We start from the raw sequence: 130,674 nt of genomic DNA on the forward strand, positions 1-130,674 counted from the left end.
ACACCTGAAACCCCACCTCTTCAAGGAATACCTAGGATAGGATAAAGCAATCCTTCTGCCCCCCCCCCCCCCCCTAAAAGATTTAGATGCACTATTGTAAAGTGGCTGTTCCACTGGATGTCATAAGGTGAATGCACCACTTTGTAAGTCGCTCTGGATAAGAGCGTCTGCTAAATGTAAATGTAAATGTTGGTTTCATGAGCTGAAATAAAATATTCCATACATTTTCCATATGCACAAGATGTTTATTTATCTCAAATGTTGTGTACCCTGGTCCTTCCTCTGCTGCCTCCATAACAGTTTATGAATTTCTTTTTAGAAAACATGTTAATTCAGCCTTCGTGGTTTGGAAAGTATAGTGACTATTATTGCTTTAATTTATTCATCAAACAGATGGGGTTTTGGAAATGTAGGTACTTTTCGCAAAACAATCCCATCTGGTGGATGGAAAGAGTCATAATTTATATATACATATACACACACACAGGTGATACTTCAGACAAGGAAAAAATGATGTATAGCTAATTAAAATGAAAAAAGACCTTAATGAATTATGAAGCCTTTGTGCTTTTTTCCAATACATAAATGCTTTTTTTTTTAAACACACAACATGTGACGTTAGTTACTAAATAAGTTTTCTGCAATTATCCAAAAACAACTAGAAAAACGCCATTCCTTAGCCAATAGGCTGAACAGGTGTAATGAACGCATGTAAAATACCCATAACAAGCGTTCTAATCACCTGTATTTGCACACTGAACAGGTGTAATGAACGCGTGTAAAAATGCGCCCAACAAGCGTTCAAATCGGATGAGCTGAAGATGGAGGCGAGTGCAGACGAGATTTTAGCTTGCTCCGAGTAACCTTGACTTTTAGCCCGCTCAAACTTACTTAAATGTAACGGGACTTGGCTTATAGTAAACACAATAGAGAACAACGCTTAGTTGACCTGAAACTTTGAGAAATGGAAGAAAAAAATGTGTGAAAGAGCAAAGGGAGGAGAAGGTAGTTGCTAGCTGAGAAGAAATGGTTGATTCTGAAAATCCAGTCAATAGTCCTGCACCCAAAAAGACACAGAAATAATTGTTTTCGCGAACTACAGGTCAACATAATCGATGCTGTCTCTGCAAAGATAAACGAAAGAGCCGATGGTCTGGAGAAAATGATACGCGAAAACACAAACAATTGTTGACCTCGAGACCCCTCTGAATCATGCATACAAGAGTATTGAAGAACTTAAACTTGCAAACACTGCAACTTCTGAGAAATGCACTGCACGGGAGAAGACCATCGCAGACATGCAAGAGCGCTTATCGAAAGCAGAACGATACCGACAGAACAAATCACCCCGGTCGTATTTATTTTCCGTTAGCGAAAAAGGCTCTGATTCCCCTGTAGTATCCACCCTTTCCTTGATTTCGGGCCTGTTGTACAAGAGGCCACAATTTTGCCTTTGCTTAGTTTTAAGTCCTCACCGAATCTACATTTTCTCTCTTTCAGAAAGGCGCTTTCTTTTGCATTCTTCCAAACTGCATCTCTCGCTGTGCGAAAAGCAAACTGGATGATGATCGAGCGGCTGACGATGGCATCTTGATTCTTCCCTATACGATGAGCGACAAGAATGTGCAGTAATGATGGTAAGAAATACTCTGGTGGTTATTGGAAATTAAATAACTCATTGTTATTGCATGATTTAAAAAATGTGATTAAGAATCAAATTTCTGTTTACTGGAGTTTAGCTACATCTAATGCAGAATATGGGAAATATTGGGAACTGCTGAAATTTAAAATCCTGAAAAGGCGAAAAGAACAGATTTTTTATTTGGAAAAGAGGGGAACTCGACACACTTCAGAAATGTAAGATTAATGGGGTTACCACTGAGGATAGAAAGGAGTTATCAGACTTTACCACCAAGTTTTATGAGAATCTTTACTCCTTAGATAACAATTTGAGTGACTCTAAGGATATGCTCGATTCTATAGAGAATGTAAAAAAATATATATATATTTTACCTTTATTTATACATGTTTTTTCTCATTGAGATAATATCTCTTTTCCAAGAGAGACCTGGTCCAATAGCAGCAGAGAATGTTAATTCGGTTAGTGAAGAATTCAATGGGTCTTGTTGTCAAGATTTATCCATTATAGACATCCAGTACTTGGTTGCTCAGTTAAAAAATAATACATCTCCAGGTTGTGATGGATTAACCTCTGAATTTGACAAAACCTTCTCTGAAGAAATAGCATAATTTTTACTTGAAACCTTTAAGGAGGCTATGAAGAAGGGAGAACTACCTGCCCCTCTGAAGCAAGTGGTTATTACTCTTACACCTAAACCACACAAGGATCTCTTAAATATTGATAATTGGCGTCCAATCACACTCCTAAATAAAGACTACAAAAGTATAGCCTTAATCTTTTCAAAAAGGTTGAAGTCTTGCTTGAATGATCTGATTAATGAATGTCAATCAGGGTTTATGAAAGGGCCCCATATATCTAATAATCTGAGGCTGGTGTTAGACTTGGTTGACTACTGTGATCTATTGGATGACTTCCCTGTTATCCTATTTTTGGATTTTCAGAAAGCATTTGATACAGTAAGTCACAATTCTATCATTGATTGTCTTAAGCATTTGAAATTTGGTCATTTTTGTTGATGCTATTAGAACTCTGTATAATGGTGGCAATAGCTGTATCAAAATCTGTCATGGAACATTCTCAAGGTTTAACATTTACAAAGGAATATGACAAGGTTGTCCAATTTCACCTTTTTTTAAATTTTTGTTTGCATGTCAAATGTTATGCTCATTAGTTCATGAAAGTCAATTTGAAGGCATTACATTCCAGGCCAGAGATCAAGATATCCCAACTGGCGAATGACACCTCACTTTTTTTTTAAATTTTTTATGTGTAACAAGCTAGATTAGCTTTGGATATCATGAAGCAGTTCTCCAAAATCTCAGGTTTGGCATTAAATCTCTCCAAATGTGAGATATTTGTTTTGAAAGGAGCTGTCAATCCAGCAGATTGTAACATCTCTGAAAAAGATACTCTAACCTACCTCGGTGTAAAGGTCACCAAAAATCTTAAGGTTGTGAATGATCTTAATTTGAACCCTGTAACTGAACCTGTCAACAAAAAATTATCCTCATGGTTAGGGAGGGATTTAAGTATTCAAGGATGGGTGCTTTTATCCAAAGCTCTGAGGGGCTATCTTTTTCATCTATTGACATTCCCAAATCCACTTGCTGTACCTTAAATTGGACTTTTGTACAACTTCATATGGAAAAACAAGCCACATAAGATAAAAAGATGTTATCACAAACAAGGTTTGTGATGGCGGACTAAATGTCTTAGACTTCACTCTCTTCAAACAGATATCAAAGGTCAACTGGATTGAAAGGTACATCAAAAAATCCTCAGTTTCTGGAATATTATACCTCATTTTGTTTTTCAGAAATTCGGAGGGCTTAATTTTTTACTACAATGTCCATATATTGTGGGTAAACTTCCTGTGAAACTGGCGGCTTTTCACAAGCAGGCTTTAATGTGCTGGGCTTTGCTGTATAAACACAACTTTTAACCTCATAAATGTTTTATATGCAACAATGGGTCGATATTACATAGAAACAAGATGTTATTTAACCATAAATGGTTCTCGAAAAACATTGTCCTTGTCAGCCAATTAGTTAATATTAGTGGGAATCTATTTACACAGAGCGAATTTATGGAAAGATACATCTTTCAAGTTTCAAGCAAGGAATGTGACACTGTTTTTAACGCTATATCTAGTGGGATAAAATCTTTACTTCAGAATAATGCATATTTTGGAATATCTCCGATTGTAAGCGATATCCAGGTGAATGGCATTGATCTACTAGATATGAAATTCAACAATCGTTTATTAAGGGATATTTTCTAAAGGAAGTCTATTCCCTCTGCGATATTTTGTTAGGCTTCATCTTTTGATGTAAACTGGTGCCGTGCTTGGCTAACTCCACACAAATGTATGGTGACCAATAAAGTAAAGGAGATCTCCTTTAAGATTATCCATAGATTATATCTGTGTAATAGATTGATTTCTAAATATATACCTGATGTTACCAGTGAATGCAGTTTTTGTGAACTAGAAACTGAATCTATTGAACACTTATTCTGTCATTGTTTATATAGTGAAGTGTTCTGGACTGATGTAAAACTATATATTGGCCTCAAATTGCATACAACCATTGAAATTTCTAAGTTTTACATATTATTTTACTACACTGATTCCACAATTGAATGTGACTATGTCATAAATCTCTTTATTTTATTAGGAAAAAAAATTCATACACAAATCAAAATTTGAAGAAAAAGCCCATTTTCTTAATTTTTTTATCTGATTTGGAATCTTTAAAATGTATACAAAACAAAATGTCAATTTTTTTTATTCGCTATATGTCTGTATTTGAATTGATATGTGGATTAGTTTAAAAAAAATCTAATTTCTTTGTGGAATCCCTCTGGCTGTTATGTGTATGTTTTGCATGTTACTGTTAATAAAAATACATAAAAAATAAATAAATAAATAAAATAAACCTCACAGGGGGGGAAAAGTTGGGGGGGGGGGGAGCGTTCAAATCACCTGTAAACACACACTGGACAGCTGAATAAAAATCACGTATACAAAAATGACATTAGACACTTGAAAAAAAGCAAGTGTTAAGACGTGTTCCGGGTGAGAGGGTTTGAAACTCTTGGCCTTCCAGACCTGCACTACTGTCCAGCAATGGCGTGGGAAGCTCCCCAACATCAGGGTGACAGTCACAGTAAGCACACGCATACAACGCATGAAGCAACAGTACGCACATCAATACTTTTAAAACAATTTTTCAACTGAAAATGTACAATTATTTGTGTAAAACTAACAGTGAAATACAACTGACTCATCCTTTGCTCTATAAACAGAAGTCCAAACTCCCGCGGTAAGGTAGCTCAATGTATGATAGTTGCAAGTTAAGAAAGGGGAGAAAAAAACACAGCTCAATGAAAACCGTCTCACTTATAGTCCGCCACAGTGGATACGTCATAATACCCATAAAACCTTGAGGTCAAACACGGAAATGGTTCCATTTTTTTTTTCACAATTCATTTTTTACATCAATGATTTTACAAACACTTCAAATGAAGCATGTGTTTAGTGTAGGCTTACCTTGGTGTGATGTTTTGATAACCATGTAATTCTCTCTCGGACAAGGTGAGTTTTATCAATATATTTGCAGTGGTGTAAAGTACTTAAGTAAAAAATACTTGTAAATAGTTTTTTTGGGGTATCTGTACTTTACTATTTATATTTGACAACTTTTACTCCACAACATTCCTAAAGAATATAATGTACTTTTTACTCCTTACATTTTCCCTGACACACAAAAGCACTTAGAATGCTCAAGCAGGACAGAATTATGGCACCTATCACTATAACACTTTGTCATCCCTACTGTCTCTGATCTGGCGGACTCACAAAACACAACTACTTTGTTTGTAAATTATGTCTGAGTGTTGGAATGTGCCCCTTTCTGTCCGTAATTAAAAATATGAAAATAGTGCCTTCTAGTTTGCTTAATATAAGAACATTGATGTATAGCATTTACTTTTACTTTGTACTTTTACTCAAGTATGACAATTTAGTACTTTTTCTACCACTGTACTTAAGTACATTTAAAACCAGATACTTTCAGACTTTTACTCAAGTAGTATTTTACTGGGTAACTTTATCTTTTACTTGAGTCATTTTCTTTTACTCAAGTATGACAATTTAACTTTTTCCACCACCGTATATTTACTCTCAAAATAAAAATTAAAACGAGACTTAGTTGAGTGATAACTCAGTTCTAGAATGTTGTCATTGATGAGAATGAATCAAAACCCAAGTTATCAATTAAAAGTCTTAACTATTTATATAGCACATTTATCAATTAAAAGTCTTAACTATTTATATAGCACATTTCTTACAACCAATTCATTTCAAGTTCAAAGTCATGCATTGAAAGGCATGTGGCACTTAACATCCTTCCACTTGGCAGGTCTCAATAGGTGACCAGGGGATTCTCTACCACATGCGAATGCCTCCATGGAGCTCATCAGTGTAGCCATGCAGCCTATTTTGGCTAAGGAACCGTCTCCTGGGCAGGTTCAGTGGAATGGCATGTCTCCTTGAACCTGAGCCAATACAACTGCTGTCATCCCTGTCTGTACTTGACATTGTTAAAAAACAAGGACACCTTGGGCATGCAGGCATCCTGGCTAGCATGGTGCTGTTGGTGGAGCAGGTGGAGGCTATATGACAGGCAACAGTGGACAGCGCACCAACTCCAACTGGCACACCATGAGGAGAGGGAGGTTGACGTCCAGCAATTACGGAGCCGTGGTTAGGGCCAAGCACGCTGCTAAAAAAAGGGTCCTCAGATCAGTCAATGGATGGGGTATTGTCTATAAAGTGGGGCACAGATAATGAAGAGGGCATCAAGTTATTCAAAATGGCTACAGTGATGGATGTGTAGGAGTCAAGGCTTTGCGTCACGGGATCTGGGATCCTGGGTGCCTCACCGGATGGTCTCGTGGGTACCACGGAGGTCGAGTGCCTATATGCTGCAAGGGACCTTACCATTCAAGAGGCAGTGAAGTCAAAGGATTTCTAAACTCAGCAAAAAAAGAAACGTCCTCTCACTGTCAACTGCGTTTATATCCAGTAAACTTAACATGTTGTATGAATATAAGATTCAACAACAGACTAACTGAACAAGTTCCACAGACTTGTGACTAACAGAAATTGAATAATGTGTCCCTGAACAAGGGGGGGGGGGGGTCAAAATCAAAATGTGGTCCCGTGTGGCTCAGTTGGTAGAGCATGGCGCTTGCAACGCCAGGGTTGTGGGTTCAATTCCCACGGGGGGACCAGGGTTCAATTCCCACGGGGGGACCAGGATGAATATGTATGAACTTTCCAATTTGTAAGTCGCTCTGGATAAGAGCGTCTGCTAAATGACTTAAATGTAAATGTAAAAGCAACAGTCAGTATCTGGTGTGGCCACCAGCTGCATTAAGTACTGCAGTGCATCTCCTCATGGACCGCACCAGATTTGCCCGTTCTTGCTGTGAGATGTTACCCCACTCTTCCACCAAGGCACCTGCAAGTTCCGGGTGAGATCCGGGTTCTTTGCTGGCCATGGCAGAACTCTGACATTCCTGTCTTGCAGGAAATCAGCCATACTGCTCTCCTGTGCGTGGTGGCATTGTCATGCTGGAGGGTCATGTCAGGATGAGCCTGCAGGAAGGGTACCACATGAGGTAGGAGGATGTCTTCCCTGTAAGCGTTGAGATTGCCTGCAATGACAAAAAGCGCCAGTGGAGAGCAGAGTGGTTAGTCCTTACAGTAAAGGGCAGGCCACCCAGGTAGTACTTGAAGTGTTTGATGGAAGCCACAACAGCCAGGAGTTCCTGCCGGGTGACACAGTAGGGGTGCTCATGTTTGTTGAATTTGTAAGTCGCTCTGGATAAGAGCGTCTGCTAAATGACTTAAATGTAAATGTTGAATGTTTTGCTAAAGTACGCCACCACTCTCTCCCTCTCTGGCCCCAGCTGGGCCAGCACCCCACCCATGCCCACATTGCTCGTGTCTGTGTTCAGGGTAAAGGGCAAGTGTCCTCGAATACTCATTTTAAGCTGCCCAATTCTACAAGAGTAATTATTTTGAGCCAAACACACATTTGTCATCATCTGATGATAGTCAAATAGATGCCATGAGTTATAATAGTCAAGCCTATATTTATTGGTATAAACCAGTAGGCTATTTGCCACCCAATTATTCAAGAGTAGTTATTTTTATTGGTAATAAATAAAAACTGGTAGACTAATAACTGACATCAAAATTACTTTTATTTTCATATTTTCGCTATACGTGAGGTGTTTGTTGTGTGTTTTGTTAACATTCAAATGGCACAGTATGATTCTCTATCAAGAATAGTGCCTTGTAGCTCTCCCAGTCTTGTTTGACACGGTCAGGAACCGACCAATAAAAATGTGTTAAGAAACAAAAAACAACACACTCAATCAAAACCGTCTAACCAATTACAGAGCACTGGTGTAACGCCTATCGCTGTCGTTCCTCCCACTTCTGTTGACATGCCCACTTTCAGACACACTCCACATACTGCATGCGGTTAGCCATACTTGCAGCGAGTGGCTTCTCAAACACCATACTTACGATGAGGGGCTTCTTCAAACGGACGGCATCATCGATGTGAACCTAGTATCTCACAACGACAGGGTCATTCACACATGTATTGTACAAAAAGCTGTAAACTATAAATACAATCAGATCAGGGAAAAAATGAAAAATAAATGGGGCAATTCAATTGTTTAGCTGGGCCTCGGTATTTTGATATTTTCCAAAATACTTTGTTATGGAATGCAGAGTTAAAATAAAATGTGTGTTTCTTTCTTTCTGCAAAAATAAATATATAGGATAGAAGGAGAGATATTCTTCATCTCATAGAATAGAAAACCATTTCCATGGTATAATGTAGATCTCTATATGCTGCTCTCTAACGGTTGTGCCCTACTGGCTGAGCCCCTTCTTCACCTAAAAAACAATACACAAAGAAAACACACATCCATGTATTGCTAATTAAAACTTGCCCTGTGCCATTGTCTTTTAATACAATCATTGGGGTGAAAAGGAGAAATACAGGAGCTTTTGCATAGAGTGGAGTTCTGACAGTGGGATGTCCAATCCTATTGGTAATTGATCAGGCAAGGGATAGTGGTGGTGGCGGTGAGTTTTGTCCTTATTGGGCGAGAAGCAGACTGACTTTATTCTTATTGGACATTCGCAGCAGAAGAAAAAGCCTTGGCATGGAAAATGTCTTGATTGGCAGAAATTATTTGAACCCCGTTGTGAAAGGTTACTGCCCAATGCCACAAAGCCGCCCCTCCAAGCTCGAGGTGATGTGGGGGATGTGTGGACGTTCGAGACTGGGGTCATTCCGTTAAACAGAAATAGGGAGACATGGTTGACTATGCAAGCCCCAAACCATTAGTACATTCGGTGCAAAATAAACAGTACCAGTCAACACCTACTCATTAAAGGGTTTTTCTTTATTATTACTATTTTCTACATTGTAGAATAATAGTGAAAACATCCACATTTAAATAACACATATGGAATCATGTAGTAACCAAAAAAGTGTTAAACAAAGAGAATGCCAAGAGTGTGCAAAACTGTCATCAAGGCAAAGGGTGGCTACTTTGAAGAACCTCAAATGTAAAATATATTTTGATTTGTTGAACACTTTTTCGGTTACTACATGATTCCATATGTGTTATTTCATAGTTTTGATGTCTTCACTATTATTCTACATTGTAGAAAATAGTAAAAAATAAAGAAAAACCCTGGAATGACTAGGTGTGTCCAATCTTTTGAACGGTACTGTACATGTATACACAACAGGGACAGACATACAGTACATGTACAAGTATACACAAAGAAAAGAGCACGCATGGTACACAGACAGGTGCTCTCACTTCCTCTTCGTCAGTCATTACAGCCCTATTGGTTCTCCGTGTAGCCATGAACCATGACCCTTAACCTCCATCTGATATATCATCACGACAAGTGAACACTTGAATGTAACAAAACAAATTCCCTTCAAGCGTGCTGGCACAGTTCTTCAGTAACACTCGTCATAACCTGTCATATAAACAACAATGCTTGTTATAACATTTCATAGTTCGTGAACCCATACACAATGGGGACACAAAACATAGAGATATATTTGATGTATCCCTTGTCATGTCTTTGGACGCATTTATAACAGTGCTACGAACACATTATAGCAACATACCCTAAAGTACTATGTGGCTCCTCCCGCCCTTTTCTCCACATCGATAGCGATATCCTCATGCAAAATCTAATAAGAACAAACTGGTGTTGCACTATTTCGGCATGCAAATATCGAGCTATAACACAACGCCATCTAGGGGTTTCCGGACTCAGTGCAGCTCACAGAGTTGTTGAGATGGACCCTGCATGCAGTATCGAGCCAGGCTGAGATATGAAGGCTGCCTCCACAGTGCATCACAGTGGAGCTTCTATTACTATCTACTCCAGCCAGAGTTGTCTGTTTAGCTCACATAGACCTCTGTACAGTAGTGTGTGCACCCCATAGAAAATGTGTGTGTGTGTGTAAATAAATCCTTTGGGTAGGGGTTATGCACTGAGAAGTCCAAACCCAGGATGAAAACATGCTCAAGAAATCGTAAGCATCTGTGTTGGTGTGTAGTGTATGCCCCGTGCTTAAAGATGCTTCTATAGCTGTGTCGACACTACTGAAGTATCCATATATAATGTGCTGCCCTCTTGTGTTTGCATCCTGGAACTGTTTTGGAATACACTTAAAGCTAGAATCCTTAATTGAAAGAATAACAAAGTGCCACCCCGCCTCTGTTTTGGTAGAAAGCTGAGGGGTGGGCCTGGAGAAATGTAACCCCTCTCAAATTCATAGACAGAACTATGGATGCAAGGACTGACCATCCATGAAATAAAAATTACAGTTTTAACCATGTTTTGAGGCTACACAGTATGTTTACATTTACATGGTTTACAATCATTGGAGTAAACCAAGTTTATATTTGGGGTTCTGATGGGGTACAACTGTTGAACTAAGTTCATGATGCATTTATAAGTTATATTCTTCTTGAATCAATGGGTATATATAATTAATTTCTACATCCAAAAATGAATGTAGGAAGCAACTAAGGATTCTAGCTTTAAAAGTTGTGGCTGTTTTTTTTGTGTGTGACACAGATAAACCTTTTGAATGTCATTTTGAACAACCAAATCAACAATACAAAGTCTCTCGTTACAACTGAGTTTTCAGTCGTGACCCAATAGGAAATGGACGCAACCCTTCGTGAAACAATGAGTAAAAGTGTCTCTCGTATCTCTCATAACAAGGCACGTGTCCGATGCCACAGTCTCGGCTTCCATATTCCTCAATCGACCACAGTCAGCAATTGTATGAGCTACACTTCGTGCGGCTCGGGTGTTTCTTCTTCTTTGAAGGCTCCTCAGTCTTCCTACTACGGCAAGCTGGAGGTTCATACAGGTTCATACACAGGTTCACTCTTCTGTGATACATTCATCAGTAAGTACACCGAATGGGAGACAATTACATCAGTGAGAAATACAGCCTTTTGTTTGGCAATGTCTCAGTGTGTATGTATTTCTGTGTGTGTGTGTGTACATGCATGTGGCGCTACATGCATCTATGAGAAAGTGCATCTCATCTATTTGGAAAAAGAGTGACCCTATAATTTAATTTGTATAAGTAAGTAAGTGTGTGTCAGTTTTAAAGCCTTGCTCATGTAGTCTAACATAAGGTAAGTGCAGTGTGTTTTGGAGTGTGACAATGCCTTTGGTGCCCCTTAGGAGCTCTGACATATCATTTCTGAAGGGATTAAATTGTAACGGTCTTACTCATGAGGGTCATCTTGAAAGTGTGTGCGTCATGTATTATAGTGTGCATAGTCTGCAGCCCCAGAGTAGAAAATGAAACAGTTCTGAGGTCCAGAACACGAGGTCACTCCAGGAGGAAGCATAGGGGATTAGGATAAGGTTGCTCTGGGCTTGAAGTGCAGGCTGAACCCCTGGAGGAAGAAGGAGGACTGGAGATACAGTAACCAAGGCCATTAAACTGATAAGAGATAAAGCACAAGTGTGGTTGTTGTACGCAGGAATCGAATGGAGGGCATCAGTGTAGGTAAAAGGACAGTAACGTTATTCCAGGAAGTATGGGATCATGGAGCAGGGAGGTATAGCAAAGCCAGGGGGTCAAATTGGGGTTGTCTTATTGGTGGAATTGTCCCAAAAGTTCGTTTTTTCTCCACAATGATAATTTCTTGTAGATGTCTATTCAGTTTCCATTGTGTACTGCGAGTCCTGTCTCGCTTCAAGCTAAGGTGGTGGGATTTCCTCTCCGCCATTTGTTCTTTCCCAATTCAACCCCTGGCTGTGGCGGACATTTTGGAGAGGTTACTCCAGGCCAAAGGTGCTGGTTTCCTCCACGGCCGTCAGCATTTTCTCGTAGAGCATGGAGAACGACGGGTACGGCGGGAGGTCCAGACGGTTAAAGCATGTGTGGGCCCTGTAGAGAGACAGATCGATAGTGAGGTGTAAACTGACAGAATATGCACGCACCCACGCATGTACAATGTGGATAGTATACATTCTACTTCATATGTGCAACAGTGGCGGTCGGTGCCATTTAAGATGAGGACACTATTTAATTGTTTTACGAGCATGTCCGTATTTCTATTAAAGCATATTGGATGACTGTCATTCATATTCCATTCACCCAGCTCAATGCAACATCGATAGATTTAGGCTACTACATGATACTCAAATTTCCCAATACCAATCATGAGGTTGCTACAACCTAGCTTATAAATGAAAGTTTACAACTTAGGTGCACAGGTTGAGAGAATTTTTAGTAATCAAGGTGACAGACAGTAACACATTCAATACCGTCATGCACACTCTTGCCTGCATCTAGCTGATGTAGGGTGTAAACATTAGTCCAAAAGTTGTAAATGAAAGTTTCTATTGGATAACTTTAGGTATGTTTGCTTCCATTTAAGAATCATTGTTCAACAGAATCGGCGGAATGAATACAAATCAAATGAACATTTTATTTGTCACGTGCCGAATACAAACCTTAACCAACAATGCAGTTCAAGAAAGAGTTAATAAAACATTTACTAAATATAGTTTAAAAAAAATTTAATCAATCAATAGGTAACACAAGAAATGTACATAAGAATAACGAGGCTGTATACAGGGGGTACCGGTACCGAGTCAATGTACGAGGGTACAGGTTAATAGAGGTAATTTGTAAAGAGACTATGCATAGATAATAAACAGTGAGTAACAGCAGTGTAAAAACAAAGGGGGTAATGCAACCAGTCAGGATGCTCTCGATGGTGCAGTTGTAGAACTTTGAGGATCTGGTGACGCACACCAAATCTTTTCAGTCTCCTGATGGGGAACGGTGTTGTCGTGCCCTGTTCACAACTGTCTCGGTGTGTTTGGACCGTGATAGTTTGTTGGTGATGCGGACCCCAAGGAACTTGAAACTCTCATCCCGCTCCACTTCAGTCCCGTCGATGTTAATGGGGGCCTGTACGGTCCTCCTTTTCCTATAGTCCACTATCAGCTCCTTTGTCTTGCTCACATTGAGGTTGTTGTCCTGGCACCTCACTGCCAGGTCTCTGACCACCCTATAGTCTGTCTCATCAATGTCGGTGATCAGGCCAACCACTGTTGTGTCGTCAGCAAACGTAATGATTGTGTTGGAGTTGTGCTTGGCCACACAGTCATAGGTGAACAGGGAGTACAGGAGGGGACTAAGCACGCACCTCTGAGGGGCCCCAGTATTGAGGATCAGTGTGGCAGATGTGTTGTTGCCTGCCCTTACCATCTGGGTGCGGCATGTCAGGAAGTCCAGGATCCAGTTGCAGAGGGAGGTGTTTAGTCCCAGGGTCCTTAGCTTAGTGATGAGCTTTGTGTGGGCACTGTGGAGTTGAAAGCTGAGCTGTAGTCAATTTACAGCAATCTCATGCAGGTGTTCCTTTTGTCCAGATGGGAAAGGGCAGTGTGGAGTGCGATTGAGATTGCATCATCTGTGGATCTGTTGGAGCAGTATGCAAATGTCAGTGGGTCTAGGGTTTCTGTCATGATGGTGTTGATGTGAGCCATGACCAGGTTTTCAAAGCACTTCATGTCAACCGACGTGAGTACTATGGGGCGATAATCATTTACTTTCGCTATCTTGGGCACAGGTTACTTTTGCTATCTTGGGCACAGGGACTATGGTGGTCTGTTTGAAACAGAGACAGGTTGAAGAGGTTGAAAATGTCAGTGAAGACACTTGCCAGTTGGTCCGTGCATGCTTTGAGTACACATCCTGGTAATCCGTCTGGCCCTGCGGCTTTGTGAATGTTGACCTGTTTAAAGGTCTTGCTCACATCGGCTACGGAGAGTGTTCACACAGTCGTCCGGAACAGCTGGTGCTCTTGTGCATGTTTTAGTGTTGTTTGTCTCAAAGCGAGCATAAAAGGCATTTACCTCATCTGGTAGGCTCACTGGGCAGCTCGCGGCTGGGTTTCCCTTTGTAGCCCTTAACAGTTTGCAAACCCTGCCACATCCGATGAGCGTCAGAGCCGGTGTAGTTGGATTCAATCTTAGTCCTGAATTGACGCTTTGCCTGTTTATGGTTCGTCTGAGGGCATAGCAAGATTTCGAATAAGCGCCCGGATTAGTGTCCCGCTCCTTGAAAGCGGAAACTCTAGCCTTTACCTCGGTGCGGATGTTGCCTGTAATCCATGGCTTCTGGTTGGTTGGGAAATGTACGTACCATCACTGTGGGTACGACAAGTCCATGCACTGCATCCCAGAACATATTCCAGTCTGTGCTAACAAAACAGTCCTGTAGCGTAGCATCCGGGTCATCTGACCACTTCTGTATTGAGCAAGTCACTTGTACTTCCTGCTTTAGTTTTTCCTTGTAAGCAGGAATCAGGAGGATATAATTAATTATTATTATTTGTCAAATGGAGGGCGAGGGAGAGCTATGTATGCATCTCTGTGTGTGGAGGAAAGGTGGTCTAGAGTGTTTTTTCATCTGGTTACACGTGACATGCTGGTAGAAATTAGGTCAAATGGATTTAAGTTTGCCTGCATTAAAGTCCCCGTCCACTAGGAGCTCTGCTTCTGGATGAGCATTTTTCTTGTTTGCTTATGGCTTTATACAGCTCGTTGAGTGCGGTCTTAGTGCCAGCATCGGTTTGTGGTGGTAAATAGACGGCTACGAATAATATAGATGTGAACTCTCTTGGTAGACAGCTTATCATGAGGTATTTTACCTCAGGCGAGCAATACCTTGAGACTTCTTCAATATCAGGCATTGTGCACCAGCAGTTTTTGACAAATAGACACACACCCTCTTGACAAAGCAGTATATCCTTTGCGTCGGACTCATTAAAGAAATACAGATGAAGTCGGAAGTTTACATTCACCTTGGCCAAATACATTTAAACTCAGTTTTTCACAATTCCTAATCCTAGTAAAAAATCCCTGTCTTTGGTCAGTTAGGATCGCCACTTTATTTTAAGAATGTGAAATGTTAGAATAATAGTAGAGAGAATGATTTATTTCAGCTTTTATTTCTTTCATCACATTCCCAGTGGGTCAGAAGTTACCATGCACTTAATTAGTATTTGGTAGCATGGTCTTTAAATTGTTTTACTTGGGTCAAATGTTTTCGATAGCCGTCCACAAGCTTTCCACGATAATTTGGGTGAATTTTGGCCCATTCCTCCTGACAGAGCTGGTGTAACTAAGTCAGGTTTATATGCCTCCTTGCTCGCACACGCTTTTTTCAGTTCTGCCCACAAATTCTCTATAGGATTGAGGTCAGGGCGTTGTGATGGTCACTCCAATACCTTGACTTTGTTGTCCTTAAGCCATTTTGCCACAACTTTGGAAGTATGCTTGGGGTCATTGTCCATTTGGAAGACCCATTTGCGATCAAGCTTCAACTTCCTGACTGATGTCTTGAGATGTTGCTTCAATACATCTACATAATTTTCCTTCCTCATGATGCCATCTATTTTGCGAAGTGCTCGAGTCCCTCCTGCAGCAAAGCACCCCCACAACATGATGCTGCCACCCCCGTGCTACACGGTTGGGATGGTGTTCTTCGGCTTTTTTCATCCAAACATAACGATGGTCAAAATGGCCAAACTGTTCCGTTTCTGTTTCATCGGACCAGAGGACATTTCTCCGAAAAGTATGATCTTTGTCCTCGTGTGCAGTTGCAAACCGTAGTCTGTTTTTTTTATATATAGCGGTTGTGGAGCAGTGGCTTCTTCCTTGCTGAACGGCCTTTCAGGTTATGTCGATATAGGACTCGTTTTACTGTGGATATAGGTACTTAAGTACCTGTTTCCTCCAGCATCTTCACAAGGTCCTTTGCTGTTGTTCTGGGATTGATTTGCACCAAAGTACGTTCATCTCTAGGAGACAGAAAGTGTCTCTTTCCTGAGCAGTATGACCATGGTCCCATGGTGTTTCTACTTGCATGCTTATGTTTGTAAAGATGAACGTTGTACCTTCATGCATTTAGAAATTGCTCCCAACGATGAAACAGACTTGTGGAGTCTACAATTTTCTTTCTGTCTAGGCTGATTTCTTTAGATTTTTCATGATGTCAAGCAAAGAGGCACTGACTTTGAAGGTAGGCCTTGAAATACATCAACAGGTACACCTCCAATTGACTCAAATGATGTCAATTAGCCTATCAGAAGCTTCTAACGCCATGACATAATTTTCTGGAATTTCCCAAGCTGTTTAAAGGCACAGTCAACTTAGTGTAAGTAAACTACTGGCCCACTGGAATTGTGATACAGTGAATTATAAGTGAAATAATCTGTCTCTAAACAATTGTTGGAAAAATTACTTTTGTCATACACAAAGTAGATGTCCTAACCGACTTGCCAAAACTATAGTTTGTTAAGAAGAAGTTTGTGGAGTGGTTGAAAAACAAGGTTTAATGACTCCAACCTAAGTGTATGTAAACTTCCGACATCAACTGTACATCTTCATCCAGTTTGAGGTGAGTAATCGCTGTTCTGATGTCTAGAAGCTCTTTTTGGTCATAAGAGACGGTAGCAACAATGGTAGCAGCAACATTATGTACAAAATTAGTTACAAAAAATGCAAAATAAATAAATAAATACATAGCACAGTTGGTTAGGAGCCTGTAAAACGTCAGCCATCCTCTCCTGCTCCATTATCTTGTTGTACCCCTAATCCCACGCAAACACAGTTCACTTTCATAGCATCCACATAAACAGCATGATCTCTTTGCTTGTTGTAATTTGTTCTTGGATCTATGCGCTCTCCTCTCTCACATTTTCCCTTCACTTGTGGACTTCAGTGCACAACACATTAGCTGTCAGTGACCAGGCAAATAAAAGCTTTCCAAGCCCAACATTCATATCATAACCGCTACACACAACATACATCATTGTCAACATTGCTAGTAGAACTAAACGCATTAGTAAACCCGCTACAATCATGCAGTACAGTGTACAGTCAGCAAGCACTTTAGCAGTTACACCTGTGCGCCCGGTGGCAATAAATTAATAAAACCAAAAGCTTACCTTGACTTGGAAGCGTTCCAGTGTTTGATAGCAATATCCAGCTAGCTAACATACTGTAGCATTCCTCTGTTTGAGCAAGCTAAACTGGCTAGCTAGCTAAGTAAGTGAAAAAAATAGGAAACATAGCTAGCTCTCCCTCTTGCTTTAATTTGTTAAAAACTGTTAAACCCTTGTCTTTGTCTCTCTTTGAGTCAACTACTCACCACATTTTATGCACTCTAGTGCTAGCTGTAGCTTATGCTTTCAGTATTAGATTCATTCTCTGATCCTTTGATTGTGCGGACAAAATGTCAGTTCATGCTGCAAGAGCTCTGACAGGTTGGAACATGTCCTCCGGAAGTTGTCATAATTACTGTGCAAGTTTATGGAAAGGGGTGAGTACCATGAGCCTCCAAGGTTTTGCATTAGCTGTCCTCCGGATACACCATGGTGCTTCCCTACAAAGTGCTGTTGAGGCTACTGTAGACCTTAATTGCAAAACAGTGTGTTTTATTCAATTATTTGGTGACGTGAATATATTTAGTATAGTATTATCTAAAAAAAATTGTTTTTTAAAAATGTTTTACTGTTTTAATTTGTATTAAATTCACTGAGAAGGATGGTCCTCCTTTTCCTCCTCTAAGGAGCTTCCACTGATGTGCACACACACACATCACATACACACAAACCTATAGTACACACAAGATAGTGACAGAAGCAGAACATTTAGATTAGCTCACACAAACAGGTAGGCAAATATACAGACAGACAGAAAGGTGTACTGTACCTGGGCAAGGAGGTGATTTTGCCCCACTTCTCCACACAGAACCTGCGTGGTCCATTGCTACCTCTGAGGGAGGCAAAGCCCTCATAGGGAATACTGGAGGTGCCTGTCACAAACTAGGGAGAAATACACAATGTCAACTATCCAATTTAGGTAACACTTTGTTTTTACAGCACTGAATATGGGCTCCCGAGTGGCGCAGGGGTCTAAGGGACTGCATCTCAGTGCTAGAGGTGTCACTACAGACCCTGGTTCGATTCCAGGCTGTATCACAACCGACCGTGATTGTGAGTCCCATAGGGCCGGTGCACAATTGGCCCAGAGTCGTCCGGGTTAGGGTTTGGCCAGGGTAGGCAGTGATTGTAAATAAGAAATTGCTCTTAACTGACTTGCCTAATTAAATAAAGAATAAATAATAAGCAGGTATTTACATACAAAATACTTGTAAAAAAGGCAATTATATACATTTTGCACAGAAATTACTTCTCATCACAAGGATATTAATTGTACCAGGAAGCACCAATTTTAAGCAAGTCATTTCACATTCAATACCAGATAAATACCAGTGGTAACAAAGCTGTAAAATAAAGAGCTATTGTAAGACTGTAAGACAGCCTTTCCTAAAACTCTGTTGGAGTTTCCCCTGAAAAGTAATACCTGCAGCAGTCTCAATTTCTGCTCATTGTTGAACCTCTCCACTGCCGCCCAGAACCAGCGGATTACTATGTGGTTGTCATGGTACCCTGGGGAGACAGATGGAAAGCATCTCAGTCAACCGTAGATCAAAATAAGCCTCCTGTTCTTAAAAGTATCTGTAGCTTTCATGTCCAGTCAAAAGTGTTGCCCCTGCACTTGTTTGTAAACTGGGTGGGTTGTGCGGGGCCAGGCAGTAACGCCTGATTCCACTAATCTTAGTCTAAGTCTTTGAAGACTAAGATGAGATGATTAGTAAAATTATGGGTGTTACTACTTGGCTGGAGCAAAAGCATGCCCCCACACCGTCTGACTGCCCACCACTGCTCCCGTCTCTACCTCCTCTGTACTCTGTGTTGTTCCTCCAGTCCGCCAGGTCGATCTCTGCAGTGCCAGCGATCACCAGCTCCAGCTCCCGGGCATCAAACACAGAAACCAGCCGCACGTCCACCACCTAACCAATGCATGTCACAATACTAACGTATTATCTATGACAGAGACATTCCCACCTGGCCAATACATATTGCAACACTGATACACCCCTAATACATTTAGAGTAACCACATTGAATGTTAATGGCCTGCATGATTATCCATTTAAGATACATTACCACCTGCTGCATCATTATCTATTACACAATACACATACTGTACATTACCACCTGACCAATACATACTGTATCATTATCATTATCTATTGCAGATACAATATCACTTGACCAATACATATCAGAATGATGGACCATTATTGGTGTGTGTGATGTCATAGGGCCCTGTGTTTTGTACAATCATGTCACATGACCTAGATTTAAACCTTTATTTAAAGCTTTTTCATCAAACTGTCCCCTTCTCTTTTTATTTCAAATGGTCCAGCACCATCCTCAGACAATTGCTTTCATTTTTGGTGCAACAAATTCCAGGATAAGGCTTAAAATACAGGATAGAAATCATGCTACAGTGAGCTCCAAAAGTATTGGGACAGTAACAATTTTGTTGTTGTTTTGGGTCAGTACTCCAGCACTTTGGATTTGAAATGATACAATGACTATGAAGTGCAGACTGTCAGCTTCAATTTGACTGTATTCTCATCCATTTTGCGTGAACCATTTAAAAATTACAGCACTTTTTGTACATAGTCCCCCCCCCCCCATTTTAGGGGACCAAAGGCATTGTGACAAATTCACTTATATATGTATTAAAGTAGTCAAAAGTGATGTATTTGGTCCCATATTCATAGCCCGCAATCAAGCTTGTGACCTTACAAATTTGTTGGATTTGCTGTTTCTTTTGGTTGTGTTTCAGATTATCTTGTGCCCAACGGTAAATAATGTATTATGTCATTTTAGAGTCACTTTTATTGTAAATAAGAATAGGATATGTTTCTAAGCACTTCTACATTAATGTGGATGCTACCATGATTACGGATAACCCTGAATTAATTCTGAGTAATAATGAGTGAGAAAGTTAGATGCATGAATATCAAACCCGCCCCTAAAACAAAAAATGTGTCACTGTCCCAATACTTTTTGGAGCTCACTTTATGTCACAAGATTGCACAAAACACAGGGCCCTACCTCATAGAAGCCTCGCACCAGGCTCTCCGTCTGCTGAGCCACACCCCTTTCGATGCGCCACTTAACCATACGCTCGATGTACTCCTTCTTATTCTTCTCTGACACTGGAATACCTGCCCCGCCTGGCTTCAGCTCTCTCTCTGTGATCTAAAAGGCCGTAGAGATTGATACACAATATGGGGTGAAACATAGTCTGGGTACCAGTGTTTTTAGCTAGCATTCCACTTCTTGACGCTTCTATCATTTGCCAAAGAGACTGGCCTTTCTTCACTCTTCCAATATGAACATTCTATCATTAACTTTTTTGGGATAGGGGGCAGCATTTTCACTTTTGGATGAATAGCGTGCCCAGAGTGAACTGCCTCCTACTCTGTCCCAGATGCTAATATATGCATATTATTACTACTATTGAATAGAAAACACTCTGAAGTTTCTAAAACTGTTTGAATGATGTCTGTGAGTATAACATAACTCATATTGTCACGTTTCTGACCTTATTTCCTTTGTTTAGTCTTTATTTAGTTGGTCAGGAATTGAGCTGGATGGGTATTATCTATGTTGTCTGTTTCTATGTGGGGTTTCTTGTTTGGCCTGATATGGTTCTCAATCAGAGGCAGGTGTTAGTCATTGTCTCTGATTGGGAACCATATTTAGGTGGCCTGTTTTTGTAGTGTGTTTTGTGGGTGATTGTTCCTGTTCGTGTGTTCATATGTTCTGTGTTCACTAGTTCGGGACTGTAGCGTCTTCGGTTCTTTCTGTCAGTTTTTTTGTTGTTTAAGTAGCCTATTAAAATATGGATTATCATCACGCTGCATTTTGGTCCTCCTCTCTTTCACCCGAAGACGGTCGTTACAGAATCACCCACCAACCAAGGACCAAGCAGCGTGGTAACGGGCAGGAGCAGGAGAGGCAGCGATGTCAGGATTTCTGGACATGGGAGCAGAATCTGGACTATAATACTTGGGAAGAGATAGACAGATGGGCGGTCGACCCAGGGAGAGTGCCGAAGCCCGCCTGGGATTCTATGGAGCAATGTGAGGAGGGATACCGGCGAATGGAGGCAGCACGGCGACGCGGTAGGAAGCCCGAGAGACAGCCCCAAAAATTTCTTGGGGGGAGGCACACGGGGAGTGTGGCGAAGTTAGGTAGGAGACCTGCGCCAACTTCCCGTGTTTACCGTGGAGAGCGAGAGTACGGGCAGACAACGTGTTATGCGGAAGAGCGCACGGTGTCTCCTGTACGTGTGCATAGCCCGGTGCGGTACATCCCGGCTTCTCGTATCGGCCGGGCTAGAGTGGGCATCGAGCCAGGTGCCATGAAGCCGGCTCAACGCATCTGGTCTCCAGTGCGTCTCCTCGGGCCGGTGTACATGGCCCCAGCCTTAAGCATGGTGTCCCCGGTTCGCCAGCACAGCCCAGTGCGGGCTATTCTACCTCGCCACACTGGTCTGGCTACGGGGAGCATTCAACCAGGTAAGGTTGGACAGGCTCGATGCTCAAGAGCTCCAGTGCGCCTTCACGGTCCGGTCTATCCGGTGCCACCTCCTCGCACCAGCTCAGTACCACCAGTGCCAACACCACGCACCAGGCTTCCTGTGCGTCTCCAGAGGCCAGTACGCCCTGTTCCTCCTCTCCGCACTCACCCAGTGGTGTGTGTTCCCAGCCCGGTAACACCAGTTCCGGCACCACGCACCAGGCCTACGGTGCGTCTCCAGAGCCATGTACGCACTGTTCCTTCCCCCCGCACTCGCCCTGAGGTGCGTGCCCTCAGCCAGGTACCACCAGTGCCGGTGCCACGCACCAGGCTTATAGTGCGCTTCGAGAATCCAGTGTGCCCTGTTCCTGCTCCCCGCACTCGCCTAGTGGTGCGTGTCTCCAGTCCGTTACCACCAGTTCCGGCACCACGCACCAGGCCGACTGTGCGCCTCAGCAGGCCAGAGTCTGCCGTCTGCCCAGCGCCGCCTGCGCTGCCCAGCACCGTCTGAGCTGCCCGTCTGCCCAGCGCCGTCTGCCCAGCGCCGCCTGCGCTGCCCGTCTGCCCAGCGCCGCCTGCGCTGCCCGTCTGCCCAGCGCCATCTGAGCCGCCCGTCTGCCCAGCGCCATCTGAGCCGCCCGTCTGCCCAGCGCCATCTGAGCCGCCCGTCTGCCCAGCGCCATCTGAGCCGCCCGTCTGCCCAGCGCCATCTGAGCCGCCCGTCAGTCAGGAGCCGCTAGAGCCGTCCGTCAGTCAGGAGCCGCTAGAGCCGTCCGTCAGTCAGGAGCCGCTAGAGCCGTCCGTCAGTCAGGAGCCGCTAGAGCCGTCCGTCAGTCAGGAGCAGCTAGAGCCGTCCGTCAGTAAGGAGCAGCTAGAGCCGTCCGTCAGTCAGGAGCCGCCAGAGCCGTCATGGTCAGATTCGCGTTTATCGTCGAAGGAATGAGCGTTACACCGAGGCCTGTACTCTGGAGCGGGATCGATTTGAGGGTGGAGGATCCGTCATGGTTTGGGGCGGTGCGTCACAGCATCATCGGACTGAGCTTGTTATCTTTGCAGGCAATCTCAACGCTGTGCGTTACAGGGAAGACATCCTCCTCCCTCATGTGGTACCCTTCCTGTAGGCTCATCCTGACATGACCCTATAGCATGACAATGCCATCAGCCATACTGCTCGTTCTATGCGTGATTTCCTGCAAGACAGGAATGTCAGTTCTGCCATGGCCAGCGAAGAACCCGTACCTCAATCCCATTGAGCACATCTGGGACCTGTTGGTAACACTTTAGAGCACTTAAGCATCGAATGCATTGCAAGTTAAGGGATTTTCACAACAGTAGCTGGGCTATAAAAAAGTATATTGTCCTGCTAATAGGAATCATTTGTATGATGGGCTACATTCTTTACCATAACCACAATGTCACGTCATTTGTACATTTACATTTTAGTCATTTAGCAGACGCTCTTATCCAGAGCGACTTACAGTAGAGTGCATACATTTTATTACATTTTACATACTGAGACAATGATATCCCTACCGGCCAAACCCTTCCTAACCTGGACGACGCTATGCCAATTGTGCGTCGCCCCACGGACCTCCCGGTTGCGGCCGGCTGCGACAGAGCCTGGGCGCGAACCCAGCCCAGCCTGGGCGCAAACCCAGAGACTCTGGTGGCGCAGCTAGCACTGCGATGCAGTGCCCTAGACCACTGCGCCACCCGGGAGGCCGAGTGTATCTACCTTTCCAATTACTTTTAGAGTTTGCGAATTACAAATGTGCGCTTTCTTTTTAGTTCGAACGTGCAGACTTTTTATCTTTAAATTATTGTTCTATGTAGGATTGCAATTTGTAAGTAGGCCTAATAAAAAAATCCTACCTCTATTAGGCTGTTAAGCCTCATAGCCTACCTCAGCCAGTTAAGTTATTTTAGATAGCTCCGAAGAAATAGACTCCAATTAAGCCCTCTTGTTGTTTGTGAAGTCACATTCAAAATTCACTCGCACATCTGACCCATCTTTTTTGCAGGTGCATGGCAACAGCCGGATAAGATGAGGAAAAAGAAGACTGCTCTTGAACGTGTCACTCATCTTTAATAAGCTTTACGTCTCGGCCTCGTGGCCTTCGTCAGAGCTTTTGTGAATTTTTTTAATTAGCACCCTAGTGTCACCTAGCCACACCCACATCCGTTCCACCCATCGAAAGGGGTTGGAGGCGAAGGAAAAACAAATAAGTGCTACCAAATATAACAATATGCATTTCATAAATATTCATTTAAATAAAGTATTAAAGACGTCTGTAAAACCACGATGACATCGTCCTACTTCATAAATCAGTGGGTACAGTGTAAGAAAATCAGAGTAATCTGAAACGGGGGCATAAGTCATGTTCAAATTTACAACATAACATACATAAGCATACATAGGCATTTCATCATTATCATTAAGACCTTTAGGTGGTCCCGTGTGGCTCAGTTGGTAGAGCATGGCGTTTGCAATGCCAGGGTTGTGGGTTCATTCCCCACGGGGGGACCAGGATGAATATGTATGAACTTTCCAATTTGTAAGTCGCTCTGGATAAGAGCGTCTGCTAAATGACATAAATGTAAATGTAAATGAAATAATGTCTGGAGGGCGAAAATCCGAAAACATTCTGGCTGGTTTTCTTTTGAGGCTTGCAGTTGGCATGGACCAAATTATCATGTAAATAAAACATGCCAATGTTTCTTGACCACATCTCCCACTTTTCGCGAGTTCAAAGTATATGTGGTTGTGAACATTACAGTGTTCTTTAGCGGGTCTTTTTTGTAGCAGTTCATTGTCGTGGTTTCCCCCAATGCCAAATTAAGAGTTTCATCCACACATTGTGGAGAACAGCCTCCTCTTAGAAACCTATTGCACATCTCCTCTGCTTTTTCTAGATAGTACTGAAAATGATTTGTTGCAAGTTAAGGAGGGGGGGTTCACACCTATTAGAAAATTCTTTAGTCAAGGTTGAATAGTCTATTGTTCAGCTAATAGCCCATCCTGCTCTGTTTGTGAAAAAAACGAATCATAATACCTTTCCCCCTTTCCATGTTAAAGATTCCAATTGATAGTGTTTTTAGCCACAATCGTCCCCAGCCCCAATTAATACATTTGGGCACAGACGATAGCGTGCTGGACTTCGGGCTAGAATGTTGAGGGTTCGAAACCTGCTCGCTATAATGAATGAGTTTGATACACCTGGTATTGGATTTGTCTGAAAAAAATAACTCGCTAACTTTTTGACAAAAAAATATCCACAATCGTTTGTCTCGACATTAACTAACATATCCCTCTCAATTGTAAATTTTTTGCTTGACTCCTTATGACGTTATAATTACTTAAATTAGCTTCCCCGTAATGTTTTGTTAGCCATCTTTGCTGAAGTCACCAGGGATGGGTGGCCCGTGTGAAATGTGTCATTGGAACCACTCGATATGATTGGTCATATCAAAACCTTGGGACCCAAATGCATAATGAGTGCTCTAACTATGAATATTAGTTCAGAACCTAACGTACACAGATCGGCTACATACTGTAGCTAACTACACATCCATAGGCATACAATTACTTTTATCCTCCACTACACAATAAGCAAGTAAATAGTTAGCTAGCAATGTTACTTCAGCTGCATTGCAAGGCAAGCTTATGTAACGGATGTGAAATGGCTAGCTAGTTAGCGGGTACGCGCTAATAGCGTTTCAATCAGTTACGTCACTTGCTCTGAAACCTAAAAGTAGTGTTTCCCCTTGCTCTGCAAGGGCCGCGGCTTTTGTGGAGCGATGGGTAACGATGCTTCGTGAGTGACTGTTGTTGATGTGAGCAGAGGGTCCCTGGTTCGCGCCCGGAGTGAGGGGACGGTTTAAAGTTAAACTGTTACATTGATGCTGTTGACCCGGATTACTGGTTGCTGCAGGAAAAAGGAGGAGGGCGAAAGGGGGGTGAGTGTAACGGATGTGAAATGGTTAGCTAGTTAGCGGGTACGCGCTAATAGCGTTTCAATCAGTTACGTCACTTGCTCTGAAACCTAGAAGTAGTGTTTCCCCTTGCTCTGCAAGGGCCGCGGCTTTTGTGGAGCGATGGGTAACGACGCTTCGTGGGTGACTGTTGTTGATGTGTGCAGAGGGTCCCTGGTTCGCGCCCGGGTCGGGGCGAGGGGACGGTTTAAACTGTTACACTTACACAATTGCACATTCAATTTCCAGTAAATGCTTTAGCTAGCTAGATTCTGCACATCTACTGTTCCACAAGACGACAGCCTGGTTTGCTGGTTTTCTCAGGAGTCCCTCAAACATTAAACAACACAAATTAATTATCCTAACACTAGCTAGCTGGTTAATGTTAGCTAGTCAGATAACTCGCTTAATAGCGATTTTCATTAATTAACTTTATGACAAAAAAATAAGTACAAACCTTTGAGAGGAATATGTTAATGTAGAGACAATTGTAATGTTTTTGCCTGACTCGTTATGACGTTATAACAACTTACATCTGGTTCCACCATAATGTTTTGTCAGCCATCTTTGTTGAAGAACGCCACAAGGCAAGGGTGGCTCGCGTCAAAATTCATTATTCGAGCCACTCGTTATGATTGGTCATATAAAAACCTTGGGACCCAAATGCATAATGAGTGCTCTAACTCCCCCTTGTGGTGGTCTGGAGCAATGAAGCCGTGACACTGGGTACCTTTAAGTCCTGCGGTGCAAGCCTCACAACTTTTAAAAGGAGGAACCACTGTACAATCCATGGTCACAAGTGAGGAAGACATCACAAGAGATGTCAAGGCAGCCATTAGAGAGGACCGGAACCCCAGATACCCCCGTAATGTACAGGACTGGATTCAAGGTTCAAGTCCCTGTCTTACCTAGACCCTGCCCTACGCCAGAGGGCATAGAGTGATCTCACCACTGAGATTGTGGCCACTGAAGAAGTAAAATAATAAAGTGTGAATTACTAAAATAATAAATATACTGCAGTCTAATCTTAGTCTATGCTATTGCTATTAGAATCATCCACTTTTGATTTTGAATAATAATGGCTTTTAAATGTTATTGCCGCAATTATAGTTCTATGAAATATGAAAATAAATAATTCGTTTAAAAGATCAAGTCATTTTTTCTGCAAGTCACAGAAACGATAGGAGCAGACTCAGAGGCATCTCCTCCACAAAATAATTCGGCCATGAAGGAGCTTTTCGGGGAGACCTTTGCGAGCAAGAACACGGGCAAGACGTTTGCCAACACCATCAAAGAGGAGGTGGCATCCTACAAGGCAGCAAGTGGCATTCCAGTGGATGGTGGAAAAGCAATGAGTGTAAATACACTCACATAGCCATGATGGAAAGATGCTACCTGGCTGTGCCTGACACTTCAGTCCCTAGCGAGAGGGTGTTCTCCACGGCAGGGGACATAGTGACTGCAAAGAGGTCTACCCTCTCCCCAGACAATGTAGACATCCTCATCTTTTTGAAAAATAATTTGAAGTTATAAGCTCAGGTCTGCTTTGCTTTATCTCTTTACTTTTTTTTGATGATGTTGACACAGGCTATTTTTTCCATTCACTATTGTTCAAAGGAAAGAGGTATGATGCCTCATATTGCACTTTAATTTAACAATTGAGAATATAATATTTTATTTTAAAATTGTATTTAAAACATTGAAAAGCTCCTTGCTTTAAGTGTTCTTTTTTTTCTTTTTTTTTTAAATAAATGTTATCCCCTTTTCTCCCCAATTTTTCGTGGTATCCAATCGCTAGTAATTACTATCTTGTCTCATCGCTACAACTCCCGTACGGGCTCGGGAGAGACGAAGGTCGAAAGCCATGCGTCCTCCGAAGCACAACCCAACCAAGCCGCACTGCTTCTTTAACACAGCGCGCCTCCAACCCGGAAGCCAGCCGCACCAATGTGTCGGAGGAAACACTGTGCACCTGGCCCCCTTGGTTAGCGCGCACTGCGCCCGGCCCGCCACAGGAGTCGCTGGAGCGCGATGAGACAAGGATATCCCTACCGGCCAAACCCACCCTAACCCGGACGACGCTAGCCCAATTGTGCGTCGCCCCACGGACCTCCCGGTCACGGCCGGCTGCGACAGAGCCTGGGCGCGAACCCAGAGACTCTGGGGAGAGGGTAGACCGCAGTTAGCACTGCGATGCAGTGCCCTAGACCACTGCCCCACCCGGGAGGCCCCTCTTTAAGTGTTCTTTAAGTAATAAATGGAAAGCAAAGTTCTATTTTTCTCCCTTTTTTTTTTGCCGATCCGAAAAATGATCCGATCCGTAACTCAAAACCCGAGATCCGATCCCAGAGTTGTGTGATCCGTTGCACCACTAAAGTTGCACCACTAAAATCTATGTAACTGAAGTGATTTGGTAAAATGTAAATGAGTAAAAAGTAGGCTACTTCCTTCAGAAATTACTTGAGTACAAGTACAGCCCACAGAGAGTAACTAGAAAAGTACTAGTTCCTCCAAAAATCCAAAGGGCAATGGGCCGGATTCTTAACCATGCCAACTCTGGCATATGTGTGCCGGGGTCAGCGGCTATAACCGCTAGACCACACAGACAACCAATAATTTATTCGACCTATTGCTTTCCTTGAACATAAAACAAAGCAATTCATAAACAATTCATATAATTAAACAATAACTGTTTTACCCCTAATGAAAAATACATCTACCCCTTACAAATATAAGAATTCCCACGAGACCCACTGTAGCCGACAAACACTGCTTCCAGCTGCCCCCAGAAGCGATTCTAAATTTTCAAAATTCATTCAAATCCTGCTGCTGAAGGATTATTTTCCTACTGCGACGAAAGGGGTGACATTAAGATCCGACATATGTATAATTCTAATTTCGAGGCTCCACATATTGTCATGGAAAGTGTTATTTCCAACAACCAACGAGCGAGCAACTCTGGTGGAAATCAAGCTGCACGTTGAGATTGCTGACAGGCCAGTCTCTTTGGCAAATGGCAGCAGTGGCAAGGAGTGGAATGTTAGCTAAAATGACTGATACAAGTTAGGTGAATCCTACCTTCCCATTGACATCAATGTGACTTAAGTAGAAGTTAGGATTCAGCCACAAGTACAGCACATTGCAACAAACAGTCAAATATCAAATGCAGGGCAGGGTATTTAGTCTAAAAACCATTGAAGATGCATACAATATATTCATTAAAACAAATCATGCACTCACACACCTGTCCAAAGACCTCCTCGTTGACGGTAAAGGTGAGGTCCAGCATGTCCTCGATGTCATTGTCCTTCATCCACTGTAAACTCTGGTGAAACTCCTCATCCAGGAACTCCAGGTCACTCAGGTCACACGGGCTGCAGGGGTCAAAGGTCAACAAGAGGAGAACACGGGTAAATAGAGGTCAAAGATTTAACTCCTAACTCTACAACGAATAAGTCTCACATGTACATTTCAGTCAGTTAGAATGTGCTTATCCAGAGTGTATATCAACCACTTAATAAAAGCACGGTAACTGAATAATTAATGCCAAATCCATTTAATCAACTTCTGTCGGTTCAGCTTCCACCAGGTCAGTAGTTTTGTATAAAATATTTTACGTTAAAGCATAACTGGCTATTTGACATGGTGGTTGGGTTTCCAAAACCTATTAACAATGCGTGTCCATGACAATAGGAGCCCTAGCCAGCTGCTGGCTGAGGGCCTGATTGAGACACTCACATGCGCAGCAGGCCCTTGTAGAAGGGGCGGGTAAAGAAGGCATCCAGCAGATACTGGTGGATCAGAGCCAGGCCCAGGATACGCCCACTGAAACGAAACCTGGAACACAGAGCAACATCACTGCTAAGTGTACAGTACAGTATGTTTATGACGACAAGTCAGGGTTTTTGTGCCTTTGTTCTTTACTTTATCTACAGTAGGTCTGTCCAGCATGTCTGTCTGTCTTCCTATATCCATCCACCCACTCACCATCAATATCGTTGTAATGTAAACTTGTCACTCACCACTCGTGATGGTTGTCCACGAAGGCAGACATGGGGCTGATCTGCACAGTGTAGGTGTCGTTGGCGGAGTACTCAAACAGGCCGTAGTAAGGGTTAAACAGCTCCCTCGACACCAGGAAGAAGAACTCCCTCGAGGGGCCGCTGTAGTCCAGCCTATTAGACACACGACACACTTTTGTAAACCATATATTAAGATTATGGAAAATATACACAACGTACACAGCGTTGGGCTAGCATTTAGAGCGTTGGGCCAGTAACGGAAAGGTTGCTGGTTCGAATCCCAGAGCCGACAAGGCGATCTGTCAATCTGCCCTTGAGCAAGGCACTTAACCCTATTTGCGCCAGGGTCACCGTCAATCATGTCTGATCCCTGGCCGTGACCCCACTCGCCGAAGGTGTCTCAGGGGGAGTTGGAAAATGCAAAAAACACATTTCCTTTCGACACCAACACACTTGTAAAACACAGGACAAATATAAGCACCCACCTATCCGACCTTGACATAACAACCGATGCATACGAGCAAACTTAAGGAAATGTGTAGCATGTATGAAATACCTAAACCTAAACACTCACCCTTCCTCGCCCACAAAGCTGACGTAGAGCTTACTCCTCTGCAGGTCTTTGCGGGAGTAGCACATTATCTGATTGAAGGCATCCTCCAATAGGTGATCTCTACGAATGATCAACCTGGAAGGAGAAACACACAGACAGTCACGAACGTGCACACCACACATACACACAGGTTAAGATGAAGTAATACAGGATACGGGCTGATATTTAGCTGTTCAAATACGTTGTCACACAGCGACAGTACTCACTTGACTTTCCCAGGTCCCTGGCCATAGCCTTTCGTCTCCAGCTTGCGATAGAAGTTTCTCAGTTTGGCCTCAAAGTCACGTTTGTAAGGGGCAGGGGCGCGTGCATTAGCTCGCTGAGTACCTGAGAGGGGGGCAGAAAAGGAAGAGCAGAGAGGAGGAAGAGGAAGATGAAAAATAGACCAAAAAAACACAAGTTCATCAGAAAATCGTGTATCTCATTATTGTCAACTTTCATTAGAATAGAATTAGTTCATATGAAACACTTCACTTTACTGGTTGAGAGCGCCAAGCAACTTTTACGGCTCAAGGCTTTATCTCACTGTCTTGCCCTGCTTAGGATGGATAGTTTGGATTAGAAGCAAAGCTATGGGAAGAAAAGGCATGAGGAGAAAGTGTGTGCGCACGCGGCTTTGCATGTGTGTTCTCACCGGGGGAGCTCTGAGGGGAGGAGCAGTAGCTGGGGTGCAGTAAGGCATGAGGTGGCACATAGGACATAACCTCCTCTTCAAACAGGCTGAGGGAGAGAGGGGTGGCTTAATAATACACACACTTATCACAAGCACACTAACAAACGCAATACTCGCACACATACAGTCACACACACACACACGCAATACCATCTCGCACACACAAACGCACACTAATCACAGACAGACATTAACCCCCGAAGACACACCTGAGCAATATGACTAGATCAGCATCGCTAGAGAGACGAGCAAGCCCGGAAACGCCCTCGCTGCGAATGAACTGTAACCTTTCCCTGCAGACACACAGGTTAACATTCGTGATACTGCTGTATGCCACAAACATAATACACTTAGAGGGTTAGGATTAAAGGTTAAATATCTGCTTAAAAAGGTTCCCGTGGTGACTGGGGTGACCTACTTGAGTGAGTGGTTCCGGACGAGCTCTGGCTGCCTCTCCTGCAGGATCTCAATGATGTTGGGTTGCCGTAGAAACGCCACAATCTTGTCGTTGTAGGCTGGGGAGAGACCCGTGTCAATATCAACATTCCTGGGTCTGTAACTGGGTGTGTGTGTGTGCGTGCGCCGGCGTGTGTGTGTGTGTGTGTATATAAGCCAGTGTACTCACCCACAGGCACCAGGTCCTGATTGCGAGTGGACCCACTGAAGGTGCTGGAGGGGCAGGGCATGACAGGTGGGCTGGAGTGTCGCGTGTCATCGACCACCTGCAACACAAGGGGAGATTCATTTTAGTCAATTCCATTAACCTGCATCATTAGTTTTACAATAAGCATTATGATTGACATTGGTCTTGTTAAAGCAGCTCGTGTAAAGTCAGTGTTGATCTCTGGCCTGTATTCCAGTGTGTCAGTAGTGCAGTGGGTATAATAGACTGCATTTAGAGCTGTGGTGGCAAATCCCGTTGAGGCCGACTGAAAATACCATTCACTTTGGCAGTATTTTCTATTTCGGATGTGTAAGCTAGCATGTTCTTCAAACCAGCTAGCCAGGCAAGCTGCCAAGCCACGTGTACTGTAGGGTAGTCCACTAGTTTGCATGCTGTCTGGTCTGACCATTTTTTTGAGTCGCCTAAGGGAACTTAGCAGTAGTCTCACCTCGCCTGCGCTGTGGCTGCGTTGGCGGCTAAGGTGCTGTCGGTGGGCCAGCAGGCTAGTTGAGTGTGCACTCTGGAGGGGGAGCCGCGGGTCGATGAAGGTTGTGGAGCGACAGTTGTGATCCACAAAGAAGGGCTGTGGAGACACACAGCCAGCCACTTACATTAAGATAGATAAACAAACTACAGTTTATAAAGGTGTACTGTACATACAGTTCCAGTCAAAAGTTTGGACACACCTACTCATTCAAGGGATTTTATTTATTTTTACCGTTTGCCTTGATGACAGCTTTGCACACTCTTGGGATTCTCTCAACCAGATTCCCCTGGAATGCTTTTCCAACAGTCTTGAAGGAGTTCCCACATATGTAGGGCACTTGTTTGCTGCTCTTCCTTCATTCTACGATCCAACTGATCCCAAACTATCTCAATTGGGTTGAGGTCAGATGATTGTGGAGGCCAGGTCATCTGATGCAGCACTCCATCAGTCTCCTTGGTCAAATAGCCCTTACACAGCCTGGAGGTGTGTTGGGTCATTGTCCTGTAGAAAAACAAATGACAGTCCCACTAAGCCTAAACCAGATGGGATGGCATATCGCTGCAGAATGCTGTGGTAGCCATGCTCGTTAAGGGTGCCTTGAATTCTAAATAAATCAGTGTCACCAGCAAAGCACCCCCACACCTCCATGCTTCGCGGTGGGAACCAAACATGTGGAGATCATCCGTTCACCTACTCGGCATCTCACAAAGACACGGCGGTGGGAACCAACATTTTCAAATCTGGACTCAGACCAAAAGGACAGATTTCCACGGGTGTAATGTCCATTGCTCGTGTTTTTTGAACCAAGCAAGTCTGGTCTTACTGGTATCCTTTAGTAGTGGTTTCTTTGCAGCAATTCAACCATGAAGGCCCGATTCACGCAGTCTCCCCTGAACAGTTGATGTTGAGATAAATTCTTCAGAGTTCATTTGGTCTGCAAATTCTGAGGCTGGTAACTCTAATGAAGTTATCCTCTGCAGCAGAGGTAACTCTGGGTCTTCCTTTCCTTTGGCGGTCCTAATGAGAGCCAGTTTCATCATAGAGCTTGATGGTTTTTGCGACTGCACTTGAAGAAAATGTCAAAGGTCTTGAAATTTTCCGGATTGACTGACCTTCATGTCTCAAAGTAATGATGGACTGCTCGACGAAGATGGCGCTGATGGAGATGGCAGCATCGCGACTAGCTCTTAGGAAACTGCATTATTTTGTGTGTATGAAACTGAATTATTTTGTGTGTATTATTTTTACATTATTAGCTCAGAAAATGTTTTGTCATTACATACAGCCGGGAAGAACTATTGGATATTAGAGCACCGATAACTCACCAGAACTACCAGTATTACAACTTCCCTGGAGCAGATCCTTTGTTTACTCTCCCCAGAGCAATTTAACTTATTCCAGAGGCCGATCCAAAACATCGCCCGGCGGAGGAGGCACTCGAGGCGGCCTGCTGGTTCGACCTAGGAGGCACGCACACCACCCACCACGGAGTATTTTACTCGCTAATGTTCAGTCTTTGGATAAAAAAAGTTGAGCTTAGAGCAAGGATTTCTTTCCAGAGAGACATTGGGGCCTGTAACGTACTTTGTGTCACGGAAACATGGCTCTCTCGGGACACTGTCGGAGTCCGTAAAGCCTGCAGGATTCTCAGTACATCGCACAGACAGGGATACATATCTTTGGGAAGCAGAAGGGCAGAGGGGTGTGTTTCATGATTAATGACTCATGGTGTAATTCTAGGAACATACAGGAACTCAAGTCCCTTTGTTCACCCAACCTAGAATACCTCACAATTAAATGTTGACCATATTATCTCCCAAGAGAATTCTCCTCCGCCATGGCCGTTTACATCCCACCTCAAACCGAAACCTCGACGGCCCTCAAAGAACTTCATGCAAACTGGAAACCACATACCCCGAGGCTGCATTTATTGTAGCTGCGGATTTTAACAAAGCAAATCTGAGGACTAGGCTGCCAAGGTTCTATCAACATGCTGACTGTCCTACCTGAGCTACTAAGACTCTCAACCATTGCTATTCAAACTTCCTGAATGCTTAAAAGTTCCTTCCCCGCCCTCTTTTCGGCAAATCTGTCCACAGCTATCTTGCTCCTCCAGTCCAATAGACAGAAACTCAAACAGGAAGTGCCCATGCTTTGTACTATTCAACGCTGGTCTGACCAATCGGAATCTATGCTTCAGGATTGTTTTGATCACGTGGACTGGGATATGTTCCGGGTAGCTTGAGAGAAAATAATCTAGACGCATACACAGATACGGTGACTGAGTTTATAAGGAAGTGTATAGGAGATGTAGTACCCACTATGACTATTAAAACCTACCCTAACCAGAAACCGTGGATAGATGGTAGCATTCATGCAAAACTGAAAGCGTGAACCACCGCATTTAACCATGGCAAGGTGACAGGTAATATGGCAGAATATAAACAGTGTAGTTATTCACTCCGCAAGGCAACCAAACAAGCTAAACGTCAGTATAGAGATAAAGTGGAGTCGCAATTTAACGGCTCAGACCCGAGACGTATGTAGCAGGGACTACAGACAATCAGGGACTACAAAAGGAAAACCACCCACGTCGCCGAAACCGACGTCTTGCTTCTGGATAGGCTAAACATGTTCTTCGCATGCTTTGAGGATAACAGTGCCACCGACGTGGCCCGCTACAAAGGGCTGTGGGCTCTTCTTCTCTGTGGCAGATGTGAGTAAAACATTTAGCTGCGTCCTCAAAGCATGCGCAGACCAGCTGGCTGGAGTGTTTACAGACATATTCAATCTCTCCCCATCCCAGTCTGCTGTCCTCACATGCTTCAAGATGGCCACCATTGTTCCTGTACCCAAGAAGGCAAAGGTAACTTAATGACTATCGCCCCATAGCACTCACCGCTGTCATCATGAAGTGCTTTGAGAGACTAGTCAAGGATTATATCACCTCTACATTACCTGCCACCCTACACCCACTTCAATTTGCTTACCGCCCCAATAGATCCACAGACGATGCAATCGCCATCACTCTGCACACTGCCCTATCCCATCTGGACAAGAGGAATACCTATGTAAGAATGCTGTTTATTGAATATAGCTCAGTATTCAACACCATAGTACCCTCCAAGCTCATCATTAAGCTCGGAACCCTGGGTCTGAACCCCGCCCTGTGCAACTGGGTCCTGGACTTCCTGACGGGTCGCCCCCGGTGGTGAAGTTAGGAAACATCACCTCAACTCCGCTGATCCTCAACACAGGGACCCCACAAGGGTGCATGCTCAGCCCCCTCCTGTACTCCCTGTTCACCCATGACTGCGTGGCCAAGCACGCCTCCAACTCAATCATAAAGTTTGCACACGACAACAGTAGTAGGCTTGATTAACAATGATGACGAGACAGCCTACAGGGAGGAGGTGAGGGCTCGGGAGTGTGTGCCTGGAAAACAGCCTCTCACTCAACGTCAACAAAGCAAGATGATTGTGGACTTCAGGAAGCAGCAGAGGGAGCACCCCCTTTCCTACATCGACGGGACTGCAATGGAGAAGGTGGAAAGCTTCAAGTTCCTTGGCGTAAACATCACTGACAAACTGAAATGGTCCACCCACACAGTCAGTGTGGTGAAGAAGGCGCAACAGCCTCTTAAACCTCAGGAAGCTAAATAAATTTGGCTTGTCACCTAAAACTTTTACAGATGCACAATTGAAAGCATCCTGTCGGGCTGTATCACCGCCTGGTACGGCAACTGGACCACCCACAACCGCAAGGCTCTCCAGAGGGTGGTATGGTCTGCCCAATGCATTACCGGGGGCAAAATACCCACCCTCCAGGACCCAATGTCACAGGAAGGCCAAAAAGATCATCAAGGACACCCGAGCCACTGCCTGTTCACCCCGCTATCATCCAGAAGGCGAGGTCAGTACAGGTGCATAAAAGCTGGGACCGTGAGACTGAAAAACAGCTTCCATCTCAAGGCCATCAGACTGTTAAACAGCCATCACTAGCACATCAGAGGCTGTTGCCTATAGGCATAGACTAGAAATCACTGGCCATTTTAAGGAATAGAACACTAGTCACTTTAATAATGTTTACATATCTGGAATTACTCATCTCATATGTATATATAGTATTCGATACTATTCTACTGAATCTTAGTCCGTTCCGCTCTGACATTGCTCATCCATATTATATAGCCTTAATTCATTCCTACTTAGATTTGTGTGCATTGGGTATATGTTGTGTAATTTGTTAGGCATCACTGCACTGCACTGAAGAAATTCCCCAAATTAACTTTTAACAAGGCACACATGCTGGTTGAGAGAATGCCAAGTGTGCGCAAAACTATCATCAATGAAGAAAGATGTCTACTTTGAAGAATCTAAAATATATTGATTTGTTTAACACTTTTTTGGGGTTGCTACATGATTCCATATGTTCTATTTCATAGTTTCGATGGCTTCACTACTATTCTACAGTATAGAAAATAATACAAATAAATAAAAACCCTGGAATGAGTAGGTGTCCAAACTTTTGACTGGTACTGTATATCCACACACACCCCTGCTCTTACACCCAACCCCACTTCACACATACCACTTCACACATACAACCCCCCCCCCCCCCCCCCCCCCCCCCCCCCCCACCACACACTGATCCAGACCTTGCCGGTCTGGTCATGCTTCATCTCCCAACCCCTGGGTAGCTCCAGCTGGTTGTTGGTGAACATGTTGAGGAAGGCCACCAGGTCCCGGTTGTGCTGGTAACGCTCATAGTGGTGGGCGTCCCGACGCACCTTACTGATCATGTGCTTCAGGCAGGTGTTGCTCGTAAACATGCTGTAGGCACCCTGGGGAGGGAGGGAAGAGACTGATGAGGACATCAGAGGGACATTAAATGCTGGGCTCTTCTGTAAATGGGGTTATTACCTTGAGCAAACACATTAAGGGAGATTGATGAATGAAAACCCAGGTAGCATAGCTCGTATTTATATATCGATTAACCTGATGAAGGCAACATTTGAAGTAAACTAGAAAAGAGCATTTCATTCCAAGAAGCTCTTTCCTTACCATGCACACCTTTGCAGATTATTATCAACTACTGAGAGATATGACATGGTAAGGGTGACCTTGAGGGACCAAAGGTGATCCATAAGGTGAAATGTGAGAGTTGAGCGCCTATGCAGCCAGACTCACAGGGTTAGAATGCAGCACGGTGAAGAAGTCTGGGCTGCACAGGAACTTTGCACTTGGAGACTGGAGCAGCAGAGAAAGACGCGACCGAGAGCTGGAGTGACCCACTGCGCTCTCTCTCCTGTACTCTACAACAGACAAAACAAAAACTGTTAGAGATAAATATATGTTGGGAAGGATGTGTGTGTGTGTGTGTGTGTGTGTGTGTCTGTCTGTGCGTGCGCTTGTATGCGCGCACGTAAGTGTGCATACCTCGTGAGTGTTATCAGTGCGTGTGTGTATGTATGTTAGTGCACAAGCACACCAGGGATGGTCTGGGGAAGAAAGTCACTCTCTGTGGGCTCTGGCGGGAGGTCAACTGTGTTCTCCTCAGACCTCTCACTGGTCATCGTCCTCCTGATGCTCTGATATCTGACAGACAGAAATAGAATAAGAGGGAAAGAAGGACAGTGTGAGAAAGAGAGGAAGGGGTGTGAAGGGTTAAGGAGAGAGAGGAAATGTAGAGGATGGAAGTTACAAAAGTGTGTGTGCACCTGAGCGTGTGAGGGAGAGAGAGGGTGTGAGTGTATATGTACGTACGTATATGTGTGCGAGTGTGCGTGTATATGAGCGCATGGTGTGTATGTACGTGTGGGTGTGTGCGCCTCTACACGATACAGACCTGCGGTTGAGCTGCTCCATCTGTTGGATGGAGCTGGAGCGGGTCAGGCCCTGGGGAGCGGGGGGTCCGGTGGGGCGCTGCCACGTGGTGGTCCGGTTCACGTGATCGACAAAGAAAATACGACCGTGACTATCGATCCTTGCCTCCCAGTCTGAGGAGAACAAACGCATGGCTTTACATTCGCAAACACACACTTAACATGAGACAGAGGCTGTGTCCCAAATGGCACCCTAGTTCTTTTATAGTGCACTACTTTTGACCAAAGCCCGTAGGGAATAGGGTGCCATTTGGGACACAGCCACCGTCAAACTAAATTCACACATGGTTGACATGCAGATGCATTCTGACAGAACCATGACACCTCGAATAGCATAAACATACAGTATATCAAATAGTATACCATTGTGTATATAGCCGTTAGAAATGTAGGACTTAGACATAGATTTAGATAGACAGCTCTAATAACACAAAGTGTGTTTTAGCATGGGCAGTGCCATTGAGGACTGTCACCATTTTGAAGTAGATATGCAGGTCATAAGGAAAGGATCAGCCAACGAATTATACTCCTCAGCAAACATTCCATAACTGCATGTGGCAGTAAATTTCCAACCTTGGTTTTACACATGTTCAGACAACACACTCCAGGTGGCGGTATGCACCCTTTCAGTTTGTCTACATACTTATAGAAGTAATAGTCAAAGAAGCCATTAAGGCACATATACAAAGAAGTCCCCTCTATCAGCCTCTATGGAGCCAAATATACACATTGTATCAAGCAGCCTTCTTCCTCTCCTTTTTGTCATCTTCCTTCGCCTCAAATACATACAGATATAGTATGTACAGACAGACACTTACTAGGAGGTAACGGTTCGTCCACTCGTTGGTATCGGTGAATGTCATGGCGCACTGAGGGGAGGCAGTGCACGGGGTGACCGTTCACTTGAGCACCTGACGATACATTCAGGAAAAGTTAGAGCACATGAGCCTTTTTATAGTAATTCACTATTAGTTTCTACATGACTGGATTAATGAATTAATCATATTTAATGATAATTTCAGGTAGGGGTGTACGTGGATGCTTTGATGAATCCCACGGAAGCAAAATAGTAATATAATGTAGCTATAATTTCATCAGGTAATTTCTAAGATACTACAAGGTAAATATTGGACTGTAAAATAAAGCTGAAAGAAATGATTTTAAAAGTGCTAGTTACACACCGTCCTCTCCATCTGTCTCCATGGCAACTGCATCTGAATCAATGGATACCGCCACCCCTGCGGGTCTTGGCTCCTCCCCCTCCTCATCCTGGGGAACATCCCCAGATACTTGAAAGCTCCACATCCGCTCACTAATCTCCTCCCCTGGCTCCAGCTCATTGGCAGACGGAGCGTCTCCTTCAACCTCATTGGCTGATGTATGCCCGTCCCCCTCGTCGTCTACATGCTGGTGGGTGGGTGGAGTGTCAGTGAAGGAGTGTCCCCCTGGGTCAATGGCAGCTACTGCCCTCTCCTCTGCCTCCTGCAAAGCCGGTCAGAAAGTCAGAACAGTGTTTCCCAGATGATGGTCAGGACTAGGGATGTAGTGGAGCGTTAATAAATGATGTTAACACACCTTATTTGCTTTGGTGAATAACGTTTGTGCGCCTATAACACTACAATGACATTGTTAGTATTTGCGCTACCTGCCAGCATCATCTCGAAAGGCGTTCTTGTTCACCCAGCTTTTTTGAACCACTACCAGATCTCTGGTTAGGACCCACTGGCGGGTTGTGGTTCATTCTTTTAAAACGGCAGCTTTTTATTTTTGACACCTTACTTTGTGAGGATTTTGTTTGCTGAAACAAGGTAAGGTTCTGGCTAGAAACATTATTTGATGTCGTGTTATATTAGCTCTGTTTTCAACCTCAGAATGAGAACCAATCCTGAAACAGGAAGGCCGCTCGGTGAGCAAGCAACTTTATAGCTTTAAATCCTGAATTATTCCTTTACTAAATGTCTCATGGACAGACACACATAACTGGTATCCTAGCATCAGTCAACAGACAGACGTCTAACGAGGAACTTTGTTCCCGGTGAGAAGATTTTTCATCAATCTTTCGAATATCAGATGGGGAGGGGGACATTTGGCCCATAGAATTGCCTGTAACTTGCAAAGAGAGCTACCGCCCTTCTTCCACTCCTCATTCTGGCATATTTTCTAACGTGTCAAATTTAATTGAGCATCTGACACAATCACGCAAGATTTTAGTTCTGGGTTTCTGTGATTGTTCCTTGACTTACTACTACAGATATATTATAGACTATTTTATGTACTGCATAGAGAACTTTTAACCACAGGTAAGATCTACTCACTTTACCACCAGTCACTCACCTCAGCCGTGGACATTGTGATTGGGCAACTCTCTGAGGAAGAGAAGACTGTCAGTGGGGCAATTGCCATGGAGCAGGTGTCAATTGGCGACGAGGCGTTGTCAGCGGACCCCTGGCCCTCCTCTGGCCCCTCCAGGCCCACAGCCAAAAGACTCTGGGACAGCGCCTCTGATAAGAAAGGAACTTCCTCCACCTCCGAGAAAACATCAGGCTCTGAGGAGTCCTCGAAGTCGAGGCCCAGGTCTAACTCAGGGGCCACATTGGATTCACCACCAGGGGCACAATCTTCCCCCGTTACCACCAGCTGTTCATCTCCCGCCACCCTGGGTTCCAGCTGCTCAGGGTCAGGATCCTGCTGTAGCTCTGGGACAACGTCTTCTTCAGGCCCCTCGGGACCCCCGTTGAGCAGCAGGGGGGACCCGGGCACCGGGTAAATTTCAGTGGGCCCCGAGCGCTCCTCATCTTCGTCTGAGTCAATGTGCAGCATGGCACTGAGACGTGTGTGAGTGGGAAAGCTAGAGCGCAGCTTCGGTGAGGCGGCGCCCAAGGGCCTCTCTCCGGGGCCCTTGGGGGCCTCGATGGCGTCCAGGCCTTCGCTCAGGGACCTCTGCAACCGTAGAGGGCCAGAGTAGGATTCACCCTCTGTGGTTCTGCCCTCTGTACCGCTAAAGTCCCTGTAGTCTGGGACTGGATAGGCTGTGGCCCCGCCTTCCCAGGACCTCTGTGAGCCCAGGGAGCCAGTAGGGGAGGGGCCTCCAGTGACCACCCCCGGGAGTAGGTGGGGAAGATCCTCGTCATCTGACGGAGTCCCAGGGGCCCCGTTATTGGGCACACCGATGATAGAGTCTGGAGAGGCCCCTGAGCATGAACGAGATCAAGATTCATAATTTTGTAACACCTTGATTTTTATTCCATTACAATTCAGCAGTGTGTACTTGAATTAGGTATTGTTGTTACCAAACACAATAAATTACAGGCAATGGCCCTCACCGTCAGGTCCAGTGGATGTGAGCTCCACCCTGAACTGCATCTGACCACTCACGTGCTCAGTGGGCAACCGTCGACACAGAGAGAAGCTCAGAGGCTGGAGACTGAGGATAGACAGACAGACAAACAAACAACCAAATGCAATTACTCAACTATAGTTAACACGCAATGATAAAGCATAGCGAACAATCAATAATTATGAGCATGGGTCTAAATGAGCATCATTAAGAACACGTATGTCTTTGAGTGTGTATAAATTGTTTGTTTTAAAGCACATTGTGTGTGTGTGTGTGTGTGTGTGTGTGTGTGTGTGTGTGTGTGTGTGCCCATTTTCCAGGTTACCTACCCAGGTATTTTCTCAATCAGCCTCTGCACAGGAATGGTCAGCTGACCAAGGAAGCGTTTGATGATTGGTCGACTTTTGGCAAACTTGTCCTTCACCTCGATGTTCAGAATGTCTGTCATCAGTGCTACAAAAGTGTATTTCTACAGAGAGAGGGAGACACAGACTGGTTCGCTAAGCACCATCTGACCTTTCTAAGTGAAAGTGATTTGCGGTGATCAGAGGATGAGCACCAACTTAATTTGGACAGCAACTTAATTGGAAACCTGAAGTGCAACACCACGACAATCTGAGCAAGGAGAAGCCTAGAGGGAAAGGCTCGCTCGGCTCCCCATGAACTCTATATTTAGCTAGACTCTTCAGCCATATTGATTTCAAACGTTTGATCGTTACAATATTGTAAATAATAGGGAACACATCTCGTGAGTGAACCAGTGATCTATGACTGTGCACGTTTGTGTGTATGTCTGTGCGTGCGTGTGTGTGTGCGTGCGTGCATGTATATAGATCACCTCGCCGCGCCACTTAGGGTTGGTGGTGTTGGCGATGATGGCGGAGCGTCTCTCCTGTCCGTGGTGGCTGAAGGTGGGGAAGCCGCTCCTCTTCCCGGGGTGGATGGACATCTTCAGGTAGGGATCCGGGTTGAAGAACATTCCCTTCTTCAGCCCCACCGCATGCATATCTACACAAGAGGAAGACCGTCAATCAAATCAGGGGCTGTACATGTCAAGAGTCTCCGAGTAGGAGCACTGGCCTAGGATCAGTTGAGCTTTTTAAGCTCACAATGAATAAGACTACATGGAAGGGGGGGGGGGGTGGCATCACTCCTACTCTGAGACCCACTACATACAGTACAGCCCCAGGTCCTGCGTCACTGAGCATCGTCGTCTGAGGCTTTGAGAAAACTAAAATTGGAGGCTAAACTGCCAACCAGAGGAGGCTATTCGGTGGAGATATAGGTGGACGGGCTCATTGCAATGTCTGGAATGGAATAGTATCAAACACATGGAGACCATGAACGTATGTTGAAAGTGCAACGCATTGGCAACAGCCGACTTATTTACCTCGTTATTTAACCTTCCAAAATGGACACGTCAAGCCGTATCAATAAAGGCTTTTATCTGCAACTACAGTTTTGACAAGTCCAATTGTTCATGTCACAAACCAGGGAAACCAAAGCGCAGCTCACCATTTGAACTGACATTGCAAACGAAGAGTTGCAGAAACGTTTTGCTTTTTCACTAGTTGCCCGAGGTTCATTGCAAGGGAAGGATGACAGACATACACATTCATTTGGTTCTACTTTTGTGATAGAAATCAGTGCTTTGAGGCCAATTGGAAGAAACTTTAGTCAATGATTGAGGCTGACTGTATAACTGCTTGCATGTCGGATGTTAGGAGCAATGCAAACTTATTTTCAAGTGGCAATAATACATGTAAGGAGAAATAAAAGGTCAAATAAAGAAGTAGTAGTAGATTATAATAATGAGTTAATCAATGACGGAAAACTGACGCTCTTCTATTTAAATCCTTTGAATCAGAACTACAGAGGGCACCTTTTCCAAGTCAGAGTCAATGAGGACATCTTCCTGGTTTTAACCAAACCACACCTCACCTGTCAAAGTAAAGCTGACTAGTTTGCGAGGATGATCTGTGGATGACTGCCCCTCACTTTGACCTTCTCCCTGAGAGACACAGAGAAGTTGAATGTAAAAAACACACACACAGACACACACACACACAACAAACCATAAAAACACACAGAAGGACACACCAGGACTCCGGGGTTCTTCACAGTGATGCAGGGGGTAGTTGCTCTCAGGGCTCCACTGACGCCGTGGTAGTACTTGAAGCAGATCTTGGTCTCAGCTAGAGGGAAAACGGAGAGATGCATTACATGAACACCATCCCTCGTTTCTCTCTTCACCCACTCGTTGACTGGCTGCGCCTCAATTATGAGACGGGACTTGTAATATTCTTATGTAACAGGGAAGTATGTACGTGGAGTAATGCAAAAACGTACAAATCTTGCTCACACTTACTTGTGTTTGCATGCATTATAGAATCAACAATTCAATTTACATTTACATTTACATTTAAGTCATTTAGCAGACGATTAAAAGTAGTATACTGTGTAATTGCAGTGTAATTCCCTTCCCATTAGTTACCCATGGAATAATGTCACTATGGTTGTTCCCTATAGGCCCTGCTCAAAAGTAGTGCACTACGGGGCCTCCCGAGGGGCGCAGCGGTCGAAGGCACTGCATCCCAGTGCTAGAGGAATCGCTACAGATCCGGGTTCGACCTGTAGTGACAATTGGCCCAGCGCCGTCCAGGTTACGGAGCGTTTGGCCGGCTGGGATGTCGTTGACCCATCAAGCTCTAGTGCCTCCTTGTGGCGGCCGGGCGGATGCACGCCGACTTCGGTCGCCAGCTGTACGGCGTTTCCTCCGACACATTGCTGTGGCTGGCTTCCGGGTTAAGCGAGCAGTGTCAAGAAGCAGTTTGGGTAAGCGAGGTCGTGTTTCGGAGGACGCAAGGCTCTCGACCTTCGCCTCTCCTGAGTCCGTATGGGAGTTGCAGCAATGCGACTAACTACCAATTGAATACAAAAATAAAATTGCGCACTACATAGGGAATAGGGTGCCATTTGGAATGAAACCAATGTCAATTATTAAGTATTGCATCTCCCCCTTTCTTAATCCTGTCCCATTGGACCACACTCATTACAAAGACCTTTTGAAACGTAGTTTCTACATTATACTTGATCATATTTCTCACTGTATAAAGCCCACTGATGCTTTCTCTCCTCTCACCGTCCATGAAGTAAGGCCCGGGCTCCAGCCTCCAGACGATCTGGCCCCTCTGTGTCCCATTCACCCCACGGTTCTTACAGTCCCACACATTGGATGGGCTGATTTCATCTGGGCCGGCGAACAGAAAGAAAGCTCTGTCAGTCCAGTCAGTATGTGTGTGGGGTTCTAAATGAGTATAAGGCTCTAAAATGTGAGTGCGTGCGTGTTGTGTTCTATGAAGACATGACAGTGACGGACAAACTTCTGGATTATTGTCTAACCTTGAAAATGGTTGACCCCAAATAACATTATCTTATGGTCAAATGTTTATTGAACAGCACTTGTCTACACTCCACATTGCAGCCTTATCACAGCTGTTGTTCCACGTCTGTTTGCCTCATGTCATATAACCATGACAGATACTTAACTTCAGACAATTCTTCTTTAATCCATAAATGTAGTGCCTGAAATACATTCTCTACAACCTCTAACACAAAGGACAAGAAATTGTAACCTACCACGGTGTTAAAACGGAGGGAATTCCGCTGTACGTAGCACTTTCGCCCCCCCCCCCCCCCCCCCCCCCCCCCCCCCCCCCCGCCCCCCCCTAATAATGAACCACCACTTCAGGCTGAACTGAACGAGCACGAAGCAGCACAATGAGGGGGGGGAGAGAGGACGAGGTGGTAAGGTAATATCATTGAATGTCTGCTTAGTAGTGGAAAGTGGGAGAGCACGGGCCACCCAGGGGGATTGAGACCCGGACGCTAGTAATGAAGTGCATGATGGCCTCGTGATCGATAGCCACGTGGCCTGGCACCCTCCCTGCATGCTTTCTCTGCTTTCTCCTGTCTCTCATAGTTTAACCTTACAGTGAACCATTGGGATCCTTCTTCCTTAAAGGAGGGAAGTCCAGAGAGGTCAAAGGGCGGGTGGATAGAGGATTCACGGAGCTTCTAGAAGTCAACTGACTCGTCCAAAAGTCAATTGGTAAACCGGTAAATGAGTATTAGAGTCAACCATAATGTGGTTGCTCTTGCTTTCTGTTAAATAAATACTATAGAGTTTGTTGGCTGAATGTCTCTAGTGGGTATGCATACTTGCATAGAACCGAATTGGTCATACTGTAGTTTGTGTGGTTCATAATATGAACAAATATGAATATGCTAGATAAGTTGGCTTTTACTGCAACAGGGGAACATTTAGGCTTAGTAGCCTTATGCAGTGTGCCGCTTATCATGTTGGAGACCACCCAGAATAGTCTAAGTGTATTTGGTATAGGGGATGGCGTGCGTGTAAAGCCTATCGCATGTTTCCCAGTCAAAACAGTTTGCGTATATATTATGACAATACGTGCAACGTTTTTGGTTCATTTTTGTGTTCGGCTGTTTATCGGCTGCGTAACATATTTTCTTGAGTCAAGTCGAAGTTTGGTAGCCGTAGTCTATGCCCCTTCATCGTTGATTGGTCAACAGTACTACTGCTAGTAGGAGTGGGAACTATGGACGGGATTGTTCAATTAAGTGTTTGTTGTCCTTCAACGAGAGACGACTAATGTTCATGCACGTTTTCTTACTTGAGAAAGTAGTTAGATGTAAAATTTGCAACTACGAACTCCTCTGCAAGTTTTTCAACATTTTTAATCAAGAAATCTTAGACTAAGTTATCTTAGACTAATTCTGACTATTTGAGGAAGTGTATACTGTCTGTGTTGTTGCTATGGCCTCTCAAGAGGGACAAACAGTAATATTGCTGCTTTCTTCTAGTTTTTCAAGCGTAGGTCTTTTAAGAGAGCATGGGGACAGAGCATGAGCACAGACATTTAAGTCACCTAGCTGAGTTCTGCTAGGAGCAAACAGAACCTAGTATGCAGGCGCCTTTATACGTAGTACACCAAGTCAGAAGTATTTATGTTGACTCAGGCTTCCCTTCTGTGGAATTTCAACAGCTCCAGTTTCAATATTGGACTCTGGAGTCTCCTGCACCAGCCTTGCTATTCTCAACTCTACAAAACTAGCTAGAATCAGCCAGTCCTACTAGTTAATCAAAGAAACACTACTGTTATATAATCAACGAATGTGGAACATTTCTTTCAACCTTTGACTCCATGCTCCACCAGTAAATGGACATGTTTCTCAACTCCAGTTAATTTTTGTTTAGGCAGATACTAACACTCCTGATTCTACAAATCAATGGCTATATTATTAGTTGAATCAGGTTGTGTTCGTGCTGGACTATGTTCGTGCTGGGGCAACCAGTACAGGTGTTCTACTTTAAACTTTCCTCGTGATGAACTACACCATTGTGAAATGAATATACTGAATGTCTCACCGATGTGATACAGGCCGATCCAGTCGGTGGCGTCCACCTCCTCCTTGATGTCCCAGGAGATGACCAGGTTCTGGCCCCTCCCCAGCGTGAACTCCAGTGTGGACGCAGTCAGCGACGAGCGGCTCTGCGACGTCACCAGGTCTGTGTCGCTGTTGGCCCTCGGGAGACCCATGGGGCTGCTCACCACAGAAGCCGTGTCCCTGGCGGCACCGCCTCGCTCCGCCAGGCTCCGCAGGTTCTCTGGGCTGAGCGTGTGTCGCAGGTGTGGGCTGCGCCTCCGTGGTGCCGACAGGTGCTCCCGCCCCACGTGTGCAGACAATCCGTGTGCATTTTGGGGGTGGGCCGTGTGGGGATGGTTACGGGTCCTGGGAAGGACCGCGAGTGAGGGACGCATGGTGGCTGCGGAGGGACCAAAGCAGGAACTTTAACGTTTGGCAGGGTGACGGAAGATGGCAAGGTGTTGGTGGGGCACAGATAACCGGAAACCCTTGGTCTTAGTGGTTGGGTTAGGCATCAAAGGTATGGTCTACCTCGGCCACTTAACTATAGTAGCTTGCTACAGCTTTAGCTTTCCGATGGTGGTGTCAGTAGTGTTTGACGTGGAGGCTGCAGACCTTATCCTTCCAAAGAAGCTCTGTGGTGTGTTGTACCTAAAGCTCTGGCCATTCTCTCTCTGGCCAATGTAAAAACAGAAGCATGTCTTGAGTGCAGTATGCCATCCAGGAGCAAAGACAGGTTGAAGACACAGCCAGCATTGTCCACTCCGCTTCTCCAAATTGACACTGTCCAACAAGCAAAGATCAAGACAGAGACCAAGGCTAGGAAAGAAGAGAACAAGGGAAGATGGAGGGGAAAATGAGGGACAGAGGCAGACAGACAAAGCACGTCAGTATTCCTAACAGATGCCCTACACACACAGCAAACGTAGTGGACACTGCTGTCAAAGATCCAGTCACCTTGCCTGGCTACCCAAACGCTACGCAACGCCTACGGGCATTACTTTCTTCTACGCAATGAGTCTGGATTCGAGTAGCTCCCCAACAATATCTAGAATGGAAATCTATTCAGGACTGTCTGATTGGTTCCACACGTGGGTAAAGCAGTGTTTTGAAAATTCGTCATTGGCTTTGATACTCTGATTGGTTAGAGATAATACAGTCACTGATGACTTTGTTTTGTACAGTACCCCTCATTTTGACACCACCACATGACTTCAATGACGGCAGTCTCCGACTGAAGTGTGTAGCGAACGATAAGAGCAGCAGAAGAATTCAGTGGGAGTCGTCAAGCACCCAGTCACCAATGCAGTACTAGACGTAGCCATTCCAATTTACACACCGTGTCATTCTCTACTTCTTAAATCAACCTTCCAAATGAAATCAGGAAATCTGTGTGGGTGTGCGTGTGTGTCTCAGATTGACTGCCTCGGAAAAGGCAAGTGGAGAAAGGCAGCTGTAACTGCTTCTCTGGAAGCTCCTAAATCAGCAAAGGCCGCTGGGGGAAATAAGGTGGGGAGGACTGTGATTGGCTGTCGGATTCTGAACCACAGCCGTTTAGTAGGAAAAGGGGGACATGCGACTTAATGATCCAACAGGAGCTTATTTTAGATGTGCTGAGCAACAACCAAGGCTTTTTGAAGCTTGGGTATAATTTGAGCTAATGCTAGCGCAAGTCATTTTTGATTTGGGCTGATCTATGCTGGGCTCGTCTCATCGGCTGGTCAGCACTATTTTAGCCGACTATGCTGTTCTGGCTGCTTGGAGACCATTGCATCGTAGTGTAGCTCTTCTGTAAATTGAGGCGATTTTTGACAAGCTTAAGGGGTGCGAGCTAAATCAAGCACCTAAACTATCTGAAAGAAAACACGTTATGTTAGGAGCCAGGTCTACAGCCTTCAGAGTCAGCGATGAAGGCGACTGGGATGCTGGCCTTCTAGGCAGAGTTCCTCTGTCCAGTGTCTGTGTTCTTTTCCCCCATGTCCCGTCTGAGATTTGGCTTTTTCTTTGCAATTCTGCCTAGAAAGTCAGCATCCCGGAGTCGCCTCTTCATTGTGGACATTGAGACTGGTGTTTTGCGCGTACTATTTCATGAAGCTGTCAGTTGAGGACTTGTGAGGCATCTGTTTCTCAAATTAGACATTCATGTACTTGTCCTCTTGCTCAGTTGTGCAATGGGGACTCCCAAGCTTTCTATTCTTGTTAGAGACAGTTTGCGCTGTTCTGTGAAGGGAGTAGTACCAGATCTTCAGTTGCTTGGCAATTTCTCGCATGGAATAGCCTTCATTTCTCAGAAACAAAGAATAGACTGACGAGTTTCAGAAGAAAGGGCTTTGTTTTTGGCCATATTGAGCCTGTAATCGAACCCACAAATGATGATGCTCCGGAAACTCAACTAGTCTAAAAGGCCAGTTTTGCTTCTTTAAATCAGAACAGTTCAGCTGTGCTAACATAATTGCAAAAGGGTTTTCTAGTGATCAATTAGCCTCTTAAAATTATGAACTTGCATTAGCTAACAACGTGCTATTGGAACACAGGAGTGATGGTTGCTGATAAATGGGCCTCTGTACGCCTATGTAGATATTCCATTTTTAAAAAATGCGATTTCCAGCTACAATAGTCATTTACAACATGAAATGTCTACACTGTATTTCTGATCAATTTGATGTTATTTTAAAATGGACAAAAATGTTGCTTTTCTTTCAAAAACAAGGACATTTCTAAGTGACCCCTAACTTTTAAACGTCAGTGTAGTTTAGAGTGATGTTTCCGTAATACACATGATTGCCAGTGTTCTATTTGTGACACTTAGGGTGTGGGTTGATGGTCACTAGACTTGATGCCCTAATGTTATAGATTGTTCTCATATCTGTAAGTAGTGCTTGACACCAGAGCAAGTTACTGAAGGTCCAAGGGCACACTGATTATTCACTGTTGTATTGATGACATTATGTGGACACTGATGTTCTGATTACTTTATGACTGCCCTTTGATGTAATTGATTACTGATGATCGTCTGACTACTGTGATCGCTCCGATTAAGGTTTTCTGTAGTAGCTGATGTTTATAACTCTGTAGCAGGAGACAAAGGTCACTGCTACACTGGGTTTTCTACAAGCCCCTAGGGCTAATGCTGACAAAACAGTTTCCTGTCTGATTGGGGTATAAGGGCTTGTTTAGAGAAGGCCAGGTAGACTTTATCTGCTTCTGTGCTGGGTGGTGTCTCCCTGTTGCAACTTGTAATACACAGAGTGATTTTTGATTGCTCTCCTTTTGTTCACCTGGATATTCCTATAACAGACACGTACTGTGTGTGCGTGTGTGTGATGATTGCCTGTGCTTCCAGACTGATGCTGAAACTGAAGAAAGGGATGCCTGCATGGATGTCCCGGAATCAACCAGACTATATAACTGGGGCACACACGCACAAATAGATATGGGCACAGCTACGTGGGAAGAGGAGCAATTTGAGTAAACAATCAGAGGCTTTACAGTCGAGAGAAAAAAGTCTGTACACTTGCATAGTAGTTATGTAACCGTTGTTGAGGTCAGTGGCGCAGCTGTGTAAGGCACTGACTCTCAGTGCAAGAGGCGTCACTGCAGTCCCTGGTTCGAATCCAGGCTGCATCACATCCGGCCATGAATGGGAGTCCCATAGGGCAGCGCACAATTGGGGTAGTCCGTCACTGTAAATAAGAACTGACTTGCCTAGTAAAATAAAACAGTGCTCAAATTCTTTCCATGTCTGTGTTCCATTGTTTTCACTGATCTGAGTGGGAGAAGTCTGGGTTGTCTTTGTCCCTGAGCTAACGGGATAAGGAGTCAGTTCACTGCCTCTACACACAGGGCCTTGACCTGAAAATCCTTCTTCCCTTCCTTGAAATAATTACTGATCTAACATGACTGGATGAAAGCTTCCGCTACACTGCTTTCATCCATCACGTCATGTGAGATCTGTGATTTATTGACATCTGAGAAGAAAAGAAGGAAGCAAGGATTTATTTCCAAAGGAGAAAAACAAGGCCATGGTAGCCATTTCTGTTTAGGACAACAATTGCAGGTTTGAAAGGTTGGTGAAATAAGGATGCTATTATGTAGTGGGACCCAGATGCCATCTAGTGCCTTGAAATTCTGGTTATAACTGCATGAACGTGTATTATTAGGCCTATAAATAAATACAAGTTTATTTTTGAGCTCATTGGACACCAAGCTTATGGTAAAGCCATAGAATCCTTTTGTTGGGCAAGAATACCAGAGAGCTATTTTGCTTGGCACAAATACTGGTAATTTCAACTAAAAAATATATTTGTCCTTCTGATAGCGTTGAATCAACGTGGAAAACTGACTGGATTTGAAAGCAGTCAACATAAAAGGAATTTTGAAAATGTGTGACTTTTTCCTCAACCAAATTTGAACCTAAATCCAATGGCATGGTTCCAATTTTTGTTGATATCAATTTGAAATTGCAAACTAGATTTTGAACCTCCATCCCTTCTTTGAAGGAACGTCACTGATCTGACTATTTCGGTGAAAGATATGGTGTTGACCAGGTTTGCTTTTTCCTGTCCAGTCATGCTAAATCAATCATTATTTCAAGGAAATAAGAAAGGAAGGCGAGAGGGAGATTGTACTTGCAACATTTTGTATCGAACGACAGGGGTGAGTAAAGATATTACCCTTGGGGAGTTTGTAACATCACTGCGCTTCACTATTACAAATCCCGCACACCTCAGACCCACTTCCAATGGCCACACAGTGTACCATCCCACTTCTAACACCAATGTAGGTGAGAATGGGGGTGAGGACCTCCCTGAGCAGGGATGGAGCCATGGCTGCCTTACTTCAAAAGCAAAAGTGCTCGCAACAAACGTTGGTTAAGTTCACAACTACAGTATTCATTCAAAACGGGAAGTTGGTGAACTGTTGTATTCGTCGCATGTGACTAATAAAATTTGATTTGAAATAAACAAACTTTAAAAAAAAAAAATAGGATGCCTGGAATAAGGATATTGCATTTCTTGGCAATTGACCCGCATTCTACCAACACCACTGCACACTTAGTGGGAAAGGTATCACTCCTTCTCTCCTCATACGTCTGTGTCCCTGCTGGAGGGTGGTTGGCCCTGTGAATATTGATTGACAGCGGCCTATCTTCCAGGCTTCCTGTTGACATCAGTCTGTCCAGAGGAGATCTGGGCCTCTCAAAGACTGAAACACGCAGGGAGGATAGATGACAGTATGGAAGAGTGCACACACACCTCTTGCCAAGGAGAAGTGCTGAATCTTCACAACGCAAGGTGCTGTATACAGCACTCCTTTGCGGCACACACACACACAAACTTGCACTCCCATTATGTCATGCGCATGGGTGTTGTATACACACTGACAGTAGTATGTTAGCAAGTGTGTGCACAGTATTGTTTTTTTAACTGACAACACAGACCTGTATTGGTTATCAAATACCGTAATGGAAAAGAGTGTATGTATGTGCATACATCAATGTCTGGGCTTGAGTACAATATGCACCTCCAGTGATGTCAGAAAAGGGATTCCTTTACTGTATGTGTGTTGATGTCAGCATTGGGACCCCTCAGTGCTCCTGTGGAGGTGACTGCAGCACTTTCCTGCTTGACAGAACAGGCACCTTGGGAAGCTGGCACGAAGAGTGTCACCAGGATCTAAATGTGCCTCAAAACACTTTCAGTAAGGACTCAGACATACAGCCAGCACACCCACAGGCATATGACGCATACACGTATGGCACCCCGAGAATCACACACAAAACCGCGTGCAAAATGTGCTCATAGTCCACACAAACACAGCTATAAGTATGATATGTTGTAAATGAACTATGCTAATGTTACTGTAGATGTAGGCTAATCATTCATGGACCCGTGCACCATGGGTAACGCAGTTAATCTAAACGTGTACAATTTTGTCAATGCACAGAGACCTCATAATACTGAATGCAGTTCTTACTGACAAATGAGAGCAGGAACAGACTGTTCCTGAGTATTGCCAGCAATATGCCATGGAGTTACTGTCAGGGCTACTTTGCTGGTGGCTTCCCGGTGAGATTATGTTCCTGGAATGAGTCACATGCTGGGAGGTATCCCAGCAAAAAAAAAGTATGACAAATGTATGCACTCACGACTGTAAGTCGCTCTGGATAAGAGTGTCTGCTAAATGACTTAAACGTACGTATCCCACAATGGCCTGCAGTGTGAGCGAGCACCACTGAAGACGCTCCATTCACGCTCACTTTCTGTATTCATGAAGGATCACTTTAGAACACAGCTATATTTATAAAACACAATGGAAGTGAAGGCTGCTAACATATGCAAACTGCACAGGAATCTCTACCTTAAATGTTACCTTTACTGTAGATGTACACACAGTCAAAAAAACACATGAAACAAGCATACAAACTGTACAGCCAGCCCCAATGTGCTGTCATTACTCAACTTTTGAGGAAACCAGTTACACTTAACATCTGAGCAGTTTAATAAGTGATTTTGTAGTCATTACTCAAACTGATACAGTCACTGTGACCCTGTAGGAGGTCCAGATGTGAGTTGTATCAGCTTGAAAATGTTGACTAACTCCCCCACTAAGCCACACCTCCAATATAATTTCCCAGTGTTCCTTGCCTTTGAGTAAATAAGTTAAAAACATATCAACGACCATGTCTCTATTTTCAGTCCTTTGGCCTTCACTCGGTGAGTTCCTAGTCTCTGGTGGCACAGCTGGCACAGGTTTACAGTCACTGTTCTTACTCTCCCTACTTACTGTACATCACTTTGTCCAACTACACCTACACTGTATGACTTACTTTCCCCGCAAAACAGATGGCGACAAAGACAGCCTGAGACAACCAGGGACAACATGCAAACGTTAGCACTCTGGGTTGCCGATAGGCACAGACCTAGGATCAGCTTCTCATCTCTGAACCGTGACCTTAGAATGGCATCACCCAAACGTTAGCACTCTGGGTTGCCGATAGGCACAGACCTAGGATCAGCTTCTCATCTCTGAACCGTGACCTTAGAATGGCATCACCCAAACGTTAGCACTCTGGGTTGCCGATAGGCACAGACCAAGGATCAGCTTCTCATCTCTGAACCGTGACCTTAGAATGGCATCACCCAAACGTTAGCACTCTGGGTTGCCGATAAGCACAGACCTAGGATCAGCTTCTCATCTCTGAACCGTGACCTTAGAATGGCATCACCCAAACGTTAGCACTCTGGGTTGCCGATAGGCACAGACCTAGGATCAGCTTCTCATCTCGGAACCGTGACCTTAGAATGGCATCACCCAAACGTCGTCAGGTTTTTTAACCATTTCATTTTGAGTTTAATTTGTTTCCTGAACTCAGTTCAGATGTAAATGATCATCTCGACCCTGTTGGTGACTGCATCCGTCCAACCAAGTGAGGCTTGGCAGGACTTGGAAGTTTGTGAATATGGGCAGTTCCATCTATACTGAACAAAAATGAAAATGCAACATGTAAAGGGTTGGTCCCATGTTTCATGAGCTGAAATAAAAGCTGAAATAAAAGATCCAAAAGATTTACTTAAATGTAAATGTAAATATGCACAAACAGATAATTTCTCAAATGTGTCACATTTGTTTACATCCCTGTTAGAGAGCATTTCTTCTTTGCCATGATAATCCTTCCACCTGACAGGTGTGGCATTTCAAGAAAATGACCATGCTGTTTAATCAGCATGGTAATTACACAGGTGCACCTTGTGCTGGGAACAGTACAATTAAAATGTGCAGTTTTGTGACAATGAACACAGTTGAAGTTGGAAGTCTACATACACTTAGGTTGGAGTCATTAAAACTTGGTATTCAACAACTCCACAAATTTCTTGTTAACAAACTATAGTTTTGGCAAGTCGGTTGGGACATCTACTTTGTGCATGACAGAAGTAATTTTTCCAACAATTGTTTACAGACAGATTATTTCACTTATAATTCACTGTATCACAATTCCAGTGGGTCAGAAGTTTACATACTCTAAGTTGACTGCCTTTAAAGAGCTTGGAAAATTCCAGAAAATGTCATGGCATCAGAAGTTTCTGACAGGCTAATTGACATCATTTGAGTGAATTGGAGGTGTACCTGTGGATGTATTTCAAAGCCTTCCTTCAAACTCAGTGCCTCTTTTGTGGAACTTTGCAAGTCTGGTTCATCCTTGGGAGCAATTTCCAAACGCCTGAAGTTACCACATTCATCTGTACAAACAATAGTACGCAAGCATAAACACCATGGGACCGTGCAGCCATCATACCGCTCAGGAAGGAGACGCCTTCTGTCTCCTAGAGATGAACGTACTTTGGTGCAAAAAGTCCAAATCAATCCCAGAAAACAGCAAAGGACCTTGTGAAGATGCTGGAGGAAGCAGGTACAAAAGTATCTATATCCACAGTAAAACAAGTCCTTAATCGACATAACCTGAAAGGCCGCTCAGCAAGGAGGAAGCCACTGCTCAAAAACCGCAATAAAAAAAGCCAGACAACGGTTTGCAGCTCACATGGGGACAAAGATTGTATGTTTTGGAGAAATGTCCTCTGGTCTGCTGAAACAATAGATAGAACAGTTCTAACAATAAATAGAACTGTTTGGCCATAATGACCATCGTTTTGTTTGGAGGAAAAAGGGGGAGGCCTGCAAGCCAAAGACCACCCCATCATGTTGTGGGGGTGCTTTGCTGCAGGAGGAACTGGTGCACTTCACAAAATAGATGGCATCATGAGGTAGGAAAACTATGTGGATATATTGAAGCAACATCTCAAGACATCAGTCAGGAAGTTAAAGCTTGGTTGCAAATGGGTCTTCCAAATTGACAATGACCACAAGCATACTTCCAAAGTTGTGGCAAAATGGCTTAAGGACAACAAAGACAAGGTATTGGAGTGGCCATCACAAAGCCCTGACCTCAATCCCATAGAAAATTGGAGAAAAAGTGTGTGAAAAACTGAAAAGGCGTGTGCGAGCAAGGAGGCCTACAAACCAGACTCTGTTACACCAGCTCTGTCAGGAGGAATGGGCCAAAATTAACCCAACTTATTGTGGGAAGCTTGTGGAAGGCTACCCAAAACGTTTGACCAAAGAAATAATTTAAAAGCAATGCTACCAAATACTAATTGAGTGTATGTAAACTTCTGACCCACTGGGAATGTGATGAAAGAAATAAAAGCTGAAATAAATCTCGACTATTATTCTGACATTTCACATTCTTAAAATAAAGTGGTGATCCTAACTGACCTAAGACAGGGAATTTTTACTAGGATTAAATGTCAGTAATTGTGAAAAACTGAGTTTAAATGTATTTGGCTAAGGTATGTAAACTTCCGACTTCAACTGTAAGTATACTATTCACACCCCTGAGTAATTTCATGCTAGAATCCCCTTTGGAAGCGATTATAGCTGAGTCTTTCTGGGTAAGTCCAAGAGCGTTGCACACCATTTAAGTCTAGCCATAGATTTAAGTCAAAATTGTAACTAGGCCACTCAGGAACATTCAATGGCATCTTGGTAAGCAACTCCAGTGTATAATTGGTCTTGTGTTTTAGGTTATTGTCCTGTTGAAAGGTGAATTTGTCTCCCAGTGTCTGTTAGAAAGCAGACAACCAGGTTTTCTTCTAGGATTATGCCTGTTCTTAGCGCTATTCCATATATTTTTATCCCAAAAAAACAGTCCTTGCCGATAACAAGCATACCCATAACATGATGCAGCCACCACCATGCTTGAAAATATGAAGTGTTACTGAGTGATGTGTTATGTTTTGGGCAAATCCAACTCAACGCTCTGTATTCAGTCCGCCCTTGCATGACCAAATCTGAGGCATTCATAGACATCCATGTTTCATAAGTTTGAACATCACAGTAGAGTATAACACAGTTGAGAACAGTACAGTAAAGAAAAGTACAGTACAATGTACTCTACTGAACATATCTTTACTATACTGTAATGTATTGAACTCTACTGTGCCATCTATGTTTAACAAAAAATGTAGACATCTATTTCAGATTTTGTCTGGTCCGGCTCAACAAAAAGTGGTCTTGTTTGGGGGCAGAGCTCATTACAATAATTGCCAGTGTGTAGAAAAATACCCAAATATGCAATAGAAGGATATTGCATATATATTGCATATACCTTTTTGGGGCCATAATTCTGTATAGTACAGATCAGGGACCTATGATGTATTTCAGTTACCAGATGTTGATCCACTTCACCTACTGTAGTAAAATAACCAAATTATAATATTTTTTTACTCAAAGTGTCATGTCATAGCTGACACCCTATTCTTTCTGCAGACATCTTTGAATCTTAATTCGGAACAGATAACAGGTTTTGGAAAATGTGGTCGCATTAAAAAAAAACTAAGGGAGATTTTATCGTCATTCTGTTACCAAAGTTTGCATCTGCACAGTTGTTCCTGTAAATGTGTTTTGTGAAACTTTGTAAAACCGCTGAAAGTAGTCCTTGTGCATAGAGTATTGCTTTCGTTTTTTTACTTTGAGATCAATGTTTTTTGTTTGGAATATGTTTTAAAGTGACAAATATGATGTTAATGTTGGTGGTAAAGTAAAAAAATAAAAAAAATTAAATGGATTTTAGGCCTGTATAAATTTCAATATAAGATGTTACAGTTTGCTTTGATAAACCAAGTGTGATACGCCCAGGATGTGAGGTGACCATACTGTATGTATGCATGCAAAGGCCATGGGGCACAGTTCTTGTCTTCAGGGGCTGCAGTCCTGCTGCTTTATCTCACTCCCTGTACTAGCACTGAATTGATCGATTTAAAGTCACTGATTTCCCAAAGAATGTACACACATCAAGGCTTTGGACAACTGAGCCGATCCAAGCCCAAATCAAGGCGTACTGAGCTCGCATGGTTACTGGGACCCTTCTGAAAATAACAATGTGAAATAAAAAATAACTGAGCCGGCACAAAATGGTTTGGGTCTGCATAATAATGTGAAAGGGTAATGGTTTCCATTTCCCAGGACTCAGTCTCAGATTAACAGGATAGGACTAGAACCAGCAGACAAGTCAGCCCTTGAAGACTGGACCTGTGACACGCTGGCTATAGGCATAAACCCACTCGTAACATTTGACATGACATAATGTTAATGCTTAGCTGCGTAGGGGCATGGCATAAGTGTCTGTTGGCATTCTGTTCTCCCCAGGGTATTCATCACCACAAAGTAGTTACAAATCGGTAGCCTATCAGAATGTTTAGCAAATGAAATAGTTAGCACATCTTACTATAGCATCTAGCACTAGTATGCTGCCAGTAGCACAAACGACGACATCACTTTCCTACGTGAATGAGGAAACCATCAAAATAAAAGCCTGCTTTTGAAAACATTGCGATGTGGATAAGTCATTCAAATGATTTTGAATTTTAAAATCAATGGCCACTTTTAATTGTGCATACAAGAAAATGCAAGAAGTAATTTCTGAAAACAAATAGAAAATATATGTTTTAACCTTCTCAAGTGTGAGATCCAAATATCTAACGGTCGCCGCAGCGTGAGTTTTTTTTATGCGCATGATGTCAGAATGATGTCACTGTTCCAAAATGTGATTGTTACCCAAAAGGACATAGGGCTGGGCGGTACGGCCACAATCTCATATCCCAATATAGGTAATTTCATATCCTGATAACGATACATATCACGATATAGCCCATTTTCTGTAAATTCAATGAATAAATTGTTTATATAAAATGACCACATGTAAAGGCCCATTTCTTATTACATTTTGAATTATACGCAACAAATAAAAAGGTACTTACTCATATGTTATTATTTCTCCTTTTATTTAGAACCTTTGTGCAAATTTTCAATTAAGGGTGTAACAAAATATAAAATATTAATGTATAAAATCTAAAAAAAAGAATTTAAAAAAGGTAAATAGAAAACACTTCAACTATAGTTGCAAACAAAATAAATATCTATTTATTTATTTTTAATTAAAAAAATTGAGGGGCTTGTCTGTTTTGCATGTTATTTTGGCATTAATACGTGTCACATGTCAATTTGTATGTGGTACCTGATGTGGCAGGTAGCCTAGTGGTTAGAGTGTTGGGCCAGTAACCGAAAGGTTGCTGTATTGTATCCCAGAGCTGACAAGGTAAAGATCGCACATTCTGCCCCTGAACAAGGCAGGTAACCCAACGTTCCTAGTCCGTCATTGTTAATAAGAATGTGTTCTTAACGGACTTGCCAGGTTAAATACTTTTTTTTTTTTTTAAACTTGGGTCGAGTGTTAGCACCAACTCACGAAACCCCCGTTTCTCGTCCGTGTAAATTGGGGCCATGTCTTTGCAGATGTAAGTTGTAACGACAGCTGTTATCTCCTTCCATCTTCATGATTCTTTACCATATGGTGTGTCGCGGAAAAAGCCTCTTGCATCGTCTGAGTCGGGGGTTTGTTTTGAGCACTCGACTGTACTTGTTTGGGTCTCATCCGTAGACTCTCTCTGTACTGTTTCACATGAGTATTGCATAAGTGGTAAAAGAAGTTAGTGGTGTTTGAGCCCGTTTTCGGGACCGACACGCAGCATATTTTGCAGAGGACGGTTTTCTGGTCCGTGTCAGACTTTTCATACCCAAACCATATCCGTGCAAACGAAGTAGCCACTCATAGGGACAAGTGCCGTGTCTGCTATGTGTCACATTCACTCTTGTCCATGTTTGTTTGTGTTGCAAATGTCCTTCCTTTCCTTCCACACGGCACGCAAAGCGTCGTCCAATTGATGAAAAATGTTGCCATAAAGAGTGATTTACGACAACCAAATAAACGACAGAGCATGATATGAAACAATAGACATTTTTCTATCGTCACACGATATATATCGTCATAGCCCCCAGCCCTAACAGGACAGTTAACTTGCGCTGCCCTCAAACCAAGGCACGCTGCCTGATAATTATCTATAGACGGTTTCAACTTGTCAATTTCAAATTACTTTAACAGGTTTTATTTTCTAACAGTTGGAATTGAGGTGTGTGCCACCTCATTAATTCACATAAGTAGCCCATTTTCACTATTAGGCATTACTGAGCCAGACAAACTTCTCTCTTCGGCGTGAACCCAAGCACTGCCCTTTACACCTGTGCAACTGGGTCCTGGACTTCCTGACGGGCCGCCCCCAGGTGGTGAGGGTAGGTAACAACATCTCCACCCCGCTGATCCTCAACACTGGGGCCCCACAAGGGTGCGTTCTGAGCCCTCTCCTGTACTCCCTGTTCACCCACGACTGCGTGGCCATGCACGCCTCCAACTCAATCATCAAGTTTGCGGATGACACTACAGTGGTAGGCTTGATTACCAACAACGACGAGACGGCCTACAGGGAGGAGGTGAGGGCCCTCGGAGTGTGGTGTCAGGAAAATAACCTCACACTCAACGTCAACAAAACAAAGGAGATGATTGTGGACTTCAGGAAACAGCAGAGGGAGCACCCCCCTATCCACATCGACGGGTCAGTAGTGGAGAAGGTGGAAAGTTTTAAGTTCCTCGGTGTACACATCACGGACAAACTGAATTGGTCCACCCACACAGACAGCGTTGTGAAGAAGGCACAGCAGCGCCTCTTCAACCTCAGGAGGCTGAAGAAATTTGGCTTGTCACCAAAAGCACTCACAAACTTCTACAGATGCACAATCGAGAGCATCCTGTCGGGCTGTATCACCGCCTGCTACGGCAACTGCTCCGCCCACAACCGTAAGGCTCTCCAGAGGGTAGTGAGGTCTGCAGAACGCATCACCGGGGGCAAACTACCTGCCCTCCAGGACACCTACACCACCCGATGTCACAGGAAGGCCATAAAGATCATCAAGGACAACAACCACCCAAGCCACTGCCTGTTCACCCCGCTATCATCCAGAAGGCGAGGTCAGTACAGGTGCATCAAAGCAGGGACCGAGAGACTGAAAAACAGCTTCTATCTCAAGGCCATCAGACTGTTAAACAGCCACCACTAACATTTAGCGGCCGCTGCCAACATACTGACTCAACTCCAGCCACTTTAAAAATGGGAATTGATGGAAATTATGTAAAAATGTACCACTAGCCACTTTAAACAATGCCACTTAATATATTGTTTACATACCCTACATTACCCATCTCATATGTATATGTATATACTGTACTCTATATCATCTACTGCATCTTGCCATCTTTATGTAATACATGTACCACTAGCCACTTTAAACTATGCCACTTTATGTTTACATACCCTACAGTACTCATCTCATATGTATATACCGTACTCTATACCATCTACTGCATCTTGCCTATGCCGTTCTGTACCATCACTCATTCATATATCTTTATGTACATATTCTTTATCCCTTTACACTTGCGTGTATAAGGTAGTAGTTGTGGAATTGTTAGGTTAGATTACTTGTTGTTATTACTGCATTGTCGGAACTAGAAGCACAAGCATTTCGCTACACTCGCATTAACATCTGCTAACCATGTGTATGTGACTAATAAAATTTGATTTGATTTGATTTGAGATCAAGTATCTCTAGTCAGAACAGGCCTTGCAAACTTTTCCCTCCTGGCCAGTGGTGTAAAGTACTTAAATAAAAATACTTCAAAGTACTACTGAAGTTGTTATTTGAAATTTTAATTTTCTTTAAAAATGTAGTAAAGTATGTACTTTTTACACCATACATTTTCCCTGACACCCGAAAGTACTCCTTACATTTTGAATGCTTAGCAGGACAGGAAAACTGTCTAATTCACAAGAGAACACCCCTGGTCATCTCTACTGCCTCTGAGCTGGCGGACTTAAAACACAAATGCTTAGTTTGTAAATGAAGTTTATAAAAAAAATTATAATAAAATAAGCCTTCTGGTTTGCTTTAAATAAGGAAATTGAAATGTATACTTTGATAGTTAACTAAATTTAAAACCAAATAATTTGAGTTTTACTCAAGTAGTATTTAACTGGGTGACTTTCACTTGTGTCATTTTCTATTAAAAAGGTATCTTTACTTTTACTCAAGTATCAAAATTGGGTACTTCTTTCACCACTGCCCCTGGCACATTTTCTGTCTGACAGCCGTATTGCCTTTTTTTTTTTTTTTAAGGAAAACAACCTCTGCAAATGCACATGTGTGCGTTCCTATCAAAGTAAGTGCCTTATTTTCTGTATATTGTTTTGTCGTTTCTACTGTAGCATACCATATGCATGTATGGAGCGTAACGTATTTACTGTTTTATTCACATTTTCAAGTACTGGTGAAAAATCATGCATTCCGATTCTTGCATAGACTGTAATAGACATGTGTTTAGAATACGTTTTTGAAGGTTGTACTGATTATGATAAACTAATGCTAAGCTATGTGTGGCGCCATGTTTGTCACGTAAGCGTCTGTCAGACCAAAGATGTTATAACGAAACGAGATGAAGTGATAATTCACTCGACTGACTTGTGCTTTCACGACAACTGGGAACTCTGAAAATACGAGGTCAAATCATGATGTCAGTGATCTTCAGATCGGAAATTCAGAGCTCTAACAAGAAGCCTGATGTCCCCGGATGACCGTTAAACGATTTTTCCCAGTCGATGCTCGTTTTTGTACCAGTTCCCAGTTGTCTTGAACACGCTGAAGTCAGAAATTGGAGATTTCCCAGTTGTCTTGAACGCGGCATCAGATTGTAACTATGGTACCTCAGGGTTGCCAGCGCAGATCCCCCTTTCCAGGGGTTTTATTTAGCATAAAGTTCTGTGTTTTCCCCCCTTTAATTGATAAATCGCCCATAGTAATATTTCCTGCATCATATCCCCCCACGACACCTTCCCTCCCATGGACTTGAAAACCCCCACAAACGGTTTCATCCCTCTTTAGTTTTTGCTCTACCGTTAGGCTAGAATTTGGGGGGGGATGATCTGTGCGGTGATAACATTTTATTTGCATTGCGATTTGTCAAGTCATGTCCTCCGGTTCTTGTATATACAGTAACAAGTACATTGAAGATTTGAAATATGCTGAAAAGTGACCAAAGCTAATTTCAGGCAACGGGCGCAGCCATCTTTGACCGTAACTTTGTTTATTTGCGTATTATAGTGAAGAGCATTCTGGGATTGAGTTTTTCCTTGTCAAAAATAAACAACCATGGCTGCCATCAAAGAAGGTAGCTGCTGTTAGCTTAGCTGACACGCATCTCTTTTCTAAACAATATTACATTTCTCCCATCTGCTCACCAGAGATGTGGTACATTGTAAACAAGTCTAGCTGGTAGGTCGCTAACTTATGTTTTGTTTGTTGTCAGCTCAACCTGTTATTTAGACTGGTTAATGGAATGAATTTGGCTGTGGATGTGTTCCACGTGATGCTTGGATGTTGAAATTCGCATTTATCTTTTACAATAAAAAGGGGAAATTGAGGAATAAAGTTGTGAAGACCTTAATTTCCCATCAGTACAAAACATTGTTTAGATGCTTTTCAGACAACTCTTCCAAACACATATTTGCAATGGTTTGCTGCACTGACCACTCAACAAGGATCACAAATATGTGATCGTACACAAAGGGTTAAAAACATTTTTAATGAAAAAAATAATAATGCCAATAATGAAAAAAATACAATGTTGACACTGGTATGTTGAGAATATTGGGCTGAATAAAAGCTTGTTGAAGGGGTGATGGGGAAAATGTCCCTAGGCGGAGCAGCAGGTAGCTGACTAGTGGTGGCTATTTAGCGGTTTGGGTGACTGGGGTCCCTGATGATCTTCTTTACCTTCCTGCGACACCTGGTGTTGTAGGTGCCATGTAGGGAAGGCAGTGCACACCCAGTGGTGCGTTCGGCTGCACGTGTCACCCTCTGAAGCGCCTTCCGGTCCGCGGCAGAGTTGCCGTACCAGGCTGTGATGCAGCCTGACAGTATGCTCTCGATGGTGCTCCTGAACACTGAGGGCCTTCAGGGACAGGCTGAATTTCTTCACTTTCCTGAGGTTGAAGAGTCGCCGTCATGCCTTCACCACGGTGTCCGTGTGGTTGAACCAATTCAGCTTCTCCGAGATGTTTAAGCTGAGGAATTTGAAGTTATTGACAGTCTCCACGGCGGCCCTGTTGATGAGGATGGGGGCGTGTCCAGCCTGGTTTCTCCTGAAGTCCACAATCAGCTCCTTTGTTTTACTAACATTAAGAGAGAGGTTGTTTACCTGGCACCATTCCGCCTACATCCTCCCTGTAGTCTGTCTCATCGTTGTTGGTAATCAGGCCTACTACTGTTGTGTCATCAGCGAACTTGAAGTTGGAACTGTGGGAGGTGCTTATACAGAGAATATAGGAAGGAACTGAGGATGCACCCTTGTGGGGCCCCCGTGGGGGGGGGGGTCAGGATGTCTAGGACCCAGTTGCATAGGGAGGACTTCAGACCCAGGGCCTTGAGCTTTGTAATGAGTTTATAGGGCACTATAGTACTGGAAGCCGAGCTGTAGTCGATGAACTGCATCCTTACATATGCATTCCTTTCTGAGGATCTATCAGGGCGGTAGGCAAATTGGAGAGGGTCAAGTGTGTCGGGGAGGGAGGTGGTGACATGGTCTTTGACTAGCCTCCCAAAGCACTTCATGATGACGGAAGTCAGTCAGTGCTACTGGTCGGTAGTCATTCAGTTCAGTTACTTTCCCTTTTTGGAAACAGGGATGATAGTGGACATCTTGAAGCGGCTGGGTATTAGCGGCCCGAGTTTGGGAGAGATTGAAAATGTTTGAGAACACAAAAGCCAGGTGGTCTGCACATGCTCTGAGGGCATGGCTATGGATACAATCTTGGCCAGCAGCCTTGCGAGGGTTAACATGTTTGAATTACTTACATATGTCCTCAGTGGAGACCATGTGTAGCCTACGTTGTCACTCGGGGCTCTCCTCGGCAGCTCAGAGTCATTATCTTCGAATCATGATAAAAAAAAGGTGTTACGCTTCTCCGGCAGGGTGGCGTTGGTGAATGCGATGTGGCTGGCTTTTTATTTGTCATCCGAGATTGTTAGGAGCCCCTGCCACTTACGCCTTGTGTCCGACCCGCTGAATTGCCTATCCCCTTTTTCCCCTACACTTGCATTTCGCCATCCTGATCGATCTGCGTAGGTCGTATTTGTATGGTTTAACCAAACAATTGTCCCTGGTTACCTTGCCCTGTTTATAAGCAGCATCCCGCTCTTTCAGTTTTCCTACAAGGCTGCTATCAATCCACCATTTTTTGAGTCGGGAACGTTTAGAAAGACACTATCGGTATCAAGTCATCCATGCATTTTTTTTGAATCCGGTGACTGTCGGCATGTTCATTGATGTTATTCATCTCCAGAGGCAACCCAGAACATATTCCAGTCCACGTGATCAAAACAGTCTTGGAGAGTGAATTCTGAATGGTCAGACCAATGCTGTGTAGACCTCACCACAGGAACATCCCTCAAGTTTTTGTTTGTAGGTGGGGAGAAGCACGATGGAGTTATGGTCGGATGTGCCGAAAGGAGAAATGGTCAAGAGTAGAATGCGAGTTAGACAGTCAATGTGTTGGTAGTAATTACTTTTGTTAAATTCCCCCACAACAATGGATGCTGCCTCCAGAAATGCGGTCTCCAGTTTGTTCAGGGTCCAATTAAGATCTTTGAGAGCATTTTTTGGTTCGGCTTGGGGCGGGATGTACTCAGCCATTGCGATAATCCCTGAGAACTCTCTCGGAAGGTAAAAAGGGCGACATTTGATGACCAGCTATTCCAAGTCGGGGGAGCAGAAGCTCGCAAGCTCCTGGACGTTTCCTCTGTCACAAAATGGGTTGTTGGTCAAAGCAGAGCCCACCACCTTTGCTCTTGCCAGAGACAGCCCGCTTACGATCTGCTTAAAAAAACAGTAAAACCCGCTGGTTGTATATAATCCGTTTGGATGTCGGAGGAAAGCCAAGTCTCAGAAAAACAGTATGTTGCAGGATCTGATGTCCCTCTGGAAGGAGATCCTCAACTCAAGTTTGTTCATTAATGATTGAACATAGGCGAGTAGCATGCTTGGTAACTGAGGACGGGTCACCCAGCGTCTTAATCTTATTAAGACTCAGCCACATCTACCTCTCCGTCAGTGTCGTCGCTTCGTACTCGCCGGTAAGACTGCCAAGCAGCTCAGCGCCTAGTCCATTGTTCCGCCATCTCAAGGAATTCGGGGAGGTTGGATGGACAGTGATTACCCAACGATTTGTATTCCAATAGTTCTACTCAGATGTATGTAGTAATGTAGTAAAACTGATTAAGAACATTTGAGAAAACGCAGGGGGAAAAAAGTAGAAACCGCCAATGTTTTATCGGAGCTCGAGGCGCGGCACCCTCTGTCGGCGCCGTCTTAACCACCTATACATCACTAGAGCTTGGGATGCGTAGAACAGTCGAAGCTCTACTCTTCGTTCACTCTCTACAAGCCAATATGCATCCCATGTACAGCATATTACAGTGTATTGCATTGAGGGCTATGTTGGGGGTAGAGAGCAAAGCTCTGCTGTATATGTACGACACACTCCCCCTCCAAAACGACACATATTTGATTAGTAGTGACCCTACTGAGTATTTCCCACCCCACTTTAGCTGAGACGGGTAGAAAAGTTCTCTCTACAAGCCAATAGGTATCCCATATACCGTGTATTGCATTGCAGTGAATGGCGTGGTAGTAGTCCCCTCAGCAGCCTCCATTGCATCTATCAGTATTTGTGTAAACCTTCAAAAGAAATGCAGGTATAAATGCAGTATTAAGCTTCGTCAAATTATCCATTTATTTTGTGAAATGCGGTTGCAGTGTTGTGAATAAGTTGTACTGCACTAGAGTCCCGCCCCCCCCCCCCCCCCTCCTCCGAATAAAATCGATATTCCCAAAGTTCAGCATGTCTTTGCAGGGGGACTCTTATTTTGAATATAAAAATACCCGATCGTGCTGCAGGCATACTATCCTGCTGCTAGGAACACGGTAATACAAGTACTACCGACATCGATTAATTTGCATGTCAATACGTTTCTGTGGTGCGTCGAGCGCACAGGCTCATTGCCTTGCACACAATCCTGAATAGGGACTCTACTGAACAGTATGCTACCATTACTTGCTATTGGGTTACTCTGGGATTTCCCTACGTCATTTCTTAATGCACATCTCATTAATAAGACGCAGGCTTTAAATCAATCACTTTCACTTCATTGAAAGTGATCAAGACATGCACACATGACGCTTATACCAATGTAGTGGTTTGACTATAAACATATTTAAATTCCTTTTGTTTTCGATAAGAATCGTGACAATGAACGATAATAAAATATAACATTCTGACCACGGGTGCATCGGGTAGCCTACCCATGACTTACCTTTTGCGCAGAGGTGCGAGATAACGGACCCACAAAATAAACGTGAGCACAGCCTTTATCCGCAGTTATGGTGTTGATATCACGATGAATTAATTCGTTTCTGTTTTGTGCAGTCTCGGATTTATGAACGGGCGGGGTGCCGCTTTAGGGGGCCCAAGTCCACCGCAGGGGTGTAGAAGTACCCTGGGTTTGAGTCACGTACAGCGTCGGCATCACTCCTCCGGTTGGCAGCACCGTTGGTGGGAAATTTTCGGGTTGCGGAGGCAGGTCGGCCTTTTTGTAGCAAAATGTCACCGTGTCTAAAGGTGCGCGCTAGCAACACCATTCTCCTTAATTATTACAACTACGGCTCGTTTTGTCTCCTTTTCCCCCATATTTGCTTCTTCATCGCAATGCGCCTTCTACACCCTCACGAATAAGGTCCTCCGTATCATCTTCTCTTGCCAGCAGGTTCTCAAATCCGAACGCCCTGTCCCGCAAGCAATGCAGGTTTGGAGCCAAACCTACCGAGTAAAATGGCGAATGTAGCCTCCTTAATTATCGCAGTTTGGCTATGAGTCCCTTTTCTAATTTTTTTTTGAAATTATGCATTATATACCAGATGCGTGAGCCGTTCCTCCTCACTGTTGATATGGTTTCATTATATTATGGGGGAGAGCACAACGTGGGCGGTGACTTAAAAGGGACAGACCAGCGTTTCTCAAACTCGGTCCTCGGGACCCCAAAGGGTGCACGTTTTGGTTATTGCCCTAACACTACACAGCTGACTCAAATTATCAAAGCTTGATGATTAGTTGATTATTTGAATTAACTGTAGTGCTAAGGCAAAACCAAAACGAAAAACCTGGGACCCTGGGATGGACCCATCCTGCAAGAGTGTGTGTGTGTGTGTCTGCAAATGACAGGACTGCATTTTTATCCATATATTTTATATAATTCATTGACATGGTTTAGGTTAATATCCCATCCATTGTGGGCTCTGCCTGCCATGTAGCTAATGGTATATAAGCCAGCAATTCCATACAGAAAAGCAATATATTGAAATATATATGGTGGAAGGGCAAATTTATTTTTTAAAGGTGACAGGCTAAAGTCTCCATGTAAACCATACCACTTAATAATAATGCTAATTTAGGCTTCGTTAAAGGGGCAATCTGCAGTTCTAACAATAGCAAAGTGGTAACTGATTTTGTAAATAGCTGAGGGATGTGGCTGGAGAAATGTAATCACGCTCAAACTCATGGACAGAGCTATGGATACTGGGACTGACCATGCATGATATCAAGATGATAGCCTAAAAGCATGGTTAAAACTATAGTGTTTGTTTAGATTTACATTATTTACCAACAAACGTGTAAAAAAAGCTCATATTTTGGGTTCTGATTGGGTATGACAGTTGACCTAAGCTTATGAAGCATCTATGAGCTATAGTCTTCAAGTATCAATGGATACAGTGGCTTAGAAAGTATTCACCCCCCTTGGCATTTTTCCTGGTTTGTTTCTTTACAACCTGGCTTTGTATCACTTAATTTACACAACATGCCTACCACTTTGAAGATGCAAAATATATTTTTTTGTGAAACAAACAAGAAATAAGACAAAAAAAATGAACACTTGATCGTGTATATCCATTCACCTCCCCAAACTCAATTGCAATTACAGCTGAAAGTCTCTTGGGTTATGTCTCTATAAGCTTGGCACATCTAGCCACTGGGATTGTTGCCCATTCTTCAAGGCAAAACTGCTCCAGCTCTTTCAAGTTGGATGGGTTCCGCTGGTGTACATCAATATTTAAGTCATACTACAGATTCTCAATTGGATTGAGGTCTGGGCTTTGACTAGGCCATTCCAAGACATTTAAATGTTTCCCCTTCAACCACTCAAGCGTTGCTTTAGCAGTATGCTTAGGGTCATAGTCCTGCTGGAAGGTGATCCTCCGTCCCAGTCTCAAATCTCTGGAAGACTGAAACAGGTTTCCCTCAAGAATTTCCCTGTATTTAGCGCCATCCAGCATTCCTTAAATTCTGATCAGTTTCCCAGTCCATGCTGATGAAAAACATCCCCACAGCCTGATGCTGCCACTACCATGCTTCACTGTGGGGATGGTGTTGTCGGGGTGATGAGAGGTGATAGGTTTGCGCCAGACATAGTGTTTTCCTTGATGGCCAAAAAGCTCAATTTTAGTCTCTTCTGATCAGAGTACCTTCTTCTTTTTTTCTGGCCACTCTTCCATAAAGCCCAGCTCTGTGGAGTGTACAGCTTAAAGTGGTCCTATGGATAGATACTCCAATATCCGCTGTGGAGCTTTGCAGCTCCTTCAGGATTATCTTTTGTCTCTTTGTTGCCTCTCTGATTAACGTCCTCCTTGCCTGGTCTGTGAGTTTTGGTGGGAGACCCTCTCTTGGTAGATTTTGTGGTACCGTATTCTTACATTTTTTAATAATGGATTTAATGGTGCTCCGTGGGAAGTTCAGTTTCAGATATTTTTTTATAACCCAACCCCGATCTGTACTTCTCCACAACTTTGTCAATGACCTGTTTGGAGAGCTCCTTGGTCTTCATATTGCCGCTTGCTTGGTGGTGCCCCTTGCTTAGTGGTGTTGCAGACTCTGAGGACAGGTTTATATCGACTGAGATCATGTGACACTTAGATTGTAGAAAGGTAGACTTTATTCAACTAATTATGTGACTTCTGAAGGTAATCGGTTGCACCAGATCTTATTTAACAGATTTTTTTTCATTTTACTTCACCAATTTGGACTATTTTGTGTATGTCCATGTCATGAAATCAAAATCAAAAATCCATTTAAATTACAGGTTGTAATGCAACAAAATAGGAAAAACGCTAAGGCGGATGAATACTTTTGCAGTTCGAGCCCAGGCTCTGTCTGGCCTAGTGTCGTCCGGGTGCGACCGGGAGGTCCATGGGGCAACCGGGAGGTCTATGGGGTGACGCACAATTGGCCTAGCGTCGTCCGGGTTAGGGAGGGTTTGGCCGGTAGGGATATCCTTGTCTAATCGCGCACTAGCGACTCCTGTGGCGGGTTGGGCGCAGTGCACGCTGACCAGGTGTTTTCTCCGACACATTGGTGCGGCTGACTTCCGGGTTGGATGCGCACTGTTTTAAGAAGCAGTGCGGCTTGGTTGGTTGGGTTGTGTTTCGGAGGACACATGGCTCTCGACCTTCATCTCTCCCGAGCCCGTACGGGAGTTGTAGCGATGAGACAAGACAGTAACTGCTAACAATTGGATACCACGAAATTGGGGAGAAAAAGGGAGCGATTTATAGCCAGTAATCTAAAATAATTCATAGATTTTAAACAAAAAACAGTTCCAAACAAGTTCAGGAAGCCAAGCTAGAGCTCTGTGAGACGTTCACAGCGTTGGGGGCATACATTATGATCAAGAGAGACGTTTAGAAAATATGCTCATTTTCATTAACACTGAAAATGCAAATATATATTTTACCATTATAAGGTGAAATCTTATAGTTAGTAATTTTATAATTTGATTATACTATATTTAAAAAGCATGTAAGTAAATTCAAGCCTTATTCATATAGTTTTGTTGAATAGGAAATACGTCCACAAAATATTTCATATTTTCATTGTGTACTTGAGCTTGTGTTGTTTAAAGTGACTACACCTCAGCAATTTATAAAAATGTACTATTTCTTGGAGTATGCAGCATTGTTAGTTATTGTTTATGACCCTGTCATAAAAATAAATAAAAATTGGGGGGATTACGTAGACAACATTTTCGATTACATTTAGTAATCGTTTAGTAATTAGCAAGGGTCTTATCATTTAGTAGTTAGCAAGGGTCTTGTCATTTAGTAATTAGGAAGGGTCTTGTCTGCGTAATTGTTAAGGGGCTGGCTGTATGGTTGTAATGAAGGGTGGTGCAGGACCCAATATTGATGACATATACAGTGCCTTCGGAAAGTATTCAGACCCCTTAACTTTTTCCACATTTGTTACATTACAGCCTTTAAAAAAATATATAAAAAAATTCCTCAGCAATCTACACACAATACCCTATAATGACAACGCGAATACAGGTTGTTAGACATTTTTGCAAATGTACTGTACAGAAACGTGTAACGATCGTCTAATGGAGGAGACCAAAACGCAGCGTGGTAAGTGCTCATATTATCATTTAATTCAAACTGAACACTAAACAAAATAACAACGAGGAAGCACGAAAACGAAACAGCTCTGTCAGGTAATACACACAAAACAGAAAACAACTACCCACAACACACAGGTGGAAAAAGGCTCCCTAAGTATGGTTCTCAAATCAGAGATAGACAGCTGATAGACAGCTGCCTCTGATTGAGAACCACACCCGGCCAAACACACAGAAAAGAAAACATAGAACACCAGACATAGAATGCCCACCCCAACTCACGCCCTGACCAAACCAAAATAGAGACATAAAAAGGTCAGGGCGTGACAGTACCCCCCAAAGGTGCGGACTCCGGCCGCAAAACCTAAACCTACAAGGGAGGGTCTGGGTGGGCATCTATCTGCGGTGGCGGCTCTGGCGCAGGACGTGGACCCCGCTCCACCTTAGTCTTGGCCCACTTAGGTGGCGCCTCTGGAGCGGGGACCCTGGCCGCCGACCCCGGACTGGAGGGCGACTCTGGCAGCTCCGGACAGCAGGGCGACTCTGGCAGCTCCGGACAGCAGGGCGACTCTGGCAGCTCCGGACAGCAGGGCGACTCTGGCAGCTCCGGACAGCAGGGCGACTCTGGCTGCTCCGGACAGCAGGGCGACTCTGGCTGCTCCGGACAGCAGGGCGACTCTGGCTGCTCCGGACAGCAGGGCGACTCTGGCTGCTCCGGACAGCAGGGCGACTCTGGCTGCTCCGGACAGCAGGGCGACTCTGGCTGCTCCGGACAGCAGGGCGACTCTGGCTGCTCCGGACAGCAGGGCGACTCTGGCTGCTCCGGACAGCAGGGCGACTCTGGCTGCTCCGGACAGCAGGGCGACTCTGGCTGCTCCGGACAGCAGGGCGACTCTGGCTGCTCCGGACAGCAGGGCGACTCTGGCTGCTCCGGACAGGAGGGCGACTCTGGCTGCTCCGGACAGGAGGGCGACTCTGGCTGCTCCGGACAGGAGGGCGACTCTGGCTGCTCCGGACAGGAGGGCGACTCTGGCTGCTCCGGACAGGAGGGCGACTCTGGCTGCTCCGGACAGGAGGGCGACTCTGGCTGCTCCGGACAGGAGGGCGACTCTGGCTGCTCCGGACAGGAGGGCGACTCTGGCTGCTCCGGACAGGAGGGCGACTCTGGCTGCTCCGGACAGGAGGGCGACTCTGGCTGCTCCGGACAGGAGGGCGACTCTGGCTGCTCCGGACAGGAGGGCGACTCTGGCTGCTCCGGACAGGAGGGCGACTCTGGCTGCTCCGGACAGGAGGGCGACTCTGGCTGCTCCGGACAGGAGGGCGACTCTGGCTGCTCCGGACAGGAGGGCGACTCTGGCTGCTCCGGACAGGAGGGCGACTCTGGCTGCTCCGGACAGGAGGGCGACTGTCTACATCGGCGTACAGAGGACCATTATCAGCACCCATCACTCCTGTGTTCCAATGGCACATTGTGTTAGCTAATCCAAGTTTATCATTTTAAAAGGCTAATCGTTCATTATAAAACCCTTTTTCAATTATGTTAGCACAGCTGAAAACTGTTGTCCTGATTAAAGAAGCAATAAAACTGGCCTTCTTTAGACTAGTTGAGGATCTAGAGCACCAGCATTTGTGGGTTCAATTTCAGGCTCAAAATGGCCAGAAACAAAGCCCTGTCTTCTGAAACGCTTCAGTCTATTCTTGTTCTGAGAAATGAAGGCTATTCAATGAGAGAAATTGCCAAGCAATTGAAGATCTGGTACTACTCCCTTCACAGAACAGCGCAAACCGGCTCTAACCAGAATAGAACGATGAGTGGGAGGCCCTGGTGCACAACTGAGCAAGAGGACAAGTATATTAGTGTCTAGTTTGAGAAACAGACGCGTCACAAGTCCTCAACTGTCAGCTTCATTAAATAGTACCCGCAAAACACCAGTCTCAACGTCAACAGTGAAGAGGCAACTCCGGGATGCTGGCCTTCTTGGCAGAGTTGCAAAGAAAAAGCCATATCTCAGACTGGCCAATAAAATAAAAGATTAACATGGGCAAAAGAACAGACACTGGACAGAGGAACTCTGCCTAGAAGACCAGCATCCCGGAGTCGTCTCTTCACTGTTGACGTTGAGACTGGTGTTTTGCGGGTACTATTTAATGAAGGTGCAAGTTGAGGACTTGTGAGGTGTCTTTCTCAAACTAGACACTCTAATGTGCAAAACACTCAAAGACCCTTTTCTCAAAAGTTGATCAACTTTCACAGCAGAATTATTTTCCCATTGTTCCTCAAAAATGCAGTGTATGATATACCATGTTGTACTTTTTACAAATGTTTAAAGAAAACAATTTCTAATTTTGCTACATATGACCAAATCCAGGTGGTGAGTCACATTTGTTTACACCAAATGAATTCCCATAATTTACTTTAATAATTTAACATTAGTGAACTCTGTAGTTAGTCTGTCAAGCAATAAAGCAAGAGTTGATTGGAGAGAGGGTGTGTGGAATGGGAGGTGTGTTACTGTATCACACTATTTATCATTAGGAAGAGAGTATGTGTATGGTTGAGAAAAAGAGAGGAAGGAAGAGAAAGAGTTTGAGAGGGAGATTATGTTCCTGACCACAGCTGTATCCTATTTGTTGCTCCTCTCCTCTCCCTCTGTTCTTCTAGGTCAGTGAAAGTGAGGGAAGTGATGTTGAGAGTCAGGGCTCAGCAGCAAAAGGAAGGGAGGAAGATGAGTTATGATGATTAGATGAGAGAGATTTGGAGCAAGGAGGGAGGAGTGGAGTGGAGGGAGAGAAGAAGAGGAGGGTGAAGGAGAGATGACTGGAGGTGGAGAGGAGAGTAACAGGGAGAGGAGGAAAAGGGAGAGTAATAAGCAGAGGGAGAGGTCGAAGCAGAGGGAGAGGACGAAGCAGAGGGAGAGGAGGAGGCTGAGGGAGGGGAAGAGCACACCCAAGTATGTCTGCCCCAAGTCCCACCATTCGCCCTTGTACCACACAGCCTGGGCCTAAAGTGAAAGTGGCAGGGGTTTTGGAGTTGTTTTTGTAAGTGCTAGGAATTTATCTGTTCCAGAGCTTGTAATAGATTGCAACAAGAAAATTGGAGGGGTTGACCATCTTGCCCAATTGAGGAGCTATTACAATGTTGGACGCTCAGGCAGAAAATGGTGGAACTATGTGTTTTGGGGGATGCTCAACATTGCCATCATCAATGCGTACATTGTGTGGGGGACCCTGCAAAGGCCCCTTCCCAGAAACCGCAGGCGCTGGTCCCCGAATGCAGCTTGTGCATTCACTTTGTGATATGGCTACAGTGGCAGGAAGGGGAGTGTGGCACCAGGGTGTGTGGACCGAGTAATTCATTTGTGTGGTGTTGCATCCGGAGTGGACGCAGGGCAAAGAGTGGGAGATGTGTAGAAACCTCCTTTGGGTGCTCTACGTGTTCTGTGCCACTTTGCAGGACGGGGCCTTGCCTCCAGAAGTTCCATGACATGTTGTAGACTAAATGCAAACACTAAAGTGACAGTGTGAAATATGAATTTGTCCTACAAAAATGTTATTGTCTCTGAACAGGTGTTGTGTTTTGTATCTTCTCTATCTAATACTTGATGCATTCACTGAATTATTGTCAGTGTACGCTACTATTTGTATATTATGTGTAAGGCCTGGTCTGTGCTAAATCTTATTGTATATCCAAGATGGCGTAGCAGTCAGATGTCCTTTGTCCTCGTCTTGCCCCGTGTATATATATTTTATATATTTTTCTTCGCATATCTTTTTATATATATATTTTTTTCTTCTTAAAAACTCAACTTCAAAACACTCTCCTGCAACCCACCTCACCAAATGTGGTGCGGATCTGTTTTTTTCCCCTCAAAAGTATTATTCACCTCGTATCCGAAATCTACAACAGAAGCTAGCCAGACGTTAGCCAGCTCACAAGCTAACGTTAGTAGTTCAGCTAACCACAGCTAGCGCTTATCAGCTATCCTTTAGCTGCTATCCGAGTGACTATTGGCTAACATCATTTCCGGAGCAAGCACCAATTATCCCGGAGCTAGCCAGCTGAAGAGTTCCATCAGCCACTCCTGGGCTACAATCACCTATCCGGACCCGTTTTACTGCCGATGCGGAGCCCCACCGGGCCTTCACGACTGGGATACCGACGTTATCTGCCCGAGGGAGTATTTCAACTGGCCCCTCCATCGCGACGTAACCTGAACGTCCATATGCTAACTGCGGCCCGCTAATCGTTAGCTGTCTTGAGCATATCGGCTGCTATCTGAACAGGTCTATCGAACAATCTTCTTAGGCCACTATAACTATTTTGACAATTGGATTGGTCCCCTCTACCACACGGAACCCCACTAATCTACCGACGGAATTGCACGGCGTGGCTAAAAACAGACCTCCATCTTCTGCTAGCTTGCTACCCATGACTAGCTGTCTGAATCACGAAGCTAGCACCAGTTAGCATACACAATTCTACAATTCACAACCTCTCTTTCGCCACCGCCATCCGGCTTGGATTCTCTGTCGACACGACCACGTCTGGTCTGCAGACGAACACCCCATCCGCTGTGCCCTCAACCGGCCTCCGTCTGAGCAGACCCCCTCCGTCTGAGCAGACCACCCCCCCGGGCTACTAACTTTAAACGCCGCGGGCTAGCTTAGTGGAGGCCTCACTGCTCCATCTACGGCTGCCCCCTGGACACTATGATCACTCGGCTACATAGCTGATGCCTGCTTGACTGTCCATTAATTCACGGTACTCCATTCCGTTTATTTTTGTTTTATCTGTCGGCTCTGTGCTTTAACTCAGGATCTGTGTGTAGTTAATCCGACCCTCTCTGCCTGGTCATCGCCATTTTTACCTGCTGTTGCTGTGTTAGCTGACTAGCTGCTGTTATCTGACCTGCTGTTTTAGCTAGCTCTCCCAATCATGACCTGCAATCACTTTATGCCTTATTGTATGTCTCTCTCAAATATCAATATGCCTTGCATACTGTTGTTCAGGCTAGTTATCATTGTTTTGGTTTGCAATGGACCCCGTAGTTCCACTCTCCGTACCTCTGATACCTCCTTTGTCCCACCCCCCACACATGCGGTGACCTCACCCATTGAGACCAGCATGTCCAGAGATACAACCTCTCTTAACAATCTAGCTTCAGAGTTTGTTCTGTTAGGTGACCTAAACTGGGATATGCTTAACACCCCGGCAGTCCTACAATCTAAGCTTGATGCCCTCAATCTCACTCAAATCATCAAGGAACCCACCAGGTACAACCCTAAATCCATAAACATGGGCACCCTAATAGACATTATCCTGACCAACTTGCCCTCCAAATACACCTCTGCTGTCTTCAATCAAGATCTCAGCGATCACTGCCTCATTGCCTGTATCCGCCACGGGTCCGCGGCCAAACGACCACCCCTCATCACTGTCAAACGCTCCCTAAAACACTTATGCGAGCAGGCCTTTCTAATCGACCTGGCCCGGGTACCCTGGAAGGATATTGACCTCATCCCGTCAGTTGAGGATGCCTGGTCATTCTTTAAAAGTTACTTCCTCACCATATTAGACAAGCATGCTCCGTTCAAAAAATGCAGAACCAAGAACAGATATAGCCCTTGGTTCACTCCAGACCTGACTGCCCTCGACCAGCACAAAAACATCCTGTGGCGAACTGCAATAGCATCGAAGAGCCCCCGCGATATGCAACTGTTCAGGGAAGTCAGGAACCAATACACGCAGTCAGTCAGGAAAGCAAAGGCCAGCTTTTTCAAGCAGAAATTTGCATCCTGTAGCTCTAACTCCAAAAAGTTCTGGGATACTGTAAAGTCCATGGAAAACAAGAGCACCTCCTCCCAGCTGCCCACTTCACTGAGGCTAGGTAACACGGTCACCACTGATAAGTCCGTGATAATCGAAAACTTCAACAAACATTTCTCAATGGCTGGCCATGCCTTCCTCCTGGCGACTCCAACCTTGGCAAACAGCCCCCCCCCCCCGCTGCTACTCGCCCAAGCCTCCCCAGCTTCTCCTTTACCCATATCCAGATAGCAGATGTTCTGAAAGAGCTGGAAAACCTGGACCCATACAAATCAGCTGGGCTTGACAATCTGGACCCCTATTTCTGAAACTGTCCGCCGCCATTGTCGCACCCCCTATTACCAGCCTGTTCAACCTCTCCTTCGTATCATCTGAGATCCCCAAGGATTGGAAAGCTGCCGCGGTCATCCCCCTCTTCAAAGGGGGAGATACCCTGGACCCAAACTGTTACAGACCTATATCCATCCTGCCCTGCCTATCTAAGGTCTTCGAAAGCCAAGTCAACAAACAGATCACTGACCATCTCGAATCCCACCGTACCTTCTCCGCTGTGCAATCCGGTTTCCGAGCCGGTCACGGGTGCACCTCAGCCACGCTCAAGGTACTAAACGATGTCATAACCGCCATCGATAAAAGACATTACTGTGCAGCCGTCTTCATCGACCTGGCCAAGGCTTTCGACTCTGTCAATCACCATATTCTTATCGGCAGATTCAGTAGCCTCGGTTTTTCTAATGACTGCCTTGCCTGGTTCACCAACTACTTTGCAGACAGAGTTCAGTGTGTCAAATCGGAGGGCATGTTGTCCGGTCCTCTGGCAGTCTCTATGGGGGTACCACAGGGTTAAATTCTCGGGCCGACTCTTTTCTCTGTATACATCAATGATGTTGCTCTTGCTGCGGGCGATTCCCTGATCCACCTCTATGCAGACGACACCATTCTGTATACTTCCGGCCCTTCCTTGGACACTGTCCTATCTAACCTCCAAACGAGCTTCAATGCCATACAACACTCCTTCCGTGGCCTCCAACTGCTCTTAAACGCTAGTAAAACCAAATGCATGCTTTTCAACCGTTCGCTGCCTGCACCCGCACGCCCGACTAGCATCACCACCCTGGACGGTTCCGACCTAGAATATGTGGACATCTATAAGTACCTAGGTGTCTGGCTAGACTGCAAACTCTCCTTCCAGACTCATATCAAACATCTCCAATCCAAAATCAAATCTAGAGTCGGCTTTCTATTCCGCAACAAAGCCTCCTTCACTCACGCCGCCAAACTTACCCTAGTAAAACTGACTATCCTACCGATCCTCGACTTCGGCGATGTCATCTACAAAATAGCTTCCAATACTCTACTCAGCAAACTGGATGCAGTTTATCACAGTGCCATCCGTTTTGTTACTAAAGCACCTTATACGACCCACCACTGCGACCTGTATGCCCTAGTCGGCTGGCCCTCACTACATGTTCGTCGTCAGACCCACTGGCTCCAGGTCATCTACAAGGCTATGCTAGGTAAAGTGCCGCCTTATCTCAGTTCACTGGTCACGATGGCTACACCCACCCGTAGCACGCGCTCCAGCAGGTGTATCTCACTGATCATCCCTAAAGCCAAAACCTCATTTGGACGCCTTTCCTTCCAGTTCTCTGCTGCCAAATCTCTGAAGTTGGAGACTTTTATCTCCCTCAACAACTTTAAAAATCTGCTATCCGAGCAGCTAACCGATCGCTGCAGCTGTACATAGTCCATCTGTAAACTACCCACCCAATTTACCTACCTCACCCCCCATACTGCTTTTATTTATTTACTTTTCTGCTCTTTTGCACACCAGTATCTCTTCTTGCACATGATCATCTGATGATTTATCACTCCAGTGTTAATCTGCTAAATTGTAATTACTCGATTTATTGCCTACCTCATGCCTTTTGCACACATTGTATATAGATTCTCTTTTTTTTCTACCATGTTATTGACTTGTTTATTGTTTACTCCATGTGTAACTCTGTGTTGTTGTCTGTTCACACTGCTATGCTTTATCTTGGCCAGGTCGCAGTTGCAAATGAGAACTTGTTCTCAACTAGCCTACCTGGTTAAATAAAGGTGAAATAAAAAAATAAAAAAATTTGAGAGAGGTTGCCTACATTTTGATATAGTCTCTATATAGTTATAGTCTATATAGATATAGTCTCTATATGCATTTTTACATTGTTACAGAAGTAAGAATCGTTGTCAATCAAATAACCTACTTAGTGTGGGTTTTGAAATACTTTCTGGATATTGTCCACTGGTCACATTGTATAATTTTATTTATTTATATGTAAATATTATTTATAAGTAATCCACAGCAGCATTCTAGAATTCTATTGGGGTCTACAGAGACAAAATTAATATAAAAACCGCAATAGGCTATACATTTACAGTAAAAGTTCAGTAAATACACTCAGTGTAGAAAACATTAGGAACACCTTCCTAATATTACGTTGCACTCCCTTTTGCCCTCAGAACAGCCTCAATTCTTCGGGCATGGACTACAAGGTGTCAAAAGAGTTCCCAAGGGATGCTGGCCCATGCTGACTCCAATGCTTCCCACAGTTGTGTCAAGTTGGCTGGATGTCCTTTGGGTGGTGGACCATTCTTGATACACATGGGAAACTGTTGCAGTTCTTGACACACTCAAACCAGTGCGCCTGGTACCTACTACCATACCCCAAACAAAGGCACTTAAATATTTTGTCTTGCCCATTCACCCTCTAAATGGCACACATACACATTCGATAAAAGACAGTACTGTGCAGCCGTCTTCATCGACCTGGCCAAGGCTTTCGACTCTGTCAATCACTGCATTCTTATCGGCAGACTCAATAGCCTTGGTTTCTCAAATGACTGTCTTGCCTGGTTCACCAACTACTTCTCAGATAGAGTTCAGTGTGTCAAATCGGAGGGCCTGTTGTCCGGACCTCTGGCAGTCTCTTTGGGGGTGCCACAGGGTTCAATTCTCGTGGCCGACTCTTTTCTCTGTATATATCAATGATGTAGCTCTTGCTGTTGGTGATTCTCTGATCCACCTCTACGCAGACGACACCCTTTTGTATACATCTGGCCCTTCTTTGGACACTGTGTTAACTAACCTCCAAACGAGCTTCAACGCCATACAACACTCCTTCCGTGGCCTCCAACTGCTTTTAAATGCTAGCAAAACTAAGTGCACGCTCTTCAACCGATTGCTGCCTGCACCCTCCCGCCCGGCTAGCATCACTACTCTGGACGGTTCTGACCAAGAATATGTGGACAACTACAAATATCTAGGTATCTGGTTAGACTGTAAACTCTCTTTCCAGACTCACATTAAGCATTTCCAATCCAAAGTTAAATCTAGAATCGGCTATTTCGCAACAAAGCCTCCTTCACTCATGCTGCCAAACATACCCTAGTAAAACTGACTATCCTACCGATCCTTGACTTCGGCAATGTAATTTACAAAATAGCCTCCAACACTCTACTCAGCAAACTGGATGTAGTCTATCACAGTGCCATCCGTTTTGTCACCAAATCCCCATATACTACCCACCACTGCGACCTGTATGCTCTCGTTGGCTGGCCCTCACTACATATCCATTGCAAAACCCACTGGCTCCAGGTCATCTATAAGTCTTTGCTAGGTAAAGCGCCACTCACTGGTCACCATAGCAACACCCACCCGTAGCACGCGCTCCAGCAGGTATATTGCACTGGTCATCCCCAAGCCGACACTTCCTTTGGCCGCCTTTCCTTCCAGTTCTCTGCTGCCAATGACTGGAATGAATTGCAAACATCTCTAAAGCTGGAGTCTTATATCTCCCTCTCTAACGTTAAGCATCAGCTGTCAGAGCAGCTTACCAATCACTTTACCTGTACACAGCCAATCTGTAAATAGCACACCCAACTACCTCATCCCCATATTATTACTTACCCTCTTGCTCTTTTGCACCCCAGTATCTCTACTTGCACATCATCCTCTGCAGATCTATCACTCCAGTATCAATGCTTAATTGTAATTATTTTCGCCTCCATGGCCTATTTATTGCCTACCTCCCTACTCTTCTACATTGGCACACACTGCACATAGATTTTTATTTTATTTGGTGTTATTGACTGTACGTTTGTTAATGTGTAACTCTGTGTTGTTGTTTTTGTCATACTGATTTGCTTTATCTAGGCCAGGTCGCAGTTGTAAATGAGAACTTGTTCTCAGCTGGCCTACCTGGTTAAATAAAGTTGAAATAAATGTGACGATTCTCTCTTTTTTTGTTTCCTTATTAGGATGCCGGTGGGCGGAGTTGGGAGGGTAGTCAGCTACATGGGAAACACCTGGGCCCGGTGTCTCCCATCCACTTCCCCATTCATGGAGGAGACTCTCTCCATGCAGACACCTTTATAGATTTGGTTGTGTTTCTTGGTGTTTTTTTGGTTGATTTGGTTTGCTTTAGCATCTTTCAACACCCTGCATTATCACATTCATGCATGCAAAACACTCACTTACACTACTGATTACTGATTACACACACCATTGTATATTATACCTAGTTACTTTATTTAATAAATATATATTTTGTTACTCCTTATCTCCACGTTGTCTCCCTTTTGTTACAGGCTTTGAGCCGGTTCGTGACATAAAATAAATAAAGAATTGTTTCAAGGCTTAAAAATCCTTCTTTGGATCGGACCCTTTTTTTTTTGCGTCTCCTGTTGGATGCCATGGTTGCCCTTAGTTTGAAGATGTAATCCAGAGACGGGTGTTTTCTACATCTCCTGAGCTATCATACTTGAATTCCACTCATTTCAAAACTCGGCTTCATCAATAAGCGCATCGATGACATCGTCCCCGCAGTGACTGTACATACATACCCCAACCAGAACCTATGGATTACAGGCAACATCCGCACTGAGCTAAAGGGTAGAGCTGCCGCTTTCAAGGAGCGGGACTCTAACCCGGAAGCTTATAAGAAATCCCACTATGCCCTCTGACGAACCATGAAACAGGCAAAGCGTCAATACAGGAGTAAGATCGGATCATACTACACCGGCTCTGACGCTCGTTGGATGTGGCAGGGCTTGCAAACTATTATAGACTACAAAGGGAAGCACAGCCGCGAGCTGCCCAGCGACATGAGCCTCGATGCGAAAGACACCTATTTAGGCGAGGTGCTGGCTAGCGGAGTGGAACTAGCGGAAGCTCAGATGCAAAAATATTGATGTCCAACGTTTCGACAGACAAGCAGTCTTCATCAGGGTATAATGACAAACTGCGGGATAACTCATTTAGATAGTGTCAAAAGACACACAGGTGTCTGTAATCATGGCCGGGTGTGGCCTGATATCATTGGTTAATTCTCATATATTAAAATAGCATACAAAAAAACATAAATGGATAGCGTACGATCATAGATACAATTTGGCTACGTAAGCCTACAAACATTTACAATAGCAAAATCACAATAATCACAAGAATGGCTTCAGATCAAAGTCTACGTTGAGACCGAAGGGAGCAAGGGTCTTGCAAACTATTACAGACTACAAAGGTGAGCACAGCCGAGAGCTGCCCAGTGACACGAGCCTACCAGACGAGCTAAATAACTTCTATGCTCGCTTCGAGGCAAGTAACACTGAAACATGCATAAGAGCATTAGCTGTTTCCGACTGTGTGATCACGCTCTCCGTAGCCGATGTAAGTAAGACCAGGTCAACATTCACAAGGCCGTAGGGCCAGACGGATTACCAGGACGTGTACTCCGAGCATGCGTTGACCAACTGGCAAGTGTCTTCACTGACATTTCCAACCTCTCCCTGTATGAGTCTGTAATACCCACATGTTTCAAGCAGACCACCATACTCCCTGTGCCCAAGTACACGAAGGTAACCTGCCTAAATGACTACCGAGCCGTAGCACTCACGTCGGTAGCCATGAATTGCTTTGAAAGGCTGGTTATGGCCCACATCAACACCATTATCCCAGAAACCCTAAACCCACTCCAATTTGCATACAAACCCAACAGATCCACACATGATGCAATCTCTATTGCACTCCACACTGCCCTTTCCCACCTGGACAAATGGAACACCTATGTGAGAATGTTATTCATTGACTACAGCTCAGCGTTCAACACCATAGTGCCTTCAAAGCTCATCACTAAGCTAAGGACCCTGGGACTAAACACCTCCCTCTGCAACTGGATCCTGGACTTCCTGACGGGCCGCCCCCAGGTGGTAAGGGTAGGTAATAACAACGCTGATCCTCAGCATGGGGCCACTCAAGGGTGCGTGCTCATTCCCCTCCTGTACTCCCTGTTCACTCTTGACTGCATGGCACGACTCCAACACCATCAAGTTTGCAGATGACACAACAGTGGTATGCCTGATCACCGACAAGACAGCCTATAGGGAGGAGGTCAGAGACCTGGCCGTGTGGTGCCAGGACAACAAACTCCCTCAACGTGATCAAGACAAGGAGATGATTGTGGACTACAGGAAATTGAAGACAGAGCACGCCCCCATTCTCATCGACGGGGCTGTAGTGGAGCAGGTTGAGAGTTTCAAGTTCCTTGGTGTCCACATCACCAACAAACTATCATGGTCCAAGCACACCAAGACAGTCGTGAAGAGGGCACAACAAAATCTAATCCCCCTCAGGAGACTGAAAAGATTTGGCATGGGTCCTCAGATCCTCAGAAGGTTATACAGCTGCACCATCGAGCGCATCCTGACTGGTTGCATCACCGCCTGGTATGGCAACTGCTCGGCCTCCGACTGCAAGGCACTACAGAGGGTAGTGCGTACATCACTGGGGCCAAGCTTCATGCCATCCAGGACCTCTATACCAGGTGTTGTCAAAAAATGTCAAAGACTCCAGCCACCCTAGTCATAGACTGTTCTCTCTGCTACCGCACGGCAAGCGGTACTGGTGCACCAAGTCTAGGTCCAAAAGACATATTCTACCCCCAAGCCATAAGACTCATGAACAGCTAATAAATATGCTACCCAGACTATTTGCATTGCCCTGTCCTCTACCTACATGTACATATTACCTCAATTACCTCAACTAACCGGTGCCCTCATACATTGACTCTGTACCGGTACCCCCTGTATATAGCCTCGCTATTGTTATTTTACTGCTGATATTTAAATATGTGTTACTTTTATTTCTTATTCTTACACATATTTTTCTTAAAACTGCATTGTTGGTTAAGGGCTTGTAAAGTAAGCATTTCGCTGTAAGGTCTACACCTATTGTATTCGGCACATGTGACAAATAACATTGGATTTGATTTGTATCTCTGTTAGTCTAATGGCTGGGATGCCAGTAAGATGTTAAACTAGAAGATGTACTGAGTCAACTCCACCTGTGGCATCCTCTACATCTGCTATTCCCAAACTGGGGTATGCGCAATGCCGTCGGAGGTACGTCACATAAAAATGTGATTCACATTTTCAAACAGTCCATTTAGATTTTCCAACAGGGCTATACATTTGGGTGATGTTTTTTCTCACCTGAGTAGTCTCGTTTCACTGCCAAAAAATAAAATTAAACCGTCTAGTGTTCAGCAAAATAACAACACGATGTTAAACACAGGTAGCCTTGTCAAATAATTAACATCCAATCACATTAACCGTTACTCTCTCGCGGGAATTCCACTAACGGTCCGTATGTAGCCAAACGTAGCTGCTGTTCATTCCGTTTGCTTGAAAATTGGTGAATGGTTAAAAAAAGTAAGGCCTACGTCCATGCTCTACTGGTAGTACTGCTACTACCAGCAGTACTACACCTGCACCTGTTGACGACACAAGTTGTTCTGCTTCCACGAGCACATCCAATGCTAGCATAAGTAATTCTACATTTGTTGCTAGCCCAACTAGCATGGACACTGACAATTGTGAATCTGATGCAGTCGAAGAGCTACTGCCCCCTTACCCGGGAAAGCACCGGACAACAGACAGGGACGTTGGACCATCGAAGAGGCGCAAATATGATTAGAACTAGTAGTGTAGTGCCTTTCCTCAGCCACACTGTGTTCTATGTGCAAAAGTACTACAGTTGAAGTGAGAAGTTTACATACACCTTAGAAAAAATACATTTAAACTCAGTTTTTCACAATTCCTGACATTTAGTCCTAGTAAAAATTCCCTGTCTTAGGTCAGTTAGGATCACCACTTTATTTTAAGAATGTGAAATGTCAGAATAATAGTAGAGAGAATTATTTATTTCAGCTTGTATTTCTTTCATCACGTTCCCAGTGGGTCAGAAGTTTACATACACTCAATTAGTATTTGGTAGCGTTGCCTTTAAATTGTTTAAATTGGGTCAAATGTTTGGGGTAGCCTTCCACAAGCTTCCCACAATATGTTGGGTGAAGTTTGGCCCATTCCTCCTGACAGAGCTGGTGTAACTGAGTCAGGTTTGTAGGCCTCCTTGCGATGGCCACTCCAATACCTTGACTTTGTTGTCCTTCAGCCATTTTTCCACAACTTTGGAAGTATGCTTGGGGTCACAGTCCATTTTGAAGACCCATTTACGACCAAGCTTTAACTTACTGACTGATGTCTTGAGATGTTGCTTCAATGTATCCACATATTTTTCCTACCTCATGATGCCCTCTATTTTGTGAAGTGCACCAGTCCCTCCTGCAGCAAAGCACCCCCACAACATGATACTGCCACCCCCGTGCTTCACGGTTGGGATGGTGTTCTTTGCCTTGCAAGACTCCCCCTTTTTCCTCCAAACATAACGATGGTCATTATGGCCAAACAGTTATATTTTCCTTTCATCAGACCAGAGGACATTTCTCCAAAAAGTACAATCTTTGTCACCATGTTCAGTTGCAAACCGCAGTCTGGCTTTTTTTATGGTGGTTTTGGAGCAGTGGCTTCTTCCTTGCTGAGCGGCCTTTCAGGTTATGTCGATATAGGACTCGTTTTACTGTGGATACAGATACTTTTGTACCTGTTTCCTCCAGCATCTTCACAAGGTCCTTTGCTGTTGTTCTGGGATTGATTTGCATTTTTTGCACCAAAGTACGTTCAAGTCTAGGAGATAGAATGCATCTCCTTCCTGAGTGGTATGACGGCTGCGTGGTCCCATGGTGTTTATACTTGCGTACTATTGTTTGTACAGATGAACGTGGTACCTTCAGGCGTTTGGAAATTCCTCCCAAGGATGAACCAGACTTGTGGAGGTCCACAATTTTTTTTCTGAGGTCTTGGCTGATTTCTTTTGATTTTCCCATGATGTTGAGCACAGAGTCAGTGAGTTTAAAGGTAGGCCTTGAAATACATCCACAGGTACACCTACAACTGACTCAAATGATGTAAATTAATCTATCAGAAGCTTCTAAAGCAATGACAATTTTCTGGAATTTTCCAAGCTGTTTATTAAAGGCACAGTCAACTTAATGTATGTAAACTTTTGACCCACTGGAATTGTGATACAGTGAATTATAAGTGAAATCATCTATCTGTAAACAATTGTTGGAAAAATTAATTGTATGTAAACTTCCGACTTCAACTGTATTTCACTGCTCGATGAAGCCTTCACGCAGACATTTAGAAACGAGACATGCCAATTTGAAAAATAAGCCATGGGAGTTTTATGAGTGAGAGTTAAGGCTACTTTTGAGTAGTAAGATATGTATAAAAGCAACAGATACCATTAATAAGAAGGGGCTAGAAGCGTCTTATATGGTGGGCTACCGAGTGGCTAGGACAGGTAAGCACCATGCTATTGTGGAGGACCTAATTATTCCTGCTGCTGTGGATATGGCTGGGACAATGCTGGGGGAAAAGGCCCAAAAATCTATACAGACAATGTCTTCATCAAACAACACTGTTTCACGGCGCATCAGTAACATGGCAGGAGATGTTTTGAAACAATTACTGCTTCGCATACAAGTCAGTGAATTCTATGCGTTACAGCTGCCTTGAGTTAACAGACGTGGCGGGCCTGGCACAACTCCTGGTATATGTCCGTTACGTTTATGGGGGGTCAATTAAGGAAGACATCCTCTTCTGCAAACCACTGGAAATCAAGACAACAGGAGATTCTATTTTAAAGTACTGGACAGCTTTGGTGGTCAAGATGTGTTGGTATCTGTACTGATGGCGCAAATGCCATGACAGGGAGACATAGTGGAGTGGTAACACGCGTGCAAGCAATTGCTCCCGAACGCCACTTGGGCACACTGCAGCATCCACCGAGAGGCTCTTGGTGCTAAGGCAATGCCTGACAGCTTCAAAGACGTTTTGGATACTACAGTGAAAATGGTTAACTTTGTTAAAGCAAGGCCCCTGAACTCTCGTGTATTTTCTGCATTATGCAATGATATGGGCAGGAACCATGTAACGCTTTTACAACATACAGAAGTGCGCTGGTTAGCAAGGGAAAAAAGTATTGACATGTTTTTTTAAATTGAGAGTCAAGCTTAAAGTTTTCTTTACTGACCATCATTTTCACTTGTCTGACTGCTTGCATGATGACGAGTTTCTCACACGACTGGCCTATCTGGGTGATGTATTTTCTCGCCTGAATGATCTGAATCTAGGATTACAGGGACTCTCCGCAACTATATTCAATGTGCGGGACAAAAATCGAGGCTATGATTAAGAAGTTGGAGCTCTCTCAATCTGCATTAACAAGGACAACACACAGGTCTTTCCATCATTGTATGATTTTTTGTGTGCAAATGAACTCAAGCTTACGGACAATGTTAAATGTGATATAGCGAAGCACCTGAGTGAGCTGGGTGCGCAATTACTCAGGTACCTTCCCGAAATGGACGATACAAACAACTGGATTCGTTATCCCTTTCATGCCCTGCCTCCAGTCCACTTACCGATATCTGAACAAGCGGTTCTGTGAAAAATGTATTTAATCAGAAGCCACTGCCAGATTTCTGGATAGGGCTGCACTCAGAGTATCCTGCCTTGGCACATCACGCTATTAAGACACGGATGCCTTTTGCAACCAGTACGTTTGTGAGAGTGGATTCTTGGCCCTCACTAGCATGAAAACTAAATACAGGCACAGACTGTGTGGGGCAAATTATTTAAGACTGAGGGGCTTATACAACCCAACATTGCGGAGTTATGTGCATCCTTTCAAGCACACCCTTCTCATTAACATGTGGTGAGTTATTCAACATTTTTGATGAACAAATAAGGTTTTATATGTAAAATGGCTAAATAAAGAGCAAAATGATTGATTAGTATTATATTATTATTTGTGCCCTGGTCCTATAAGAGCTCTTTGTCACTTCCCACGAGCCGGGTTGTGACAAACTCACACTCACTCTTATGTTTAATAAATGTATCGTGTATCGTATATCAATGTAGTGTGTGTGTGGCAGGCTTACAATGATGGCAAAAATCAACATTTGAGAGTGGGTTGACCCTGGTGCTAGAGGGGGTACGCAGCTGGAGGTTGAATGTTTGAAGGGGTACGGGACTATACAAATGTTGGGAACCACTGCTCTACATGTACACGTGAGCATCCTCCCCTCAGCTCCTCAATGGCTCCTCAATGTGTTTTTTAGAAGGTCCAGTAATGCCTTATTTGCCTTGACAAGCAGCCCATTTCCAATCAGAACACCCGTATTTATACTGGTATACCTTACTGAGTAAGACCATGTACATTTTCTCTCCTTCCCATTTATCCCTCTCCCCTCCATTAGCTCCTCTGGAGAGGCCTGCCTCGGATGAATGAGGCAGAGGGCAAACCCACCCAATACCCCCACCTCATCTCACTGAAGAACGAAGAAGGCAAGACTGAGGAGTACATGTAAAGTACCATGGTCTAAGAGAGAGAGGCGAAATGAAGGAGTAGTGCCGAGGGCAAGTGGGTCACGAGAGGAATCGCACTAATACGTGATCCCGTGCAAACGTGTGATAGAGTTAAGTATGTGACGTAACCTCACTCTACAGCTAGCTTGAAGTGTGGCGGATGGTGCCATCCAACTGGTACCTTTTGGGTGGCTCAAACTGTCGGTAGGTTGTCAAGGAGGATGTTCATGTGTGTTTGCGACTAGAGGATCACTGGTTTCGAGCCCAGTGTGGGACAGGGACAGTGGAGGAAGATATACTGTTTTTGCATTACCACTACACACCTGATTCAACTCATTAACACTTGATGATAAGTTGATCGTTTGAATATGCTGTGTAGGCAAAAACAACAATGTGCACCCCTTTGGGTCCCCAGGACCAGCCTAAGAAATGCTGTTCTATCTAGACCAATCACATTCCCCACCTCACCTATCCCTGGAGACCGTATGTAGACATGATTCAACTCTGTGAACACATTGACTACACTATAATGAATGTTTGTTACGTGTACCTATTTGCTTTCTTTGCCGACCACAAGCATGTAGGTTAGATATGAAAGCATTGCTTGGTTGTTAAAAACTGTTGCTTCAGTTTGCAAACAAAGTAACTGTGACACTTATGTATTTAAGGTGATTCCCTAGAGGACTCTAGTCCTCGGGATGCAATTAGTTGAATCAGGTGTGTTAGCTGTGGAGGACTGGAGTACAACGATGAGGACGATCAGATCGAGATGGAATCAGATTCAACGCAAGATCCAGCTTGACCTGCTACATGGCTCTCTGATTCTACTAGCTGGTTGATAAGCTACAGGAGGGTAACTCTCCGGGAGATCTGAACCGCCACTTAGTCCCCCCCCCACCCTTTTCTCTTGTGACCTCTCTCCCTCCACTATAGCCGTGTTTGGTGATTGGACTGAGAGAGATGTAAACACAGACAGCTTGCGGCTACCACGTTACATCATCATTTAAAATCAAGTGAATAATCTTTGTTTCATATTGTTGTTTGTTTGTGCTAATGTTCATTTGAATAGTACTGATGAATGTATTACAAGTTGACTTGAGTGACATGTGTTTTTTATGTATTGTAACACTTCCTGTAACTGGTCTCGTCACCCGTTGCTTGCATTTCAATAGCTAAGTTGTTTTTGAATTACACACAGGGGCAGCTCTAGCTTTCTGGAGGCCCTAAGCAAGATTTGTTTGGTGGGGCCCCCACTTACATTTGATCCGGACATTAAGTCTGGAGGCTCTGTACAGAGGTTGTGATGCAATTGCGAGCCTCCGGAGGCTTGCAGACACCAAATCGAGCTCTGCACGGTGATGCTGTGAGCCTCCCAATTTCTGTAACAACGCAGAGGGCTCCGCTAGGCTCCACATTGACATGATTGGTTGACGGTAGGTAGGGGCAGTACATCCCGTATAAACAAACTCACTTCCTTGACAATTTGAATTGTTGTTGAATTTGCAGTGCACTTTGACAAAAAGCTATCAGAACAAGTTCATTAAAAAACATATTTTCACGTAGGGATTTCAAAGACACGAAAATGAGTTTGAACTCCTGGAAAGTTATTGGGTAGGTAATGGGGATAAATGCAGTAAAGAGGTCAATGGAATGCAGACCGTGGGGGATAAGGACACTGGATTGGCGCACATTCAACAAACCTAATCTAACAAAGTGGATATTTGTCAATTCCGTCATGATTGATGTATTGTAACAGGCCCACAATGTGGTTAATTGGATATATTTAATTGGATATATTTGGCTGTTTTTGCTGCATAGCATTAAGAAGTTATCCCCTTTCAGGTTTAGAAAAAGTGACTGACAAATGTTAACTCCCATTTGTATAAGCTGGTAGTGTAGCTAGCACAGAGAAATCGATGGTGGTAGTCAAAGTAATTTTTTACTATAATGCAGTTGATTGATGAAGATGACATGAACATGGTTTGTTGAGATCGAGTGGAAGAACTTGACTGGCCTGCACAGAGCCCTGACCTCAACCCCATCAAACACCTTTGGGATCAATTGGATTTTTTTTTTTTTTTTTTCCACCTTTATTTAACCAGGTAGGCTAGTTGAGAACAAGTTCTCATTTGCAACTGCGACCTGGCCAAGATAAAGCATAGCAGTGTGAACAGACAACAACACAGAGTTACACATGGAGTAAACAATAAACAAGTCAATAACATGGTAGGAAAAAGAGAATCTATATACAATGTGTGCAAAAGGCATGAGGTAGGCAATAAATCGAATAATTACAATTTAGCAGATTAACACTGGAGTGATAAATCATCAGATGATCATGTGCAAGAAGAGATACTGGTGTGCAAAAGAGCAGAAAAGTAAATAAATAAAAGCAGTATGGGGGTGAGGTAGGTAAATTGGGTGGGTAGTTTACAGATGGACTATGTACAGCTGCAGCGATCGGTTAGCTGCTCGGATAGCAGATTTTTAAAGTTGTTGAGGGAGATAAAAGTCTCCAACTTCAGAGATTTTTGCAATTCGTTCCAGTCGCAGGCAGCAGAGAACTGGAAGGAAAGGCGTCCAAATGAGGTTTTGGCTTTAGGGATGATCAGTGAGATACACCTGCTGGAGCGCGTGCTACGGGTGGGTGTAGCCATCGTGACCAGTGAACTGAGATAAGGCGGCACTTTACCTAGCATAGCCTTGTAGATGACCTGGAGCCAGTGGGTCTGACGACGAACATGTAGCGAGGGCCAGCCGACTAGGGCATACAGGTCGCAGTGGTGGGTCGTATAAGGTGCTTTAGTAACAAAACGGATGGCACTGTGATAAACTGCATCCAGTTTGCTAAGTAGAGTATTGGAAGCTATTTTGTAGATGACATCGCCGAAGTCGAGGATCAGTAGGATAGTCAGTTTTACTAGGGTAAGTTTGGCGGCGTGAGTGAAGGAGGCTTTGTTCCGGAATAGAAAGCCGACTCTAGATTTGATTTTGGATTGAAGATGTTTGATATGAGTCTGGAAGGAGAGTTTGCAGTCTAGCCAGACACCTAGGTACTTATAGATGTCCACATATTCTAGGTCGGAACCGTCCAGGGTGGTGATGCTAGTCGGGCGTGCGGGTGCAGGCAGCGAACGGTTGAAAAGCATGCATTTGGTTTTACTAGCATTTAAGAGCAGTTGGAGGCCACGGAAGGAGTGTTGTATGGCATTGAAGCTCATTTGGAGGTTAGATAGCACAGTGTCCAGGGAAGGGCCGGAAGTATACAGAATGGTGTCGTCTGCGTAGAGGTGGATCAGGGAATCGCCCGCAGCAAGAGCAACATCATTGATGTATACAGAGAAAAGAGTCGGCCCGAGAATTGAACCCTGTGGTACCCCCATAGAGACTGCCAGAGGACCGGACAACATGCCCTCCGATTTGACACACTGAACTCTGTCTGCAAAGTAGTTGGTAAACCAGGCAAGGCAGTCATTAGAAAAACCGAGGCTATTGAGTCTGCCGATAAGAATATGGTGATTGACAGAGTCGAAAGCCTTGGCCAGGTCGATGAAGACGGCTGCACAGTAATGTCTTTTATCGATGGCGGTTATGATATTGTTTAGTACCTTGAGCGTGGCTGAGGTGCACCCGTGACCGGCTCGGAAACCGGATTGCACAGCGGAGAAGGTACGGTGGGATTCGAGATGGTCAGTGATCTGTTTGTTGACTTGGCTTTCGAAGACCTTAGCTAGGCAGGGCAGGATGGATATAGGTCTGTAACAGTTTGGGTCCAGGGTGTCTCCCCCTTTGAAGAGGGGAATGACAGCGGCAGCTTTCCAATCCTTGGGGATCTCAGATGATACGAAGGAGAGGTTGAACAGGCTGGTAATAGGGGGTGCGACAATGGCGATGGACAGTTTCAGAAATAGGGGGTCCAGATTGTCAAGCCCAGCTGATTTGTATGGGTCCAGGTTTTCCAGCTCTTTCAGAACATCTGCTATCTGGATATGGGTAAAGGAGAAGCTGGGGAGGCTTGGGCGAGTAGCAGCGGGCCGGGCGGGGCTGCTGGCCAAGGTTGGAGTCGCCAGGTGGAAGGCATGGCCAGCCATTGAGAAATGTTTGTTGAAGTTTTCGATTATCACGGACTTATCAGTGGTGACCGTGTTATCTAGCCTCAGTGCAGTGGGCAGCTGGGAGGAGGTGCTCTTGTTTTCCATGGACTTTACAGTATCCCAGAACTTTTTGGAGTTAGAGCTACAGGATGCAAATTTCTGCTTGAAAAAGCTGGCCTTTGCTTTCCTGACTGACTGCGTGTATTGGTTCCTGACTTCCCTGAACAGTTGCATATCACGGGGGCTCTTCGATGCTATCGCAGTTCGCCACAGGATGTTTTTGTGCTGGTCGAGGGCAGTCAGGTCTGGAGTGAACCAAGGGCTATATCTGTTCTTGGTTCTGCATTTTTTGAACGGAGCATGCTTGTCTAATATGGTGAGGAAGTAACTTTTAAAGAATGACCAGGCATCCTCAACTGACGGGATGAGGTCAATATCCTTCCAGGGTACCCGGGCCAGGTCGATTAGAAAGGCCTGCTCGCAGAAGTGTTTCAGGGAGCGTTTGACAGTGATGAGGGGTGGTCGTTTGACCGTGGACCCGTGGCGGATACAGGCAATGAGGCAGTGATCGCTGAGATCTTGATTGAAGACAGCAGAGGTGTATTTGGAGGGCAAGTTGGTCAGGATAATGTCTATTAGGGTGCCCATGTTTACGGATTTAGGGTTGTACTTGGTGGGTTCCTTGATGATTTGTGTGAGATTGAGGGCATCAAGCTTAGATTGTAGGACTGCCGGGGTGTTAAGCATATCCCAGTTTAGGTCACCTAACAGAACAAACTCTGAAGCTAGATGGGGAGCGATCAATTCACAGATGGTGTCCAGGGCACAGCTGGGAGCTGAGGGGGGTCGGTAGCAGGCGGCAACAGTGAGAGACTTATTTCTGGAGAGATTAATTTTTTTAATTAGAAGTTCAAATTGTTTGGGCATAGACTTGGAAAGTATGACAGAACTTTGCAGGCTATCTCTGCAGTAGATTGCAACTCCTCCCCCTTTGGCAGTTCTATCTTGACGGAAAGTGTTATAGTTGGGTATGGAAATCTCAGAGTTTTTGGTGGCCTTCCTAAGCCAGGATTCAGACACGGCAAGGACATCAGGGTTGGCAGAGTGTGCTAAAGCGGTGAGTAAGGCAAACTTAGGCAGGAGGCTTCTGATGTTGACATGCATGAGGCCAAGGCTTTTTCGATCACAGAAGTCAACAAATGAGGGTGACTGGGGACATGCAGGGCCTGGGTTTACCTCCACATCACCCGAGGAACAGAGGAGCAGTAGGATGAGGGTGCGGCTAAAGGCTATCAAAACTGGTCGCCTAGAGCGTTGGGGACAAGGAATAAAAGGAGCAGATTTATGGGCGTGGTAGAATAGATTCTGGGCATAATGTGCAGACCAGGGTATGGTGGGGCACGGGTACAGCGGAGGCAAGCCCAGGCACTGGGTGATAAGAGAGGTTGTATCTCTGGACATGCTGGTCTCAATGGGTGAGGTCACCGCATGTGTGGGGGGTGGGACAAAGGAGGTATCAGAGGTACGGAGAGTGGAACTACGGGGTCCATTGCAAACCAAAACAATGATAACCAGCCTGAACAACAGTATGCAAGGCATATTGATATTTGAGAGAGACATACAATAAGGCATAAAGTGATTGCAGGTCATGATTGGGAGAGCTAGCTAAAACAGCAGGTCAGATAACAGCAGCTAGTCAGCTAACACAGCAACAGAAGGTAAAAATGGCGACGACTGGGCAGAGAGGGTCGGATTAACTACACACAGATCCTGAGTTAAGGCACAGAGCCGACAGATAAAACACAAATAAACAGAATGGAGTACCGTGAATTAATGGACAGTCAAGCAGGCATAAGCTATGTAGCCAAGTGATCATAGTGTCCAGGGGGCAGCCGTAGATGGAGTAGTGAGGCCTCCACTAAGCTAGCCCGCGGCGTTTAAAGTTAGTAGCCCGGGGGGGTGGTCTGCTCAGACGGAGGGGGTCTGCTCAAACGGAGGCCGGTTGAGGGCACAGCGGATGGGGTATTTGTCTGCAGACCAGACGTGGTCGTGTCGACAGAGAATCCAAGCCGGATGGCGGTGGCGAAAGAGAGGTTGTGAGTTGTAGAATTGTGTTTGCTAACTGGTGCTAGCTTCGTGATTCAGACAGCTAGTCATGGGTAGCAAGCTAGCAGAAGATGGAGGTCTGTTTTTAGCCACGCCGTGCAATTCCGTCGGTAGATTAGTGGGGTTCCGTGTGGTAGAGGGGACCAATCCAATTGTCAAAATAGTTATAGTGGCCTAAGAAGATTGTTCGATAGACCTGTTCAGATAGCAGCCGATATGCTCAAGACAGCTAACGATTAGCGGGCCGCAGTTAGTATATGGACGTTCAGGTTACGTCGCGATGGAGGGGCCGGTTGAAATACTCCCTCGGGCAGATAACGTCGGTATCCCAGTCGTGAAGGCCCGGTGGGGCTCCGCATCGGCAGTAAAACGGGTCCGGATAGGTGATTGTAGCCCAGGAGTGGCTGATGGAACTCTTCAGCTGGCTAGCTCCGGGATAATTGGTGTTTGCTCCGGAATTGATGTTAGCCGATAGTCACTCGGATAGCAGCTAGTTAGCTGCAAGATCCAGGTGTAAATGTCCAGAGCTTGAGGTAAAAATCTGGGGATATGGAGAGAAAATAGGTCTGGTATGCTCTGGTCTGAGTCGCGTTGTACAAAACTGGCAATAGTTTTCCGAGCTAAAGGATAGCTGATGAGCGCTAGCTGTGGTTAGCTGAACTACTAACGTTAGCTTGTGAGCTGGCTAACTTCTGGTTAGCTTGTTAGCTTCTGTTGTAGATTTCGGATACGAGGTGAATAATACTTTTGAGGGAAAAAAAACAGATCCGCACCACATTTGGTGAGGTGGGTTGCAGGAGAGTGTTTTGAAGTTGAGTTTTTAAGAAGAAAATAATATACATATAAAAAGATAAGCGAAGAAAAATATATAAAATATATATACACGGGACAAGACGAGGACAATGGACATCTGACTGCTACGCCATCTTGGATCATGCAACAGTACTGTAAATTATATCGAATGCTGACTGCGAGCCAGGGCCTAAATCGCCCCAACATCAGCGCCCAACCTTACCAATGCTCTTGTGGCTGAATGGAAGCAAGCCCCCCACAGCAATCTTCCAACATCTAGTGGAAAGCCTTCCCAGAAGAGTGAAGGCTGTTGTAGCAGAAAAGGGCGGACCAACTCCATATTAATGCCGTTGATTTTGGAATGAGATGTTCGACGAGCAGCTGTCCACATACTTCTTGTAGAGTGCCTAGCAGCCGAGACAATGCCATAGGTTTGCATCCTTACAACTGGCACTACAGGTACACTACAGGTGCCTGCTTGGCTCACTCCACACAAATTTATAGTGACCAATAAAGTAAAGGAGATCTCCTTTAAAATTATCCATAGATTCTATCTGTGTAATAGCTTGATTTCTAAATATATACCAGATGTTACCAGTGAATGCAGTTTTTGTGAACTAGCAACGGAATCTATTGAACACTTATTCTGTCATTGTTTATATAGTGAAGTGTTCTGGACTGATGTAAAACTATATCCTGGCAACAAAATGCATACAACTATTGAAATATCTAAGTTTGACATCTTACTACACTGATTCCACAATTGAACGCGAGTATGTCATAAATCTCTTTATTTTATTAGGAAAAATTTTCATGCACAAATCAACATTTATGAAGAAAAATACTTTTTTTGAAATTTTTGTTACTCGATTTGGAAAACTCTTCAGAATCATTAAAACATATACAAAACAAAATTAAAATCTATTCGCTACATATCTCTATTTTAATTGATATGTGGATTTGTATTATTATAATTTGTATTTCTTTGTGGAATCCCTCTGGCTGTTCTGTTTTTTGTGTTTTGCATGTTACTGTTTAATAAAAAAAAATTGAATAATAATAATTAAAAGGTGCACTATGCAGAAGTCGCTCTGCCATTTCCTGGTTGTTTACATATTAATAGTTTGCCTAATTTCAGTTTATATGACAAAACAAGCAAGTATAGTGTAGACAATCATTGTACCAGGGGCTGAACTTTCACTGGGGACGAGTCGTCGTCCCCCGCCACATTCTAAAATTGCGTTTTTGTCCCCCCCAGTTTTATCATTGAAATGTGATACAAAACGAGGCAACGGAGTGCTGCATTTGATACAGCACTCCATCACTCTCCTTCTTGGTCAAATAGCCCTTACACATCCTGGAGGTGCGATGGGTCATTGTCCTGTTGAAAAACAAATGATAGTCCCACTAAGCAAAAACCAACCCTATCGGCGCAGAATGCTGTGGTAGCCATGCTGGTTAAGTGTGCCTTGAATTCTAAATCAATTACAGACAGTGGTACCAGCAAACCACCATCACACCTCCTCCTCCATGCTTCACGGTGGGAACCACACACGTGGAGATCATCCGTTCACCTACTCTGCATCTCACAAAGACACGGGAGTTTGAACCAAAAATCTCAAATTTGGACTCATCAGCCCAAAGGACAGATTTCCAATGGTATTTACATTTACATTTAAGTCATTTAGCAGACGCTCTTATCCAGAGCGACTTACATTTAACTAGGCAAGTCAGTTAAGAACAAACTCTTATTTTTCAATGACGGCCTAGGGTTAACTGCCTTGTTCAGGGGCAGAACGACAGATTTGTACCTTGTCAGCTCGGGGATTTGAACTTGCAACCTTTCGGTTACTAGCCCAACGCTCTAACCACTAGGCTACCCTGGTATAATGTCAATTGCTCGTGTTTCTTGGCCGAAGCAAGTCTCTTCTTCTTATTGGTGTCCTTTAGTAGTGGTTTCTATGCCGTAATTCGACCATGAAGGTCTGATTCACACAGTCTCCTCTGAAAAGTTTATGTTGAGATGTGTCTGTTACTTGAACTCTGTGAAGCATTTACTTGGGCTGCAATTTCTGAGGCTGGTAACCTCAGATCAATGTATCCTCTGCAGCAGAGTAAACTCTGGCAGTCCTCATGAGAGCCAGGAGTGTTTCTGTCTGTAATAAAGCCCTTTTTGTGGGGAAAAACTCATTCTGATTGGCTGGGCCTAGCTCACCCATGGCTGCGCCCCTGCCCAGTCATGTGAAATCCATAGATTAGGGCCTAATGCATTTATTTCAATTGACTGATTGCCTTATATGAACTGTAACTCAAGTGCTCATTGTGCAACTTTATGTTTTCAATAATCTATGCCAACCCTGTCTGTTTTGCCCATAGTTGTACAAGTGCTAACACAACCAACCCATTTATTATAAGTCCGTTAATTGACCTCATTCTCTAAATAAGCAGTTGATTAACAGAAAATAAAGAGCAAATGAGGTACAAAAGTGTAAGACACCCGTGGTTGCCATTTCTTCTCACAACTTTATTTGAACAGCAATAATGCTAACAAATTGCACAAATCTCAGTTATAATAATATTAGATAAAAAAAATTTTTACAATATAAAAAAAACACCAAAGCAATCTCTTTTTTTGTTGCGACAATGCTAAAACCTGAGAATTGAGTATGCCGGTCCTTGTCACTTGACCTATAACCTAACTGTAGAAACAGACTCCAAACATTCACTCAGGCAAGGTCTTTTTGGGGTCCAATTTAATTTCTGGAACATTTCCTGTTCAGCAAAGGTCAGCAAGAGACCATCTTCACACAACGAGGACCAGATAAGAGATAGGAGGTTATAGGTTTAAAGTCACCTGGGACAGAAACAGCAAGAGACCGCATCGACAGCATGACTATCAGCGTGAGACCGACAGTTTGGTAACACTTAACTGGATGTTCACTTCCCTATAGTCAACAGAACATCAAAAAGCAAGTGGAGACCCAAACTATTTTTACCATTCATCTGGACTTTGCAGTTGCTGAACTAAATCCACCACTCTAGTTGAATATGTATGTTGGGACATTTACATGTAAGTATTCTGTCATTGGACGTGAATCAAAGAAGAAAGTACTGGGGGGGGGGGGGGCGCTGTGGAGTTGAAGTCTGTCTAGTATCCGAGTTGCAACAGGAAAGCTACAACAGCACAAAGCAACAGCAATTCACTTCATTGGACACACAATATGTACAATTTGGAGACACTTTCCTTAAAATCATCAGCTACATCCTTGGTATAATCGTTCCACAAGCAGCCGCCATCTACTACGTTACTCTGTTAACGGGATCATGTCCATTTCCAGGCATTCATAACGTGAATTATGTCTGCTTTTAACAACAAAACAACTGTTGCGACCACCTACAGTTGCAATAACAGATTTGAATAATAGAAAAGCCGCTAACATCACAATCATAACAGCTATGAACGCAAACATTAGGCATTTCAGGGTTCAAGGAACAGTATCCCATATAATTATTATTATTGATTTAACTTGTGTAGTGCTTTTCATCACATAAAAATAATCTCAAAAGAGCATAAAACGCTAAACAAACAAATATTTAAAATCGAGATATGCTCGTCGCGACAGCGTCACTCGGGTTGGTTACGTTAGAACATAAGTAGTTGCTGAGGTGTCAATCTCACTTCAGAAATCACGGCACGGTCACAGTGAACACCAATTTTAAAAAAAGAGAGAGAGAAAAAAAAAAATCTAGCATATTCATAGAAAACATATGCTCATTTCTACTAGTTTTACCACAAAGGTTCATCTATATAAATCTGGTCACAATTCACATTTGGAATGAGGCAGAGTACGTACGTTTCAAAGCACTAAAACTGCACCACGTTGACATACTATCGTTTAGTACACACAAAGCACCCGCACTAAAGTCTCACATACTTATGCACACACAAACAAACAGGTACATTCACAGTGCAGGTGACACAGGGGTGTCGTCGGGGAGAGTGTGTCGTATACACACTGTGTTTGTGCTGGAGTGGGTTTGGTCTCTTTAAAATTGAAGCTAGCTAGGACGGACAAAAGGTGTTTAATTCATAGCCTGTCTTGTTGAGCTTGAAAAGGTGTAACACTGTACAAGAACCAAGCTGCCTTTACCTTGACAGAACCCCATTGTGGCTTTGTCAAATCATTTAACATACACCAACATAACCTGATCCATTCCATGTAACCATTCTGTATTTGAAATCTGTTCTGTCTTGCAAATGAAAGTGACAGCTACAAGCAAGAGCTATGCTCACTACTGTTGCACTCAGGTGACCAGATTAGTCACTTGTCAGGGATGCTGGTCTCCGTCACAATCTTATGCCCTATACTAGGGAAGTGTCTTGATTGACAGGCAGATAGGAGAGTGAATGCGTGGAGGGGGAGGGGCAAATCGGCAGAAAGGCACTAGCTGCTTTGTCCAAGGGATGCCAACAAAGTTGGGGTCAAGGGGTGCTGGTGAGCATCAAAAGTACACGTACAAACACACAGACACTATTGGTTAATTCTTACAAAACAATTGTCAAAGTAACACCACTAACACAACCCACTGTGTTGTACATTGGAGTGGCGCTATGGCTGATAGGGTTTTTACGCAAACACACCCACCTTGAATTAGCAAACAGTAGAGGGTGAAACAGTCGGAAGGCACCATCTCTGGTGCCTCCATGTATCGGTGGCAATAGGGCTCCTTCATCTGATCCTGAAGATCGACAACCCTGTGTTTTCATTACTACAATGAGGGTAATACACATTTATACATGCATTCGCCTTGAGACTAAGCCGATGTCAGTTTGTCAACTGTATTTCCATGCAGGGGCTATATGTGTCTTTAGAAAGTCCAGTTTGGAAAAATGTGAGGTAACTGATTAAGGCAAATACCAAGTGCTGATGTTTTCCAAGTAAGTAACGACTCTTCTAGTAAATAATAGGGGCCGTGGCCTCTAAACGACATTGATAAAAAAGCCAAAGATCCCTTTAAAGCTAGCTCTTCAAGCGGAGGACATTTTGTTAAATCAGAAACAGACAGCAGCTTGTAACATCATATCAAAGTCACATGATAGGCCTGTTTGCAAGGTAATATCAGATGTAATATACTCTAGTATGGATAACGTCAACCGGGACTCCGTCCATAGAGATGCACAGAATAACTGCTCAAGGAATTATGTTACGACACAGATGCAATGTCAAGTTGTCCCCCTAACTGATCTGACGTGGAATAGCATCCAACTCCATATAACCTTCCTATAACATTGCACAACTAAATGAAGCTATGGTGCGTAGGGTCATCCATTCCTCATGATATCCTACGTAGTCAGAACCCATGTCACTTTAGATTGAGACTAACCAATAACATTCATAGCTACGGCCACATACTGCATAATAAATGACCATACTTGGCTAAGAACAGGTTATGTAGTTAGGAGCTCCACTTTCAAAAACGCAGGATGATAGCAACACAAGATAGCAGCTGAAGAAGGTTTGAGGGTGTGATCGAGTTTAAGCCGACTCTTCCTTGTAAAAACCTTTCAAATCTTTACACTGTCAAAAGCATGACGGAACATGTCCTGTGCAGTTACAATAGCTAGCCAAGCAAGCGAGTTAGCCACGGTCTTGCGTACAGTACAGCTAGCTGCATGACATCGTTGTAACTAAGGTTGCAAAGGGAGGGAAGGTTACCGGTAACTTTCAAAATTGACCAGTAAACTACCAGACTTTTGAAAAGTTTAAGGATGTTAATAATTTTCATAGCATGTAAAAGATTTTTTTTTAAATCGTATTTTATAAAAATGGTAACTTACAGGTAGTTTTGCAACTCTAATTGCAACACTTGACTGCTTATGACATCTTACTAATGACAGAGTAAAAGTAGCTAGCTTCATGAGGCGTGTTCAATCAAAGTTACCAATAAGACAGGCCAAGACGTTTAGGGCCAATAAACAGAATCCAATAAACACGGGACAAATCCCCTCATACTCACTATTACCACAATTATACTGTACTAAAATAGGTTCAATTACAGTTGTATGAAAAAACGAGGAGAGCAATATCCTGTTGAGAACCACAAGTATCAGGCGTGACATTTGTAATGAAGGAGTAATCGCGTCATGCTCCTTGAAGACAGAGCCATATATATACAGAGTAAGGCAAACTTGGTTAAGACTGGGACTTCCAACGGTAGCCATGTTGGCACCAAAAGCTTGGAACACTTGGAGACAACATGGCGGACAGTTTCGCAAACTATGTATGTCTATGGCTCTGCTGTAGGGTCGCCATCGTCGCCCCCCTCCAGGGCCTGAAAGGGGAGCGCAATCCCAGGCCAGACTAGCTTTGACCAGTTTGGGGACCTGACCCGGATCTGTGAGTCTGCCGAGTGATAGGCACAGCGCAGGTACCAGCAGAACTCAGAAGAGACAGGAAACAGCCAGCGGAACTAGGGCTGCAGACACAAAGTAGTTTACACGGTATAGATGGAGTGGGGAGAAAGTCACCATGGCAACGGAGAGAGGCAACAGCAGGCGGGATGTGATAGGCAGGGTTTTACTGAAACACAAGAGCGTAAAACACAAGTTAAAACACACACACCTGGGTGAAATGACAGGAGTGAAGACAGACATGAAAGATGTGTGCGCATGTCAGACAGAGAGAGCAGTATAATACAAGCACCTGTAGCTGAGAGTGAGTGTGTTACAGTTGATGAGCAGCAGAGAGGCGATGAAGAGAGGCACGGAGTGGGGCCAGCAAGGATCAGGATCCAAACGAGCAACAGAATATCTGCAAAGAGAAAAGGCAATTAAAGGAAGGGGGAAAAATCACAGTTCTACACATGGACACACACACACACACACACACGGTAGAGTTAGGGAAGTAGAGGGTGGACAAGGTAAGGGCTAGACACACATACTCTAGTACCTGAAGTTGCGGGTCCAGTGGATCAGTGATGGGGCACAGAGCATGACTGGTAGAGTGAGGAGAGCAGAAAGGCTAATGTGCAGCTGCAGGTCATCTCTCACATCCTGCAGTACTGAGTCCGACAGCAGGGGGGCGCCGTTACATTCTTTAGGTTTGCTGTCCAGGGAATCACTGTTCCCGGTGCCTTTCTCTTTTTCCCCGGTGCCTTTCTCTTTTTCCCCGGTGCCTTTCTCTTTTTCCCCGGTGCCTTTCTCTTTTTCCCCGGTGCCTTTCTCTTTTTCCCCGGTGCCTTTCTCTTTTTCCCCGGTGCCTTTCTCTTTTTCCCCGGTGCCTTTCTCTTTTTCCCCGGTGCCTTTCTCTTTTTCCCCGGTGCCTTTCTCTTTTTCCCCGGTGCCTTTCTCTTTTTCCCCGGTGCCTTTCTCTTCTTCCCCGGTGCCTTTCTCTTCTTCCCCGGTGCCTTTCTCTTTGTTTCCAGTTCCGTAGTCTTTGTCTGTTTGTTTCTCGGGCGCCTGGAAGGGTAGTTGTGATTATAATCAATATATGGATATTTTAGAGAGGTCATTTTAGAGTGGGCAATAATTCGGACTCTTACCAGGTTCAGCATATGACTCAGAGACCTCTCTGTCATCTGTAGCCTCAGAACCTGGACAGAAACATAGGCATACATCAGTAAACCACTGGAAAACTAACAAGTTCAATGAGTAAGTATTTAACTGGGCCCCTAGACTCACTCGGTAGAGATGCAGCAGGAAGGTGGCTGTGATTGACAGGGCTCCACAGGAAGCCCATCCTAACACACTCAGACACAGGATGAGGAGCAGCTGAGTACGCCTACACAGGGTGCCGCAGTCCCGAGACACAGAGGGCCTGAAAGCAGACACCCACACACACTCAACTAATTCCAATTCCATGTAGTTCAATCTAATGCATGAGGGGAGCGGGTATTCATTACCTGTGAAGCGGGGCCAATAGCAACGAAAGCAGCCTTAGAAAGAGGCGGAGCAGCACGCTGCCCCAGAAGGCCATGGCTGCTCCCAAAACATACAGCAGGGGGGACAGGAGGCGTGGCCAGTCTTCGTTTAGGGGCAACCCCTCCTGTGTCGTACCATCTGGGGAGGTGGCGGGGAGAGCATCTAACGGCGGGAGATGAAGAGTGGACCAACCATCCTGGAACCAGCTATACCTGGATACAAATAGAGGGAAGGAGGAGGATAGAGGGACTTTGTATGGTGTGGTTTCATGTAATACGAGTGGTCTTTCACAGTGTGTCTGTGTGCATGCGTGTGTGTGCACATGCATTTGTGTGTGTGCACACCACGGGAGGTTGGTGGCAGCTCAATTGGGGAGGACGGGAACATGTTAATGGCTGGAGCGAAATCGGTGGAACAGTATCAACAACATCAAACACATGGTTTCCATGTGCCATTCCATTCGCTCCGTCCAGCCATTATTATGAGCCGTCCTCCCCTCAGCAGCCTCCACTGTTGCACACACATGCATGCTTGATGGAATAGTTGGTCTACCTGAGCAGCAGATGCAGCAGGTAGACGGGAAGGTCCACCTTGTGGGGCTGCAGGGATCTGGCCACGGCATGGCTCATCTGTAGGGGGCGCCCCATCCTCACGACAGAGGACATCTGCCCCCCACAGGCCAGTAGGAGCGCTACAGCCACGTACACCGGCAACACGGGCCCACAGAACCTCAACACCTGGAAGGACAGCAGGGTGGAAAACTCGTTAGCTAATTAGTCATATTGGTGTGTTTGAATTAAGCTAACTAGCCTCCATTTCACACAGGGCTAAATTACCCAGGTCTACTACAACGCTCATAACTCTGTATGTAAGGGTGAGAGCTCAGCACAACAGAGTGTAGAGGTCTTACCTGTCCAAGCACTCTGGGAAATGATGTTCTCACAGATACCTGGAGGGAGAGATGAGAAAGAGATTCAGCCAGTCTTAGAGAAAAAGGGAAGTTTAATAAAGTGTTTTAAATTAAAAACCAAATGTGATTCAGCTCGAAGCCTGTATCATGGTTTAATGCCTCACATTAAATGGGCAATACCATGTTGAGATAACATAGAAAAACAAAAGTATCCCATTTAATTCTGTGGGCAGTACCTTATAGTGGCAGTTGGGGGCAGTGTGGAGCTGCAACAGCACACCAGTGGTGTTGTCAGGACGACTCGTGTGGAGCATTCCCGATATCTCTGTTACAGAGGGAATACTGAGAGAGATGCAAGGATAGACCAAATAAATAACAGTTTTCCATTGGGTTACTGGTAAATACAGTAGGTTTAAAAATAGCCAAATGTCATAGGATTGGTGGACGGACAAGTGGTAAGATCTTGCCTGGACGTGGTAACGGAGTCCTCCCTAAACCATGGCACCTTCATTATGTAGACATTGGGCAGTCTGTCTGTACATAGAGACAAGGACATTCAATTCCAACATTACTGGTAGTTTTGCATTTTGACCCATTACCAAAATCACAAATGAAAGATTATTAAGAGCAGCTGTCAACCAAACTCGCACCCCATCAGGTGACAAAAATGTGCCGCTGCAAAACTGTAAACATCTGCTTACCTGCTTTGGTTACTTTGCAGTGGCTTACGACTGAAATTCTGAAAGCCTGATAGACCTGAGGATACAGTGGTCAGAAAGTACAAGACCCAAATACCTTTGTCTTGTTTCGCCAGTACTGTATGTAAGATGTTCAACCTCCTGATAGAACTATACAATTCAGATGGACTTACCTGATGAAAGTGCTGCAGCTCAATGGTGTGCCGAAGTCCGGTGGAGTTGAGAGTGACGTCACTAACACTCATGCCTGAACGAATGAGGACCCACAGAGGAGCCAGTGTTGCCCACCGAATGAGAAACGTCAACATATTCAGTACACCTAACAAACTAGCTCTTGCAAAATAAACTCGGCAAAATACAGATTTTCAGACAAACCAGACTGCTAATATAATTGTTTCTACAAGGAGGGACTAGAGAAAAGGAGGACTAACCGAAGGAGAGAACGTGTGGTACTGGCAGAGAGACGGTCTGAGACTCCTGTCTCTGCCACTCACACTCCACTGTGAACTGTGGGACACAGAGTAGAAAAGATACACACATGAAGGGTACTACAAGAGCTTCTCTACTTCTCTTCACATGTATAAATATAGAATGACGCTACCACTGAGATAAATGTAGTTTATTTGCTTATATTGTCACTACACCTTATGGAAAATAGTGTTTCTCTACTTGTATCTGTATTCGCTAATAACGAGGGCACATAAGTGCTATCGAAATCTAAAGTTGTTTTTAAGAATGAGTGCTTTGGGTCATAAAAATAAATAAAATAAAAAATAAAAAAAGAGTGCACACAGTGTACCTGTCTACCGTTGAGGTTGGAGGCGACCACAATGAGGTGAGAGACAGACGACAGCTCACGGAGGCTCAAAGTCAGAACCTGCGGTAAGAGGGACAGACAGAGACCAGTGAAGCGACAGTTCTGAAGATGTATTTTGATCTACACTAAATTATTTTATACACTTATTCATTTTTGGTCAACACGGTTTGAGTGCCGTGTCAAGTCGTGTCACAATTGACTTAAAAGTGCATTTCACAACACAAGAAACAGATAAACGAAAAACAGAGAGAGCAGACAGTACATTGACAAAAAACATGGCTGACTTCAAATAACTGACTGACCCCTAATATTTAGTGATGGTGTAAATATGGGAAGATAATGCTCACCTTGTAAGCTGGGAGAAGTTCTGTTCCAAAAGACAGATCCACTGCCTGCACACTGGGGAAAGAACGAGTACAGTCAGAGACACCAACGAAGGGAGAAAAGAAGAAGAGAAGGAGCATGGAGAGAGAGAGAAAGAAAGAACGGTCCGTCAGATGTCAGAAAGAGCAAGCAGTACGCTGAAGCAGAGATAAAGGCGAATGTACGAGGAGAAAGAGAGAGAGAGAGACCAATGGAAAGAGTGTCTGACATGGCCAGTCAGTACTCACCACTAGGGATGTGACAAATGGAGAAAAATTATCTAAACGTTTCAAAAGACATTTGATCAGTTTTCCGTTAAAACGATAAGAAATATTCCTAAAATTACACGTGAATTCACAATGCAGCTGTGCTGCTGCCAACAACGGCTTGTGTCCCTTTCAGATGTTTAAGCACGGAACTTTTACTGCCGTTAGTGCACCTCAATTCCACCTCGCAGACTTTGCATTTCCTTCCCATTTAACTTAGCTGGTGTTGCTTGCCTTTCTCTGCCATAGTGGCGGGAGAGCCGACCCAAAATACTTGATTCCTTGGCTCTTTGCCCGTCAACTCCCATTTCTGAGTATCAAGATTCAGTACTTTTTGGAACGGAGGAGACTGATTATTTGCCGTACTTCCGAGAAAACAACACTCGAGTCTTTCATAGCGAGCTCGCGAGGGACGAAGAGAGAGAGGATGGGCACAGTCTAGGCAGGTCGGCCACCGGGCAGAACAAGAGTCAGAGACGTGCACAAGGCCTATCTAATCGGCAATCAAAAGCTGTATCTCGCAGTGGAATGCTGTATCTTCAATTCTTGGCTTGCAATGTCTCGCTACTTCAGTAAAGCAGGGACTATCATCAATGAATAGGGTAGGATATTCAACACGCAACAGGGTTCCAGAGTGGCGCAGCGTTCTAAGGCACTGCATCTCAGTGCTAGAGGTGTCACTACAGACCCTGGTTCGATTCCAGGCTGTGTCACAGCCGGACGTGATTGGGAGTCCCATAGGGCGGCGCACAATTGGCCCAGCGTCGTCCTGGTTAGGGTTTGGCTGGACTAGGCCGTCATAGTAAATAAGAATTTGTTCTTGATCGACTTGCCTAGTTAAATAAAGGTTCAATAAAAATAAATAAAAACAGACTGATAACACACTCATATCATTAGCGAAAAGCAAGAGCAGGCAAGCCGGCGCGGCAGAAATACGCAGTGTCTCGTCACGCAAATTCACCAAAGTAGCCGAAAGTTTGCCTTTTGCTCTCTGGTTTTATTTAAATTACACAGCTTACCCCAGGCCTTTATAGCCTAACGTCTAGTTGGGCTATAACACAGAAGGTAAAGTTTTGTAATAACTGCACTGTGATTTTTATTTTTTGGGGGGCAGGGAACAAAAAAAAGGTGTTTTCTTCAACGTTAAGGATCCCAACTTATCCACGCCCCTACTCACCACATGGATCCGTTCATCTGTGTACAACCGTAAACCCAGCTCGTCATTTCCTGTTGGAGAGACTGCAAACATTGGCTCGGTAGTCTCACAATATGCAGTCTTCTGCTTGCAAGATTCACCTTATACTATGTTCTCAACTTGCAGACTTACTCACTTCATTAGTCTTTACATATCAAAAACCTCTTAGAAATGGTGGCAGAAGTGGGAGTCATAACCAGTGGGAAGCACCAGTGTTATCACAAGAGCATATATGGTATATCGGTTTGAATTCCATTAAAGCAGCAGAGCTGCCATATCAGTCTCACCAGGTTGTTGCTGCGACAGTAGAAGTGACTGTAGGCTCTCCTGCGACTGGAGAGGGCAAACAGGAAATACTTGGCTTGTCCTTCCTGCAGAGAGCAAAGAAACAATAACTGCAAGATATATTTTCAGAAGACATGGATCTGCTCCTTCTGGGTCTAGAGGCGCAATTTAGCCTACTAGAAGACTAAGTGGCGCAATAAATCACATTAATTACACCCATCTAGTTATTTTAGGTCTGTGAAGACCAAAGTGATAGGAGCTATGTGAAGGGTCTATGGACCAAAATGGACCTCGGCCCTGGTGGTAACGGTGTAGGCTTACTTTGGGAGCACTGTACGCCAGACGGAGTGTGTTCACCTCGCTCCACGTTTTAGGAGACCCTGGAGAATGTGAAAAATAGGAGAGTGGTCACACACCCGGTAATACATATGTTCTGTAAAGGACACACAGCCTAAAAAGTGACATGCAGTCACACCGTTCGGCTCTGCTACAAAACACACTATAGCACTGTAACCCACTGACCTGAGAGGGAAACGGGCGTCTCTAGCTGCTCACCCAGCACACGTACAGGGTGTCTGATAAAATGATGGTGCAGAATGGCCATTCTCCTCTCTGGATCGTCTGAAAACTTTTTTTTTTTTTTTTTAAAGACGTCAATACACAGTACTTAGCAACTTCAAATGGACAGACAGTGTTCCAATTGTCTTATCTTCATGGCCACTTAAGAGTTGAAAAGACTAGGCAAGATTCGAGACTAATTATTTCTCCCATCAAACTCTTCTCAGATCAATTAGGGAAGTAAGCGACACACTAAGATGAACTGAGCCACAATCCTGGTGTACATCTAGTCTGCATAGGCTTTATCTTGGTCTCCTTTCCTTCATCTGCTATAACCACGTGTCCACCCAGTTATGTGAGTAAAGTCATACCGCAATAGAAAAATATAATAGAAAATAAAAAAAATAGGACGTTTCGGTAACATTTTAGAAATGCAGACATCATTTGTTTCGTTCCACATGGTGGGAGAAATTGTGGTGGGAGAAATGGTGGTGGAAACACCTTCACGTGCAAATACAGATATAATAACCATCATATGGAAGTGAACGTGGAGTCACGCAATGATATGGTGTGTGGTCCTTCCATTAAGACTCGGGAAACCATGCAGTTTATTAGACTAAAGATGAAATAAGTTACAATGAACTTCACAGGGTGACGAAAGTGCACGGAGATGACTTTAATGCTCCTTTCCAATAAATATCGCGGGTCTTATTTTGGTGACATGATGATCGATGCTTGACTGCGGTTTGACAAATAAAAATGTATCTATAATAATCTCATCATGTAGACTAGACTACCCGCACTAGACTACTAGACTACACCGCACTGTATATGCAAGCTGTTGTTGTCTAGAGCGCACGTGCCAAGACAAAAGTAGGCACATTTGCTATTTAACAGTTTGTTACAAAACTATCGGTAGAGTTGAAAAAGAAATGGAAACACATTGAACTTTTGGTTTTTATTCAGCACATGAAAACTTAAGGGGGAAAAAGTATTATTTTTTTTGCACAATACTTAATTACGCACAGTTTTTTAAAATCTTTTTGGTAGAGAAAACACGAATATTTGAATGAAAATTGATTGCAACCTAGCTACTGACGCGAAATAACTGGATAGTTGGAAGCAAATTCCCAAATGGCATCCAAAATGTTGCCTATCCTGTCTTTTTGAGATCAGTCAAGGAGGCCCTGCCTGGTTTCCAGTCTAGTGAGCCAGTGTGATACTCACCTGTCCCGTTTCAGGTTCAATGAGGTCAAAGAATGCCCGCACAGTGGCCAGAACCAGCTCTTTGCACCTGGAAAACAAACAAAATAAGCAAATGACTTGCATATTTATGTAAGAGGGTCTGGAGATTACATCAAGCAAGCTCTAAATTGAATTCCTCTACTTACCAAACAATGGACAGGTGGTCCGTGGACACCCAGGTCCTAGGAACAGCAGTAACCTTCATAGAAGAAAAACAGAAAAGTATATTTACACTATCAGTGTTAATTGAATGCAAGGCTGAAGGACTTGGGGCAGTCTAAATTCATCTGGGCTATCTGAATGAAACGTACACTAAGCATAAAAAAAATTACCGACCAGGTGAAAGTTATGATCCCTTATGTCACTTGTTAAATCCATTTCAAATCCCTGTAGCTGAAGGGGAGGAGACAGGTTAAAGAATGACTTTTAAGCCTAGATTGGGTGAGTGGGAAAGACAAAAGATTGAAGTGCCTTTGAACTGGGTATGGTAGTAGTTGCCAGGCGCACCGTCAAGAACTACAACGCTGCTGAGTTTTTCCACGCTCAACAGTTTTCCGTGTGTATCAAAAATGGTCCAATACCCAAAGGACATCCAGCCAACTTGATACAGCTGTGGGAAGCATTGGAGTGAACATGGGCCAGCATCCCTGTGGAACGCTTTCGACACCTTGTAGAGTCGATGCCCAGATGAATTGATGCTACAAGGGGTGGGGTGCAACTTAATATTAGGAAGGTCTTCCTAATGTTTAGTATACTCAGTGTATGTTGTTTTTGGCATGTGGCTAACTAATGGGGCGGCAGGTAGCCTAGCGCTTAGGGGCGCTGAACTGCAGCTGACACATTGCTTCCAGCCTCTTGGGGGGTGTGTGCGTGTCTCGGGTTGGGAGCATAAAAATACACATTTCTGTTCTCAGTAAGTTAATAGACAATAAAGCATATCTTATCTTATCTATGTAAAGCTTTTGAGTGGACAATTTTGTCTCAAGTGATAGAATAGTTACAAAGCTTACAGCAGTTCACGAGGCTCGACTTGACCGAAACGTCAACAAAATAAATGTGCAGACAAAACATGTAAAACGCACATGCAGCAGTAACTTTGACTTTGTTGAGTCTTACCACCAGAGACAACTTGCTTGGGTCGTCCTGGGGGCAGGGCAGGGCCGTGAGGCCGGAGCGCACCTGGTAGTCACGGTAACCACCCCCCACGGAGAGAACTGTCACGTTGCGCAGGTCTTCCGCTCGACCCACCCAGCGCTGTCTCACAGCAGAGTAGAACTCTACACACACAGAGCAGAAAGGAGAGAATACAGACAGATCACAGTGCTGGGGGTTACTTTACTTTGTAAGCCCTAGTGTGTGTGTGTTCCATACCCAGTAGGTGTGCGTCGAGGGACAGCACGGGGGCCTGGTGAGGGGAGGCCTGGGTGATGATGAGGCTGACAAGGCGAGGGCTGAAGCGGGGCAGGGTGAAGAGGGCTCGGGCCACCACTCCCCCCATGGAGTGACCCACCAACACCACACTATGAGGGGGGGCTTCATGGTCCTGCGGAGAAAGAGGTAGGTGTGGGGTTTGGTTTATCAGTCGAACGCCCAATCCCAAATTGATCCTTAGCCCCTAGGCACTTGTGTTTATCTGAGAGGATTGGATAGTATAAGCAACATGGCAAAAACTCCACCTGCCCTCTCAGACAAGTGCCTAGGGGGGTAGGGGTTGATTTGGGCTTGGGTGTAAGTCAGTTGTTAGCCATTTTTAGTTAGCATTTATATATCTGATGTTTTTGAGAGAGCTCATAGAAATGTTTCTTATATAATATACCTTGTAGAGGCGCAGGATGGCCTTGATGCTCTCGTGTAGGAAGTGGGTCTGCCGGCGCAGGCTGCCTCCATACAGGGCCACAAGCTCCTCGTTGAAGTCGATGGTGAACACGTTGAGGTGGACCCCTCCTTCCAGGGCCTCAGCCTTCCTCAGAGCCACCGAACCAAGGGAGCGAGCTGGTGAGAGGACATAAGAGGTCATAGACCGATTAGAAAGCGGTGAGAAGATTAACACTTAAGGATAAGATAAAACAATACAAGAACCTGAAGTTGGGCAAGGGAGGAGACGTAGGTCAGCGCTATGCAGTTACAGCCCCCAAACGATGTTCGGCTGGAACAAATGAATAGCTTGACTATTCATAGGGGTGTGTAACTAGTGTCACTAAATGATCATTGTAGAACGGACATAATTGCCATGTACACCAGATAGGGCCAACCTTAATCCTACAGAACACCATGTGTGTGTCATAACTTAGGTAGCTAGCTAGGTAGGTAGCCATCTAGTTTCGCGAGATAGCTAAGTTAGCTAAACAACTACAGGTAGCCAAATCTATGACTAAACATAGAAGATGTTTAACAATCGGAGATCTATTGTAAACAGCAAGCTAAAATGCTACAACCAGCCACTTAAAGCTAGGTTTACCAGCAAACGTTACCACATGACTGGAGCTGGCTAGCTAGTTAGTCTGGCACCTGCTAACTTGTTTGCAAACGTGTAACATTAGCAAATAATTATTAAATAATTTTACTAGCTAGCTATGTAACATAATTGACAAAGGTTGACATTGGTTATGATATGACCATGGATGCGTTTCAATCTCACAAAATTATAGGCATGACGCAAGATTGGAATCCTAACAGATGTAAATAACAATTGGCTATCCAGCTAGCTAGCTAAGAGGAGAAACAATAATACAACACTTTACTGTTGTAAATCTCAAACTGAATCTGGTTTTACTATAAATATATTTGCCTAAGCATGCCTGATAGTATCTAGCTACAGCCATGTCTGTCTGCCTACCTAGGCACATTTTTACAGTCTGGTCACTGTGCAAAGGTTAAGGGTTATGCCATATTTCTTTCTATTAGGCTAGATATTGTATTGTTCTAAATGTAATATCTCTGCCTGTGCACATGTTCAACTACTCTACCCTAATGTTGATGTTATGCTGGCACAGTTTAACTGTCTTTTAAACTGTACAATAGAGTATAATTCATTATATTTGTTTGTCTTATAGACAATACCATGTGGTGCCTGGGCTTCTTCCTGGAGTGAATTCTAGATACAGAAAAATAATTCCTTTGCCTGTGTGTGTCATTGTAGCAGAACTGTTTCCCTCTCGGTGGATTGGACATTATGCTGTATTTCAAGCAGAAGATGACTCAAGAGAATGGCAGTTTGATAATGACCACTCCCACAGCTGTACAAGTATTCCCTGAACTTTACGACACTGATCACTCTTTTTTGTTACTGCATGTTTCTTTGTGAATGTCAATTTCATCATGACCACCTCTCCCATCATCTGCTGGTCACCAGTTCTCTTAGCTATAGATTATTAAACCAGATGATGTGATTTAACCAAAGATGTTTCAGTATCCATTACTGGGAGTTACTAGATAGGTACTGTTTGGTATAGCACAGAGGATTTTCAACCAACCTTAGTGATGCTGTCTTCGTTTAGACACCCAACTGTCTCGATCAATGTGAGAAGGCTTGAAATAGAGAAGATGGTGGCTTAACCTTTATTGGGTTACTTCGTGGAGCAAAACAAATATTTATTTTAATGACGGAGCATTTTCGAAATTCAAAAGGACCCCCTGCAACTAGACACGGACATTTTGAGACTTGTGTTCCCAGAATTTTTTATTTTATTTATTTTTATTTTACCGTTATTTTACCAGGTAAGTTGACTGAGAACACGTTCTCATTTGCAGCAACGACCTGGGGAATAGTTACAGGGGAGAGGAGGGGGATGAATGAGCCAATTGTAAACTTGAGGACGAAGACAGTATTGCTAAGCTAAGGCTGGTCGAAAATGCTCTGTGCTACACCAAGCAGTACCTATCCTGTAACTCCCAGTAATGGATACCAAAAATATTTGGTTAAATCACATTATCTGGTGTAACAATCTGTAGCTACAGTTTTCTACACACTGAACTGTACTACATTGTTCATACTGTATTTGTGTATGCTACTTTTACCATAAAACATTCTTGTTGAATACCCAGATCTCTTTTTGAGTTAGCATTAAATAGTGTACACTCCCCTGTATAGTTTACAGTGCATTCGGGAAAGTATTCAGACCACTTGACTTTTTCTTCATTTTGTTACGTTACAGCCTTATTCTAACATTGATTAAAATGTTTTCTCCCCTGGTCAATCTACACACAAAACCTCAATGACAAAGCAAAAACAGAAATACCTTATTTACTTAAGCATTCCGAACCTTTGCTATGAGATTAGTGATGATCCTTGGGATGTTTCTACAACTTGGTTGGAGTCCACCTGTGGTAAATTCAATTGATTGGACATGATTTGAAAAAGGCACACACCTGTCTATATAAATTCCCACAGTCGACAGTGCATGTCAGAGCAAAAACCAAGCCATGAGGTAGAAGGAATTGTCTGCAGAGCTCTGAGACAGGATTGTGTTGAGGCACAGATCTGGGGAAAAGTACCAAAACATTTCTGTAGCATTGAAGGTCTGCAAGAACACAGTGACCTCCACTATTCTTTTAAATGTTTTTTTTATTTATTTAACTAGGCAAGTCAGTTAAGAACAAATTATTATTTTCAATGACGTCCTAAATGGGATGGAAGAAGTTTGGAACCACCAAGACTCTTCCTAGAGCTGGTTGCCTGCCAAACTGAGCATTCGGGGGAGAACGGCCTTGGTCAGGGTGGTGACCAAGAACCCAATGGTCACTCAGACAGAGCTCCAGAGTTCCTCTGTGGAGATGGGAGAATCTTCCAGAAGGAAAACTCCACCAATCAGGCCTTTATGGCAGAGTAACCAGACGGAAGCCACTTCTCAGTAAAAGGCACATGACACCCTGCTTGGAGTTGCCAAAAGGCACCTAAAGGACTCTCAGACCATAAGAAACAAGATTCTCTGGTCTGATGAAACTAAGATTGAACTCTTTGGCCTGAATGCTAAGCACCACGTCTGGATGAAACCTGGCACCATCCCTACAGCATGGTGGTGGCAGCATTGCTCTGGGGAAGATTTTCAGTGGCAGGGACTGGGAGACTAGTCAGGATCGAGGCAAAGATAAACAGAGCAAAGTACAGAGAGATCCTTGATGAAAACCTGCTCCAGAGCGCTCAGGACTCCAAACTGGGGCGAAAGTTCCCTTTCCAACAGGACAACGGCCCTGAGCACACAGCCAAGACAACGTAGGAGTGGCTTCGGGACAAGTCTCTGAATGTCCTTGACTGACCCAGCCAGAGCCCAGACTTGAACCCGATCTAACTTCTCAGGAGTGACCTGAAAATAGCCGTGCAGCGACGTTCCCCATCCAGAGCTTGAGAAGATCTGCAGAGAAGAATAGGAGAAACTTCCCAAATACAGGTGTGCCAAGCTTGTAGCGTCATACCCGAGAAGACTCAAGGCTGTAATCGCTGCCAAAGGTGCTTTCACAAAGTACTGAGTAAAGGGACTACATACTTATGTAAATGTAATATTTGAGTTTCTTTTTAATAGATTAGCAAAAATGTTTCAAAACCTGTTATTGCTTTGTGTTTATGGAGTATTGTGTATAGATTGATGAGGGGGGAAAAATATATTTAATACATTTTAGAATAAAGCTCTAACCTAACAAAATTTGGAAAAAGTGAAGGGGTCTGAAAACTTTCCGAAGGCACTGGAACTCATTTTCGTGCTGGTTTGTTATTAGCACAGCTAGACAGAACACCACACAGGCATGATGAAAAACAAATGTTTTCAAAGAAATCTTGCCTAGAGAAGTTCTGAGATTACTGTGTGTTGGTCGTTAGAAGTAAATAACACCATCATCCAAGTTTGTGGGCACCCCCCATCTACCTAGAAGGGCGGCATCTACATTCACTATGAATGGGGATGGCAGGTAGCCTAGTGGTTAGAGCGTTGGGCCAGTAACCGAAAGGTTGCTGGATTTAATCCCGGAGCTGACAAGGTAAAAATATGCCGTTCTGCCCCTGAAAAAGGCAGTTAACCCACTGTTCCCCGGGTAGGCCGTCATCGTAAATAAGAATTTGTTCCTAACTGACTTGCCTAGTTAAATGGGGCGGCAGGTAGCCTAGTGGTTAGAGCGTTGGACTTGTAACCGAAAGGTTGTAAGTTCGAATCCCTGAGCTGACAAGGTAATCTGTCGTCCTGCCCCTGAACAAGGCAGTTAACTCACTGTTCCTAGGCTGTCATTGAAAATAAGGATCCAATTTGTAAGTCGCTCTGGATAAGAGCGTCTGCTAAATGACTTAAATGTAAATGTTAAATCAAGCTAACACAAAAAATAAAATGAATGCTGGACTTTGTTGTTTAGCAGCCGAACACAAGAAAAAACTAAACTTTCTACTAGTGAAATGAAAACGTGCTCGCTCTAGCCCTTAGTTTCGATAATCTTGATGTTTATGATAAACGTAATGTTGTTAATATAGTAATGACTATGTTCCGTGGCAGAGCCAGGGTGAAATTTCCTTCAAATTTCTATTTTTTTTTTTGCTTATGGGACCATCCTCCATGACATTCATCCACCACATCCCTGAACAGTGCCTGTCCCCCCATGTGATGAGGGTTGACCAAGCTCACGGATATCAACACAAGATGACCTCTGAATAGACTAGATTTACTATTAGAGTTAAGTAATCTGATTAGCAAAACAGAGGGCAGTGTGTAGATTATGGATTTAAGCATCCCTTCAATTTACCTGTGAACCTGGACCTTATTTCACCTCCCTATGAACAGTAGCACTCCTTTTAACAGTTTAAGTCAACTCTGATTAAAGGGATAATTTGTGGATACCATTTGTATGTCTCTGCATACAGCTTAAAAGAAGTTGCTAACTACAGTTAGTGCAATTGCTAACTATCATTAAAGCAATGACTGGCAGTCTATGGTAACAGCTAGCTGTTAACATACTATTTAATACCAGTCATTGTGCTAATGCTAGTTATGTGCTAATGCTAATTACCTACAACTTCATTCATACTGAATGCAGACATAAAGAGTATCCATGAGTTAATCTGACTCTGTGGAAGTAGATAAAGGGCTTCATTGCCAAAATCTCAAAGTATCCCTTTAAGTGTGTTTAATGTAAAACTAGGTATTAGGCTTGACAGGCTTTAAAGTAGCCTAAACATAGCCTACTTAGTGCTGATGTTGTTGAATGTAAAACATCTAAAGATCATGAATCCAAGATGGCCCCTTGTAAATAGCCGGTCTTTTTTCGTATATATATATATCATAATCTCACTTCTATCTACAAACTAAATACACTTTCCTGCAACCCGCCTCACCCAATGTGGAACGGATCTGCTATTTTTATTCCTTATAACTGGAACTTCCATCAGGAGCTAGCCAGCTAACTAGCTACTAGTCTTTGTTAGCCACGGCTAGCTGTCCTCGCCTTTTTCCCCCAGAATCAGCCAGCCTTAGCTTGGACAATCACCTGCCAGTCTGCACAGCGCAATATCAACTCAGAGCATATCAGACTGCTTCTCTCTACCATATCACCGGATTACTGCCACTCTGGATCATTACTCCTAGCTAGCTGCAAACGAGTGGCTACTGTTAGCTAACGCCTCTGTCCGGAAGCAAGCACCAGCTAGCCTCGAGCTAGGCCCATATACCAACTAATTCTAGGGCTACAATTACCTAATTTGACAATTGGCCTGGACCCTTCATTGTCGACACGGAGCCCCACTGATCCAACATGACTGGACTGCCGACGTTATCGCCCGATGTGGTCTCAGCTAGAGGTCAACCGATTAATCGGAATGGCCGATTTCAAGTTTTCATAACAAGCTGCATTTTTGGACACAGATTTTGGCCGATTACATTGCACTCCACGAGGAGACTGGGTGGCAGGCTGACTACCTGTTATGCGAGTGCAGCAAGGAGCCAAGGTAAGGTGCTAGCTAGCATTAAACTTATCTTATAAAAAACAATCAATCTTAACATAATCACTAGTTAACTACACATGGTTGATATTACTAGTTTATCTAGATTGTCCTGCGTTGCATATAATCGATGCGGTGCCTGTTAATTTATCATTGAACCACAGCCATTGAACCACAGCCTACGGTGGATTTAACAAGCGCATTCGCGAAAAAAGCACTGTCGTTGCACCAATGTGTACCTAACCAGAAACATCAATGCCTTTCTTTAAAATCAATACACAAGTATATATTTTTAAACCTGCATATTTAGCTAAAAGAAATCCAGGTTAGCAGGCAATATTAACCAGGTGAAATTGTGTCACTTCTCTTGCATTCTATGCAAGCAGAGTCAGGGTATATGCAGCAGTTTGGGCCGCCTGGCTCGTTGCGAACTGTGTGAAGACCATTCCTTCCGAAAAGACCGTAATTCATTTGCCAGAATTGTACATAATGACATAACATTGATGGTTGTGCAATGTAACAGCAATATTTAGACTTAGGGATGCCACCCGTTAGATAAAATACGTAACGGTTCCGTATTTCAGTGAAAGAATAAACGTTTTGTTTTCAAAATTATAGTTTCCGGATTTGACCATATTAATGACCAAAGGCTCGTATTTCTGTGTTATATTATAATTAAGTCTATGATTTGATAGAGCCGTCTGACTGAGCGGTGGTAGGCAGCAGCAGGCTCGTAAGCATTTATTCCAACAGCACTTTCCTGCATTTGCCAGAAGCTCTTCGCTGTGCTTCAAGCATTGCGCTGTTTATGACTTCAAGCCTATCAACTCCCGAGATTAGGCTGGCAATACTAAAGTACCTATTAGAACATCATATAGTCAAAGGTATTTGAAATACAAATGGTATAGAGAGAAATAGTCCTAAAATAACTCCAACCTAAAAGTTCTTACCTGTGAATATTGAAGACTCATGTTAAAAGGAACCACCAGCTTTCATATGTTCTGAGCAAGGAACTTAAACGTTAGCTTTTTTACATGGCACATATTGCACTTTTACTTTCTTCTCCAACACTGTTTTTGTATTATTTAAGCTAAATAGATTTTATTGATGTATTATATTAAGTTAAAATAAGTGCTCATTCAGTATTGTTGTAATTGTCATTATTACAAATAGATTTTTATTTTAAATCGGCCGATTAATCGGTATCGACGTTGAAAAATCATAATCGGTCGACCTCTAAAAACAACAGTAAAAAAGACAGGCTATATAGCGAGGCTATAAAAGTAGTGAGGCTACATACAGACACCGGTTAGTCAGGCTGATTGAGGTAGTATGTACATGTAGATATGGTTAAAGTGACTATGCATTTTTGATAAACAGAGTGTAGCAGTAGCGTAAAAGAGGGGTTGGCGGGTGGTGGGACACAATGCAGATAGCCCGGTTAGCCAATGTGCGGGAGCACTCGTTGCGTGCTCACTGTCTCATTGCCTGCGTCCGTAATGGGCCTGCGGTCAACTGACCACCCCCTAAAATACTTCAGCGTGCAGGCCTTTCTAATCAACCTGGCCCAGGTATCCTGGAAAGTCATTGACCTCATAGAGGATGCCTGGCTATTCTTTAAAAGTGCCTTCCTCACCATCTTAAATAAGCATGCCCCATTCAAAAAATGTAGAACCAGGAACAGATAGAGCCCTTGATTCACTCCAGACGTGACTGCCCTTGACCAGCACAAATACATCCTGTGGCGTTCTGTATTGGCATCGAATATCCCCCGCGATATGCAACTTTTCAGGGAAGTTAGGAACCAATATACACAGGAAGTTAGGAAAGCTAAGGTTAGCTTTTTCAAACAGAAATTTGCATCCTGTAGCACAAACTCCAAAAAGTTCTGGGACAGTGTAAAGTCCATGGAGAATAAGAGCGCCTCCTCCCAGCTGCCCACTGCACTGAGGCTAGGAAACACTGTCACCACCGATAAATCTACGATAATCGAGAATTTCAACAAGCATTTGTCTATGGCTGGCCATGCTTTCCACCTGGCGACCCCTACCCCGGTCAACAGCTCTGCACCCCTCACAGCTACTTGCCAAAGCCTCCCCCATTTCCCCTTCACCCAAATCCAGAAAGCTGATGTTCTGAAACAACTGCAAAATCTGGACCCCTACATATCAGCTGGGCTAAACAATCTGGACCCTCTCTTTCTAAAATTATCTGACAAAATTGTTGCAACCCCTATTACTAGCCTGTTCAACCTCTATTTCGTATCGTCTGAGATCCCAAAAGATTGGAAAGCTCCCGCGGTCATCCCTCTCTTCAAAGGGGGAGACACTAGACTCAAACTGTTACAGACCTATATCTATCCTACCCTGCCTTTCTAAAAAGTCTTCGAAAGCCAAGTTAACAAACAGGTCACCAACCATTTTGAATCCCACCGTACCTTCTCCGCTATGCAATCTGGTTTCTGAGCTGGTCATGGGTTGGTTTCTGAGCTGGTCATGGGTGCACCTCAGCCAAGCTCAAGGTCCTAAACAATATCATAACCACCATCAACAAAAGTCAATACTGTGCAGCCATATTCATCGACCTGGCCAAGGCTTTTGACTCTGTCAATTACCGCATTCTTATCGGCAGACTCAACATTCTTGGTTTCTCAAATGACTGCCTCGCCTGGTTCACCAACTACTTCTCAGAAAGAGTTCAGTGTGTCAAATCGGAGGACCTGTTGTCCAGACCTCAGGCAGTCTCTATGGGGGTGCCACAGGGTTCAATTCTCGTGGCCGGCTCTTTTCTCTGTATACATCAATGATGTCGCTCTTGCAGCTGGTGATTCTCTGATCCACCTCTACGCAGAAAACACCATTCTGTATACTTCTGGCCTTCTTTGTACACTGTGTTAACTAACCTCCAGACGAGCTTCAATGTCATACAACTCTCCTTCCGTGGCCTCCAACTGCTCTTAAATGCAAGTAAAGCGAAATGCATGCTGCTCTTCAACCAATCGCTGCCCGCACCTGCCCGCCCGCCTAGCATCACTACTCTGGACGGTTCTGACCAGGAATATGTGGACAATTATAAAACCTAGGTGTCTGGTTAGACTGTAAACTCTCCTTCCAGACTCACATTAAGCATCTCCAATCCAAAATTAAATATAGAATCGGCTTCCTATTTCGCAACAAAGCATCCTTCACTCATGCTGCCAAACATACCCTCGTAAAACTGACTATTCTACCGATCCTTGACTTTGGCGATGTCATTTACAAAATAGCCTCCAATACATCAAAGTCCCATATACTACCCACCACTGCGACCTGTATGCTCCCGTTGGCTGGCCCTCGATTCATATTCATCGCCAAACCCACTGGCTCCAGGTCTTCTATAAGTCTATGCTAGGTAAAGCCCTGCCTTATCTCAGCTCACTGGTCACCATAGCAGCACCCACCAGTAGCACGCGCTCCAGCAGGTATACTTCACTGGTCACCCCCAAAGCGAATTCCTCTTTGGCCGCCTTTCCTTACAGTTCTCTACTACCAATGACTGGAACGAATTGCAAAAATCACTGAAGCTGGAGACACATATCTCCCTCACTAACTTTAAGCATCAGCTATCAGAGCAGCTTACAGATCATTCCACCTGTACATAGCCCATCTGTAAATAGCCAATCCAACTACCTCATCTCCATATTGTTATTTATTTTATTTATATAAATAAAATAAAAAAATGCTCCTTTGCACACCAGTATCTGTACTTGGGCATTCATCTTCTGCACATCTATCACTCCAGTGTTTATTTGCTAAATCGTAATTATTTCACCACTACGGCCTATATATTGCCTTACCTCCCTAATCTTACTTCATTTGCACACACTGTACATAGACTTTTCTATTGTGTTATTTTTTTATTTTTTTATTTTTATTTTTTAAATAATTTTTATCCCATTTTCTCCCCAATTTTCGTGGTATCCAATCGCTAGTAATTACTACCTTGTCTCATCGCTACAACTCCCGTACGGGCTCGGGAGAGACGAAGGTCGAAAGCCATGCGTCCTCCGAAGCACAACCCAACCAGCCGTACTGCTTCTTAACACAGCGCGCCTCCAACCCGGAAGCCAGCCGCACCAATGTGTCGGAGGAAACACCGTGTACCTGGCCCCCTTGGCTGGCGCGCACTGCGCCCGGCCCGCCACAGGAGTCGCTGGAGCGCGATGAGACAAGGATATCCCTACCGGCCAAACCCTCCCTACCCCGGACGACGCTATGCCAATTGTGCGTCGCCCCACGGACCTCCCGGTCGCGGCCGGCTGCGACAGAGCCTGGGCGCGAACCCAGAGACTCTGGTGGCGCAGTTAGCACTGCGATGCAGTGCCCTAGACCACTGCGCCACCCGGGAGGCTCTATTGTGTTATTGACTGTACGTTTGTTTATACCATGTGTAACCGTGTGTTGTTGTTTGTGTCGCACTGCTTTGCTTTATCTTGGCCAGTTCGCAGTTGTAAATGAGAATTTGTTCTCAACTGGCCTACCTGGTTAAATAAAGATAAATAAATAAAAATCATGCCTGGGTTGAGGTTTGCTTGGTTGAGGTTTGTGATCACAACCATAACATGTAAAATAGACTAATGCAACAGAACCCATGATGGAGGACACTGAATACCATCAAGCATATAATGGTAAAATAGCAAACTATGTGCATGTTGCATGTGTGTATGTGGGGGTGGGTGGGCGTACGCGTGCAAGACTGAGAGTGAGAGAAAGAGAGCGTGGGTGTTCTACTCCCACCAGCAGCCACTAGCAACACCAAACCAGAAGAGGATAGATCTGCATTAGAGTGGGCATTGAACATCAACTAAATTCAGTCAGAAGGTCAGGGGGAAGAGAACATAATTACAAATCATTTGTAAACTGCAAATTGACAGCAAGAAACCCAAACGGATATAATATTGAACTAAAACAGAATCATTTCAAACCTTGTATACGATCACATACACACTGTATAACTCTCTTATGCGTGGGAATACTTTGGAACAGATTTCCAGAATTAAAATCCCTTGGAGCTGATTTACTGGTGTTTTTACACACACACACACACACACATTCTAATTAATACTTTCAAGTGATATCCTCTGGGTCTACATAGTGCATTTTGTTGCCCAAAAAAAATTCTATATATATATATTTTTTATGTGTATTTCTTTTGCTTAGAAATCTTGGGGGACCAAATAAAATCACTGCCAGTTGGGAAACCCTTCCATAAGATCTTTCTTTAATACAATACTTTCACCAGCCTACGTACAATATGTAACCGAAGCAGATATTGTACATTAGAAATTCTTAGCTTCCATTGTTAGAGCAATGGAGAGAGCAAGCTTGTGATATTCCCTAATCTGAGCTGAGTGGGTATGTTCGATTAGAGTAAGTTTGAAAAGTGGATGAGTTTGGTTAATGGTGGTAGAGGCTCACCTTGTTTGTAGCTGCCTGCGTTTCCAGGTAGGAAAAGAACAGGGGCCCCGGTTAGTTTGAGTCCGCGAGTGTCCTGAGCGTACTGGCCCTCTCCGTACAGGTACAGTCCATACGCTGGATACTGGCGGGCCACGCGTCGGGGCAGGGCAATACGCTGTCAACACACAGACATAGTGAGGACACGCACATCCCTGATAGAGCTCATACTCTCCGGGCCTAAAGTACAACACACTAAGGATACACACACACCTCCCTAGAAGTAGAGCCATATTCTGGGAACAGCTGAACCACACTTCTAGGCAGATTAACACATCACAGAGAAGGGAAAAAAAACAGTACAGTGAGAAAGCATCATTATGCGTGTGTGCACACTTAAGGACAGGAGAGATGTGGTACCACGTGACCGATACTGACTCTTGATTGAGCAAATCAAATAAGAGAACAAGTTTGGGTAATAAATATAATAGCTACTTCTAATACATTGGGCTAATTCGTCATATTTTATCAGCACCATGGTGAGTGCAGACAGACCACACAGGGCCATATGGTTGTGCCAGGCACTTAGTGGGTGGAATAATCACCTTATAGTACTTATCATGGATCAACTGCAGCTTCCAACACAAGGTGTGATCTCCTGAGCCCTGATGTAACATACAATGACACCACACACTCACTAAGCATCCTCAACATACAGTAACTGCCAACCATGCCACCTATCTATTGTAGCTAGTACTTGAAAGAATATACAATTCCATGGTAAAAATGAAACGTAGCGAGGTGTGCGTGACACAGTCCGTCGACATCCTCAACAAGGAAATAGTCCTGAAAATCATGCATGAGGTGCGATGTTGAAATTGGAAGCAGAATGCAGGTGTTTAACAACAAGCTTGAGCTTTCAGCATTATATATCGGCCACGGGCTAATTTATAGCTAGCCATATCCATATTATGGCTATCAAAATCACAGCTGGGCATTGACAGCTGGAATGAAAAAATGCTAGCTAGTCCTGAAAAGGATGGATACTAAAATAATATTACGCATTTGGCAGCAACGTTCCGAGTGTTGTTGACAGTGCCGAGTGATTACGCCGAACCGAAACCGAATCGCGCACGGTGCCATTTGTTTGAGGTCAATAGGCAAACTACTCACCCGGTACTCGGGGTACTCGAACATATAGGTCATTGTGCACCTATTCTCTTCAAATCCCGAAAACATTTCTCGCAGGCCCATCGCCAGAAGACCCAGTGCACACCCGTAAAAGGCCACAGTGGCGACTCTCATTTCTACTGTCTTTCGGATTTTGTCTATTTACAGGTATACTGTTTCCATTTTTCCTTTTTTTCCTTTCACAGAGAGACTGTTAAACCTGATCGTCTGCTTCCTCTGTGGATTCTATATGGCGGTTGGCAACCAACTTTAAGGTGCATTACCGCCGCCAACTGGACTGGAGTGTGGACCGAAGGTCTAAATCCTATCCAATAATATCGTCTCCCTAAGGAAACGAAATACATAATGAAATACTACATCCCCTGAAGATTTCCACAGCAGTTCACTTAATCCTGGCTCTTCAACCCCATTACTCCTCAAATCTAATAGCAATCGCTCCCTTTGTCTCACATATTTCTGGCACTGAAATAGAACATGTTCCACCTTCTCCATCTCCTCCTGACAATGATCACACCTCCCAGTTGGATGTTCCCCCACCACTTTCAATGTACTATTTAGCCTTGTGACTACACTTTCCTCCCTTCTCTCTCGGGCCTGAGGACATCCCTGCTCCCACCTTTTCCTGGATCTTATACAGGTGTCTTCCCTTACTCTCCCTGTTCCACAACACTTGACACTTATTTATTAATTCCTTGGCTTCTGCTATACTGATTGACAATTCCATCTCGACATTATGATGTTTAGGAGTCTGCTTGGCAATAATATCCACTTTCTCATTCCTCTCTACTCCCACATGAGCTGGTACCCAGAGGAACATCGCAAATACCCCATCTTTTTCACCCTATACAAACAATGCAAACCCTCATACAATACACCCTGGCTGCTCTGAGACACACATGAATTTAAGCTCATCAATGCTGCACATGAGTCAGAGCAGATGACTAACCTGTCAGGCCTCACCTCCTCCACACACTCGGCAGCTAATAGTATGGCCAACAACTCCCTTGTGTAAACAGTTAAATGATCCGTTGCTCTTTTCGTCACTGCCAGCTTAAACTCAGGAACACTGAAAGCTGCTGCTGTCCTCGCTGTTTTAGGGTCCTTTGGTCCATCTGTGAATATATTCTAGAAAGCATAGTATTGTGTCCTTAAATGTTCACATACAACTGAATCTACTCTTTCTTCAACATCTCTTACCCTCGCAAGTAACCGTAGATCTATCACTGGTTGAGGGAGACACCAAGGTGGGATAGCAAGAAGACCCACAGAGGGGCTACACTCCCTCCCAAACAGCCCCACCTCTCTCGCCATGCAGTTGCCTATCCACCAAAAGCTTGTATTCAGATTTTGTTCATATTCTCAGCACTCTAGGAGCACCTTTTTTTTGTAGGATGTGTAAACTTAAGTTCTTGTAGATTTACCCAATATGTCATGGCTAGCTGTTGTCTTCTTAACTTTAACAGCCTCTCTCCCAACTCTACTTGCATCACTGCTACCGGGGAGGTCCTGATTTATCCAGCTTGATAAGTAGGCCTTCCTTCCACATCGTATCTTAAGCCTTCTCTACATCAAAGAAAACGGCTACCACCACCTCCTTATTTTCCTGTGCCTTCCGTATGACTTGACTCAAGTCACAGATCCATTGTTCCCCTGCCTTTCCTGTACCCACTTTGATCTGGTGACATTAGTCCTCTACTCTCCAGAAAGTAAGTCAGCCTTTCCATGATCATCCTTTCCCAAAGTTTGCGTACATGAGTTGTAGTGATGCACCGATATGACAATTTTGTCCGATACCGATATCCGATATTTTCCTTGCCAAAAATACGAAACCGATAACTGATATAGAAAAAATGTGCGGCCTTTTAAGCATTCTAGTACAGTTAAATAGTTAACACACACACATGGACGCAGCGGTCTAAGGCACTGCATCTCAGTGCAAGGGGCGTCACTACAGTCCTTGATTTGAATCCAGGCTGTATCACATCTGGCCATGCTTGGGAGTCCCATAGGGCGGTGCACAATTGGCCCAGCGTCGTTCGGGCCGTCATTGTAAATAAGAATTTGTTCTTAACTGACTTGCCTAGTTAAATAAAGGTTACACACACACACACCACACTGACCAAAAAGTTATTTTGTTGGCATTTACGTATGTCCCCATTACCAGTAAAACATAATCAAAACCTATTTCTTTCACTTACTTGCTGTGCTGTTTCGTTGTTCATTTGTTCAGTTGTTTCATTATTACACATTGATTACATTATCACTCGTATTTAATATATCACAACTATTCATCGATACGTATGCTATGATGGTGGTAAAGTTGTCTCACGCACCTACAGTGCTTGTCATTAAAAGAAACTTAGCAAAACAACTGTTATAGCTAGGTGTCATCATGGAAAATAACCCTAATTTATAAAACAGTTCTTATTTAATGGTGGTCCGACCCATCGATGTGAAGCTAGCCACAATAAGGATTAGCCACAATAGTGGACTTTGTGGTTAGCCTTCAAAATAAAAGTATTACATAATTCTACTATTTGTATTCATTTGCATCACTGTCAATGACATCTTTATTTTGAAGGCAAACCTGCAAATTCCACTATTGTGTCTAATCCTTATTGTGGCTACCTTCGCAACCTATAACCCGGTCCGGTCAAGCCTCACTAGCCAGATGAAACTAGCTGGCTGCTTATAACGTTAGTTTTGGGCAACAGGGTTAAGTAGCTGGCTAGCTATTTATTTTCATGAACTGAAGTTCAATTTCAATAGGCGAACAACAAGTGTCAACCTAGATGATACTTACAAGTATTCCTAAATCATTGCTAAGAATAATGAAAATGACTGCAGTTTCTACTGGTCATTGTTTTCAGGCTGGTTGTAATGGTGCTAGCTAGGCACCAAGCTAAAGCTAGCTACCCCAGAAGTTGCGGTCGAACAAATTATGCTTTATTACCAATGTGGTATTGTAAACACATCGTTCGTGCCCGGTGTTTGCTTGTTTACAGACTTTTTTGTACAGCTTTGACAGTGCAACTGTATCTTTTTTGACACTCAAAGACCCAAACGATGTTCCATAGTATGTATGTCGTGAAGCTAATGGCAGTGACGCTATTACTGTGTAACTCCGGTAGGGCAACATCTGAAAAATAGTGCACTTGGTAGGCGAAAGCCAACATCACCCACAACAGAGAACGGTTGATTGTCAAGGGCAATGAATCCATTATCTTGGATTTAATGGATTTTGCCTTTGAGTTGTCTCGCTGAAATGTTCTTACTCTTTCAAATGACTGCTCGACTTGTTTACTGCTCGATCCACACAGCAGACATTGTGGGCTAGGTTAGGAATGCTGTGTTGCACGTGTAGTGCAACATTTTACGTGGCGTCATTACGTCATGTAGCCTAGGGCGGCAGGTAGCTAGCTCACTGTTCCTAGGCCGTCATTGTAAATAAGAATTTGTTCTTAACTGACTTGCCTAGTTAAATACAAAAATATATTTTTTTATGTACCTACGTTATATAGGTATGCACCGATACCGATGTTGGCATTTTTAGCTAATATCGGCCGATTCCAATATGTTCACCGATATATTGTGCATCCCTAATGAGTGCATCCCTAACGCTATCGGCCTATAGTTTGAAGGACTAGTAGGGTCTTTCCCAGGTTTCCGTATTGGCACCACTACCGCCAGCTTCCGACTTCCAGGCAGTTTTCCTTCCTGCCACACCTTATTGTAAAAGCCCAATACTTTCCCCATTGCAGTGTCACTGAGATGAGCCATCATGATGTAACACATCCTTCGCAGAAAATGTTACCCCAGCTTTACCGCCGGAGTGGTATGGGGGAGAGGTATGGGTAGGTACCTCTCCCACAAAACCGGTGCCAATGCTCCCTCTTAGCTGTTCAAATGATCCTCCTTACTACTGCTTGTTGACACTGAATCAGGTGCTGGTATTTGTGGGACCTTTTCAACATTCTGAAAGCGCTGTTCCTACTTTTCACTGCTTCTCTTTACACTCTTCACTCCACCAGGGGACTACGTTACTTTTTCTCCCCACTGTACCCATGGGAATCATCTGCCTTGCAGACCCTACTATTGCTCCTCTTATTCCCTCATTGACTGTTTCTGTATCTGAATGAAGATCTACCTGAGACAGCTCCTGCTCACTCAACTCCTGAAACTGACCCCGCTCTGCTTTACCAAACATCCATCTCCTCAATCCATTTCCTTCTGATTCTTCCTCCCGCAATCCTACAGTACACATGATAGTATAGTGATCACTACCCACCGTAGATTCCTCCAAAACCTCCTAACTACATCTGCCTGCCGTTGTACTTGAAATCAATGTAAGATCCAGAGCAGATTCCTTTCCAGTTACTGGATCAATCCTGGTTCCCCGGTCATGATTAAGACTAACAAGCCCTTTCTCATTCAGTAGTTCCTCCAACACTTGTCCGTTTACATCAGTCCGTAACCCTCCCCAGAGCGAACTATGAGCATTAAAATCCCCACACCACATTACCCGTCTCCTATCTTGACCTTCTACATTCCCAAGGGCCAGCAACTCCAGTCTCTTACACGGGTTGTAAAAGTTCACTATTACCATATTCCCCCCTATCAACCACACCTCTACCGCGACATACTCCTGTTCCACTCCCTCTCCCACACACCTATATGTGATCCCTCGCTTTATAAAAGTAGCACACCCTCCTCCCCCCATTGCCACCCTATCTCTACGGACTGCAACATAACCTTGTAATACAAAATCTAGAGTAGGTTTTAGCCATGTCTCCTACAGACATATCACATCAGGTTTGGCTCAATAAAGTGTTTGAACTCTTGCACATTAGCCATCAAACTTCTGGCATTCTCCATTGTAGGATTAACACCATAATGCAAATTAACCAATGCATGATTCCTGGCTGGACTGACTCTCAATCTTATTCAGGTCATCCTGTACATGTTTCCATGTCAGTACTGTGATCCCAAGATACCGCACTGCCTCCGCCACTAGATCTTTATCTTCTTAGTCCTCAATTGTCATTTTTCTGTGCAATGATTGCTGCTGTCACCAATGTAACAAATCTTCCTCACGTCTCCTACCATTCTTGTGTTCTCTTAAACCTGATCAAGAGGCATAACATTACCTATAGTACTACCACCTTCAATCTGCGGGAACATCACGGATTCAAAGGTTGATTAGCCAATGGGAGAGGAAACATCAGGGAGCCGGACCAATGACAACTTCGAGTGGATTTGCTTCAACAACCTAATGTAGCAGGCGTAAAAAACCCCACCTGAAACTAGATTCCCTACATACTGAGATGTGATCAGCTCACTTGAAAGTTTTCTATGTTGCGGAACGGTTCGTACTGCACACCAAAGATATTTATAATTAACCCAAGATAGTTTGACCGTGTCACAGTGGGAGGAAATTCTTCTTCTTCTTCTATGGGTTTTACAGTGGACTACGACCCAAAAAGATGTATTGCCGCCAGCAACTGGACAGGTAAAAAAAGATCCATATGTAATAGTGAAACTAAGTTAATCCACCCCAATAAAAATAGCACATTGCCAAAACAAACAAATCTCCCACTTCTTCCTTCTTTTAATTCTCCATATTTCCCTTCTCAGGCTCTACGACCTGAGAGAGTGGTACGGCTTGTGCCAATATTCCATGTAACTCCTTCGCTGAGAAATCTTTCAACCCCAGCAACTGCTCCGCCGCATCCACTATGATTACTATCTTCCTGGACCTTCTCTCCACCTTGGCAGTGCCATTAATTACCATAGCTATAAAGGCCACAAAGTCCACCTTCTTAATCTTTAAAATGTCCAGATCCTGCTGGTGAACGGCAACCCCTGCAGCCTGCAGTGTAGGCCTATCC

General features: G+C 44.1%; 2 protein-coding genes across 4 annotated transcripts; both read right to left on the reverse strand.

Annotated features, from left to right (window-relative positions):
- Nucleotides 1–7,897: 7,897 nt before the first annotated feature.
- LOC129821395 (E3 ubiquitin-protein ligase HECW2-like) lies at nucleotides 7,898–67,934 on the reverse strand. Of its 2 annotated transcripts, none has more exons than XM_055879026.1 (30): nucleotides 67,239–67,934; nucleotides 46,867–47,684; nucleotides 44,557–44,664; nucleotides 43,515–43,609; nucleotides 43,356–43,425; nucleotides 42,253–42,422; nucleotides 41,744–41,883; nucleotides 41,401–41,501; nucleotides 40,412–41,268; nucleotides 39,259–39,559; nucleotides 38,896–38,988; nucleotides 38,041–38,191; nucleotides 37,684–37,790; nucleotides 37,383–37,507; nucleotides 36,851–37,036; nucleotides 32,155–32,226; nucleotides 31,668–31,764; nucleotides 31,461–31,557; nucleotides 31,252–31,335; nucleotides 31,004–31,089; nucleotides 30,576–30,696; nucleotides 30,331–30,444; nucleotides 29,757–29,909; nucleotides 29,473–29,571; nucleotides 28,979–29,108; nucleotides 20,290–20,436; nucleotides 19,056–19,170; nucleotides 18,681–18,766; nucleotides 18,027–18,139; nucleotides 7,898–12,183 (listed from the first exon to the last, which is right to left on the reverse strand). In XM_055879026.1, exons 2-30 carry the CDS (start codon nucleotides 47,258–47,260, stop codon nucleotides 12,072–12,074), a joined length of 4,524 nt encoding a protein of 1,507 aa, XP_055735001.1. In that variant the 5' UTR covers nucleotides 47,261–47,684; nucleotides 67,239–67,934; the 3' UTR covers nucleotides 7,898–12,071. The 2 variants fall into 2 exon arrangements, with proteins under 2 accessions (XP_055735001.1, XP_055735000.1); XM_055879025.1 differs by having other exon boundaries at nucleotides 32,155–32,289.
- Nucleotides 67,935–98,496: 30,562 nt separating this feature from the next.
- pgap1 (post-GPI attachment to proteins inositol deacylase 1) lies at nucleotides 98,497–125,016 on the reverse strand. 2 transcript variants are annotated; one of them, XM_055879028.1, is made up of 26 exons: nucleotides 124,769–125,016; nucleotides 123,620–123,773; nucleotides 112,068–112,243; nucleotides 111,623–111,794; nucleotides 111,368–111,528; nucleotides 110,398–110,450; nucleotides 110,234–110,300; nucleotides 108,971–109,076; nucleotides 108,770–108,828; nucleotides 108,451–108,534; nucleotides 108,146–108,195; nucleotides 106,687–106,738; nucleotides 106,322–106,399; nucleotides 105,954–106,029; nucleotides 105,696–105,769; nucleotides 105,526–105,580; nucleotides 105,292–105,358; nucleotides 105,061–105,166; nucleotides 104,825–104,863; nucleotides 104,467–104,651; nucleotides 103,896–104,126; nucleotides 103,675–103,810; nucleotides 103,536–103,586; nucleotides 102,944–103,452; nucleotides 102,698–102,805; nucleotides 98,497–102,574 (listed from the first exon to the last, which is right to left on the reverse strand). In XM_055879028.1, the coding sequence occupies exons 1-26, from the start codon at nucleotides 124,898–124,900 to the stop codon at nucleotides 102,436–102,438; spliced, it is 3,120 nt and encodes a 1,039-aa protein (XP_055735003.1). In that variant the 5' UTR covers nucleotides 124,901–125,016; the 3' UTR covers nucleotides 98,497–102,435. The 2 variants fall into 2 exon arrangements, with proteins under 2 accessions (XP_055735003.1, XP_055735002.1); XM_055879027.1 differs by having other exon boundaries at nucleotides 108,146–108,207.
- Nucleotides 125,017–130,674: the final 5,658 nt, after the last annotated feature.

Source organism: Salvelinus fontinalis, chromosome 23, assembly GCF_029448725.1.
Source record: "Salvelinus fontinalis isolate EN_2023a chromosome 23, ASM2944872v1, whole genome shotgun sequence".
NCBI classification, from domain to species: Eukaryota; Metazoa; Chordata; class Actinopteri; order Salmoniformes; family Salmonidae; genus Salvelinus; species Salvelinus fontinalis.

Bases quoted from the DNA above. Each gene is read 5' to 3' on its own strand.
- LOC129821395 (XM_055879025.1), bottom strand. From the start codon at position 47,260: ATGCGTCCCTCACTCGCGGTCCTTCCCAGGACCCGTAACCATCCCCAC. The intron at 41,502-41,743 runs GTAGGTAACCTG...GTCTATCCTCAG, and splicing joins CTGATTGAGAAAATACCTGG to TCTCCAGCCTCTGAGCTTCT. The intron at 38,989-39,258 runs GTGTGTAACTAG...ATGTATCGTCAG, and splicing joins GGAGACAGATGGAGAGGACG to GTGCTCAAGTGAACGGTCAC.
- pgap1 (XM_055879027.1), bottom strand. From the start codon at position 124,900: ATGAGAGTCGCCACTGTGGCCTTTTACGGGTGTGCACTGGGTCTTCTG. The intron at 123,774-124,768 runs GTGAGTAGTTTG...GTGTGTTGACAG, and splicing joins TCGAGTACCCCGAGTACCGG to CGTATTGCCCTGCCCCGACG. The intron at 106,400-106,686 runs GTGAGCATTATC...CTCTTACCGCAG, and splicing joins AACTTCTCCCAGCTTACAAG to GTTCTGACTTTGAGCCTCCG.